At 45.5% G+C, this 144,179-nt stretch overlaps 2 protein-coding genes across 2 annotated transcripts; both read left to right on the top strand.

Moving 5' to 3' along the window:
* The first annotated feature begins 3,691 nt into the window (after window positions 1-3,691).
* On the top strand, window positions 3,692-4,645 carry LOC138301541 (olfactory receptor 11H6-like). The gene has a single exon (XM_069242058.1). It carries the CDS (start codon window positions 3,692-3,694, stop codon window positions 4,643-4,645), a length of 954 nt encoding a protein of 317 aa, XP_069098159.1.
* A 26,117-nt stretch (window positions 4,646-30,762) lies between these two features.
* Window positions 30,763-113,920, top strand: LOC138301540 (olfactory receptor 6N2-like). The gene is made up of 2 exons (XM_069242057.1): window positions 30,763-31,033; window positions 112,977-113,920. The coding sequence occupies exons 1-2, from the start codon at window positions 30,763-30,765 to the stop codon at window positions 113,918-113,920; spliced, it is 1,215 nt and encodes a 404-aa protein (XP_069098158.1).
* Window positions 113,921-144,179: the final 30,259 nt, after the last annotated feature.

Here is a 144,179-nt window from a genome sequence, read left to right as displayed (position 1 = left end):
AAATGGGCACCATATGTGCCCATGAAAGCATTTCCAGAGGCTGGAGGAGGCTACTCCTCCCCTGCCTTCACACCTTATTCCAAAGGGAGAGGGTGTAACACCCTCTCTCTGAGGAAGTCCTTTGTTCTGCCTTCCTGGGCCAAGCCTGGCTGGACCCCAGGAGGGCAGAAACCTGTCTGAGGGGTTGGCAGCAGCAGCAGCTGCAGTGAAACCCGTGAAAAGGCAGTTTGGCAGTACCCGGGCCTGAGCTACAGACCCGTGGGATCAATGGATTGTACCAACAATGCCAGGATGGCATAGAGGGGAAAATTCCATGATCTTAGACATGTTACATGGCCATATTCGGAGTTACCATTGTTAAGCTACACATAGGTAGTGACCTATGTGTAGTGCACGCGTGTAATGGTGTCACCGCACTCACAAAGTCCGGGGAATTTGCCCTGAACGATGTGGGAGCACTCTGGCTAGTGCCAGGGTGCCCTCACACTAAGTAACTTAGCACCCAACCTTTACTAAGTAAAGGTTAGACATATAGGTGACTTATAAGTTACATAAGTGCAGTGAAAATGGCTGTGAAATAATGTGTGCATTATTTCACTCAGGCTGCAGTGGCAGGCCTTTGTAAGAATTGTCAGAGCTCCCTATGGGTGGCAAAAGAAATGCTGCAGCCCATAGGGATCTCCTGGAACCCCAATACCCTGGGTACCTCAGTACCATATACTAGGGAATTATAAGGGTGTTCCAGTATGCCAATGTGAATTGGTAAAATTGGTCACTAGCCTGTTAGTGACAATTTGTAAAGAGAGAGCATAACCACTGAGTTTCTGGTTAGCAGAGCCTCAGTGAGACAGTTAGGCATCACACAGGGAACACATACATATAGGTCACAAACTTATGAGCACTGGGGTCCTGGCTAGCAGGGTCCCAGTGACACATAACAAACATACTGAATACATAGGGTTTTCACTATGAGCACTGGGCCCTGGCTGGCAGGATCCCAGTGAAACAGTGAAAACACCCTGACACACACTCACAAACAGGCCAAAAGTGGGGGTAACAAGGCTAGAAAGAGGCTACTTTCTCACACTGCTGCATCAACAAAAAAGTGCCAAACCCTGCCTGCTGCATACAGGACTCAACAATCACTGCTGAGGGGTAGCCCGGACATCGGACAGGCTGTAAACACCCCCAGAGGACCTCCACTCTTCTAAAAATTGATGAAGATCTCTTTTCAGTGTGAAGGCATCTCTCTTTTACATCAAAGATCCAAAATCCAGTGAAGTCCTGTTCACTGATTGGCTATTAACCAAGGAACCAGATGCCACAGCCAGACCAAATTCAACCTAGCAGACCCAGATGATGGTGTCTACAAGTTTTCTAAGTTTGGTGGCACTGCGATCTCCAGTGGTTGAACCATGCAATAGCCAGAGGTACTGGACCCTCAACGTCGGACACCCAGAAGAACCGTCCATTTCGGATTACAAAAGGACAAGGAGGAAACCTCAGTCAGGGGACTTCAGAAAACACCAGGATCTCCCACAGGAGTGACCCTGCTGATCTGCAAACAGCCCTCAAAGTGACCTACCTCCTGCTTTCAAGGGCACCTTTGCACACAGCTCTTGGCTCACTAATTTGCTCTGCACCCAGCTGCCCTGTGCCCTGCACCGAAGATCCATCTATGTTCTAAGGGTCCTGCACCCTTTGCAACCTTGACACTCCAAGGGGACCCACCAAACTGACCTTGAAGTCCACCTGTGCAGTGCTTTTCCAAGTGGTCCCCTGCTGTGGCCTTGCACCAGATACAAAGACAAAAAGCTGCTGCACCCAACGAAAATGGGAGCCGCTCAAACTTCTCTAGCTGGTCCACAGGGCCCACCGATGACCTCAACCTACTACTAAGAGGAGACATTGGTAAACGCATTGCCTGATTTTATATGCATTTAAAAAAAAATCCTCCATTGATTCCTCTGAGCGTAATTACTCAGAGAACTGAGATATTTTCTGAACTTTGAAAATTCATAACTTAAAAAGTACTTACCTTATTTTGATGGTTTTAGTCTTAAAAGTTGTATAAAACTCCAAAGTATTTTTGGAAATTAGTCTCAAGTTATTCTTTTGAGTGTGTGTATTCATTAATTCATTTATTGTGAATACAACAAATTGGAAGAGCCCTTACCCCAGATATGTTGAACCATTCATCAGTATTTATGTAGACAGAGAAGGAGAAAACTGCTATGTGCATTAGATAATCCAAATTAGAATAAATATAATAGGGGAGAGTGATGAACAACTGGCATCCACTGGCTGCATGAAAAGTAAATACTGCTTTAAAGGTTCCTAATTTGATTGTTTCGAATCTATCAGCCTCAGAAAATCAACCCACTCTATGAAAAATTCACTGACAGACCTGCCACCCTCTTCAAGAAGATTTGATGGCCAATGACGTCTAAAGCTGTTGACAGGTCTACTAATATGGGGGCACTGACACTAACCCTATCAACCACGATCCACAATGTCCTTAGCATGGGAGTGACAAGCAATTTAGTCCCCAAAACTGTTTCTCCTCTGGTCATGATACCATACCTTTGCTGAGGGTGGAACAGTCGTCTAACTCCTTCATCTTTAATCTGCGAGAGAGTATGACTACCTTTCATGGAGATAATGCTTCCAACTGTAGAGAGAGATGGTGGGAAGGAGGGTGGCTGGCAGGTGAAAAATCTTGGTAATAATCCCCCCTAGGGGCAAAGATGTAGAAAGTCTTGATGGCATGCATTTTAAAATTGCATCTCCTCTACAAAATGTTTCTTTTCGTTCCAATTCAGTGGCAGGCAGTTGTCGTGGGGTTTTGCATTCTTTCTCGTGCTCGTAATCGTAATTTCATGTACCTCATCATTCGAAAGAAAAGTATCTAAAGGGCTCAACTTGTTCAGCATATCCAGAGTATGAGAGTTATGCTGGTTTATTACCTCCCAAAATTCCATTTATCGTGTATCAGAGATGAAACTCTTTTTGAGTGGATGTAAGGTGCCATATTTCACCCATAGTGCTTGAGACACACTTGGACTATTTTTTCAGTTGGGGCGAATTGTTGACACAGCCACGTGTAGGCCTAGATTTCAGCGATCCTGCTCATAGATCATGCTCCAAATCCTGTTTTTTAAGCAGATGTGAGGGGAATTCAGAGTTTGGGGACTCCCCGGCTTAATGATCTTCTGTCCTGTGAATGCTGTCTGTTTTTGTTATGTTGATGTGTCTATTTACTCTAGCTGTTTTGCATTTCTGTAAGCTGATTTCCTTGTGGGTTGGTTCTAGTGCCAATATACAGTGTTGAAGATTAGTGTGATTTAACAAATAAATGTTTAAAATATAAATACCTTTTCATTCACATTCCGACCACTCCAGATTTTCCTCCACCAGTAGTTCCCTAATCCCCATTGTACATGTACCTATCTTTGCAAATGTGTGCCACTGGATGGGATTGTGAGAAATGTACTCATTGCATTGCTTTGGTTGTGAAAAACGAAGTATATATTTCCCTATGTGTACCTATTGACAGCAATCAATGTGTGGTAGCATATGCCTGCTGTATTGAATTTAAGAGATTACCAGTTATTTTCCTGACTTTCTTTTTATCGCGCTACCATCAGACAATCGTCTTCAAAGTATGTCCTGCTTATTTTGCAGCTCAGACATGGCGCTCAAAGAGGCTATCAATCAAACCTTTGTTATTGAATTCATCCTCTTAGGATTTCCCACACAACCAGAATTTCAAATAGTACTGTTTGTATGTTTTCTCACTATATATACCTTAACCATCACAGGAAATATCCTCATCATTACAGTCGCCATTGCCGAGACTCGTCTCCACATGCCCATGTATTTCTTCCTTGCCAACTTCTCCTTCCTGGAGATCTGGTACACCACCTCCACTGTCCCAAATATGTTGCTGGACTTTCTGGCGGAGAAGAAGACCATCTCCTCCATAGGCTGTTTTGTTCAATTTTACTTTTTCTTCTCCCTAGGTGCTACTGAATGCTATCTATTAACCACAATGGGCTTTGACCGCTACCTGGCCATCTGTAAGCCACTGCACTACTCAACCATAATGAATCCTAATATTTGCATCATTCTTGCAGTCATTTGTTGGGCATCTGGTTTTACATCGTTCGTAACTCCTGCCATTTTGATTTCTAGATTGCACTTCTGTGGTCCTAATGTTATCAACCACTTTATCTGTGATCCCGTGCCACTTGTAGAGTTGTCCTGTGAGCCATCGCAAGTAGCGCAATTATCCTGCTACATCATCACTTCAGCCATACTCGCATCCACATTCATGTTCACTGTGGTGTCATACGGCTTTATCCTGTCTACCATCTTCAAGCACCATCGCACCTCCAGCATGGGGAAGACTGTCTCCACCTGTGCTTCTCACTTGACTGTTGTCATTCTCTTTTATGGTTCAGTCATGACTGCTTACGTCCGGCCCACCTCTCGCCACTCAGTGGAGTGGGACAAAGTGATCACCGTCTTCTACTCTATCATCACCCCCTTGCTGAATCCCTTCATCTACAGCCTCAGGAACAAAGAGGTGATTGATGCCTTAAAGCGCTTGTTTAGCAAGCTAAGAGATCCGAGGAACATCTGAGTTATATTTCTGGATCACATTCCACAACTGGTAATAAGTGAAAATAAAAATATATATATATATGTCGGATCGATAGCCATTGCTAAATAAAAAATAATCTGTTTATTTGTACAGAATATCTGCAAGCTGTATTACTTACCACGTTACGATTTAGCTTTGAAAGGATACATTACTTGAAATGCTTAAAATAACCACCAGATACTACCACATGATTAAACAGTACTTACTACAGAATGTGGGACGGGGTAGATTTTACTATTTATGTTACCCGTTCAAAATTTCACTCATATTTGTGGCTTTTAATGGCTATCTAAAAGGAAAGTAAAATGTTGGTTTAGCAATCAGGAATCTTCAATTTTAGGAACAGGTAAGACAACTATACCATATATATCTCGCCGATCAATTAAGTACACCTCCTGAAACCTTGGTTTACTTGTTCCACACTCATACTGTTGTTCCTGGAACTCCATAATCATCAGATATGCACTTTAAATAGTGTTCTTTTCAGTTGTTTCTCCGCATTATAATCCAGAACACGTTTTTTTCCGTGTACATAAATCAGCACATTTGTGTGTGTTCATATGCTATGTCCTGCATTTGTTTTTGATGGATGGTCTCACTGGAATCATGCAGTTTCCTAAACCGTAGGTGCATTGGATTTGCAATTTCTAATCTCTGGTATATAGTTTAATTTTCAAGAACTCTGAATTGCTGAGAAAACGTTAACTTGGGAGGAGGATGGGCATTTTTGGAGAGAATAATAACTGTTTTTGTTGCTTGCCTTCCTGGTAACAATTGCTTCCTCACACGTGCTGGAATTGGTGGCTAGCATGTTCTGATCAAAGTTCAGAATCAATTTATATCACTTTAAGATCAACACCACTACCCAGGAGGGCAAGAGAAAAACCTGCAGTAGAATGGTCTATCTATCCACATACAGGAAGCAAGCGTCACTGGATTCTGCAGATAGAACTTCTCCTCTGCAGCTCCTTTCTGAGATGAATAATTACCAGTAGAAGCACTTCATTAATGCAGTAATCAGTAAAGCACGGTATAAGTGTGTCACTTTTGAAGGAAGTATCCAGGAAGAGGGTAAAGCTCTAGGCTATTGCATTGCATTTTGTGGATTTATGTGTCATTTTTCAATACAGGGTATGTTATTTTATAAATGTATTGATTTTTTAGCAACACTGAACATGATAAGTCTTTCAAGGATGTCTTACACAAGGTCAAAAAAGGTATTGCTAAACAGATATGGTGAAAAACATAAACTGTGCTGATGATGATTTAGATTTGGTACAAATAAGCTGGTTTAGTAACATTAAAATACCAAGCTAGTGAGAACAACACAAAGACCATTATACATAGTATAGTTACAAGGTTTAACTATTTGTAGTTTGGGACACTGTATGCCAACAATTGTATTTTTTGTTCGTGTCTCGTGAGAAGGAAATCGTGGCAATTTTTTCCACTTTCAAAATGGGACAGGCTTGAACGTAAATGGATACAGAAAGCCAGTGACCGGAATCTGGAAGCAGCACTTCTGTGACAGATTTTCCTAATGACAGATCTACGGTACACACATGACAGTCCTAATTGTATGTTGGTCATTATAAACACTACGGGCCGTATTTATACTTTGATGCAAAAGCAGCGCAAACTTACGAAATACAATTGCAAGTTTGCGTCGCTTTTGCATCAAAAAATGATGCAAAGGTGGTGCTAAAAAAGTATACATATGGGCCTAACTCTTTTGAGTGTGTATGTAGAAGGTCCTCGATAACTCATATTTTAAATGGTGATGATAACTAAGAGTATACAAGATGGTCATATTATTTTAGTAGTGGGTCTATATAAATCAGGCTAACAAAATTAACAGAAACGTAGCAGAGAGTAATCTTCCATTCTACGGTTTAGAGAGCTAAATGTAGTGAGCAATGGTGCAAGACCACCTGGTCTCACAAAGAATACATTTGGAAGGTAGAATAAAACATAATTGGTTATATTTGCTTACCTATTGAACATGTCTCTGACTGAGACATGTTCACTCCCCCTCTCCTCTCCAGAGAGATCCATTAGGAAGTAGTGTGTGAAGATTCCTGGCAATTTTGAAGGGGTGGACATTATGGGAGTAGGTGTAGTTCAGAGCAGCATAATCATGTGGAATTATCTGAGAATTCTGCAAGATTACACATAATTACGCAAGAAGAGTAGGTCTCCTCCAGTATAAAATGAGCTCAATTATGCATCTTGCACCTAGAAATACCACTGAATGGAACAAAAAATGCATAGTGGGTGAGAGGAGCTGCTTGTGCTCGCCAAATATGCTCTTGGGGTAGGATTTTTGCCCAACTTACTCCTGGCATTTAGTACTATTTTCTGAGTGGCGTAGCAGAGACTCGAAAGCAGTAGACTTCCAGCAATGTGCGGTGCACTCAGAGCTCAGAACTGTAGGAGGCTGCTTGGTGTGTGGTGGGTACCTATGGTATTTACACCTTATAACAGGTCTAGGTATCCTTTATTAGTGTAGTGTAGTCAGTGTCTAGAAGCCAGGCTCTTTAGAGGTGGCTGTGGATAAGCAGCCAAGGCCTATCTAGGAGACATGCAAAGCTCATGTTATACCACTGTAGTCACAGTTAGTACTTGTACACAAAAAAGAAAACACTCAGTGTCACACAAATGTGTCACACAAATTTTGGTGACACAAATACCAAAAACATAGAGGCTATACTCAATTAGGAGGCAAATAATATACACATTATATACACTAGTATGCAGAAATAGGCATAAAAACTGTTAGAAAACAGTGCAATGAGTGAAAATCACAATAGAGAAATAGCCCTAGAGTGAGCACAAACCATATACTTAAAAAGTGAAATGCAAGAGTCAGTCCCTCACCTAGGTAAGTGGAGTGTGTAGAGGGGAGCTGGAAGTACTAGGAAAGCCCAAAGGTAAGTACCACAACCCATCCCAGCGACCAGGAAAGCAGGAGTAAATCACTTTAAATTCCCCAGAGCACCCACTTGGATGAAAAGAAGAAGAATGAAAAGCACGGAAGAGACTGCAAGACACCAACAGTAGATTCCTAGGTAAGAGGACATGTGGTAGAAGGGGACCAAGTCCAACAAGCACAGCAGAGTCAGGAAGGGCAGGAGCCCCCACGCACCAGACTGAAGGTGCAAGAGATCACTGGTCACTGGTGAGGAAGGAGAGTCAGCACTGCACCAAAGAAGATGAAGTTGAGTTCCTGGAGGATGCAGGTGATGTCCCACAATGGAAGGAGGATTGCAGTTGATTTTGAATCTTCGGATTCCACCAACAAGCTTTGTCACACACAAAACTAGTAGTTAGCGTTAAGTGGAGCTGCCTGGGACCAGGAAGGACTAGGTGGACTCTACCCAGGAGTGGGAGTCGGAGGGGGCTCTCAGCAACACAGAGAGCCCATAGAAGCACAGGTAGCACCCACAGGAGTCCCACAGGATGGGGACATGAAGGGGCCCACACAGCACCACGAAAAGGGCTCCCACGCCGCCGGAGAACCACTCAAGGAGCTGTGCATTGCAGAATGGAGTTCTGAGGGCTGTAGCTTCAAGATCCCGGAAGATCCCTCGGAAAAGATGCCAACAAGCCTTGGCAGCTGCAAAGGACGCGGTGTAAGGGGGTACTGTCCTGCGTGAGCAGGCAAGTGCTTACCTTCACCCCAGTTTTGACAACTGGAAGAGAGGACCACTTCAGTCCACCACCGTGATGCAGAATCCACTCAGCTCCGCAGGAGAGGGGATCCACGCAGCCGATCATCATTGCAGTTGGTGCCTGCAAAAGCAGGGGAGTGACTCCTTCACCCCGAGGGAGATTCCTTCTTCTTCCTGGTGCAGGCTGAAGACGGGCTGTCCTCAGAGGATGCACAACCGGGGAAACATTGCAGTTGCTGGAAGGAACCATGGATACAATGTTGCAGGAGAGGTCTTGCTTCTTTGCTTCAGCTTGTCGGGTTCTGGAGTGTCCAGATGAAGTTTCTTCAGTCAGAAGTCAAAGTGGAGGTTACAGAGGAATCCTGCTGGAGTCTTGCAAACTGAATCTGAGGAAACACCCAAAGGAGAGACCCTAAATAGCCCCGAAAGTGGGATTGGTCACCTAGCTGGGTGACCACTTATCAGGAGGGGCTCTGACGTAAACTGCCTGGCCTGGCCACTCAGATGCTCCCAGAGTTCCCTACCAACAATGGATGCAAGATGGCAAAATCCAGGTACCCTCTGGAGGAGGTCTGAGCTCCACCCCTGGGGTGGTGATAGACAGGGGGGTGATCACTCCCCTTTCCTTTGTCCAGTTTTGTGCCAGAGCAGGGACTGGGGGTCCCTGAACCAGTGTAGACTGGATTATGCAATGAGGTCACCAAATGTCCCCTTCAAAGCATAACCAGTGGTTTGGGAAGGCTACCCATCCCAATCATGTAACACCTCTCCCAAAGGAAATCCTTTGTTCTGCCTTCCTGGGCCTGAGCTGCTCTAACAGCAGTAGGGCAGAAATCTTTCTGTAAGGTGGCAACAGCTTGGGCTGTCTGGAAAACCTCAGACGTCTGTAGGAGCAATGCTGGATGTCCTCTAAGGAGTCCCCAGAGTGCATGGAATCACACATCCAATGCTTTCAAAAGCATTGGGGTATGATTCCAACATGTTTGATACAAAACATGCCTTTGTGTGGAGTTACCATTATGTAGCTGGACACAGGTATTGACCTATGTCCAGTACTCGCGTAAAATGGTGTCCTGCACTCACAAAATCCAGGAAAATGTGCCTGGGGTTCATGGTGGCACATCTGCTAGTGCAGGGGTGCCATCACACACAGGTACTGTGCACCCTGCCCTCTGGCCTAGAAGACCTGCCGGGGTGACTTATAAGTGACAGGGTGTAGTGAAAAGTGGCAGTGAAAGGGTGCTTGCACCTTTTCACTCAGGCTGCAATGGCAGTCCTGCAGAACTCTTTGCTGGGGTTCTCTATGGGTGGCAAAATATATGTTGCAGCCCATAGGGATCCCCTGGAATCCCAATGCCCTGGGTACTTAAGTACTATATACTAGGGACTTACAGTGGGGCACCAGTGTACCAATTGTGGGTTGAAATACAGTGTTTTGGGAGAGAGTGCATAATCACTGGGGTCCTGGTTAGAAGGATCCCAGTGAACACGTTCAAACACACTGGCATCAGGCAGAAAAAGGGGATAACCATACCAATAAAGATGGTACTTTCCTACAGGAGCCAGAGCTCCGGAGCCAGGGCAGAGGACTGGAAGGTGACAGCGAGTCATAAGTGAGGCAGTGAGGCAGCGAGGCAGAGAGGCAGTAGCTAGGTATTATCCCGCCAGCGGCCCACATGGATCCAGCACGTCTTCTCCCCCAGCCTCTCCCTGGCATTTTCCCTGTGCCTCATCGTGCTACTGCTTGCCTGGTGCTCGGCCCGTCTCGGCCTGGCTCCTCCTCTCCCTCCAGCCCATATTACCTCACAGTGTATCAGCCACATTTCCCTAGCCATCAGAGACACCGGGAGCCCAGTCGGGGGGGGGGGTGGTGCTGAGGGCTGGTGGCCCCCTTACCTACTGCCTCAACTACTACCTCACCTGCCCTGAACTGTCAGCCCGTCTGTCCTGTCTGGCCTCCCTGCAGTCCTCCCACAGTTCTTCTGCCCAACAGAGTCACTAGCCACCAATGAAATGTGTAAGGCCCGGGCACCACGCTGCAGCTATACTGTTGGCTAATTGGGCATCGGAACAACAAGCCCTGGTCTCCCTTGGTCTTTCTTAGGCTTCAAGCCCTTTCTTCTCTGCAAGGTCCTGCTGAACTCATCCCTTCAGCATCTCCCATCATCAGGCTCTCACCACTAAGCCCTGCACAGGGTCTCAACCGTGATAGCTGGGGCAGTGCCGCCCAGCAGCATCTCGATATTCGCGCCATGCCTAGGAGCAACCTCGGGATCCTCTCGGTCTCTTTTGACTGTTTTTTGAACGCCTGAGAAGTGTGCAACTAGGTGATAACTAACAGCTCAGTGGACTCCATAAACTGGGCACCAGCATTAGGCAAGTGTGGACTGTAGGCAGTCAATGCAAAGGTGTGCCCCAGACTATCGTCGAAGCAGCCCAGCTAAGTTGGGTGCAGCTTGCAGAGGCCTGGTGAGCCTCACTTGCCTCAACTTCAAGCCAGGCCGGAATAGCAGGCAAGTGCAGCAAATGTAGACAGCCACCACAACGGGTGTGTCCTGGGTCTTTGCAGAAGCAGCCCAGCTAGGCTGGGTGTGGCTTGTGAGGGCCTGGTGAGTCTCACTTGCCTGACTACAGTTCTCCCCTTCCCTGTTGAGGGGTCACTTACAGTGCTCCACATTTCCATCATCTCACCACAGGAGAACTAATCAGAGCAGGTCCATCAACAGGGCCACCAATTCCACAAGTCTGACAACACGATACACAAGAAACACAAGGAAGCAAAAGAAGAATGGTAACCATGCGGTCAGGAAAAACAAGAAAATCTCCTCCCAAAAAATCTGCAGCAGCGAAGAGGAAGAGGAAGCTCTAAGAATCACAAATGTATTTACTCTTGAAGTAGCACAGTCACTCATTGAAATTGAGACAGAAGTGGATCAGGAAGCAGCAAGTTTCAGCATTAGTCATAATTTAGAACAAGTAAAAAAAAATGCTGTACTGCTGATCTCCAGCCAAAAATCTACACAAAGTTCTCCTTCCTGAAAAACATCTGATCTGCCATTTTTTCAAGCAACAGTAACATCCTGGGTCTGCAGCTGCCATTACAACCCTCAGTCTCCACTAACCGCATCAAAAGCAGCTCATCTCAGCATGATCCCACTACAAAGGAAGTAGTCACAAGCCCAAGCCAAAGCAGGACACTGCGGACCAGGTGACGGTCCCCACATAACAGAAAGTGAACTTCCAAAATGCCTTAGCCTTTAGTAAAACCGCAATGGCACTGACCATGCACTCCAAAGTGGACAGCCAGCTGCTTCCAGACACACAGGTCTTGACTTCACTAACTGACCTTGCTTCTCAAGGTATTTTAATGATCGGAGTAAACCAAGTAATCTGTTCGTCAGCATTCTCAGGGAGCCCAAAAGTAGGTGATACCCCAACAGCAGAGGACGAAGAGATACTATTTTATCTAAGCACGCAAGAATGGTGGGATATGCTGACCGCATACTCTCAAGGCTCTCGTCCAGCCCACAGGGCCACCTCAGGCACAGAACTTAGTCAAACATCTCATAAGAACGGTGCGAGGATCGAACAAGAGGGCTACAACACCAACAGGACTGGACTCCAGGGAACTACACACTGACAGTGCATGGACTTCCTTACTAAAACAATGCAGCTTCTAGTAGACGGCCTTCAATATCAATCAGATAAAATGGGTGTTCAATTAACATTACTTAAAACACTGGCAGTGTTTAAGCAGGAATAGATGAGAAACTAGGAGACCTGAAATCCCTCCTCACGCAGGTGCAATCATAACCAGCTACTGCAACAGGCAATTGTACATGCGCCCAAATTATCCACACTACCATCTATGCTTAGCAACCTGTGTGCATCCCTAAAACTGTGAGTTTCCAGCAACCTCCCCCATCTCAAAGTTGACACCCCAGCTCAGGACCTGTTGGAAAATCATCCATGTGTGGTGAAGAGCATAGTGAACGGCCTGAGATTAACAGGCCAGGATCGGGAAACAAGGTATGACCTGACGCCACTTGCAGCGGCAGCATGAACCACCCTGGCCTTGATGGCTGGCATTGCCCAACCTCTGAGGAACATGCAACTATCTGGCAGCCCCACAGACAGAAAAAATAACAGAAAAGCAAATACCAAGCAAAGACGGGCCCAAAGGAGAGAGAGAAGCAGAAAAGAACTCTCAGGAAACAGCAAGTACATTGCTTCCATCCTTAACCTGCCAACTGGCTCTAAATCGGGATCCCCAGCAACTGAGACCTGCCATGAAGTAAGAACTCCACTGACCCCAGGGTCAAAGGGAAACACAGAGCAACCTCACTCAAATACAGTCACTCATCGGGGGAGCAAGATTAGTACTGATCCTGCTCCTGCACTTCTTGCAACAACAGCACAGGTGGCCTGTACAAATTGGCCCACCAGGAAAGAGCAAGCACCCACCGGAAGCAAGATGGGAGAACATCGACAAAACTACAGCTATAACTGCTCCACCTGTATTAGACAAACGGTCAGAGGAACGGGTGGGCAACAATGCCATACTTAAAACTGTGTAGACCGTGCAAACTACAGTGACCCCTACCTAAGGGAACCACAATCTACTTGCACGCCTGACCGCACAGCCGCACTCCTTCAGTTATTCTCACAACCAAACCACTTCAAATTTCAGAGTGCGACTTGTACTCAAACCAGACCTACATAAGACGCACAAGTGGGGGACAGCCGGTATGAGCAAAACAACCAGCGGGGCCAGAACAGGGGTAAAGTGCCTAACCAACCTCTACAAAAAATGGAAACACCCTCCAAGTATCTAGACACTAACATATTCATATTACTCCCACACTACAAATCTAAGGGCATGGGAGACATCATAAATAGGGGCAATATTCTCCTGCTGCTATCGCAAATTCCAGATACTAGTGGCCTGTTCACAAGTTCATTCGCCCGAACACATCAGCACTTGAAGTGACTAAGGCCAAGTGGAAGCCAAGCCCAATAGCTCAAACAATCTTTGCGGAAAGAGCAACCTTCGAGCATTGGGGTTTAAGCATCACCAAGTACTGCAAAGTTGGATACCCACTCCCTCTACTAATGGCTGGCCCCATTATCAAACCAGAGCCTCTGATCAAACAAACTTGCTCCATATTCAAGAGTGCCCAGGACCGCTTGCCAAGCATTTTAAGATCCCCGACAATTACCATCACCAACGACCTCCAGAGCTGCTCAACTTCAACATCAGCAGAATTCTTTCACCCAAATAACTACCTAAGGTCGATCTCAAGAAGGATCCACATTTGTAATGGGACTCAGTGACAACTACTAGACAAAAGTAGTGGTGCCTCACCAACAAAGGACACTCTTCGCCTCTGCTCTTGGAATGTGAATGGCCTCCTTGCAAATCCTCGGATCAGGACTTCCTCCATTACATCAGAACCTTTGACATACTGATACAGGAAACATGGCTAGATGAACCTTTCCACCTGCAGGGTTACATGTGTTTCTTCACGCCAAGAACCAGGAAGGCGAGGTATGGTCAGCCGCAGGGTGGCCTTGACACTTATGTCTCCCTCGCTTTTTCAGTCAAAGTTACCCCCCTTGATTCCACCCTCCCATTCATCATCACTGTGATAATCACTATTTCTGGAAATGTGCCCACAGCAGAGATAGTTATTGTAAATATTTGCCTTCAACCTAAGCTTAATCTAAAAGTTATCTCCCAGCTGGTGGAACAGCACGAGGACCACATAAACAGTGGAGAAAGAGCTGAAACCACAAACATCATCGTCTCAGGCACCAAAAACAGACACTAAACAAGCCTAAGTGGTCAATCAATAGGACTCACAGTGAAGACCTTTGGGCTAAGCTACATACAGATGCATACGGAGGCAAAGAGCAAAAACAGTGCGCACTTCTGGCACACAATATACAATCTTTCGCACCCTGCACACAGTGGCATTACATCGCACATACCGGAAGACATTTGGGCATGCTATCTTGGTGATCATTTCAACTGCCAACATGCAACCCTGGCTCCCCTTAATTTGTCTACACAAAGTCTATCAAGTGTAGAAATTCCCTTTCTATACAAGTGTCCACAGGAACCATCACTCAGTTTAAATGCTGCAACTGCCACAATAAGTGATCTGATAGCCCAGAGCAGGAGGGAAGGAGCCCCGGGACCAAATGGCGTTCCCCGCAGTCTTTAAGCACACCAGGTCTTTCTGGGGATCAATTTTGGAACCTCTCTACTTAGAAATTAGCCTTACCAGCACTATCCCACAGTCCTGGATTGTATCCATGATCTCACCCATCATAAAAATGAGGACAGAGCGCTCCCAAAAAACTATCTCTTAATTGCCCTAATAGACAACAAAGCAAAGTACTTTGTAGGACTCCTACTGGAACACCTGTCTGCATGGATTGCCAACGTTCTCTATACTAACCGGTACCATAACAAACATCATGGCCATTGCACTCCTAATCGACAAAGCAAAAACATAGAAACAGCAGCTCCACCTATGTTTTGTCGAGTTTAGGGCTGCCTTTAACCTTGTGGAGAGGAAACTGCTTTGGAGGAAGTTGACAAGCTGTTTTTAGATCTGATAATAGGCCTCCACACGGACACATGGGTTCAGATCAAACTGGGTACAGGTCTGCATCTCTCGAGGAGGATACCAACCACCAAAGCACTGAAGCAGGGATGCGTCCTGGCCCCACACTTTTTCATCTGTACTTAGCAGATCTGGTGGGGACTCTTGCCCTCACAAACTCACATGCACTGAAAATTGGGGACCTGGAGCTGCCGTGGCTCATGTGCAAGGACGACCTTGTGCTGATCAGCCACACCAAGATAGGGCTCCAACGTCTGATAAACGCCACCCAGCAATACTCGGATGACAACATCCCGTCCGCAACCTTTGAAAAAACCTGCACAATGTCAATTAGCAGCAAGGGGATGCCCCCTCAGGCAAGACACAGCTCCTGTAAGAACTTCAGTACAAATACCTCGGACCACCATTGATAAGTCAGGTAACTTTGTGTATCAAAGAGGTTGCATCATGTGGAAAGTCCTGACCCTAGTACTATCTTTAAAAATTCCACAAAACAGATTTGAATGGTCCATCACTCACACCTCCTCTTACAGGTATTAAAAGCTAAGCTCCTGCCCACAGTAACCTGTGGGAGCAAAATAGAAAGAGGTAGCGACTGAGAAATTCTAAACCACACAGTAAGTAAAGTTTATCTGGTCATCTTCAAGCTTCCAAATTACACGTTGCCCGCCCAACTCAGACTGGAACTTGGTCTATTGAACCAGTCTTTGGTAAGACAAGCTGCATACATAAACTTCTAGGGTAAAGTCCGGGAAGCCACCTCGGACTCCCTTAACCACCAGCTATGACAGGAGCTCAAGCGCAAGAACGCCTCACTGTCCAGAGTTTACCTAGAGGATTCACTCAGGAACACAGGGCTCACTGACCTATGGGGGACCCCAACTTCACACAGCATCTTCAAAAAAGCAGTCTGGAGGTCATTTAGTTATCGTTGGAGGGCAAAGCAGCCTTTTCAAGGAGGTCCAATGCCTGAATGATACTGAACACCTACATGACTCTGGGCCCACAAGCATACCTCGGCCTCAGTTTTTCAAGGCACACCAAAGAGCAATTCTAAAAATACCGACTGGGGCTTCTACCATGTGCTCTAAATGCAGCTCCCTGGTTGAAAGATTCAGCAAACACTACCAATTGTTTGTGCAGTGCTGGCATAGAAGATCTTCAACATCTGCTTTGCCCCTGCAAAAAACTTGCTCCTGAAAGGAAAGCTCTATTAAAAAAACATTTAACGAAATAAGCCTATGAACAAGGAGATAAGCTGTGCTGGCATGCTTTGCTCTAGGGGACCTCCAGTTGAACTGATGTCTGGTCAAATTTTTATCCCTAGTAACAAAAAACTAGCAGGGGGCATTATGATAACACAATGAGGCAACCTCCTTTAAGCACCATCTCACTCAAAACTCCCACAATGTTTTTACGGCACAAGTTGCTTGCCACTATGTCAAACAAGGCCTTTAGCCAATGAACGTACCTAAACTAACCATGTAGCAAAAGATAATGGGGTTCATTATGACCCCGGCGGTCGGTGTAAATGTGGCAGTAATACTGCCAACAGGCTGGTGGCACATACCGCCACATTATGACATTGGCGGGTTGGCTTCAGCCAACTCACCAATGTACCACACCGACTGCCATGGCAGTAGCAGCCGCCGGGCTGGAGATAACAATCTCCAACCCAGTGGCCGCTACTGTCCCGCCAGTGTCATTATGACACTGCCTACCACCATGGTTTTCGTGGCTTTTGTAATGCCACGAAAACCATGGCGGTAGGCCTTACCAGTGACAGGAAATTCATTCCCTGTCACTGGTAGGAGGACCACCCACCCTCCTAACACTCCCCAGACAACCCCCACCCTCCTCCATCCACACTTCCCTCCTTCCAGTCCTCACCCACATACACGCACACTCGCAGGCACACACCACGCATTCACACACTCACTCACACAGGCATACACGTGTTCATACACGCATGCATCCATTCTTTCTCGCACACATCCGTACACACATTCAAACTGACACGCAAATACGCATTCACATTTCCATTCTTTCATGCATTCTCACACATGCACACACACACGCAACAACACTACACACTCATTCACATTCACGCACACACTCACACATTTATGCACAAATCCCAACACACACACACAATACCCCCATCCCCCTCCCCTGTTTTTTGTCATAATACAGCTGGTGGCAGTCTACAGGTGTGGCGCTGCTGGTGGTAGCAGCGCCACCTTAACACCGTCCGCCAGCATGGCCACAGCCGGATTTCCACCCTTCTTGTGGCAGAAATCTGGCTGTGGTCATATTATGGCGGACGGATGTTAGCCGTGGCGACGTTCTTTTGGCGGCCGTCACTGCGGTGGTAGGCGGCACTTACCGCCAATGTTATAATGTGGCCCATTGTATTTTGCGATAGTTCAGAATCTGAAGAGACTCTTTTAAAAAAAATGTGTACAATTGGGACTATGGTTTTAATGTAATGATTTTAAGTGACTATACAAATAAAGTATCTATCTATTTTCTGGGTGAAAAATGCCTGCTAGCTTTCAAAATAGGTGTGGTAATGCATTGCACACAAAGAAACAGAGCTAAATGAGCTCTTGGTATAGGATTTGTCCCAAATTTACTCTCAGCACTTAGCGATATTTGGCTAGTGCATAATGAACCCTCACATCTAAAAGAGAGTAAGTATCCATTTTCCACTAAGAAATAGTGCTAAATACAGTAGACCACGAATAGTGAGCATGAGCAGCCACTCACAATCATTACAGGTGCTCTTGTACTAGAATTTTTTCTTCCCAAATTAGTGACATTCACACAAGCAGGAGTATTTGCATAAATATTGACAATTCTGCATCCAGCATTGAATTGCCAAAATGATTCTGATTACTCCAGTTTATTTAAAATTACGCCCAGCCATTGGTAAGAGCAGGTAGGTACCTTCACATAGTAATAGGTCGCAATCTCACATAAGGTCCAGTCAAGGGCTTAATAAATTAATCCTAGCTCACACCTTGGTAGCTTGGTCTACAAGCTGTTAGGTTTAACTTAGGAGACAAATTTTAAAGTACTAAATATCAATAAAATTATTCAATAGGAAATATTTATCCAACACCAATTTATAAAAATAGATTATGGCCCTCATTACAACCCTGGTGGTCAATGCTAAAGCAGCGGTAATACCGCCAAAAGGCAGGTGGAAAAAAAATTGGATTTTCACCATGGCGATTACCGCCATGCAAAACCGCCACTTTCACACATGGACCTCCAGGGTGGTAACGACAGCTGGGCTGGAGACTTCTGTCTCCAGCCCGGCAGCCATCACTAGACCGCCGGCAGTATCAGGACCCCGCATACCGCCATGGGGTTTTGTACCCTGGCACTGAATGGGGTCTCCCCCTGCCCCCTGCGCTGAGTCCTCCCCAACACCCACGACCCCCCTACTACCCCCCAAAGGTGGTTGGACCCCACCCCTACCCCTGCCGCCCCCCACACCCACAGAAACCGCGACACACACCCCCACACTCCCTACACGCACACTCACACCACTCACATACATACACACACACATACATGGACACATACATGCACACATACATACACGTCATATTTTCCATACACACCCCGCATGCATACACACACTCACACAACCCCTCTACACACTCACACGCACATCTCCATGCACGCACACACCACACAACACACCCCCACCTCCTCCCCTTACCTGTTCCGGTGATCCTCCAAGAGGGAACGGGATCCATGGGGGCTGCTCCGCTGCCAGTACCCCTGAGAAAATGTACATAAACTTAATCATACACCATAGCTGCTAGTCATCTGTTTATCTTTATTATGTTGCCATGTGCTCGACAAACCTCCTGAACTTTGATGATTGACCTTGTGCTCACAGCCTTGAGCTGCAATCTGCTTTTCGCTGTAATTTACTTGTTCTAACCGTAGTTCTGAGAATTTTTGTGCTTAATCAGTAACTGCCAGAACAGATTTGTACAGGTTGTTGCCACCTCCTTCCAGCTACATCTGTACCTTCTCCCACCACACGTGTATCCCTGAAATATTCTGAAGGCCGCAGAGGACCTTGAATACGCTAGGGGTGGAGTTGTCCTCTGACTAAGCAGTTTTGTGTGTATATAAGGTTGGGTGCCCCAGAGTGAAGGGGCAGCCTCCGTAGGATAGTCACTTGACTGTCCTGGGACTCTGTATTAGCTCGAGCTATAATCCATGTAATAAACTTCTCTTTATTCCTCCATTTGGTGACTCCGCTTGATTTGTGTACTCTCTGCTAAACGGACCCTGAGGACTAGGGTGTCCCTCCACCGCTGGGAAGGAGACCCCGGGTGGGGATTCTATCTTTCCTGGTTCCTCACCCCGTCACCAGAACACCACCATGCCGAATACTGGGACGTAATTCGGTGGGCGGTGTTCTGATGACGTGGCGGTGACGGTGGCGGTGGAGCAGCCTCCACTTCACTGCCGACAGACAGTATGGCTGCTGGCTGCTCTCCGTCCGAAAAAGGTCAGAGGGCTGCCAGCACTCATGATATGGTTAGCAGAAGACCCGGAGGAACCTCGGCGGTCTTGGAAAAAGATCACCAAGGTTGAAATGAGGGCCTATATTTTTATCTTTAGAATGACACCACAACAACAAAAATCCAATGTAGGGAACCAGAGATATCATTTTTTAAAGACTAAGGTGGTCATTATGACATCCGCGGTAAAATCCCTTTACTGCCACGGTGACTGCCGCCAACATAAAGCTGTGGAGGCGACCATCCGTCTGCCAGATTATGAGCACTGCCGGACTTCTGCAACAATAAGGGAGGCAATCCGGCAGTGTTCCGGCTGGTGGATGGTGGTGACCTGGCGTTGCTAACACCAGAACTGCCCCACCAGTACAGTGCTGCCAGCTGTATTTTGTTCAGAAATACGGCCTGGTGGTGTTCTGCCGGCAGGGCGCTGCTGGCGGTAGCATTGTCCCTTTCCGTTCCCTGCCGGACAACCTCCTCACCGGACAAAGTACGTCAAGTGTCTGACAGGGAAGGAGGGTGGAGGTGTTGTGTGTGTGTGTCTGTGTGTGTGCTTGAATGGGTGAGTGCCTGTATGAATGCGTCTGTGAGTGTTGTGCTGTATGCGTGGTTGTATGCATGTGAGTGAATGCGTGTTAGAATGGTGAAGTGAGTGCGTGTCGCATGTTAGTACGTTTACATGTATGAATATGTCTGCAAGTATGCATGCATGAATGCATGTCTGGCAGTGTATGAGTGAATACGTGTCTGGGAGTGTACGTGAATGGGTGTATGTGTGATGCGTATGGGTGTCTGTGTACCCGTATGCAGGGAGGGGGGTGTGGGGTGAGGGACGCTGTGACTGTAGGGGAGTGGGGAGGGGAGTGAAGTGAGTGTGTGTGGCTTTGTGCGTGTGTGGCTTTGGGGGGTGGGAGCAGTTGTGTGGTGGGTGCGTGTCTGGGTGAGCTTGAATGGCTTTCATGTGTGTTTGACTCGGGGTGGGGGTTGTGTTTGGATGGAGAGGGGTGGGATGGTCAGGGGATTGCTGAGGGTGTGGGGGAGCTGCCTACCGGTGACAGGGAAGGAATTCCCTGTTACCGGTAGGGCCTACTGCCATGGTTTTTGTGGCATTGCTAACACCACGGAAACCATGGCAGTAGGCCAGCTCATAATGCTGCCGGCGGTAGTCTGTGGGCCGCCAGGTCTGAGATTCACATCTCCAGCCTGGCGCCTCATACCGCCATGACGGTTTGAGTGGAGATTTCGCAGTATACACAGCCAGCCTGTTGGTGGTAATACAGCCACATAACCCTGGCGGTTAGAAGACCGCCAGGGACATAATGAGAGCCTAATGGTAAAAAGATGCATTCTAGTGCCTAAAGGCAAAAAGCGACACCACAGACATCTGGTTGTGTTTGACTGGGGGCAAAGTCAAAGTCTGAAGCAGATCGCCATGGAGCCCAAGTCCGATACACTGAGCGGCAGGCCGTGGTCAAAATTTTACCTTCAGATTAAAGGCCTCATTTAGATCTGGGCAGAGGGAACAACATGGGATCATGATACGGTGGACGGGATATCCGTCACATTTGTGATGGAGTATTCCTCTCCCCCCAGATCTAAATCAGACCCTTAGTCTTTTTTCTGGAACTTTTTCTCTCATCGTCGATTGGGGCTACTCTTCAAGCCACCTTGCAATGCGATGGCAGTGGCTTGGTTTGGTTCTGCACTAACTAGGTCCCTGTCTTCTCCTGGAAGACTCATTGGCAGGGAAAAGATCTGGAGCTTCTCCAGGATGACTCTAAAATTCAGGCCGGATCGGTTCAACCTTGACTCGATGGGTTGGTCGCCGTATGGAGTTTTTTTTTTTTACAAAATTTCTCAAAATTTCTCCAAACATCTTTGTCTTCTTTATCTTCTTCCAGAAGTCCTTTTTGGGGGGCTTACAGTGTCCGCAAACTTGATTCAAGGTTCCAGAACGTTTGGGTTGCTCCTTGGGAGTTAGGACTACAATTCCCAGAATACACCTGGTCAGAATCTTCAAAAGGCCACTGGATGCTAGCAAGCTGGGCTCTTCTTACAGGACTTGAAGCAAGGGATTCTTCGTAGAGCCATTGTACCTGTTGCTTACAAGGGGTTGTAGGAGGATGGTCTGGTTTGTAGTGGGTACCTAAGGTACTTACACCTTATACCAGGTTCAATTATCCCTTATTAGTGAAATGTAGGCAGTGTTTAGAAGCCAGGCTCTCTAGGGGTAGTGTGGATTAGCAGCCAAGGCCAAACTAGGAGACATGCAAAGCTTATGCAATACCACTGTAGTCACAGACTACTCACACACATGAATTAAAATACTCAGTGTTACAAAAATAAAGGTACTTTATTTTGGTGACACAAATGTCATAGAGACTATGGTGGTCATTCCGACCTAGGCGGGCGGCGGTTGCCGCCCGCCCGTCGGAATCCGCCTGAATACCGCCCCGCGGTCAATTGACCGCGAGGGGTATTCTGACTTTCCCGCCAGCCCAGCGGGCGATCTGATTCAGATCGCCCGCCGGCCCAGCGGGAAAGCGCCTTCCACAAGGAAGCCGGCTCGGAATCGAGCCGGCGGAGTGGAAGGCGTGCGACGGGTGCAGCAGCACCCGTCGCGCTTTTCAGTGTCTGCATCGCAGACACTGAAAAGCCTAGTTGGGCCCTGTTAGGGGGCCCCTGCCGTGCCCATGCCATGGGCATGGGCACGGCAGGGGCCCCCAGGGGCCCCGCGACCCCCCCTACCGCCATCCTGTTCATGGCGGCTTGGAGGATTCTAAGGGTCAGTGGAAAACCGGCGGGAGACCGCCGGTTTTCCCGTTCTGACCGCGGCCAAAGCGCCGCGGTCAGAATGACCAAGGGAGCACCGCCGGCCTGTCGGCGGTGCTCCCGCCCCCGTTGGCCCTGGCGGTAGGGAACCGCCAGGGTCAGAATGAGGGCCTATACTCCCTTAGTAGGTATGTAATATGCACAATATATATACAAGTATCCAAAAACAGGTAAGTACGCAGTTAGAAAACAGTGCAATTAGTGAAAATCACAATAGTTAGAAATGGGCCCGGGGGAACACAAACCATATACTAACAAAGTTGATCGCGAATGTCGGTTTCCCACCTAGGCAAGTGTAGTGTGTAGAGGGGCACTGGGAGTATTAGAATACACCAAGAGAAAATAAAAGAACCCACCCCAGAGCCCAGGAAAGTAGGAGTACCTCACATAAACTTTCCTAGAACACACAAGAACACTAGAAAGAAGACAATGCAAGAACCAGAAGAGACTGCAAGACATCAACAGATTCCTGGACCTGAAGAACTGTGGAAGAAGAGGACCAAGTCCAAGAAGCACAGGAGAGTCAAGGAAGAACAGAAGCCCCTGCTACACCGGATGCAGGTGCAAAAGAAGAACCACCGGTGGAGAACAACAGTCAGTACTGCAACCAAAAAGATGGATGCAGGTTCCTGGTTGGTGCAGATGATGTCCCATGCCGGATGGATGATTGCAGTCTGGTTTGAATCGCTGGATACTGCCATCAAGTCCTGGCACATGCAAAGCTTGCGAAATAGCGGTGCCCGGGACCAGGAAGAACCAGGTCGACTCTACCTAAGAGGGGGAGTCAGATGGGGCTCCCAGCAGTTCAGAGAACCCACAGAAGACCAGGCAGTGTGACCAGGAGTCCCACAGGATGGGGACAAAGAAGGTGCAAAAGGAGGCCCAAGCAGCACTATTACAAAGGGTCCTATGCTACTGAAGAACCACACAGGAAGCTGTGTGTCACAGGAGGAAGTGCTGGGGGATGGAGCTGCATGGTGCACGAAGAACTTCATGGAAGAATGCACACAACTGCAAAACACCCGGTGTGCGGGAGTACTGTCTTGCATGAGGAGGCAAGCTCTTACCTCCACCAAAGTTGGACAGTAGGATGTCAGGACCGTCGGGACCACTTCAGTCCACCACCAGTGATACTGGATCCATGCACTTCATCAGGAGAGGAGGCCCAAGCCACAGGTTGTCAATGCAGAGAGGTGCCTGCTGAAGCAGGAGGGTGACTTCTTTACCCCAAGGGAGATTTCTTTGCTCTTCTGGTGCAGACTGAAGACAGGCTGTGCTCTGAGGATGCACAACCGGGAAACAGTTGCAGTTGCTGGCAGGAGCTGAAGATACAAAGTTGCAGAAGTTGTCTTGGCCTCTTTGTTGCTGTTTGTAGCGTTCCTGTCAGGTCCAGATGCAGTTTCTTTGGTGAAAAGGTGAAGTAAAGGATGCAGAGATTTCCTGCTGGAGTATTGCAATCCAAATATGAAAAACCACCCAAATAAGAGACCCTATGTAGCCCCAAAAGGGGGATTGGTCAGAAACACAGGTAAGCACCTATCAGTGGATGGCTCTGACATTACCTACTGACACTGGCCACTCAGATGCTCTTAGAGTTCCCTGCCAACCTTGGAAACAAAATGGCAGAACCCAGGGACCCTTTGGAGGAGCTCCGAGCACCACCCTTTGGGTGGTGATGGACAGGGGAGTGGTCACTTCTCTTTCCTTTGTCTAGTTTCATGCCAGAGCAGGGAGTGGGGTCCCTGAACCAGTGTAGACTGGATTATTCAAGGAGGGCACCAAATGTGCCCTTCAAAGCATTTCCAGTGGCTTGGGGAGGCAACCCCTCCCAAGCCTGTAACACCTTTTTCTAAATGGAGAGGATGTGACACCCCTCTCCTAAAGCAAATCCTTTGTTTCTGCCTTCCTGAGCTTGAGCTGTAAAATCAGCAGGAGGGCAGAAACCTGTCTGAGGGATGGCAGCATCTGGGGCTGCCTGGAAAACCTCCGAAGGCTGAAGTGGCAATACTGGAGGTCTTCTAAGGAGACCCCAGAGTGCGTGGAATCATGCAACCAATGCTTCCAAAAGCCTTGAGGTATGATTCCAACTTGTTTGATACCAAACATGCCTATTTCAGGGTTACTATTATATAGCTAGACATAAGTAGTGACCTATGTCCAGTACACACATAAAATGATGTACCTACACTCATGAATTCTGGGAAAATGGCCCTGGAGGTCATGGGGAAACATCTGATAGTGCAGTGGTACCCTCACACACAGGCACTCTGTGCCCTGCCTTCAGGGCTGGAAGGCCTACCATAGGGGTGACTTACGAGTGTCCTGGTTCGGTGTAAATGGCAGTGAAATGGTGCATGTACCTTTTCAAACAGGCTGCAATGACCGTCCTGCAGAGACCTTTGCATGGGCTTCCTATGGGTGGCAAAAGATATGCTGCAGACCATAGGGATCCCCTGGAACCCTGACGCCCTGCCTACCATATACTAGGGACTTATAAGGGGGCACCAGTATGCCAATTTTGGGTGAAATACTGGGTTACCAGTATCATAATTTAAGGGAGAGAGCATAACTACTGGGGTCCTCATTAGCAGGATCCCAGTAGACACAGTAAAACACTGACAAATTAGTAAAACACACTGACAAACAGGCCAAACGTAGGGGTAACCAAGCTAGAAAGAGGCTACCTTCCTACAGGGGTCCACTCCTGACTCTTCAGAAGTAAAGCAAAGTCTTTTTGTGGTGAATCCCAGAGTGTGCGACTGGTGCAGTGGTGAAGTAATTTATATTAAATACATATACCCTGTTAATAGTAGGAACATTGTTTTTTGCATTGTAGTAATAAATGTGTGCATTTGGGAGTATTTGTACAAGTTGGATGGTAGTGGCGAGGTGCAAACTCTGCAACCATCGACACCGGGAACACTCTGCCAGCACTGCCCAAATCTAAATTAATATAGAAAGATGAAAACTAAGTGGAATAGTTTTTCCTGATAAAATTCTACATCCATGTGATTTAGCATTCACCTTTCCCACCTGCTCTGAACTGGTGGTAAAATGGAGAAAGAGGCCTATCTGGGGCAGCGTGTGAAGTGTGGAGGTGGGAGTGGAGGGATGTCAAGGGAAACAGCAGGCTATCAAGTATTACCTTTCATAGGGGACGAGGGGATCAGCAAGAGTTAGGCTGCGCTTGTGCTCACAACACCTGCCTAATCTACTTGTGATTTTACTAGCTGAATTATGGCTAGTAGAACTGGGCCCAGTACTCCTGCACCCAGAGAAAATTATTAGAAAAACCAGGCCAGTTTTAATTCAGCAGTGTTTTGTCTAACTGAAGGACATCATTCTGCCTGATCAGTGAGGTAATGATAAGAATTTGAAAGCAAAGAGAATGTAAATCTCAACAGAGTGGGGCTTGTGGGCCCAGGGAATGGAAGATGCTCTTTAACCCTTTGGGTGCCTGGGACGAGCTGGTCTCGCCCTTGGCCACGGTTGCCATATGCCGAGGACGAGACTAGCTCGTCCTGCACCCGGCCCACGGGGTGAGCGCTGGCGCTCCCCCGTGGCCCTCCCACCTTCCCCCCTAGTCAAGCTTCCCCTTACACCCCTGACCCCTACGCCGACGACACCCAGCTGATCCTCTCCCTCACCAGAGACCCCGACATCGCCAGAACCAGCCTCTACGAAGGGATGAAAGACGTCGCCGAGTGGATGAAGAACAGCCGCTTGAAACTGAACTCAGACAAGACGGAAGTCCTCATCCTTGGACCATCACCCTCCGCCTGGGACGACTCCTGGTGGCCCCCAGCCCTGGGCACCGCCCCCAAGCCGACAGACCACGCACGCAACGCAACCTGGGATTCATCCTGGACTCCTCCCTCGCGATGACCAGACAAGTCAACGCCATCTCCTCTTCATGCTTTCACACCCTCCGCATGCTCCGCAAGATCTTCCGATGGATCCCTATCGAAACCAGGAAGACGGTCACCCAGGCCCTCGTCACCAGCCGGCTGGACTACGGAAACACCATCTACGCCGGAACCACAGCCAAGCTACAGAAAAGACTACAACGCATCCAGAACGACTCCGTCCAACTCATCCTGGACATCCCTCGACACAGCCACATCTCCGGCCACCTGAGGAACCTGCACTGGCTCCCCGTCAACAAGAGGATCACGTTCAGGCTCCTCACCCACGCACACAAGTCTCTCCACAACCTGGGCCCCAAGTACCTCAACGACCGCCTGACCTTCCACATGCCCACCCGCCAGCTACGGTCCGCTAGACTCGCCCTCGCCACCGTACCACGCATCCGAAGAGCCACCGCCGGAGGCAGATCCTTCTCCTACCTGGCGGCCAAGACTTGGAACTCCCTCCCCATCCACCTTCGGCTGACCCAGGACCACCTCGCCTTCAGGAGACAACTCAAGACCTGGCTGTTCGAGCAGTAGCGGCCCCCCTCCCCAAGCGCCTTGAGACCCCTCCGGGTGAGTAGCACGCTATACAAGTGTTATGATTGATTGATTGATTGACCCCCCGTCGGAGACCTAATGATGTCGGCGTGCACACAGCGCGCCGTTGTCATAAAATGCTACTGGGGACACCCTGGAAGCCATTTGCTTCCTGCGCGTGGAGAGAGAAGACTCTCTTTCAGTGAGTCCTTCTCCTTGGTGGGGCTGGAGGGGGTAAAACAGACAGAGGGGAAAAGGAAAGAGTTTTTCCTTTCCCCCTGTGCCTATATTGAATGGATTCCTGCTGCACGATCACGGGCGAGGCCCATGATAGTTGAGCAGGAATCCACCCACTAGGCACCAAATCAAAATCAAATCAAATCATTAACATTTATAAAGCGCGCTACTCACCCGTGCGGGTCTCAAGGCGCTAGGGGGGAAAGGGGGGGTTATCGCTGCTCGAACAGCCAAGTCTTTAGGAGTCTCCGGAAAGCGGAGTGGTCCTGGGTGGTCCTGAGGCTGGTGGGGAGGGAGTTCCAGGTCTTGGCCGCCAGGAAGGAGAAAGATCTCCCACCCGCCGTGGAGCGGCGGGTGCGAGGGACGGCAGCAAGTGCGAGGCCAGCGGAGCGGAGGGGGCGGGTGGGGACGTAGAAGCTGAGGCGTCTGTTGAGGTATTCCGGTCCCTTGTTGTGGAGGGCTTTGTGTGCGTGGGTGAGAAGACGGAAGGTGATCCTTTTGCTGACTGGGAGCCAATGCAGGTGTCTCAGGTGTGCGGAGATGTGGCTGTTGCGGGGTACGTCGAGGATGAGGCGGGCCGAGGCGTTTTGGATGCGTTGCAGGCGGTTTTGGAGTTTGGCGGTGGTCCCGGCGTAGAGGGTGTTGCCGTAGTCCAGGCGACTCTTGACAAGGGCGTGGGTCACGGTTTTTCTGGTGTCGGCGGGGATCCAGCGGAAGATCTTGCGGAGCATGCGGAGAGTGAGGAAGCAGGCGGAGGACACGGCGTTGACTTGCTTGGTCATGGTGAGAAGAGGGTCCAAGATGAAGCCGAGGTTGCGGGCGTGGTCTGCGGGGGTCGGTGCGGTGCCGAGGGCCGTGGGCCACCAGGAGTCGTCCCAGGCGGACGGGGTGTTGCCGAGGATGAGGACTTCCGTTTTTTCAGAGTTCAGCTTTAGGCGGCTGAGCCTCATCCAATCTGCGACGTCCTTCATACCCTCTTGTAGGTTGGTCTTGGCGCTGGCGGGGTCCTTGGTGAGGGAGAGTACAAGTTGGGTGTCGTCGGCGTAGGAGGTGATGATGATGTCGTGCTTGCGTACGATGTCGGCGAGGGGGCTCATGTAGACATTGAAGAGTGTCGGGCTGAGCGATGAGCCTTGAGGTACGCCGCAGATGATCTTGGTGGGTTCTGAGCGAAACGGAGGGAGGTAAACTCTTTGGGAGCGGTTAGCGAGGAAGGAGGCGATCCAGTCCAGGGCCTGGCCTTGGATCCCGGTGGAGCGTAGGCGGGTGATTAGGGTGCAGTGACAGACGGTGTCAAAGGCAGCCGAGAGGTCGAGGAGAATGAGGGCGACTGTTTCACCGTTGTCCATCAGGGTTCTGATGTCGTCTGTGACTGAGATGAGGGCGGTTTCCGTGCTGTGGTTGGTTCGGAATCCGGTTTGTGAAGGGTCGAGCAGGTTGTTGTCTTCCAGGAAGGTGGTCAGCTGTTTGTTGACGGTCTTTTCTATTACCTTGGCTGGGAAAGGTAGAAGAGAGATGGGGCGGAAGTTTTTCAGGTCGCTTGGGTCAGCCGTAGGTTTCTTTAGTAGGGCGTTGACTTCAGCGTGCTTCCAGCATTCGGGGAAGGTAGCAGAAGAAAAAGAAGAGTTGATGACGGTCTGGAGGTGCGGGGCGATGATGTCGTCGGCTTTGTTAAAGATGAAGTGCGGGCAGGGGTCCGAAGGGGCGCCGGAGTGGATAGAGTTCATGATGGATTTGGTTTCTTCCGTGTTGATGTGGGTCCAGTTGTTGAGGGTGATGTCCGGGGAAGCGGGTTCAGTGGTGTATGGTTGGGTCTGGTGTCCGAAGCTGTCGTGGAGGTCGCTGATCTTGCGATGGAAGAAAGTGGCGAGGGATTCGCACAAATCCTGTGAGGGCGTGACGGCGTTGGCGCTGGCGCTGGGGTTGGAGAACTCTTTGACGATGCTGAAGAGTTCTCTGCTGTTGTGGCTGTTTTTGTCTAGTCTGTCGGTGAAAAAGTTCCTTTTGGCAGTGCGGATCAGGTGGTGGTGTTCGCGTGTAGCGTTCTTGAGGGCGGTCATGTTGTCAGCGGTGTGGTCCTTGCGCCAGGCCTTCTCAAGGGCACGACAAGTTTTCTTTGATTCTTTGAGGGTGTCAGAGAACCAGAGAGGTTTTTTGGTGTTGGTCTGTCGATGCGTGCGTTTGAGGGGAGCAAGGTTGTCAGCGCAGTTGGAGATCCAGTTTGTGAGGTTGACCAGGGATTTTTTAGGGTTATTTTGGGGAGTGACCCCCTAGGCAAGGGTCACTCCCCTGGGGGCAATATAATATCTGTGTTTCAGACCTCCTTGTGGGCTAGAACGGCCGATTTTTTGCTGATCTGCCCCTCTGGTGGTCAAAACTCTCTTGACACCATGTTTTTGGCCAATCTGGCCCCCGGGGGGGTTGAGACCCACTAGACTCCAGGGATTGCTGTTTGTGTGTGTGTGTTTCTGTGTGTTTTGTTTCTTGGGGGCACCCCTTGGGCAAGGGTCATCCCCCAAAAGGGGTATATAACTGATGACTATTTCTTTTCTGCCCCTTTTGGGGTCAGACTGGCCCATTTCTTTTAGGCCCATTTGCCCTCAAGGGGAGACAGAAGCCACCAAGACACCAGGAATTAGTTTTCTTTGTTTTCTTTGTGTTGGGGGACGCCCCTTTTGTCGAGGGTCGCCCCCCAAAGGGGGCTCAAATCTGTTGGCCATTTCTGCCCCCATCAGCCTATTTTTTTTAGGTCCATCTGCCCCAAAAAGGGGCAGAATCCACTTATGCACCAGGGATCTTGTGTGTGTGTTTTGTGCTGGGGGGGGGCAGCCCCTTAGGCAAGGGTCACCTCCCACCCAAAGGGGTGCATTATTGATAGCCATTTCTGCATCCCTTGGGGGCAGATCGGCCTATTTGTTTCTTGGGGGCACCCCTTGTGCAAGGGGCATCCCCCAGATGGGGCATATAATTGATGGCCATTTCTGCCCCCTTTGGGGTCACACTGGCCTATTTTTTTTAGGCCCATCTGCCTCCAAGGGGAGCAGAAGCCACTAAGACACCAAGGATTTTTTAAAGTTTCGGTTTTTTTTGTGTAGGGGCGACCCCCTGGGCAGGGGTCACCCCCCAAGGGGGGCAACAACTATTGCCAAGGGGGGCAGAAACCAATAGACACCAGGGAAAATTACTAAATGTTTGGTGGTTGGGTGTTTGTCAACTTGTGAAGCATTTATGATTATAACAGTTTATTTCTCCGTTTTGTTCTATTTCAAAGCGTTTGCTTCCCTTGCTGTTGCTCCTTGCGCTTTTGGCAGTGTTTGACCTGCAGTTTGCATAGTTGCATGTTTTAAGTAAGAAAACATAATTTACTCCAACAGAGTATTGTTGCTATGCATGAATTACATGTTTGTAGGTGGTGTACTAAATGCAGGATTGTGTGTAAAATTCCCCTTAGACATGTGCACAATGATATTTGTGTTGTCTTTTGTCTAATTGTTTTAGTGGGATAGGATTGGTGATTGCTGTGTCTGTACAGAGTAGTTGCCAGTACGTCTAGCTTTTTCAGGCAAGTGAGTGGTATAGTTTTTGACATAACTCTTGGTGAAAAAGCCACACTTTGTTAATTACTTATTGTAGACAATGCTGGTTGTTGTTGGCGCATTTATCAAGTTACACTTCTTAGAAAGGATCATGGCTAGCTGCAGAGTGACCGCTCAGCAGGTTGTTGGTATGCTTTTTGAGTCATCTTCTGATCATGATTATGAGACTGTCTCTGCATCTGAGGCAGAGGAGGAGTTGAAAGATTCTGGAAATGAATATTCTGTCCGAGAGGAATCTTCTGATGAGGAAGCCACTCTCTGTGCAGATGAAAGGTCTGTTTTAGAGGAGGACAATGATATGCCGATAGTGCAGCAGCCTGGGGCTGAAAGGTTTCCCATTGGAAGACCTGAACTCTGGGTTGCCCCAAACATGGAGCAGCCAGAGTTCCCCGCATTTACTGGTCTCCCAGGGTGTAGAATGAATACAAAAAACAACCAATTTCTTTCAGTTGTTTATGGACGATGTATTTTTGGAAGAAATTGTTGAGCAGTCTAATTTTTATGTGGAGCAGTATTTAAGGGGTAATGCTGCCAGACTTAGGCCATAGTCTAGAGCTACCCAGTGGATTCCCACAAAGCTGGAACAGCTGAAAAAGTTATTGGGTGGCAACGGCTACATTTCCTGCAACCATGACTCTTAATCGGTATTTGCTTCTTCTTCGGATGCAGCATTTTGTTAACAATGCTTCAGGTTTGCCACAAGAGCACCCTGATTATGACTGTCTTTTTAAGATTAGACTTGTCCTTGATCATTTTGTAGATCGATTTTCAGAGGTCCATGTTCCAGGAAAAGAAATTTCTGTAGATGAGCCTTTGGTCCTGTTCAAGGGTACATTCCTAGCAAGGGGGCACGGTATGGAATTAAGCTGTATATGCTGTCTGAAAGTAGTATAGGATATATTTGTAATTTCCACGTCTACACTGGTAGGGATTCCAGTATTGACCCCGCCCTGGTTTTCCACCCACTTTTGGAGTTAGTGAGAAAATTGTGTGGGAACTTGGTAGACGACTGTTTAACAATGGTCACCATTTGTATGTAGATAACTTCTACACTGGAGTGCAGTTGTTCAGGGAATTGTTCCGAGTGGACATTATTGCTTGTGGCACAATCCACTCTATCCAGAAAAGCTATCCAAGGGAGCTTGTCTGTAAAAAACTTGAAAGGGGACAGTGCAATGCCTTGCATAATAATAAGCTGCTAGCTCTGAAATTTGCAGATAGGAGGGATGTGTACACGCTGATTACCATCATGATGAGCGTACTTCCCCTGTGGCTGAAGTGCGCAAACCTGGGTGCATTTTAAACTACAATAATCACATGGGTGGTGTTGATAGAGTAGATCAGAGGTTGGAACCTTACAATGTTGTTCACAAATCTTACGTTTGGTATAAAACGTTGGCTATAGATCTCTTCCATTTAGCAACTTTTAATACTTTTATTGCGTTCAAGGATTATTCCCTGAGTCAAGGATGAAATTTGCAGAGGAGTCTGGGTAAGAAAATGTTGGGGGATCCATGCAAGCCACACCTCTCTGGACTCCTCCTGGTGTCTGTTTTTCAAAAATGTCTGGGTTTTGTAGGTTTCCTTAGATGACCGCTGCACCTGGGACCAAAAACACAGGTCCCCCCCTGTAAAAAGAGGTTGTTTTGTAATAGATTGTTGTGATGTGTCCACACTGTGTTTTGGGGCATTTCCTAACATGGGCCGTGGGTCTACCCAGAGAAGTGAGGTACCATTTTTATCAGGAGACCGGATTAGAGGCCAAAATCCACAGCTAGGCGCTTTCCAAAAAAAACACGTCAGATTTCAATGTAAAAATGTGATGTGTCCATGTTGAGTTCTGTCGTGGGCACTAGACCTTCCCACACAAGTGAGGTACCATTTCTATTGGGAGACTTGGGGCAACACCGAATAGAAAAACAAGTGTTATTGCACCTTGTCTTTCTCTACATTTGTTCCTTCCAAATGTAAGACAGTGTGTAAAACAAAGTCTGTTTGAAAAATGCTCTGTGATTCACATACTTGTATGGGGAACCCGGAATTCAGAGTTGTGCAAATAACCACTGCTTCTCAACACCTTATCTTGTGCCTATGTTGGAAATACAAAAGTTTCCTTGATACATAGTTTTGACTCTTTATATTTTACCAAATAAAATGCTGTGTACCCAGTCTACAATTGAAACCCAATAAAAGGTACTGCTCAGTTATTGGCTCTGGGTACCTAGGATTCTTGATAAACCTACAAGCCAATATATATATCGTGCAACCAGAAGAGTCCACCAGATGGAACAGTATATTGCTTTTGAAAATCTGACATCGCAGGAAAAAGTTACAGAGTACAACCTGGGGAGAAATGGCGGTTTTTTCACCTTAATTTCAATATTTTTTTTATTTCAGCTATTTTCTGTAGGAAAACCTTGTAGGATCTACACAAATGACCCCTTGCTGAATTCAGAATTTTGTATACTTTTCAGAAATGTTTAGCTGCCCAGGATCCAGCATTGTCTTCATACCTATTTCTGTCACTAAGTGGAGAGAGGCTAAAAGCACAAAGGATAGTAAATATGGGGGCTATGTCCCAGTAAAAAGCCAAAATTGTGTTGAAAAATATTATTTTCTGATTCAAGTCTACCTTTTCCTGAAAGCTGTGAAGATGGTGATAGCACAGCAAACCCTTTGTTGATGCTATTTTCAGGGGAAAATACAAATGCTTTTTTTCGCATCACTTTTTTCCCGTTTTCTTTTTTTTTTTTATGAAGTTTTGGGTGTATTTTGGCAAATTTCTTGGTCTTCTTCAGGGGAACCCACAAACTCTGGGTACCTCTGGAATCCCTAGGATGTTGGAAAAAACACCAACACAAATTTGGAGTGGGTATCTTGTGTGGACAAAAAGTTATGAGGGCCTAAGCGCGAACTGCCCCACATAGCCAAAAAAGGCCTGGCACCTGATGAGGAAAAGGCCTGGCAACGAAGGAGTTAAAGAGATGTATCTTCAGGCATTCTCTTATTATCAGTGCAAATATTCTAGACTGTGGGGCGATGTTCTTCCAAAGTGTAGGTGCATCTGACGACAAAGTTTGGCTGTGGATTTTTTACCACATTTTCATTAATCTGCCTAATACTTTGCTCCTTGTATTGTATTGACCCCAGGAGATGTTCAGTTTTTTTGCCAAGTACAGTGCAGCTCTTGGCAATTCTGGTTTGCTTTTGATGTAGCATATCTTAAACGCGTAGCATGGTGAGATCGGCAGCCAATGTAGATATATTACTGTAGGAACGCTATTGTTAAAATACTTCGGCCCGTATTTATACTTTTTGACGCTAAACTGCGCTAACGCAGTTTAGCGTCAAAAAAGTTAGCTCCGGCTAACGCCATTTTGAAGCGTCATGCGGGCGCCGTATTTATTGAATGGCGTTAGCCGGCGTTAGCCGACCGGCGCTGCCTGGTGTGCGTGAAAAAAAACCACGTACACCAGGCAGCGCCGGCGTAGGGGAAAATGGCGTATGGGCGTCTTAAAATGGGGCAAGTCAGGTTGAGGCAAAAAAATCGCCTCAACCCGATTTGCGCCATTTTTTTACGACGCCCAGACGCCATTTACATGACTCCTGTCTTAGCAAAGACAGGAGTCATGCCCCGTTGCCCAATGGCCATGCCCAGGGGACTTCTGTCCCCTGGGCATGGTCATTGGGCATAGTGGCATGTAGGGGGGCACAAATCAGGCCCCCCTATGCCACAAAAAAAAAATTCAAAAAATACTTACCTGAACTTACCTTAATGTCCCTGGGGTGGGTCCCTCCATCCTTGGGTGTCCTCCTGGGGTAGTCAAGGGTGGCAGGGGGTGTCCCTGGGGGCAGGGGAGGGCACCTCTGGGCTCATTCTGAGCCCACAGGTCCCTTAACGCCTGCCCTGACCCAGGCGTTAAAATCCGGCGCAAATGCGTTTTTTTTTTACCCGCCCACTCCCGGGCGTCATTTTTGCCCGGGAGTATAAATACGACGCATATGCGTCGGAGTCATTTTTTAAGACGGGAACGCCTACCTTGCATCTCATTAACGCAAGGAAGGGGTTCACGCCAAAAAATGACGCTAACTCCAAGAACTTTGGCGCTAGACGCGTCTAATGCCAAAGTATAAATATGGAGTTAGTTTTGCGTCGAATTTGCGTCGAAATAAACGACGCTAATTCGGCGCAAACGGAGTATAAATACGGGCCTTCATACCACAAAAAGAGAGTTATGGTTACTCGAGTCCTTTAATGAGTAATTCAGTGAGAAAGAAAATGCTAGGGCATTATTTGGAATTGAGAATGATGGTAAATATGGTGTTATTGATACTATCTAGTGATTATTAATCATTCCCCATGTAGAGGCCTCAGCTCACCAGTCACCATCTTATTAGCCTCTATGCCACTCAGGAGTTGTGATATATTGCTCTCAAATATTACCTCTGAATCTCATGGTTTCATATCAATTCTACTTAAAGAGTATTGCTTTGATCTGGTATACTTGGTGCTATCGTTTGCGGAGTGCTGGACTATTTTATAGCCAAGGACATTCCTTGGGACATTGCTAATGCTTCCCCCATACTCACATAAAAACTTTTTGAAATAACATTATATGAAAGAAGGCACCCATAGAATCAAAGTTAATAGTGGAGGCTGAGAAAGTTTAGCAACACAAGAGAAACTTGAAAAATACATAGTACACGCAAAGGCATATATTTTTTACACAGAAAATACAATCTAGAATAACATTAATCCTACTAGAGTTTAGCAATAAAGAAATGCATTGACAAAAATGAGGTAAACGTATGCTTGGGATTTGTTTTTACAATCCCACAGTTTATTTAGTCTACTGTGCGTACAGAAGGCTAAATAATGATGCCCTCTGTGTAACAAACACCAGGAGTATTTCACAGCCCAGGGGTGTTGTATGAGCAAACAGTCTCTGGATTCAAAGGCAATTAGTGTAATTTGGCACCTTTATAAGTGTTCGCAGCACTGGGCTGAAAGGGTATATTTGTGAGAGCATTTTAATCACAAAGCAAATTCCAGAAAAAACCCTCTTGGTGAATGAATTAACAGTGCCACATGATTCAGACGATCGTCATAACTTGCCTGCAGGGCCTTCAGCTTATCGCTTCTAAAGAGTTCATGAGGTAAGAACACCTTAATGTTTGGAGTACTTTTGGGTTTCTGTTCTAAAGCTACGCTCAGTTGAAACAAAGGATGTATGTAGTGCTTAATTTGTGAAAATGTAGATGCCCGGGCCCAAGGTATTTTACAGGAGTTCACACCAGCAGGCACAACCGATCACTGTTCCTACCACTGCTGTAGAGTACCAGTGATATACCTGTCAGCCTTAGGATGATCTTCGCTCAAACTTTATGCCTGTTTCCCTCTATTTTTTCTGAAACTTGCTTGTGCTCACTCCCCTGCTCATGGTAAAATTGGCATACTCCTATTTGTATTTAGTTTACTTATGAGTCCCTTGTAAAGTGGTATGCTATATACCCAGGGCTGGTAAACTAAATTAATACTGTTGGGTCCACAGAACGTATTGTGCCACCCACCTATGTAACCCCATAAAACATGTCCGAAGCCTGAATGCAGTTTTAAACTACTATTTGTTTTTAATGACTATTTTGAACTGGCAATATAGTCCCCTTGCCAAGTGTTAAAATTTCCTTTATTACAGAAATGTCACCCCTAAGGTAGGCCCTAGGTAGCCTATAGGGAAGGATGCATTGTAATTAAAATGTTAGATATGTACTTTTAAGTTTTACATGTGCTAGTAGCGAAAAAAAACCTTACATTTGTTTTTTACTACTTTCATTCCTACCTGTCTTATAGGGTTATATTGGGTTGTCTTATCACCTTTCATGAGTGCTAATTTTTGATTTGGCACAGATCATGTTTGGTGTCTATGAAACTGTAATTAAAAATCCTCTTTAATGGTAAAGTTGGATTTCAAATTGCAATTTTGAAAATCCCACCTTTAGAAAGCTGCCATTTTGTGCCCTTTGACATTTTGTGCCAGCAATTCCCCTGGGTCACATGACTGCGTGCAGTTGGCAGTTAGGACTTTGTGTATTTCTCTCAGACAGTCACACAATAGAGGGATTAGGTATGCTTGAATGGACCATCTGCTGACAGGATGTGGGGAGTGGAGCTGGGCACAGACCCACTTGTAGCTGGATGGGCTGGGCTCTGCCTTCACACAAAGGACTTTCTTACCATTGCATTGTTCTTGCAACCACCTTGAAGCCACAGTAGGGGAGTCAGGATATTCCAAGCACTTCGAAGGGAAACCAGCATTCAAGGTTGCAATATGGGTCACTTTACACATACAATATATGGTGAATGTGAGAAATTGGTTTGCTGATTGACTGGGTTGTAAGCAATGGTCAAGCAACAGCCATAATCCCTTGCAGGTGACCTACAAAAAAGTCAATAATTTAACCTGTACTCAACTCTGGGTAATTTGGCACAAAAAAGTGGTCAGGGTAATTTTGGAGGCAATGTGTTATTTATCTATGCCTTACTCAAACAGCAACAAAATGAAAACACAACACACTAAAAAATCCCAAATCAATTAAAAAAAATCAGGAAAATGTTAATAAATTATTTGACACCAACACCATGAAAATCCAATTAGTCGAATCGAATTCTGAATTTTTAAATTTGAAGGTTCAGAATAGCAAGCGCTCAGTTTTAAAATAGCCATCTGGACACTTTTACCACCACAACCCAGGGGCCAGGAATGAATGGAGACCTCTTGGGGATTCAAGACTCACTCAGGCTTGGTCCAGGTACACGGTTAAGATGGTGGAAGCCGGTTATGTCCCTGTGGCTCAGAACAGGAAACTGGCTAAACTTTAGAGTCACTTCTGAAGTTGTGGGTGCAGGTGGTGATGCAGGGCTCTACAGCAGGGCTGGCCTCTAAAAGTTGCAATCAGGTTCCAGGCAACAAATCAGTCCTTTCAAGTACAGCAGCAGCCTGGTAGAGTGCACAGCCGGTCACAGCAACAGGCAGTCATCTGAGAGGCTTTTTGCAGGCCCAGTAGTGAACTGAGGAGTAAGTTCCCAGAGCTCTATTTGTATACCCTGGTAGGGGTATAAAATTCCTGGAAATTCAGAGAACATTTCTGGAAACTTCTCCCAACTTCTAGGAGCAGGACGGCCCTAGAAGTTGGGAGAAGTTTCCAGAAATGTTCTCTGAATTTCCAGGAATATCCTGTCTCTCCTGCCCTGGCTTCTAGCTGGCTTCACGGACAACACATGGTAAATAAGCCCAGGGCCGGCTTTAGCGCTGGTAGCGCCCTGTGCAACAGTCTTTTTTGGTGCCCCCACCACATGACTATCTCCTCAGATTCCCTCACTACTCCCGGGCAAAGGGCCGCCTGATCACTCCACAGCACCTCTCTAACATAAATTACATTTGTTTTAAAGCACTGGTAAGGGCTGGCTGATCAACTTAGCTAGCCACATAAAACATAGGCCCAAATTTAAAAGGGTCTAGCGACATTCCAACCCAACATTAGCATATTTGTTTACGCTAATGTGGTGTTGGAAGGAAAAAATGCAGCTCCATATTTACAAACTGGTGCAATGTTTGCATTGCGACCCTTCGAAAACCCTTGCACCACATTATGCCTGTGCCAGGCATAATGTATACAAGGGGGGTGTTCTGGCCCTAGGGGGGGCTCTTTGCATAATTGTTTGCAGCATTTTTAATGTCTGCTAAGAGTAGGCATTAAAGGGAGGCTCCCATTGTTTTCAATGGGCCTCTGGGTGTTTTGCAGGATTAGCATCTTCCTGCAAAGCACTGGACTGGTGTAAAAAAATGATAATGCTAGTACCTCTGACTACCGCCATAATGCCATCACAAAACAAAATAAAATGATGGACGGAGTGTTGAAACCTTTCAAACACTCACCCCAGTCACAGATCTGGGTTTAATCCATCGTTATTTTGCTTGCCACGTTACCCCAGTTTGGATCCAGCCATGTGCAATCAGTCCTGACCCTGTTCCCCATGGGAACAGTCCAGCATGAACTGATAGGCCAGGTCCTCCCGGGACAGGAAACAAGCATCCTGGGACCGGTTTCAGGGTATCACCCTTCATCAGCCAGGCTAGCTTAAATCCAGTGGCGCAGTGAGCAAGGGACCCAAGTCTGGGCATACCCCTGCTACTTGGGCGCACAAAGCAACATCACAAAACAAAATAAAATGATGGACGGAGTGTTGAAACTTTTCAAACACTCACCCCCAGTCACAGATCTGGGTTTAATCCATCGTTATTTTGCTGCCACGTCACCCCAGTTTGGACCCAGCCATATGTAAATCAGTCCTGACCCTATTCCCCATGGGAACAGTCCAGCAAGAACTGCTAGGCCAGGTCCTCCCTGGACAGGAAACAAGCATCCTGGGACCGGTTTCAGGGTATCACCCTTCATCAACCAGGCTAGCTTGAATCCAGTGGCGCAGTGAGCAAGGGACCCACGTCTGGGCATACCCCTGCTACTTGGGCGCACAAAGCAACATCACAAAACAAAATAAAATGATGGACGGAGTGTTGAAACTTTTCAAACACTCACCCCCCGTCACAGATCTGGGTTTAATCCATCGTTATTTTGCTTGCCACGTCACCCCAGTTTGGACCCAGCCATATGTAAATCAGTCCTGACCCTGTTCCCCATGGGAACAGTCCACCAAGAACTGCTAGGCCAGGTCCTCCCTGGACAGGAAACAAGCATCCTGGGACCGGTTTCAGGGTATCACCCTTCATCAGCCAGGCTAGCTTGAATCCAGTGGCGCAGCGAGCAAGGGACCCACGTCTGGGCATACCCCTGCCACTTAGGACGCACAAAACAACATCACAAAACAAAATAAAATGATGGACGGAGTGTTGAAACTTTTCAAACACTCACCCTCAGTCATAGATCTGGGTTTAATCCATCGTTATTTTGCTTGCAACGTCACCCCAGTTTGGACCCAGCCATATGTAAATCAGTCCTGACCCTGTTCCCCATGGGAACACTAGAGCATGAACTGCTAGGCCAGGTCCTCCCTGGACAGGAAGCAAGTGGCGCATTTTAAATAAGGCGCACACATGGTGGCATAAGGGGGCTCTAAATAGTGCAAGAAAAGTGGAGCTGCACTAGCTGCAGCATCACTTTTCATAAATCTGCCCCATTGTTCTGTTCTTAAATAAGGCATATTAATCCTCTGCGCTACTTTATGGTGAGTCAAAACTGCCACTAGACAAAATGCTGCTCTCTCTTTCTAGCAAAAATAGGACATTTTAATTGCTTCCTTATGGCCAGACCCACAAGCAACTTTTCTGCAGGTGCTTTTAAATCGCAAGTTTAGAAGGTTATTGCTAAACACAGCGCCCCCCCATGCAGTCCAGCACCCGGTGCGGCCGACCAGTCACACCTTCCTAAAGCCAGTTCTAATTAAGCCTATTATGTGGTCGCAGAACCCAGACTATTCAGTTGCATGGGGGCTGTGCTTAACTCCGCCCCTCATCAAGTAAGTTAATGGCTCACTCAGGCTCTGCTAATCCCCCTGTTGTATGACTGTCTGTGGTGAGTTCATAAGGTCACAATTGTCACTTACACCCAGTCATGTGAACTAAGGCAGGTTACAGACACCGAGGACTAAGGGCAGGAAAATGCCAACTTTTTTAAAGTGGCATTTTCACATTTGTGATGATAAATCTGACTTTGCCATCAAAGAGAGTTTAGCATTACAAGTTGATAGGTACCAAACATGACATATCTACCACCTCTGATTTAGGAATTACAACCTATTAATTTTAAAAAGGAATCCCCAATGGCAAGCCTGGGACAAGGTTTATGGGTTATTGGGTGGCACATAAAGTGTTTCAGGCACACTGGCAGCATTTAATTTACAAGCCCTGGGTATAAGGTATACCACTCTACAGATGACTTACACGTAAATGAAATATGCCAATCAGGTTTATGCTAATCAAACCATGTTTTAGGGGAGAGAACACAAACACATTAGCACTAGTTAGCAGGGGTAAAGTGCACAGAGTCCAAAGAGAAACAAGCCAAAATCCTGCAACAATTAGGAGGAGGAAGGCAGAAAGTTGGGGGGGAGAACCTGTAAAGAGGGCCATTTTTAACAGTGAAGCTTTAAATCAATTGATTTTATTTTCAAATGTAACCTTCTTGTCTGATGCCCAGGGCTTTAGCCCACATTTATAGGAAGGGGCAAGGGAACCACAATGGAATTTGTTTTGCTGTTAAGGGACCTAGTTCAGCATCTTTTGGACTGTGAGGTTTGTCGCTCTCATTTAGGGCCCTATTTCAAGTTTGGCGGATGGGAAAGCCTATTCACCAAGCTGTTTTCCAAGTGGCCGCCTCCTACACGGTGACCTACCTGCCGGTGTTATTAACCCCTGCACTGCCAGGCTTTTTCCCCCTCAGGTGCCAAGCCTTTTTTTGGCTATTTGGGGCAGTTCGCGCTTAGGCCCTCGTAACATTTTGTCAACATAAGCTACCCATGCCAACTTTGCATCCTTTTTTCCAACATCCTAGGGATTCTTAAGGTTCCCAGACTTTGTTGGTTCCCCTGAAGGAGACCAAGAAATCAGCCAAAATGCAGCCAAAATTTAGTTTTTTTCCAAAAAATTGAAAAAAAGGGCTGCAGAAGGCAGTTAGTGTTTTTTTTCCCTGAAAATGGCATCAACAAAGGGTTTGCAGTGCTAAAATCACCATCTTCCCAGCTTTCAGGATCAGGCAGACTTGAATCAGAAAACCCAAATTTTCAACACAATTTTGCCATTTTACTGGGACATACCCTATTTTTACTTTTTTTCTGCTTTCAGCCTCCTTCCAGTTAGTGACAGAAATGGGTGTGAAACCAATACTGGATCCCAGATAACTAAACATTTTTGAAATGCAGACAAAATTCTGAATTCAGAAAGGGGGAATTTGTGTAGATCCTAAAAAGGTTTTCCTACAGAAAATAACAGCTGAAATAAAAAAAATATTGAAATTGAGGTGAAAAAAACAGCCATTGTTCTCCACGTTTTACTCTGAAACTTTTAACTGCGATGTCAGATTTTTTAAAGCAATATACCTTTATGTCTGCTGGACTCTTCTGGTTGGGGGGATATATAGGGCTTGTAGGTTCATCAAGAACCCTAGGTGCCCAGAGTCAATAAATGAGCTGCACCTTGCAATGGGTTTTCATTCTGTACCGGTTATACAGCCATTCATTTGCTGAAATATAAACAGTGAAAAATAGTTATGAAAAAACCTTTGTATTTCCAAAATGGGCACAAGATAAGGTGTTGAGAAGCAGTGGTTATTTGTACATCTCTGAATTTTTGGGTGCCCATATTAGCATGTGAATTACAGAGCATTTCTCACATAGATGTGTTTTTTACACACTGTCTTACGTTTGGAAGGAAAAAATGTAGAGAAAGACAAGAGGCAATAACACTTGTTTTGGTATTCTGTGTTCCCACAAGTCTCCCGATAAAAATGGTACCTCACTTGCGTGGGTAGGCCTAATGCTTGCGACAGGAAACGCAACATGGACACATCACATTTTTACATTGAAATCTGATGTGTTTTTTGCAAAGTCCCTAGCTGTAGATTTTGGCCCCTAGCTTAGCCAGCACCTAGGGAAACCTACCAAACTTGTGCATTTTTTTAAAACTAGACACCTAGGGAAATCCAAAATGGGGTGACTTGTGGGGCTTTCACAAGGTTCCGTTACCCAGAATCCTTTTCAAATCTCAAAATTTGGCCCAAAAAAATACTTTTTTCTCATAATTTGGTGAGAGAAAGTTCTGGAATCTGAGAGGAGCCACAAATTTCCTTCCACCCAGCGTTCCCCCAAGTCTCCCGACACAAATGGTTCCTCACTTGTGTGGGTAGGCCTACCACCCGCGACAGGAAATTCCCAAAAACACAAAGTGGACACATCACATTTTCCCAAGGAAAACAAAGCTGTTTTTTGGAAAGTGCCTAGCTGTAAATTTTGGCCTCTAGCTCAGCCGGCACCTAAGGAAACCTACCAAACCTGTGCATTTTTTAAAACTAGACACCTAGGGCAATCCAAGATAGGGTGACTTGTGGGGCTCTCACAGGGTTCTGCTACCGAGAATCCTGTGCAAACCTCACAATTTGGCCCAAAAATAACTTTTTCTTCATATTTCGGTGACAGAAAGTTCTGGAATCTGAGAGGAGCCACAAATGTCCTTCCACCCAGCGTTCCCACTATCCTCCCAATAAACATGGTACCTCACTTGTGTGGGTAGGCCTAGTGCCGGCGACAGGAAATGCTCCAAAACACAGTGTGGAAACATCACACTTTCCCAAATAAAACAGGGCTGTTTTTTGCAAAGTGCCTAGCTGTGGATTTTGGCCTCTAGCTCAGCCGGCACCTAGCGAAACCTACCAAGCCTGTGCATTTTATAAAGCTAGACACCTAGGGGAATCCAAGATGGGGTGACTTGTTGGGCTTTCACCAGGTTCTGTTACCCAAAATCCTGTGCAAACCTCAAAATTTGGCAAAAAAACACTTTTTCCTCACATTTTGGTGACAGAACGTTCTGGAATCTGAGGGGAGCCACACATTTCCTTCCACCCAGCTTTCCCCCAAATCTCTCAATACAAATGGTACCTCATTTGTGTGGGTAGGCCTAGAGCCCGCTGCAAGAAATGCCCCAAAACACAACATGGACACATCACATTTTCCCACAGAAAACAGAGCTGTTTTTTGCAAAGTGCCTAGATGTGGATTTTGGCCTCTACCTCAGATGGCACCTAGTAAAACCTACCAAACCTGTGCATTTTTGAAAAGTAGACACCTAGGGGAATCCAAGATGGGGTGACTTGTGGGGCTCTCACCCGGTTCTGTTGCCCAGAATGCTGTGCAAACCTCAAAAGTTATCAAAAAAACACTTTTTCCTCACATTTTGGTAACAGAAAGTTCTGGAATCTGAGAGGAGCCACAAATTTCCTTCCACCCAGCATTCCCCCACATCTCCGGATCAATATGGTAACTCAATTGTGTGGGTAGGCCTATCTTCCGCGACAGGAAATGCCCCAAAACACAACATGGACACATGACATTTTCTCAAAGAAAACAGAGCTATTTTTTGCAAAGTGCCTAGCTGTGGATTTTGGCCTCTACCTCAGCCGGCACCTAGGAAAACCTACCAAACCTGTGCATTTTTGAAAAGTAGACACCCAGGGAAATCCAAGATGGAGTGACTTGTGTGGCTCTCACCAGGTTCTGTTACCCAGAATCCTGTGCAAACTTCAGAATTTGGCAAAAAAATACTTTTTCCTCACATTTTGGTGACAGAAAGATCTGGAACCTGAGTGGAGCCACAAAGTTCCTTCCACCCAGCGTTCCCCTAAGTCTCCCAATACAAATGGTACCTCACTTGTGTGGGTAGGCTAGTGCCCGTGACAGGAAATGTCCCAAAACACAATGTGGACACATCACATTTTCCTAAAGAAAACAGAGCTGTTTTTTTACAAAGTGCCTAGCTGTTGATTTTGGCCTCAAGCTCAGCCGGCACCTAGGAATCATAGAGGAGCCACAAATTTCCTTCCACCCAGCGTTCCCCCTAATCTTCTGATAAAAATGGTACCTCACTTGTGTGGGTGGCCCACGTGCCTGCAACAGAAAAGGGCCAAAAACCTGTAGAGATTGAGTGGATAGCACAGTGAGTTGATAAGCACATATTTTTCTTTTATACATCGTAAGGCTGACTCTGTTTGGGGACCCACACAAGTGAGGTATCATTTTACTTGGGAGATTGAGGGGAATGCTGGGTGGTAGACAATTTGTGCCGGAACAGTGATCCTACAAAGAGAGTAAGGAAAATATGCTCTTTTAAGCAAATTTTGAGGTTTGCAGAGGAGAAAAGGTATGAAAAAGCAGTGGGATCCATGCAAGCCACACCTCCTTGGACTCCTTGGGGTGTCTAGTTGGTAGGTTTCCCTAGATGAAGGCCACACCTGGGACCAAAAACATAGGTGCCCCCCCAAACGCAGGTAGTTTTGGGATAGATCATTTTGATGTGTCCACATACTTCTGTGATGTTCCAAACACTAAAATTGTGAAAACAAATGCACTTAGGTTATGTTAAAAAGACCCCGCACCCACCAACCAAGTTGGTGGCATGCCTCATCATCGGGGTCCACCAAGTCACCTAGTGTGTCACTGGTGTGCTGTGACGCCTGAGCAGGTTTTGTCATTTTTATCACCCATACTGGTGGGATTTGGCATGAGGGTGAGTGATGGTTCAGTAGATCAAATTTTATTAACAAGACATTTCTCAAAAGTGAACTGAAAGGCCAAAAAACTGAACCAATGATTCACAGTTCGTAAGCTTTAAAGCTGCGTCAAAGCACCAACCGCTTTACAGTCCATTCACACACCTTTCATACATGACATGCAGAAGACCATTCACGCTGCCAGCCTCAGACCCAGCACATTACAACACTCGCATCAACAGACAGCGCCACTCAAGGGCCCATCACTTTCATACGCCCACATGCCTGATACAGCAATCACACCAACTGATGGGAGTGTGTAGACTGGCGTTTGGCTGGCACTGCCAGCCAAGTGTCACTCCACACACACCGCCAGCCAAGCACCACCCCACTCACCCCCCAGCCAAGCGCCACCCCACGCACACTGCCAGCCAAGCGCCACCCCACACACAATGCCAGCCAAGCGACACACCACCAGCCAAGCGCCACCCCACACATACTGCCAGCCAAGCGCCACCCCACACACACAGCCAGCCAAGTGTTACTCCACACATACCACCAGCGAAGTGCAAGACCATGCACACCGCCATCGCTTTTTTTGTTTTTAAACAACAAAGAAACCACTCATTATATATAAGTACAAAACTACAAACACAAAAGCTCTAACTCGCAGCAATGCCAACCATGTGACTGAACATATGAAAAGATAAAACAGCAGTTCACGCTCATGGTATTTCCCAATAATTGTTCTGTGTGTCGTAGCTCCTGAAACAGCCACCCACACACAGCCCAGGCTTTGAAGGACAATCAGGGCATTACATCCTAATCTCCTTCCTGATACCTCTTGGAGCACAGACTTGACGTCTCTTAACAGGAAAGTATGTTTTGGCCATGGGAGGAATGGGCTCAGCAACGTGATGATCTTTCAACCTAGCCACATCCTCCACCACTGCTTCTCTAGGTACTCTTGCCTGTTCCAGCACAACAAGGCTCACTATGATAGACTCCTGAAATTTCACAAATGTCATCCTTGACTCTGGAGAACTATTTTGAACACAACAAAAGCATTAAAAGTTGCCAAGTGGAACAGGTGTACCGCTAATTGCTTATACCAAACATAATCCTTACGACCAGCAGTGTAAGGTTCCAACCTCTGATCTACTCTATCAACACCACCCATGTGCTTTTTGTAGTCTAAAATGGACACAGGTTTGCACACTTCAGCAACTTGACCCCAAGCAGCCACAGGTGAAGTACTCTCATCATCGATGGTAGTTAGCATGTACACATCCCTTCTGTCTTCAAATTACAGAGCTAGCAGCTCATCATTCTGCAAGGTACTTCACTGTCCCTTCTCAAGTTTTTTACAGTCAAGCTCTCTTGGATAGCCTTTCCAATTGAAGTGAATTGTGCCATAAGCAACAGTGTCCACTCTGAACAATTCCTTGAATAACTGAACTCCAGTGTAGAAGTTATCTACATATAAATGGTGACCTTTGCTAAACAGTCGTCTACCAAGTTCCAACACAATTTTCTTACTAACTCCAAAAGTGGGTTGGACAACCAGGGGGGTCAATACTGGAATCCCTACGAGTGTAGACCCGGCAATTATAAAGATATCCTGTACTACTTTCAGATAGCATTTGGAATTTAATTCCAGACCGAGCCCTCTTGCTAGGAATTTACTAAAAAATGCCTAAAAACTAAACGACCCTTGTACAGGACCAAAGACTCATCTACAGATATTTCTTTGCCTGGAACATAGATCTCTGAAAAACAATCTACAAAATGATCAAGGACAGGTCTAATCTTAAAAAGACAGTCAGAATCAGAGTGATCTTGTGGCAAGGCTAAAACATTATCAACAAAATGCAACATCCGAAGAAGACGCTCATACCGGTTACAACTCATGATTGCAGGAACTATAGCAGTTGCCATCAAGGGACTAGTAGACCAATATGAAGACAGTGATAGCTTCCTTATAAGCCCCATCAAAAAAGTTAAACCCAAGAACTTTTTCAACTCTCACAGATTTGTGGGAATCCACCGGCTAGCTCTAGAGTGTGGCCCAAGTCTGGCAGTGTTGTCCCTCAAAAACTGCTCTGCATACAAATTAGTCTGCTCAATGATCCCTTCCAAAATTACATTGTCCATCACCAACTCAAAGAAGTTGATAGGCAAAAAGTTTTATGTATTTACTCTACACCCTGGGAAGCCGGTAAAGGCAGGCAACTGTGGCTGCTCCATGTTTGGTGCAACCCCAGGTGTCAGGTCTTTCAATGGGAAGCCTTTCAGCTGCTGGCTCCTCTAAAACAGGCACTTAATCAGCACTGAGAGTGGCTTCATCATCAAATGATTCCTCTATGACAGAAAATTCACTTCCAGAATCTTGTTCTTCTTTCGCTGCCTCAGATGCAGAGTCAGTCTCATAATCATGGTCAGAAGATGACTCAAAAAGGACAGCAACAACCTGCTGAGCGGTCATTCTACAGCTAGCCATGATCCTTCCTACACAAAGTAACTGGACAAATGCACCACCAACAACCAGCACTGTGTAAGGTAAATAATAAACAAAGTGTGGTTTTATCACTAAGAGTTATAAACTCAAAAACTATACCGCTCACTTGCCTGAAAAAGCTAGACTCACCAGCAACTACTCTGCACAGCTGCAGCAATCACCAATGATATCTCACTAAAAAGAAAAAAGAAAAGCAAATTAGACATAAGACAACACAAATATCATTGTGCATAAATCTAGGAACAATTTCACACACAATTCTGCACTTAGTACACCACCTACAAACATGTCATTCATGCATGGCAACAATACTCCTTTGGAGTAAATTTATTTACTTACCTAAAACATGCAACTACGCAAACCGCAGGACAACCACTGCCAAAACTGCAACAAGCCACAGCGAAGGAAGCAAAAGCTTTGAACTAGAACAAAAAGGAGAAATAAACTGTTGTAATCACAAATGCAAATAATTTGGAAGTTGGCAAACACCCTGCCACCGAACATTTTCTACATTTTCCCCGATGTCTAGTGTTCTCTGTCCCCCTGGGTGCAGATGGGCCTAAGAAAATAGGCCAATCTGCCCCCGGGGGGGGCAGAAATGGCATAGAACATATATTGCCCTGTTTGGGGGGCGACCCTTGCCCAGGGGGACATCCCCCCACACAAAGCACACACACACGATCTCTGGATCTAAGTGGATTCTGCAGATGGGCCTACAGGGGGCAGAACCACCCAACAGTGCTTTGCCCCTTTTGGGGAGTGACCCATGCCAAAGGAGGCGCCCGCCCAACACAAAAAAAAAACAAAGGAAAGAAAAAATAATCCCTGTTATCTTTATGGTTTCTGCCCCCCTGGAGGCAGAAATGGCATAGAATATATTGCCCCCTTTTGGGGGGGTGACCCTTACCCAAGGGGCCACCCCCAAACAAAGCACACACACACATGATCCCTGGCACTACGTGGAATCCAACGGGCCTAAAAAGAATAGGCTGATCTGCCCTCAAGGGGGGCAGAACTACCCAACAGTGCTTTGCACCCTTTGGGGGGAGACGCTTGCCAAAGGGAGCGACCCCCAACACAAAAAAAACAAAGGAAAGAAAAAATATCCCTGGCGTCTTTATGGCTTTTGCCTCCCCTGGGGGCAGATGGGGGGCGACCCTTGCCCAAGGGGCCACCCACCTACACAAAGCACACACACACACATGCACACACACACATGATCCCTGGTGCTAAGTGGATTCTGCCCCTCTTGGGGGCACATGGGCCTAAAAAAATAGGCTGATCTGTGAACTGGCCAATAGTGCTGTGTCCCCTTTGAGGAGCGACCCTTGCCAAAGGAGGATCCCCCAACACAAAAAAAACAAAGGAAAGACTGAAAAATTGCTGCCGTCTTTATGGCTTCTGCCCTGGGGGCAGATGGGCCTAAAGAAATAGGCCAATCTGCCCCCAAGCAGGGCAGAAATGGCACATATAGCATAGAATATATTGCCCCCTTTCGGGGGGTGACCCCTTCCCAAGGGGCCACCACCCAACACAAGCATACACACACACATGATCCCTGGCGCTAAGTGATGGGCATGAAAAAAAATAGGCCAATCTGCCCCCAAAGGGGGACAGAACTGTCCAATAATGCTTTTTGCCCCTTGGGGGCACCCCTTGCCCAAGGGGCCGCCCCCAATTCAAAAACAATCCCATGTTTCTAGTGGCTTCTGCCCCCCTGGAGGGCAGATTGGCCTAAAAATAAAAGGTTGTTCTGCCCCAAAGATAAATACATTGGCTCCCCAAGGGGAGCGACCCTTGCCCAAGGGGTCACTCCCCCACACTATAAACACACATACAAATCCCTGGTGTCTGGTGGGAATTCCTGCTGCCCGATCGCCTCATGATCGGGCAGCAGGAATGATGAAACACTTTCCTTTCCCCTGATGCCTCTTTTTTAGTAATATCCCCCTCCCAGAGGAAAAACTTACCGTCTTCCCTGAAGATGCACTGGCAGCAAATGGCTTCGAGCGCATCTGGCACCCTCTTATGATGTCAGCGCACAATTGTGCGCTGATGTCATTGGGAGGGTAGAGGGGGTTGGGGTGGAAGGGGAAGTGATTTCCCTTCCAACCCTTACCTGGTGGGGGGGCGACACTTGGGGGGAGCGCTAGCACTTCCCCCGAGGGCAGGTCCCTCGTCCGTGGTGCCTCAGCACCGCAGGCATGGATGTAACGTTTACATGGAATGGAACAATACTTTTCTTGGATAACTAAGTGGGAGTATACATTTTATCTTACTGGGCTAAGGTTGAATAAAGTCCACTATTTAGTGTCTTTCCCATTAGGTGGTTCCTGGAATACATCTTTTCCCTGTTGCCCCTGTGATGCTTTTACTGACCAATCTACCCCACACTTTATGCTTTTTTGCACACTATTTGACACCTTCAGACTGCAGTCTTTGAGCCCTATTTTATTGAATAACCATTTGACATCTTATAAAGAGGGGCCGATCCACCTCCAAAGCCTTTTTTCTGTGGAAATCTGTACTGCCGTCCTAAATATATTGTTGCTGCCATTGCTCTATGCACTTTGACCGATTATTGATTACTGTGTGACATGTTGAGAAGTGGGCCAATATTCCAAATTTAAATGTTGAAGCACTTTAGGCCCCCTTTTGCATGGGTTTGCCTTGATGCTCTTAAATTGTTTTTAAGTCTTGATTGTCTTAATCCTTGATGTGTTTATGAAATATGGATTGCATTTGTGTTTTTATGGTCATACAAAATGGCTGAATAAAGATTCTTTTTACTTGACTTGACTTCTCTTCCTTTTTCTTTCCATACCATGTGAAAACTTTTAACTCAAAACAGATCTTTCAATTAAGAAAACTACCTCAATTACAAAAATAGGGAAGGGAGGAAGGAATAACGATAACCTAGAAGTCAGTATTCTATGTGTACCTTTGCTCTGATAATTGGCATTTAATACCAAGACATGAGGCTAGAATTATGCTTGAAAGGCATTCAAAGCAAAGCCTGATACCTGCTCAACAGTCTTAAAATATAGTTTTATAAAAATTCTTGCAGTTGATCAATCTCTCAGAATATCTTCCAATCTACCTCCTGCACAGTACTCTTTGGGGAATATACCATACCCTACAGAATAACCTTTAAATATAGAAAAAGTAACCCCAGATTTCTGTATAACTGCTTAGACCCATCTTGCAATAGTCATTGTTGAAACTGAGCCAAATGGGTTCACATATAATATTGACTATTGGTCCACACACGCCCTTTTGTTCCCTAAAGCCCTACACTTCCTTAATACATCTCCCTACACATGATTTTGGGTAAAAACCTGAATCAGACATGGTCTTGGGTTGCTTCAGAACTTTAACAAATATACCATAAGGTTGGAAGAACCTATTGCTCAAGACCAAGGGCCTTCATATCAGATATTATTTTCAGCAGCAGCAGACAAAGTAATGTTGCCAACTTCAAAGTTAGCTCTTTGAGAGCCCAAGACCCATAAACAAAAATGAAGTCAACATCCCAAAGACTGTCATACCTAGCGCAGGGAATGTATTTTCAGATTAATCTGTTTTATAACTCTGCAAATCAAACGACTTCTTTCTATAGATATTCCATCTAACAATGCCCAAAAGTTATAGTTGACTTGTAATAATTTACTGTCCAATAACTCATAAGATTTTTAAACAGTTCTAGCAACAAATCTGCTACTATTACCTCATCAGTCTCCATGGGATCCAGATCTTTAGTCATGCAACAATGTAACCAGACATTCCAATCTCCTATCTTTTCCTTGTATTTGGCCCAGGATTCATTGAGAAGTAACAAAACTCCTCCAGAAAGAACACTCAATCATCTTGAGGTCCTCAAATATTTCACTATAGAAGGATGAGCATGCCTGTCTACACTAATTAGTGTTCCTCTTTTTCTATGCCCACCAATAAACCATTCCAGGGCAGAAGTAGAAAAGGAATTTCCACTGCCAACACCAAAACCATAGAAAGCCATGCTTAGGCTATTCAGAAGGGAGTCCCTACAATTACCTAGCAATTCTGCCTTCTCACATGTAATAGCATTCTCTGACTCATTGTGAAAGGGGAAAATGCATAGCTTAGGAAATGATAATTATTTAAGCAGTTTTCCTCCTTTGCTTTACTGGACTTATAACTCTCCGAACTTTATCCCTGCTAAACAGGCCTGGGCTCACCCTTCAAGCATGTCAAAATTGGCTTAAACCTACACGGCGTATTTACCTTTCCTATAAGGCCACAGTATATGGTGCAGAAATTACACCCATGGTATGCAAAATGAAGTGCTACTTGTGAACTGCAGCACTGATTTGCTATCCACTACAGAACAGTGAACACATGGCTTCAGGCCTATCAATGCAGCCTGACTGCAGCAGGTAGCTACATGCTATACAAACCTGTAAAAATACAGTTTTTTGACAGGAGGGAAACCTTGCTTTTTTCACCTCTAACTATGCTTTGTTGCCCACAAGGTAGACTTCCTAATATTTAAAAGTGGAGAATGTGCACAATTGAAGTAGACATTGTAGGAACTGGCCTGTGGTGTGGTGGGTACCTAAGGTACTTACACCTTATACCAGGTCCAGGTGTCCCGTTATCAGCATAGTGTTGTCAATATCTAGAAGCTAGGCTCTCTAGAGGTAGCTGTGGATGAGCAGCCAAGGCTTATCTAGGAGACATGCAAAGCTCATGCAATACGGCTGTAGTCACACTTAGTACTTAACTTAGTACTTACACCCATGAAAGAATACACTCAGCGTTACAAAAGTAAAGGTACTTTATTTTAGTGACACAAATACCAAAAATACCATAGAGGACATACTCCCTTAGGAGGTAAGTAATACACTGTGTGTATATATATATATATATATATATATATATATATATATATACATGCACTAGAATGCACAAATAGTCATAAAAACAGTTTGAAAACAGTGCTAGATAGAGAAACTCTCAAAGAGAATAATGGGCTGGGGGGGGGGGGCACAGACCGTATACTAAGAAAGTGGAATGTGAACGTTGGTCTCCCACCTAGGCAAGTGGGATGTGTAGAGGGGAGCTAGGAGTATCAGAAAAGCACAAAGGTATTTACCACAACATCCCACAAGCCCCCAGGAAAGCAGAAGAAATGTACTTTAGTTTCCCAAAACCACCCACTTAGAAGAAAGGAATAATATTGCAAAGACCAGAAGAGACTGCTAGACACCAACAGTGGATTCCTGGAACAGAAGGTCTGTGGAAAAAGGGGACCAAGTCCAAGAAGCACAGAAGATTCCATGAAGGACAGGAGCCCCTACCCACCAGGCTGAAGATGCAAGAAGAGAACCACCAGTGGAGAAGAAAAGTCAGTACTGGACCTAAGAAGATGGAGTCGAGTTCCTGGAGGGTGCAAGTGATGTCCCACGCTGGATGGAGGATTGCAGTCGGGTTTGCATTGTCAGAATCCGCCACCAAACCTTGGCACATGCAAATCTTGTGGTTAGCGGAAAATGGCGCTGCCCGGGACCAGGAAGGACCATGTGGACTCTACCCAGGAGGGGGAGCCAGAGGGGGCCCTCGGCAACTCATAGAACCCACAGAAGACCAGGCAGCACACCCAGGAGTCCCACACCATGGGAATAAAGAAGTTGCAGAAAAGGCTCATGCAGCAATACGACAAAGGTTCCCACGCCGCTAGAGAATCGCTAAGGAAACAGTGCGTCACAGGATGGAGTGCTGGGGGCTGGAGTTACTAGATGCATGAAGGACGTGGAGGAAGGATGACAACAAGCCTTGGCAGCTGCAACCAAAGTTGGACAGCTGGAGGAGAGGACCGCCAGTACCACTTCAGTCTACCAACCATGATGCAGGATCAATGGAGCTCAGCCGGATAGGGGGTCCACGCAGCTGTTTGTCATTGCTGATGGTGCCTGCAGAAGCAAGAGGGTGACTCCTTCACCCCAAGGGAGATTCCTTCTTCCTTCTGATGCAGGCTGAAGACTGTCTGTCTCCAGAGGATGCACGACAGAGGAAACTGTTGCAGTTGCTGGCAGGAGCCAGAGATACAATGTTGTAGAAGACATCGTGCTTCTTGCTGCAGCTTGTAGGTTCCTGGAGGGTCCAGCTGCAGTTTCTTCTGTGTGAAGCCGAAGTGGAGGATGCAGAGGAGTCCTGTTGGAGTCTTGCAATCTGAATCTGAGAAATCACCCAAGAGAGAGACCATTAATAGCCCTGAAAGGGGGATTGGTCACCTACCCAGATAAGCACCTATCAGCGGAGGGCTCTGACATCACATGCTGGCACTGGCCACTCAGATGCTCCTAGAGTTCCCTGCCAACCTTGAAACAAGATGGCAGAACCCAGGGACCCTCTGGAAGAGCTCTGACTACCACCCCTGGGGTAGTGATGGACAGAGGAGTGGTAACTCCCCTTTCCTTTGTCCAGTTTCGTGACAGAGCAGGGAAAAGGGTTCCCTGAACCAGGGCAGACTGGATTATACAAAGAGGGCACCAAATGTGTCCTTCAAAGCATTTCCAGTGGCTTCTGCTAGTGCAGGGGTGCCCTCACACACAGGTACACTGCACTCTGCCCTCTGGGCTGGAAAGCTTGCCATAGGATGGACTTATAGATGACCTGGTGCAGTGTAAAATAGCAGTGAAAGGGTGCTTGCAAAAGCAGTCCTGCAAACACCTTGCAAGGGCTCCCTATAGGTGGCAAAATATATGCTGCAGCCCATAGGGATCCCCTGGAACCCCAATGCCCTTTGTAACTAGGTACCATATATTAGGGACTTATAAGGGGACACCAGTATGCCAACTGTGGAGTGAAATATAGAGTATGGAGAGAGAGCATAATCACTGGGGTCCTGGTTACCAGGATCCCAGTGAAACAAAGTCAAGCACACTGACAATACAATAAAGCTCACTGACAAAACAGTTAAACACACTGACAAACAGGCAAAAAGTGGGGGTAAGAAGTCTAGAAAAGGGCTTCTTTCCTACAGACATGTTGAACCAGTGACTGGGCTCCAACACCAGTTTTTACTGGCAGAGTTGTAGCTAGATTAGCACAATCAGTATTTTTTTACAAGAAATTACTATAACAGTTGTTCAAAGGTTACTTTTAATACTTAAGAATAAAAATCCAATGTAATGATAAAGCAAGTTTTTCATGAAATATTTATGAAATAAAACCTTGGTCCGCCAAGGAGCAGTGAAAACTGCTCCCTGAGCAGGAACAATGACCTGGGAGTGGGGATGTTTTGATCACACCCTTTCTTCCTTTACTCCATGCATAAAAATCAAGGCATACGTCAGAAGTTAAAATCTTTGACCACCACAAGCCCTCTTGGTGAGTTTGACCTGTTCTCAAATGCTGTTGGCCTGAAAAAAAGCCTAGGTCCAGGTCCAGTGCTTCCATAGACTACCATTGGTGCTTAGTGATTTTTGGGACTTTCTTTCCTCAATATATTATACAATCATATCTCTGGTTCCTCATATTTCATTTTTGTCATTATGATATCATTTTGTTCACTAGAATGAAATCAGGATTTCTATTGAATTTTTTTTTTACTTTATTAGTGTTTTGGTACTGAACACATACCTTACACTTTGCCCTAATTTAAACCTGCTTGCTCTGTGCCTCAGCTAACAGGGGATGCAGCTCAGGGTAATTGAGTGACTTTAGGGTTCACCAAGAAGCACAAAGCACCACTCACAGTATCTGGTTGCCCTGGACTGAGTCAAAGCAATAGGTTTAGGTCATCTGGGAATGAACATAGATAGGATACAGGGACCAGGTTTGTCCCAGTGGAGATTTTACCTTCTCAAAGTCAAAGTCCACATGAGGAGCCTCATCAAGAGCTTCGTGTTAGGGAGGGCCGCAAGTTGGTCAATGTCGACGTGCTTAGCAGTCATTGCTGGAGCTTTGGTGGTAGATGTGAGCGATCACTGTTTTGTGTAAAGAGCCGGCTGCTGTTAGAATGTCACATTAGTGGAAGGCACAGTGACCTTTTCTGACACAAGGATCTGCTTGTGGTTGCAAAGTGCCCTAAACTAGATTTTTGTGGAGTACACTCTGATGCAATCAAGGGTCCAGAACCTGGGGGGAGGCACATCTTGTGGATCAGTACTCACTCCAGGCAGAGGCCAGAAGAAGGGCTCAGGCAGCGCCAGTTGGTGATGGTCATTTGCAGGGGAGGTTACTGAAAGCTTGTTGTGTACCTGTAGCTCATACAGGAAGTCAGCCACCTAACCCTTGGAGTCACTTCTAGGGGACTTGGGCTAAAGGAGGTTGAATCTTCCGTCTTCAGACAACAGGACAGTGCTTCTTCTGAATCTTCAACAGATCCAGGAGTATTCTGATGAGAGATTCTGAAGGTGGCACATTTATAGCTGGTGCCAGCCTTTGTGTAGCAGCAATCCATGATTAGCTTCCAAACTGGTTCTGGTGAGTTCTTCCCCTTCCCCTGGATTTGACTCAAAACTTTGTAGAGCGACATGGCAAGGGCAGGCCTGGTGTGTGTGCTCTTATGATCTTCTTAAATACGATATAGGAGGAGCAATTACAATCCTAAATAGCTTCTCTAAATTTACAATATATTCCTCAGCCCTGTGAGAATAAAGTCAGACATCCTGAGTAAAGTATTTACTTCCAACAGCAGCAACAGCCTATCAGTTGACTCCCCAGTATTCTACTGCATCCTTCTTCAGTGTTCTATTGAAGAACTATAGGACTGACATTCTTAATTATGACAATATTGGGCACATATGAAACCATCTTGATTGAGTCAAAACAAAATGAGGCGGTTTTTGTTTTGTTATAGAAATTATGGTTAGTGCTGTAGAAAGGAAAATGAGGACATTTTGAACGAGTTCTGAAATCTTCCACATCCATTTATGTAAACAATCAGACACGTATACCGAAATATGTACTTTCATCATTGTGGGCATCAACTGTATCTTCACCACATGTTTCTAAAAAGCAACTTGAGTACTAATATTTTGTGTTTATGACAAAAGTGCAGCAAATACAGCAAGCATCTTGATGGAATCAAAGCTGTAAAGCTGAAAGCATTTCCTACAGAGGATACTGTAGTAAATGAAGAAATTATAACAAAAAATCCTTCCAAGATGTTCCAAATGTAGCTCAAATGTAGCCCAACGTTATAAGTGTGTAAAATGCTTAAGTAACTTGTGCAACAAATAATTAAGTGATTGAATAATTAACATAAAAATAACAATACATTTAAAAGTGCGTTGTTTGTTTTATTTGAGAACTTGGAAAATGTGTCCTCATTTTCACTTTCTAGAACACTAAGCATAACGTCTATGAGAAAAAAAAAAAACTGTTCATTTCTAAAGGAAATGCTTTAGGTTTTACAGCTTTAATTCCATTAGGATGACTTCATGTGTGCCATACGTTTGTCATTTCTACTGAATGATAACCCTCTAGCTGTTCATTAGAGTATACACAAAAGTGATGGATGGGATCCTTAACTTAATCTTAGCACTGGTTATTACTGCATCCCAGGCCATCATTGTTTTATACACCATTCCCCCTCAGAATGGACCCAGCTATGTGCAAATCAATTTTGATCCTGCACCAATGGGAACAGGCAGCACAATCCTCAAGGCCAGGTCCTCTTTGAACCTGACACAAGCAACCTAGGACCGTTTTTGTCCTTATTAGGGCTTATCAGCCAAGTATAGCTTGGTTCCAGTGGCACAGTGTGCACTGGACCCACGTCTGGGGATCCCTGTACCCCTTAGGCTATTTCACTGAAAATTACAAAAGTGATGAATGGCATGGCGTGCAAAATAATGATAGACTGGCATCAATCAAACAGGATTTGGAAAGCATGACTAATCACCCTAAAGGATATCTAGGTGCTTGCAGGTCTCAGTGGCTCATCGAATAATCAGTCAAACAGGATTTGTAAAGCTTGACTAATCACCCTCAAGGGTAATGAAGCCTGAGTAATTACCAGTGGCTGAGATAAAAATGTGTACAGGAGTTGTTCATAGAACACTGTGGTGAGGCAGGGGCATTAATTCGGACAACAGAGGGCGGGGGAGGGAATGGGGGTGAGGCAGCAAACTGAGCATGCTGGGCAGGTAGAAGAGGCAGTGGAAGCACATGGGACCATGTCAAAACAAATGGTAAAGCAGTGGAAAAACAAGAGACCATGGACAGGGGGTGGTCAAGGGCAGAAAGCCAACATATTAGGAGGAGAGATGGGGAAGGGGCACATACTTGGATAATGGAGGGTAGAAGGGGGGAGGAGTACTGGAAACTCAATAAACTAAACACTGCAGGCAGGAGAGCAGTGACAGCAGAAAGGACCATGAAGGGAGGGGGTGAGGGCACTCACCAGGACAAGTGAACCATGCAGGGTAGGAAGGGAGGGATATAGGAAAACGTTGAGCAGAGGATGGTGGGGGGCAGGTGCAGGGGCAGCAAATTGACCCTGCAGGGCAAGGGGGAATGGCAATGGCAGCACAATGGGCCATTAGGGCAAGCAGAAGAGGAACTGGATGCACAGCAGATCATGGAGGACAGGAGGGAAGAGAATGGCAGCACAAATGAGCCATGGGGACATAAGGGAGGAGATGGGGGCATGGACTCTGACAGGTGAGGGCAAGGGGGAGTGGGCAGGGGAAGATAGCTGGCCACGCACACGGGGTTTACTTGAGAGGCAGTGACAGCACAACAGATGATACAGGGTAGGCAGGAGGGTCAGAGCCAGCTTAATGGACTATGGAGGGAGGGAAGGTGGGTGAAGAGGCACATACATAAACATCAGAGGGCAGGAAAGTGGGAAGACAGGAACAGGAGCAGGAAGCCGACAATATAGAGCAGACCAACATCGGAAGGGGTAGTAGACTGTTCACTGATGTCATTTGAGATACCATCAGTGATGATGTCAATGGAATCATTTAACAAACCATGAGCCATGTAATACGTGAGGTCATAAGCAGTGCATATTGGGGGTACAATAGGAAAAGCATTTTTGTTTTCTTCATAACTTGCACTCATTTGACAAATCTTAATATAACTTTCCAGAAAAAAGTCTCATCCACCTTGGCTCCTTCCTGGAAAGTTTCAGGGTGATCTGTCAAGCAAGGGTGGAGAAAATAAGGGGGGGGGGCAAACTGATTTCACCCTATTTATTTTTTCCATAGGAAAATTGAACAGTAATGCCACAAAAACTGCTAAATGGAATTACACCAAATTAGGCTGAAAGTTAAATCTTGGTCCAAATAGTGTGCTTTTTGTGATTTGATGTGAGTCAGTTTAGTAGTTGTTGTGCAACTAAAGCTCAAAAACTTTGTATATTTCTGCTGGACTTTTTTGCTTATGCAGGGTCATCCCCAATCTTTTTGCCTCCTGCCTCCTATTTTGACCTGTTGCTGTTGGCTTTTGAACTCTGGGACCTTTACCACTGCTAATCAGTGCTAAAGTGCATATGCTCTCTGTGTAAATTGTATTGTTGATTGGTTTAGCCATGATTGCGAAAATTGATTTACTAGTAAGTCCCTAGTAAAGTGCACTAGAGGTGCTAAGGCCTGTAAATGAAATGCTACTAGTAGGCCTGCAGCACGGTTTGTGCCACCCGCATAAGTAGCTCTGTAATCATGTCTCAGACCTGCCACTGCAGTGTCTGTGTGTGCAGTTTTAACTGTAAATTCGACTTGGCAAGTGTACCCACTTGCCAGGCCTAAACCTTCCCTTTTCTTACATGTCAGACACCCATAAGGTAGGCCCTAGGCAGCCCCAAGGGTAGGGTGCAGTGTATGGTTAAGGTAGGACATATAGTAATGTGTTTTTCACTGTTGCAAGGCCTGTCCCTCTCATAGGTTAATATGGGGGCTACCTTTAAATCTGATTAAAGGGTAGATTCCCTTTGGGAGCAGATGGACATGTGGAGTTTGGGGTCTCTGAGCGCACAATTTAAAAATACGTCTTTTAGTAAAGTTGACTTTAAGATTGTGTGTTTGAAAATGCCACTTTTAGAAAGTGAGCATTTTCTTGCTTATACCATTTCTGTGACTCTGCCTGTTTGTGGATTCCCTGTCTGGGTCAGTTTGACAGTTGGGCTGGTTGCACCTCACACTAGACAGTGACACAAAGGGAGCTGGGGTGTATCCTGCATATCCTAATGAACCATCTGTGCTAGGAGAGAGGGGAGGAGTGGTCACTCACAACTGAAAGGGCTGTGCCTGCACTCACACAATGCAGTCTCCAACCCCCTGGTGAGTGTCTGGGGCCTGGCCTGGGCAAGGCAGGATTTCACATTCCAAAGAGCCTCTACTGTGAAGTAGGCCTACTTCAAAGGAGAATTTGGGTATAGGAAGGGCATCCAAAACCACAGACTTTAGAAACACTTCTGGAACCAAGAGGAACCTCTGCCTGGAAAAGAGCTGAATAGCTAAGGAAGAAGAGCTGCCCTGCCTGTGACTGTGCTTTGTGGAGCTATCCTGCAGTTGCTGCTTCTGCCAGAGTAAGAGGGTAAAGACTGGACTTTGTGTGCCTTCCATCTTGTGAAGAAATCTCCAAGGGCTTGATTTAGAGCTTGCCTCCTGTTGTTTGAAGTCTCAGGGATAGCAAAGACTTCTCTCTGCCAGCACCTGGAATCTCTGGAGAGACTTCTACTCGGCCCTGTGGTTCCCATCCAGTTCCTGGGACCCTGAAAAGAGAAGCGGGCAGCATAAAGACAAGGAAATCCACGCACAGAGCGCCGTGCGGGGAAAAGCTTAACGAGACTCTGATCTGCGGCTTAAGAAACGATGCGCCGCCGGCTCCACAGTTGAGAAACGACGCTCCCAGGAAATGCACAGAAGAATCGACGCACGGAGCAGGAGAAACGATGCGCAGCATCGCTGACGGAGGCTGGGAGATCACAACCCGTGCTGCGGGGTTTTTGGATCATCGTGCAGCTGGATTTCCGACTCAAGTACCACTGTGCGTGGAAAAACAACGCAAGGCCTGCCCGGACGCAAGAGTGCTGACCGAATTGATGCATCGCTCTCCTGCGGAGAGAAGAAACAACGCGCCCGACCCGGCAAAAGGAGAAATGACACACGGTCCCGCTCGTGAGTGAAATCAACGCCTCGCAAGCCCTTTTATACGCCCCACACTCGCCCTTGTGGGGTTATTTTTGACACGCACCAGGTACATTTTCACGCTAGCAGCGCTAGTGTGTGTTTAAAACTACTTAAAGACTCTTTTTGCATTTTTATTGATAACTTGACTTGTGTATTGTGGATTTTTGTCGTTTTGGTCTTGTTTTGTTTAGATAAATATTTCCTATTGTTCTAAACTGGTGTTGTGTCATTCTGTAGTGTTTTCATTAAGTTACTGTGTGTGTTGGTACAAATACTTTACACCTAGCACTCTGAAGTCAAGCCTTCTGCTCTGCCAAGCTACCAAGGGGATAAGCAGGGGATAGCTGAGGTTGATTCTCTTTTACCCTGACTAGAGTGAGGGTCCTTGCTTGAACAGGGGGTAACCTGACTGTTAACCAATTTCTAACAATTTCATACACAGTGGATTGGAAGAAGCGATCTGATTGGCTGTTACCACATCAAAGAGAATGTGTCATGAGACCTTGAAAAAACATTGAAAATAGATAGAAGGGGGCAGGGTAGGGATACTCTGCCCCCCCCAGAGGGTCCTCCCCAGGGGCCATACATGTGTTATTTCTACAAATATGCAGAGGAGAATGTGGTGGCAGCCACCTTTGGACTTGGGACATAGTCCTGAGACCTTGAAAAAACATTGAAAATAGATAGAAGGGGGCAGGGTAGGGATACTCTGCCACCAGAGGGACCTCCCCAGGGGCCATAAACATGTTTTTTCTACAAATATGCAGAGGATCCTTTTAAAAGAAGACAGACACCAGTTCCAGTAAATACTTTTATTAATTAGTCCTAACACCTCCGTGTCACCTCACTCAACTTGACACCAATATTCTAACTCACAGATTCTTAGAACACTCCAATGTGGTAAGGTAACAAGAGGGGACAGGGTGGACCAAGGTACCTCTGAAGTAAGTTAGAACCTTGTTAATTTACATACAGTTTTCCAATAGTAGAGCACTCCTTTAACTCTAAGAGTATAGGATCCCTGTTACAACCACTAGGATTGATATCAGCATCTTGTAATTTATATCCCCTTTTTGACAAATTTGTCATCAAACACATTTCTCTCTATCAAGGAATACGGGGAACATGATTCTGCAAAAACTAGAACCTCTTCCTCGTCCAACGTAGGTTTACCTGTTATGTACGAGCTATGGGTATTGGTATTTTGTAGTTTCATTTGGAAAACACATTTTCCCTATTATCATCCCTACTCATTATGACATGTACCTGCTTAGATTCATAGTTTTTGCATACTCTTGTGTAATTCCACCTTTTCATGCACTTCGTGCACATACACTGTTGAGCTCGACAATTGGGACTATTGACCATATGATTGTTATTACCATACCTGTAACATTTTGGTCCTACATTTTCTTGATTAGACTTGTGTTTAGTATTTGTGTCTGCATGTTTTCTATTTATTTCCAAGATATTTGCATCACTTGCTACATTATTTCATGTACATCTACACTTTGATTGGGTTGTTTCATTACTTTTATGCACACAACTGTGTGCTCTATACGGTTGGTGATTTCCAGCGCTTCTGATCTGGATTGTGAGCAAGCAATTTTTCCTGTATATTGGTATTATTGGTGCATCTGACCGCCTGGTCATGAATTAAAGAATCATACAATGCACCAAAATCACATGTATTTGAGAGCCCTCTGAGTATAGTAATATAAATGATCAAATTTTTCTACTGTATTCTACTAAAAAAAAAGTGTCTCCCTATTATCACATTATTGTTTTGACAAAATGTTCTTCATAATGGTTCTTGGTATACATTGATTCATTCCTCATCTTCATCATAATTACCTAAACTAGGATCACACAAATGTTCATAAATCTTTTTTCCTTGTATTATGTACTAGACTGTGTTGGTTCCTAAAAAGTGATAATTTCTATGGGTATTAAGTGTGATTCAAACAGTTTCTCTCACTCCTTCCATGGTAAAATAGGATCTCCAGTGTCATTTAGGAAGAGTGGGAGTTGGCTCATGCTTGCTGCTGCCATGCTTTCCTCGAAAGATGTAATATACTTAGAATGTAAACAATTTGTCAAAGATTCCTGTCAAAAACATGTTAGTACTAACATGTCAGTTTAAATATTAACCTTGTTCTGTAAAATGCTCCTGCAAATACAAATGTTATTTGTAATTGTTTTAATGTGTTAAGTAACCTTCTGTTTACTGTATAATTTGTTTCACTGTTTAAGCTACATGTATGCAAGATAATCAACACTAAATAAATTACACCCACAATTGCCACAAGAATGAAGCTGTACTAAACCTGCTAGGACTTGATTCTAATTCAGTGATTTCTGTCAAAAAAGAACGGTCTTGATGAATGAGGGGACACAGAGCATGAGGTGGTTAGTGGGGGCGGATCCAATGCAAGTAACACTTGATTCTTGAGAAGAGATTCTTCTCAGAGAGGCCTGTGAGTTACACTTTCTTTCATGCTTCAATTCCTAACAGTGGGCATTTACTTCTGTAGAACTACAGTGTATGTTCATATCCTCTTTACTGTTATCTGCTGTGCAGGAGGACGGTCAGGTCCTTTTACATTGAACCATCGCGCTGGGGGAAATGTTCAAGGCGTGCCATAATTTCTTCACAACTACACCTGCCAGAAACAGCTTCTGAGGGGCTGTGGGAGTGTGATGTAATTTTCAGGAGCCACGTGTGATAGGCATCAACTGCAAACGTTTCCCTGCTGGTCCACATACAAAGAATGGTTACGACAAGCAGTGTTGCCAACAGCGGTGTCACAAAAGAAAATTCAAGAAGACTATAAGAGGGATGTGGCCCACTAGGGAAAACTGATGCTGGTATTGCTGGGTGGGGAATAAAAGGTATGCTATGTGAAGTCCTAGAAACATTTTTTAAGAGCCTTTTATTCCCCACCCAGAAATACCAGCATCAGTTTTCCCTAGTGGGCCACATCCTTCTTATGGTATTCTTGAATTTTCTTGAATTCTACTCAGACTGGGCCTCAGGAACTCAGCAGGGTCCCTTGTTACATATATCTCCAGATACATGAACCCCTCTGGTAACCATCACAAGGGCACCTCCCAGTCTTCTAGTCTCCGACACTGTGGTGAATGGAATGTGATAGATTTATGCCAATTAATGCACATATGTGAATATTCACCACATTTCTCCAAGATTTTCAGGACCCTAGGAACTGAATGGTCCAGATCTGCCAAGTAGAGAAGGAGGTCTTCCTCATAAAGGAATATCACATCCTCCTAATCAGGATCCCATTGCAGACCTCTCAGCAGTGCATCACATCTCATGCAATTCACCAATAGTACCAATGTTATCACGAAGAGTAGTGGAGATAAGAGGCAGCCCTTATGTGTCCCTCTCACAAGACAACTTTTACTGGTGTCACTGGGGCACTATACAGTAGCTGTACCCATGACAGATATTTTTGTCCCAAGCCCAACGTGGGCCGAATAGCTCTTAAATAGCATAATTTCAATGAATCAAATTCATTTTTTTTACCTAGCATGGCACCTAGCCAAATATTCCACAAGGAATGTGGGATTATGTCACATAGGCCGCTGCAGCATGAAGCCAGATTGATCCTGGGTATCTAAACTATCTAGTACTTGAACCAAAAAGGTTTCCAGTGTCCTGGCTAGTTGGTTCACTTCCAAATTGAGCAAGGATAATGGCCTACTGGATGCTGAATGGATTAGTGGTTTGTCTTGCTTATGTATAACCACTGTGTTTTCAGTCCCAAGCTCCTGGAGCAGATAACCTTTCCATTTACCCTCATACAACACAGCCTTAATTGCACCCCCGTATTGACTTTTAAAACATTTAATAAATGCCACCGGGACATGGGATCCTTCCGTTCCTCAGATGTTTTCATGTCAACTTTAATTTATTGTTCAAGCCTCGATCAGTCCTTGTAGGAAACCAGGTTATTAGTTGTGCAGGATGTGAGGCCTAAGCAAATAATAGGTCAATAAATTGCCCTTACTGCAGCACTTGATTCTCTCAGGGTAGCGAAACAGAGCAATCTCTAGCCTACTCAAGGGAGGTGGTGAGGGTGAGTAATCACCAACTGCTGGCACGCAATAGTAACACTCAATAAATACCTGTACAGTCAGTGCGGTTTCTTTAGAAAAGAAAATGTACATTTATTACACACATACTACTAAACACTATGCATTAGTTTACAAATATATACAAAGGGCATATTCAAAATAAGTTAGATATCAGTGAAATCACATTTGACCCCCCCACATGGGATCATCACATTACCAAGCAACAAACCACATGTTAAAAATGCCATAATTTTGTACTTCAATAATCACAAGGTATAAATGCACTTATTAATGTTAATAGATCATATCAACCTGGGTCAGTAATCACTGTCTGCATTATTATTTTGATAAAACATTTTAAAATCAACATATCATGGTTTTGTGTGCTTTTTGTATAGTTTCAAGTGATATAAAATGTCATTATAAAATCATCCCCAAGAGGACGTGTCATTTCATGTAACTTTCTTAAACACCTTCAGGCTGCATTAAATGTAGCCATAGAAGCAGACCTTCGAGAGTGCTGCACTCACAGATCAACAACAGAAGCTCCAACCTTGGGTGTGCTTTTAAAAATGATGTGAAAAATCGCAATGGGTCAAGGATTCCTTCAACCCACATACGTAGGGTCAGTTTTCAAATATTTCTTTGGGGGGGCTATCCCTCCTACACACCACCACAATACTTTGAAAAGTTGTTGGTGATGTGGTGATGCCCCTTTCAGCCTAGGGCCACCACATGGCAAGACAAATAATCAAATTAAGAAGCCTTATGGGGCATTATTGGGTGCTCCCTCTATGAGCATGAATAGTAATGAGTGGCTCCAGCCGCTTGTTGTTGCTGTACCATGCAGCGCAACATGTTCTTGTTTCTTTCTCTTATTTTTGGGGATGCTAGGTCCAACCTGGGCATTATGCATATGGCCAAAGTTGGGGGAAACCCAGGGAGCTCAGTCTGGCAGCCCCACTAGCTCCCACACTGGCAGCCTCTCTATCGATGTGACAGGAGCCGGAAGCTCTTTTCTCCCTTGCCCACCCTATTGGGCAGGGTGCTTTTACTGTGATTGCCTGCTTCCCCCAGACATTGGACAGGCCCACCAAGGATTGGGAAGTGCTGCAGCACCCCCATCCCTCCTTTACCTGTCAGGGTCTCAGGGCTTTAGTCCCAGGCCCACCAATTCATAAACCGACCTTGGGTGGGATCTCCAGGCCCTCTGAACTCTGGGGAGGAGGCCCCCATGTTAATAGTTAACAGTACTACAAGTGGCAACCCCCAGTTCCTCGCGCTACCCCGGGGGTATTCAGCAATCCTTCAGTAGAGCTTCACGTACTTGTGACCTTGCTGAGAGATCAAAAGTCACCAACCTTAATAAGTCCATAACTCACTCCCTGTTAGATTCATTTATAAGCTCTTGGGCTCATTTGCTCATTTTACTCCTACTGGGGGGCTCTAGCCAGCAAGAGCAGTTATAGCAGACCGCCTCACCTTGAAAGTGGTGTAATCTAAAGGAAGCTGGTTCCACTGGCTCCCTGAGCCAGCCTCCTTCATGGTCTTAATCTCTGGTGAAGAAGTCCAGATCTTAACCCAAACTGGTACTTACGGTGTGTGAGGGTTCAGCCTCACTGGTCCTCAGAGAGACGCACAGGTCCTGGGATAAATTAGGGGCAGAGTCCTTAGTCCTTTTGGCAATCATGAGGTTTCTCATTCCAGCTGTCTATAGGCTCTTGCAGTCCCAGGGTCCAACAGCTAAAAGCACAAACAGCACCAACCAAGAGGTAATATTCCCCTTGTGCAGACTTTCCGAAGTGAGTGCAGAAAGCTCAGGAGCCAGGCACCCCTGATCAATCCTAAGGTGCCATATCACCTCTCCACACCTGTCCCAACGATCCTGCACAGCATTCTGGGTCAATTCAAAATGGTGTCATCCAGGAGTCACTGGTCACATCTCTGGAGGCCTCAGCTCCACCACTTGCTGACATCACTGTAAGGGACTTTCCCAGAAATACTTTAAAGCAGAACACCCTTATGTGGTGGATCCACACGCTGGACTTTGTAGGCCATAGGGAAGTGAAGCTGCACTATAATGCAATTTCCCCCTGATATGTGTAGTAAAATGTCATTGCAGACTAGACAATAAACCACAATTTCCCGATGAGTGTACACTAACTTTACAAGACCTAACCCAGGTCAATATCCAATCCTGCAGAGTCTTCGCTGCACCAGGCTACCTGTGCAAAGTTCCTGGGCTGTGTACAATGGTAGGCTCATACACACAGCCTGCACATGTGTGGACATGTAACTATCCAAGTGACCCTTAGTGCATTACAGCAGCCTTATCCTAAAAGGCAGACACTACTGGTAAACACATGCAGTCTATTTTGCATATTATTACTGTGGGTGAGAAGCACATAGTGAGACTCAACCACAGTAAAAAGTCTGAAATTGGGTAATCCAAAAAGCAAAAAATCTGGGCATATTGAATGGGCAGAACGCATTTGCAACAGTCCTCCACTACTGATGTTCTGAGTCAGCAGGTCCTCAATAAACCTTTGTACCATGTTTGATCTTCCATGTATTTTTGTTCTATACAGATTGTCAGAATATGCTGCAAAGGATTCAGCTATATCAACCGACTAATCTACCAATTCCACTTCTTCATCTGCATACCCATCTTTGACTCTAATCTCAATGTGCCAGCCATGCCAGCAGCTTTTCTGACATATTTACCATACCATAGAGCTAACATTGTTTACCCCTGAAAAATGTCCTTGCTTTATTATCCACTAACTTCTGATATTCTTCTCTTGTGATAGCAACCTGGTGGATCAGCCCCTTATCTGGGCACTGCTTACTTCCCACCTTCTATCTTTCCACGTGCTCCTCTATCTGCCTTATCTCCCTTTGTCTCTCTCATCCTTAACATGCGACATGTGCTAGTAGCTGTCCCTGTATGACTGCCTTGTAGGCCTTCCAAATCACAAACACCAACTCGACTGAGTCAGTGTTTTCCTTAAAGAAAATTTCTGTAATCTAGTTCACAAAACACCTTGTTTCCTAACTTGCAAGTTTCCAGGGATCCAACATCCAATTTCCTCTCCTCCCTGCCCTGGGTATCATTAGCTATGTGACCAATGGCGAGTGATTGTATACACCCCATGTGAAATATCTTGTGTCCCTATACAGGCCACTAGAGTTTTGGTGACTAGTAAATAATCTAGGTGAGACAATGCTTCCCTAGCAATAAAAGCAAAAGTGCATTTTCTAATCTCTGGGTGTTCCTCTCTCTACAGGTCCAGAAGCCTCATTGCTGTAGTGAAACTTGTAGTCCTCTTTAACTATGTGTGCCCTTGTGGTGACTTCATCCAAGTCTGGTCTCTCCTGGTGGGATTAAATCCCCAACATCACCAGCAGAGCACCAGGCTTCTGGGGCATTCTTGTTCCCAGTGCCTTTAATGCCAGTCTCTGCAATTCTTGCATATAGTACCTGGAGGCAACTACAATTTTGTGTCTATTCCATTCCCCATTTGTGACTGCATAACAGCCCCCCAGCTCTGACCATGTGTGTGTCACATGAGGGGTAGTGACCCCACAAACTAAGATCCTCACCACCCAGGACCCTGAGGAGAACCCATAGAGTATGTGGACCTTGAATTTTCCTGTCTCATGAATCTACAGTTATTCCCCACCAAGTGTGTCTCTTGTATTAATACAAGGTCTGTTTATTTATAGCCAAGAAACTTTTCACAACCCCTCATTTGAGGTGATGTCCTAACTCATTCAAATTACGGGAGAAGAGCGAGAGGCCCATGTCGCAGTCCCTACAACCCTCTTCCATAGCCACTGTACAGGTAGAGCTGTGTCATGCGCATCATGCAAGTTATTCAATCTTGGGGATGTGTGTCTAGTGTTACCAATTTTATCCCTTCCCAATTGCCCTGACCCACCCAACTGCCTCATGCACAAGTGTTAAAATACCCACCACCTCAATTCCTTAGACATCTGTTGACCTTCTGAACAAAACCTTTAGCATGTTGTGCTTAGCATGTTCCCTCAGCCATGCTAAGTCATCTGGTGTGGATTGAGGGTGCCAAGATGCTGTGAAACTTATACAAATGTTAGTTGAAGTCTCATTCTCGCCAGCTTCATTTCTCCTTTCCTCCCCTTACACTGCTCTCCTGGGATCCACCCTTCCTTGGCCCTCATGTCAGGTCAGGATTATCCAGGTTGGTAAATCTTCTCTGATTCCTCCATCTCTACTTCCTCATCGTTACTGTTTTCTGGTGTTCACACCTCTCTGTGTCTCTTACTCTCCACCTAACCCCATGCCTCCAGCCACTCATATGTTTCCTCAGGTGAGACGAAGAAGCATAATTTTCTCTCTGCCTCCACTCATAGTTTAGCTGGGAAACCCATTGCATATTTCAAATTCTGTTTCTGTAGTTTAATTTTCACTTTCTCAAAAGTGCATCATTAAACTTGCACTTCGTGGGTGTAGTCCAGGATGGCCATTATTGTCTGGTTCTCAAAAGGCACTGGGGCATGCTAGTTTTACCCCTGATTTGGGCTGGAAGCCAGATGCCCGATGCTGTCTTTCTACTATATCAATGGGCAGATCTTTTGGCTTCATATTGGTTATTACAATGTTTTCAATGAAGTATTCATCACTGATCCCATCCCCTTTCTGGAAAACCCACCAGCCCTATGTTGCTACGCCTCAGTCTCCCTTCTGGATCATCAACCCTGGCATAAAGATGTTGTGTTGGTTCCTTAAAAATGTCTGACTTTGGTTTGCAGTGTCTCAACAACTTTCTACATGGTATTTCAGTATTTCCTCCACTGTAGTCACCCTTGTGATTGTCTTCATATCTTTATGGATTAAATTAATGTCCACTGCCACAGTGTCTATTTCATTTTCCAAATACAGCTCTGGTTTCTGTAACATCCATCAGTAGTTTCTTTAGCAATGGTTTCTATTTACTTGCAGGTCTTAGTTCAGCATATTGTTTGTGTCTCTGTAGCCCCCACAGCCCGACCATGAAAGATATATTTGTCCAGTTTGTTCACCTGTTGCAATTTCATGCCTTTGTGTCAAACTTGTGGTGTCACTCTTCTGCCAAAGCCCTCTTGTCTCTGATCATATTTCTTTTGACCTTGAGGCTTACCTCTGCTCTTCTATTTGCTCACCCTGGAGCCCTGTTTCCTGCTGGATCATGTTTCTGTCAAGAGGGTGCCACCTTGAATGCGATCTTCTACAACCGCTCAAGGCGCAGCGGCTCAGTCTGGGTAGTAAATAGCCTCCCTGTAGTTTCTAAGAGTAACAAACGTTTTTCTGTACTCATGCCAATGTGTTTTGGGGACACAGGGAGATTACGGATGTCTGCTGGAATAAGATCCTTCTAGCAGGAGCTCACAACCCCTGCACCATCTTTCTTAGGCGCCGCAGCCACATCTGCCATACCTGCTCTATTGATGGGAAATTATGAGTGCTAAAGGACTCTATCATAATCTTGGCACTGCCTGGTATATGTTTCTGCAGGTCACATTGGCTATTTGTAACATGGAGATGCTATGGTTTTAAACGGCAGCTAAATATATCTGGTATTCAATTTGCCAGTTTCTGTTACGAAAATGTGCATAACTGGTTTGTATATGGGAAATGATGGGTGTTACATTCGTGTCATATACACCTGTAGAGGTGTTTTTATGATTCCTGTCAGGAATGATAATAGCTGCTTTGTGCAATGTCGCTGATGAATAATTTTGTCACTGTGATCTCTCCACCAGGTCGACTGATTAAACACTCTATCAGCCTGGAAGAGGTGCAGCTGCTAAATGTAGAATTGTCCAGTCCCAGCAGACATTTCTAGATTAGTTGGGAACTGCAGTCACAGGGACTTCTGTCAATGTATTGTAAAGTTGCTGTACGGTTTTGGAAAAAATGATGGAACAATACAACATACTTACGAAGTGTTTTGTTATGTTCAAACAGAAAATTGCAAAGTGGGATTTTCTTTTTGAAAATAAAAACATGATTCCACCCTCACCATGTGGGTTTCCTCCCTTGGCAAGGGGGCTTTGAGAATTTTCCTTGGGTGAAAATTTGAATATCTAATTATTACATGGGTATTATGTGTAATAAATGGCTGTTATATATGCTGTCCTTTGTGTTTTAACTATAACTCCAAGAATAACAGTCAATTTTTCAACTTGGCTATTGAATTGTTGCTACATATGCATGGCACCCTGCTTTCAGGATTCTTATAGAGTCATTAAGTACTCTATGCACGGAGAATTATGGGTTCTAAGGGGTTGTTGAATACATCTAATACTAATCTAATGTTTCTATTTGATGAATGGGAATAGATAATTTTGAAACGGGAGGCGCATGGGTGGTATATGATTGTTACCTATCCCAGGCACAGTGTTTTAATAACTCCTCGTGTGACAATGGGCATAGTGATTTCGTACACAGGGAAAGATGGGTGTTAAAGGTCTATTATGTATACCTGGCACTGTGTTTTATGATAATTTTAATGATTTAGTAAAATATAGCTTCCACATAAGGGACCACGGATGTGAAAGGGATATTGAATAATATTGCCATTTGTATTCCAATAGTTTCTGTTAGTAAAACAAGTATGGCAAATTTTTGCATGAGGAGTTTGAGGGCTAAATGGCTGTTATATATGCTAGTCCCAGTGTTTTGCATATTCCTCTTGGGAGAATGGGCATAGCAATGTTCTTCACTGGGGACGATGAGTGTTAAATGCACATTGAACATATTCAGGACTACATTTTAGTAATTTCTGTAAGAGGAATGGAAACAAATATTTTGTGTGTGGGAGTTTAAGGGTGCTAAATGGCTACTGAACTTATCTGGTGCTTTATTCTACTTATAGCCGTTTGAAAAATGGTCATATAAAAAAATTCCTAGAGGGAGTTATTGTGTTGTGTTTTATAGGTATCCATACAGCACTTTATGGGTTGTTGAGCAAGTGGCTGATGCATATGAATCCTTAATACAGCATTTAATAGCCCTGGCATGGTCCTACAGAGCTACAATTTGCATGAAGGTCATAGTCCTTCTTTGGTGCTATTTTTTAAGGGCGTTAGTTGTAAGAGTGTTGGTCTACATGTGATTGGCTCCTGAATATCATTGATATAACTGTAATATAATCGCCAAAATATTATAACTATAAAAATATTGAGAAATCAAATATTAATGTAAAGTATATCATACTTGTTTTTGAAAAATCATAATAATGTCTAACTTGTTTTCTGTTGGTATTTCCGCCAATTTATTTCTTTTTTATTGATATAAATGTAATGTTTTAAATTATTATGACTTTGTATATTTTTGGGGGGATGCAAAATTTATCTGTAGATTGGTTTGTAGTGATTAAAATATGTTATATAATTTTTTTTTACTTGTAAATATTAATTTCTTAAATGTTGGTCATGTGCAATGTTTCATTATTTTGTATTCTCTATATTCATTTTTAGGGGCGAGCACAAAGCTCTCTATCCCTCTCCTAATCTCTCTTTAGTACGATGTTAACCAGGCTACACCAGTCACTTTCTTTGGTTCGTGGGCTTTCCTTTCAAAATCCGCTTGGTTTCATTCGTGAAAGGCATGCATACGTCATGCCTTTTCCGGTGTTTAGCCCTCCTCGAGAGCACTGGTAAACTCCTGGAAACATACAATAGCTCCATGTTTTCCGTATGGTTTCTGGACTACTTTTTCTCTTTATTTCGCAGCGCAATCGTGCTGTGTTTTTCATTTACTGTGGCAAGGAAAGTCCGGCTTGGAGTTTACAACGCTAATAGCTCTAACTCGACGTAATGCGTGACCTATTGCATTGCAAATGCTTGTTTATAATATTTCCTGCTTGTGTGGCTTACTGAGAAATTTGGTGAGTAAGGGTTTATATAAAACTTCTAATTTAATTTTAAAGGGTGCTAGATTGGTATTGGTTTACACGCCTGTATGTTATTTAATGTTAAATGTTAATTGATTGATGATAATTGTTTGTTTTATAAATAATAATAAATGTTGGATCAACATGTATATTTTTAAAAATCAAATTATTGCAAGAGATTTTATGGGAAGAGCTGAGCTAGGGATCCAGCTTGGCTCCTAGTCTACAACAAAAATTGTTCTGACGCAATGTGCCAGGGTGGAAAGAAGGAATGAGACATGTACAGAGGTGGAATAGCTGACTGACCAACTGATGAATATGGGCAGGCTGTACCAGGCTGGTGCCCATTAAGGACCACTAATGCAGGCAGTCTCACTCAGTCACAAGTCACACAACTGACCTGGTTCCAGAACTACCTGCCTTTCACAACAACCTATGCAATTGTTCATGGCATGTCTCTCCAACATCTGTTCTGTCTCTCTTTTTCTCGTTTCTCACTGCTACTCATGCCAAATTTTGTAACTGATTTTTATATGTATTTAATAATAATTTAATTAAATATAAAGAGTAATATTTAGATATATTTTAAATCATATTAGGGTAAAATTGGAACATTATGGTGGTCATTATGACCCTGGTGGTGTTTTGACCGCCACTGTTAAACAGGCTGGCAGTAATTACTGCCAAATTATGACCAACAGCCAATATACCACCCCAACCACCAGAGTGTTAACACCACGACCACGGCGGTAGCCACCTACAACCAGGAGGAAGACAAGGAGATGCCTCCCATATTATGAGATAGCATACCGCCAGAATTTCTGGGGCGTTAGCAACGCCACCAAAAGCCTGGCAGAAAGACATCTCATAAAATGGAATTCTCACCTCCAAGGACGTAGAGGACTCTTCGGCTGACATGGAACTGGAACCCCAATTTCCAGATTGTCTACCATGCCATGGCCATCCAGGAGCACGGAAGCAGACGATAAGTACAGCCGTCTAGCACACAAGGGAGGGAGGAAGGTAAAAGAGAGTGACACACACACGCACAACACACACTATACACACACACCCACACACAACTAGCTGCAGAGTACATCGGCAGTAACAGTACCCAAGAGCAAAGAAACCCAGGACACATACCTGTTGTCCAACCACTGTGATTTTGAGGCAAAAGTACCCACAATAAATAAACAAATAACTATATACACTTAAATGTACAGAATGGGCCATTGGCCAGTCCAAAGTACAAAAGGCCACATGGCAACAGGGCATTGTCCAAGGCCCAACTTGACTCTTGACATCATCCAGACTCCCCTGTTCAGGGGCATCATGTTGGAAATGGGAATGCACCTCAGAGGGAAGAGGGGTGGGTGGGGGAGCACCTCAGCTGGAGGGGGCTTCTGGCCCACCAGTTCTGGAGGGGGCTCCTTGCCCACAGTCTCTGGAGTGGGCTCCTTGCCCACTGGTTCTGGAGGGGGCTCCTTGCCCATTGTCCCTGGAGGAGAGTTATTGGCCACTGTCCCAGGAGGGGAGTTTTTGCCCACTAGTTCTGAAGGGGGCTCCTTGCCCACAGTCCCTGGAGGAGTGTTTTTTGCCACTGGTTCTGGAGGGGGCTCCTTGCCTACTGTCCCTGGTGGGGAGTTTTTGGCCACTGGTTCTGGATGGGGGCTCCTTGACCACTGTCCCCCCTGGAGGGAAGCTTTTGCCCACTGGTTCTGGAGGGAGCTCCTTGTCCACTGTCCCTGAGGGGAGTTTTTGGCCACTGTCCCTGGAGGGGAGTTTTTGGCCACTGGTTCTGGAGGGGGCTCCATGCCCACAGTCTCAAGAGGGGGCCCCTGGCCCACTTTCCCTGGAGGGGAGTTTTTGGCCACTGGTTTTGGAGGGGGATCCTTGCCCACAGTCTCTGGATAGGGCACCTTGCCTACTGGCTCTGAAGGGGGCTCCTTGCCCTCAGGTGGTGGAGGGGGCTACATGGCCTCAGGTGGTAGATGTGGATCCTTGCCCTCAGGTGGCTGAGGAGGATCCTTGCCCTATGGTGATGGAGGGGGCTCCCTAGGCATTCTCCTGTGAGGAGACCCTTGGCCTTTGTCCTGGGAGCTTTGTCCTTCCCTACATCTTTAGGAGGTGCCTCCACTGACTTCTTCCTCTGTTTGGGATGTGTCGGCACCATAAACTACTGTTTTTGGGGCAGAGGTGTGTCCTTGGTGAGAGGGGCTACCATCCAACTCATGTGCCCCTTAGTAGCAGCTGTAGATTTGTCGGGGGAGCAGTGGCAGCCTGTTTGGCTGAGGTGCTGGGTTTGGGGGTGGTACCTTCCACTTACAGGCAGGATGGGGGAGGGGGAGGGGGAGGGAAGAGGTCAAGGCAGGTAAGGAAAAGCTTCTTAGGGCCTTGGGGCGGGATGTGGGAGAAGGGATGAAAGTGGAGGTAGAGGGAGTGGTTAAGGAGGAGTAAGTGTGTGGGACTTAGGTGCAGGTAGCATGGATTGTGTGAGTGAGTGAGGTGGATGGCTGTTTGGGGTATGAGTGCGAGCGTTTGGGTGTCTTTGGGTGGACAGAAGGGTGGGGGAGGACAAACAGGACATGTGGATGGATGTTGTGGTGGTGCCCGCAAGTGAGGCGGGTGTGCTGCATGAGGTGGTGATGGTAGTGGTAGTGACTGCACATGTGGTGTGTGGGGTGCATGTCTGCAGGTCTGCTGTTGTGCTGACTGTAGGCAAGGCTGTGCAGGTGGCAGGGTCTGAGACTGTTGATGCTGTGCATGCAGGTGTGAGTGCGGATGTGATTGTGAGGGAGTAGGAGGAGGAGGGGGAGACAGTGGAGGTAGTGGATTATGTTGTGTGCATCTGTCTGTTGTCTGTGTGAGTGCTTGTGGACTGAAGTGTGATGCCTGTGTTTGTCTGTGCCAATTTTGTGTGATGTTTTGTGTGCATGCTTGTCTGTATGTGTGCGTGGGATGGGTTGGGGGTGAGGAGACTGGGAGTAGGAAGTGGTAGTTGGAGGGGTGAAGGAAGAAACTGGGATACTGGCTGCCGTTAGGGAGGAGGCCGGAGCCTGAAACGATCTCTGTAGGGTCACCAAGCCACCGTGAATGCCCTCCAGGAAGGTATTCCATTGCTGCATCTGGAATGCCAGCCCCTGGATGGCACTCACTATGGTTGACTGCCCTACAGAGATGGATCTCAGGAGGTCAATGGCCTCCTCACTTAGGGGAGCAGGGCTCACGGGGGCAGAGCCTGAGGTGCCTGGGGTGAAGGAGATGCCCACCCTCCTTGGTGAGTGGGCATGGGCAACTCGGTGGGGGGGCACTGGGAGGCCGATGCTGGTACGGGGGATTGCAGTTGTACCTGTAGCTGGGGTGGTTCCAGAGGGGTCCACCACCACCAGGGAGCTCCCATCAGAGGAGATTTCAGTGTTAGTGGTGTCACCTCCTCTCCCCGCCGTGGTGCCCCCCTCGCCCTGAATTCCACTGGTCCCCTCGGCGTCTGTGGACTCAGCCTCCTGGGTCCCGTGGGCTGCATTTCCCTCACTTGCCGGTGCCCCTGCTCCTTCACCAGATGATGCTAATGCACACATGGACAGGGTGACATAAGAAGAGGGGGGGAGAAAGAATGGGAGCACTGGGTCAATCACAGCACCAACAGCACAGATGGCATACATATCACTATCCCACACAGGGACTAAGAAAGGGCAGTATGGACCACACTGGCATACCATTGGCTACGTATCATAGAAGGTGGGAGCCAAACACTGCCATCTGCACACCAACTGGGACCAATAAGCCCTGTCTGACAATGAAAGCCAGCTAACTAGCTATCTAATATATGCATCACACCCAAATTACCTAAGCTGGACAACGCAGCACTGTCTAAACTGGCATATTGGGGCATCCACTGACTAATACCCTGCGCCCAAATCACATGCCATGCAATAAAGATGGTTGTCACACACACTGTACTTACCCCCTTTTGGCTGCTGTGATGCCCTCAAGCGCCCATCAAGCTCTGGATAGGCCATCACCAGAATGGGGGCCATCGGGGGTCAGGTTCTGCTGGGCACTCTTCCCTCATTGGGAGGTAATCCCCAGCTGGGCTTCTGCGGTCTTCTGGGCCCAGCATCTCAGGATCTCCCACAGTTTCCTGGAATGAGTGCTCCACTGGCTAAAAACCCCCAGGGTCCACACATCATTGGCAATTGCATGCCACATCCCCTTCTTCTGATGGGCGCCGACCTGCAGAGGAAACACATGCAGAGAGACACCATGAATCCGACAATCCATCCTGTCACAAATATGGTGTTCAAACAACATTTGCCCCTCAAATGGCACACACATGACCCGGACTTCTGAATGTACACTGCCTCCAGCCATATCCCCCCAAATGAACACTGAAGACATCATGTGCAATATTTCAGGGAGAGATGTCCCCAAAATCCACACCACAATGAATCATCAAGCCCCAGGTTAATAAACACTAATGTCAGTCACCTCTTACAATGACATACTCTGAGTGTATCAGTAGATGTCATTACTCCCTTGGATGTTGGAGAGGCCCTGAGATTTGCAAGTAGTTGTTGAAGGCCTGCAACATGTTGCCCAATTGGAAGCTATATCACTGTCTCCATTATGGTCATGTAGACCTAGGTGTCTGACTGTGGATGAATGCTTGTACCAAAATACATGTGATTTCAACATAACTGCAATTCACTTCATGATGTTGGCCAACAGTAAGGGCACAAACCTTACCCATTACACATGTGCTGTGCATTTTTCCACGTGATGCCACATCAAGGACACATATATCCACATTGTGGCTCTAAACTTGTGTCATGTCCCTCATTGCTACTGCAGTTGAACATGCCAAAATGGCATGCTATGATTGATGAGGGTATGTCTCAGTTAATAAAAATCGGAGACACACTCCTATATGTGGCACATAACATGTACCCTCATTGTAAATATACTATTCCACAGTTTGCCATGCACATACACGTGAGAGAATACAGATATCATCCCATCAACATAGGTAGACCATGCATGAAACAGCAGCTTACAAATGTTTTTCAAAACAGAAAGGGACACATGCTGACATGTAGACAGAAGGAATGTTGGCAACAGTGATGGCACAAATCATGTCAGTGGACATTCCCCACTTACTATTGGAAAGCATTGACCTATAACTGCATCCAAAGAACATTGTAAGCTCTGTCACATGTATCTTAGGCATCTATACATTACAGACTGCAAAGAGGCAGCAGTACCCATCATTCACTGAAGACAACTAGCCTCTGTGTGGCAGATCTCTATATACACATTTAACCAGACACATGGCTGAGGACAGTGATCTATCACCTACTTACCATTGGCCTGTAACATTTAGGAGTAATTGTCTGTTGCATAGAAATTACACACACTAAAATAACAAACAGTAGCTATTTGATCAATGTACCCATCTATATGTCATCCCTGCAGAGCAAGTGGTTTGTGGATTCTACCCAGTTGTGTCATAGGTCCTTGGGTCAATGTATAAGGCACATCAGTATGCACCACCTGCCATGTCTACACAATCACTTATCTCCTGTGTGACACATAGCTCATCCCTATTTGTCAGGGGGAGCATTCAGAACCTAACTCATTCACTTGGCAGTGCGACAGGCAGCAAAATGCCCTGTATGCACCCTCTTGTGGCTGCTGTGCTGCCGTCAAACACCAATCAAGCTCTAGATAGGCCATAATGCAGGCCATTACAGGAGTCACGATCTGATGGACATCCCGCTTACTTTGGGAAGACATCCGCAGATGGCCCTCAGCAATCTTCTTGGCCCAGCGTCTCAGGTCCTCCCACCTTTTCCTGCAGTAAGTGCTCCGCCGGCTGTGGACCCCCAGGGTCTGCACCTTCTTGGTGATGGCTCTCCATAAGCCCTTCTTTTGATGGGTGTGAGCATACATGGATTCAAAAGAGAACTCAAGAGATCATGAGCACAAGTTTAATCACAAATGGTTGAGTCACATATATGTCAGTCACATCAAGCTAGGACTTTCCTATTTGTCACTACTCCGCAAGTGTGACACATACAAGCCAATAAGTACAGGGACATGACTACAGACATGTGTTTCTCCATCTGCAGACTACCACACTACCCTGCTCAGGCCATACAATGACTAAGCAAGCTTACTGACATCATGTAGCCAATGCTCTACAACCTAACTGTGATGTGAGTCACTATGAAACATATCACACCTATGTGGCTTTTGAAGGATAAACTCTTTAGGCATGAATGGACCACCACATCCACACTCTGTGGGAATGACTGCATACAGTCCCTACAGGCAACTGCCAGAGTACAAACTCAAACATTACACATGGGTAACAATGAAGGGACAAGCCTGGTGGGTATAAAACATGTCTTCCCTGTTTAGGTGTGGGAATGTGCCATAACAAATACAGATTCATGCCACTTCAGAGGGTGGGGTTTCTGGTATGTATCTGCACAGCAGAACACTCCTTTGGACATATGTGTCCATCCCACAGAGATGGCACCTAACAAACAAAGGCATGTTTTGTACAGTTTCTGCTATGTGACCAAGCTACTGAGTCACATATCATGGCCTCCCAAAAATGAACATACTATCTGCACTGCTGGACTGTCATTTATGCAATAAGCCTGCCCAGGACAAATATAATCTGTGTGAAGGTGACAACATAGCTGTGGGAGTAAGAGACCTGTCAGGAGTCAAAGACACACATTGACAATGATGCAAAGTCCATTTAACTTAGATTAAAAATGTTACCTCTGTACCCATTCCTAATATAATTGAAGGAATGAGGCATTATGGGCAGGATTTGCCACCAGAGCCTCATATTGACCACATGAAAGGAACTGCTAAGGTACAGGAAGCACAGTTGCATAGCCACAGCGACTCTACCCCAGCCTAGGTTGAAGGACCCTTAGTGGGAGATGCATTTGACAGGCCCTGGTCTCTGCAGGATGAGCATACAGAACCTTCATGACACTCAATTCCCATCACTTCCATGCATGCAATTATATCATATAGCCAACAACAATTTGTCATGTGGTGTGTGTGTGGTACCCTGAAGAGCAGAGTGAGTCAAGATATGCCTTCCAAACAACAGTTTAGCAAGAGCACATATGTTAAGAAATCTCAGTGGCACCATACAGATTGCTCACATTACTCTCAACTGACTCATATAGCATGCATACTCAGCTCATGCTGTCATGCACATACATGTTGTCTGACATGTGCAACAATCATGAGGAGAGAGATGTCAGTGGATGGCAGTAATGTCCCCTCTCCTAGTTATGTGCATCGAACATAAGGAGGATCTATGACCCCAAAAAACTCACACCACACAATTTGACTGCACTTACCATATGGCCCTGGTAACCAATGCCTGCACATTGTCCCTCCCATTAATGTCAAACTGGCATGCATGGCCACATTCTAGCCTGTGAGGAGGGAAAGGATGGTAAAGTACAGAGAAAACTGTGTACATGAGGTACTTACCTGCTCCTCTGGCGCACCATAGAGCTGCCCTTACAGGGATAGGACGTCATCTATTAGGTTCTCCAGCTGCTCTGGAGAGACGGCAGGTGCCCTATCACCTGCTGGACGTGGCATGATTGCACCCAGAGGTGGAACACAGCAGCTCAGGTAGTGGAGGTCTTGCTGGCAGCAGTGTCAGGAGTCAAGTAAATGAATCAGCAGAACGTGGAGGCATGTCTGCCACATACGTGAGCGGACACAGGAGATTCTGCATATCCAAACTGGATTGGTTGAATCAGGAATCCAACTATACCAGGGGCGTCCACTTCAAGGAGGCCCATGGAAGAACAAGGCAGGTAGTGGAGTGGGCTTTTGCACTCCTGAAGAACAGATTAAGGTGTCTGGACTGGACAGGTGGAGCCCTTCTCTACTCGACCAGGAAAGTCTGTCAGATCACTGGGGCATGCTGCATGCTCCACAACATAGCCCTGCGGTGGAATATCCCGTACATCCCAGAGGAGAGTAAATCTGCAGTACCACCAGGTGAGACTTATGAAATGCCAAGTGAGAATGACAATGGTGAAGAGGAAGGAGCTAACCTGCGGGAAGATCTCATCAATAGCTATTTTTCATGCATGTAAGTATGTCTTGTGATGTGATGACTGTGACTGTATGAAGAATTGTAGTTGTGGGAATGCTCGGAGTTAAAAGTTTTGGAAACAACTAGGCAGCAGACTCTCTGCAGTATTAAGCCAAAGTGTGCTTGAAGAGTTAGCCTTTGACACATCCCCACCACGATGTAGCTATTTTGTTTGTGTCAGTCTCATTGGAATGTAATTTCCTGCTTGCTATGTGATTTATGTAATAGGTAGGTTTTCAAGCCTAGACTGCTTGTTTTGTCTTTGTACAGGTATCTTCCTCATGACATCCTCATGTGGGCATTTCAGAGTTGTGACATTGGCAGGTATCTGATGCATATCTAACATACAAAGTGGACATGGATTGCTCTGGGTAATGTAGTACACAGATTTGGGATGTATGAGACCTGTGCAAAGACAGTTTGAACAGTGTTTGGTTGGAAGGTCAGAAGTGCACATTGTTCTTGTTTTGTGTGCTGTGTTGGGCCGATTACATCATGTGTGTGATCATGTGGGCATGAAATATGTTGTCATCAATTGCAAAAAAGGCATTCATCCTTCACAAATGCTAATGACTATTCTTGTATGACCTGTCTGTAGCTGTGGATGTGTTTCAACATTGCAAGCCACAGTGACTGTGCCACAACACTGACATATGCTTGTGTCATACCACCTGATGCATGGCAATTGTATTATGATGGGCATTTGATCAGGGACTGTTGTACTGCTCCCTGTCTCTATTTTGTTTTATGTTATGTTGGATTTCTTTGGTGTGGTATGTGATGAGGCTCAAGCTAGTGACACTGTCCATTTTCTTGTTTGCCCATTCTACAGGACAATGTCTGACAATGCCCTCCCTTTTGTGATCTGGGGTGCTCCACCTTGGTATGTGTACCTAGACATAACATGAGTCAGCCATTCTTGGCTATGACAGTTCAGGCATTTCAACAGCCCATGTGCTGTACACTGGAGTAAAATGTTTGGTGTGACTAGACACTTGTAGCAATGTGTTTGTGTGTTGGTATTACACCTTTGCAGGTCACTGTACCTGCAATATAACCCACCTTGCATTAGTATCCTGTGTCTTCCTCATTTGTTTCACATGGTCATACATCTCTACATAGCAAAATGTGGAACGGAAGCATGCAGACAATGACTTTGTGAAAGGTTGATGTATTGAAAATGTGTGCATAAAACTAAAATGAGGAATGATGGAAAAGAAAAGTGAAGGGTTCAGTCATGGTGGATGAAATCATTGGAGTAGATGCCACACAATTGGAGTCCGAAGTCCAGTGTACTCCTCCCATTAGAAATGAAAGGTGGTTGAAGAACAGTCAACAGAGTGAATATGTGGCATACAAAGGAGGTCATTTAGGAAGAGGTAACTTGTTGGCAGTAGTGCGTATCTTGCCATCTGCACTTCCTGGAATCTTTGCTAGATTTCCCTGCTTGTGTGGTGGGGGATCTGCTGCTACAGAGGCAGGGGTGCCTGGGGCAGGTTCCTCCTCTGACATGGCCTCTCTTCCAGTGGCTAGCATCAATGAAGGGCCTGGTGTAGATATGCCAAAGGAAGGGGTAGTGTGTTGTTGTTGATCCCTGCTCAGGGTGGTGTTAATGTCCATCAGCACCCCTGTAAAGGAGGCGATGTTGGTATTGTGAGACTCCCACTGTTCACACATTTCCTGATAGAAGTCCCTCTGCAGCTGCTTCATTTCACGGAGTTCTGCAAGTACTTGATCCATCAAGCCTTGGGATTTCAGATGGACCCACAAGATGTGGCAGATGGTTTCCTGGCCAGGAGCATCTCCAGTGGCCTCACCCCACTGGCCTACAGCATCTCTCCCACACTCCCTACCCTCATGGCCCTGTGTCCTTGCTACAGGGTTCCCCCTTCCATTGGTTCCTCGACCATACCTCGTCAGAGGTGTTGTGCTGAAACTCAAAATCCTGGACTAGTGGGCACAAGATGGCTGCCACAGTCCTAGGGACACAGGTTGGGGGAGTGAAGGACTGCCTGTTATGTGGAGACAACCAGACTGGGAGGTGATGTAGTGGCCACAGTGAGACTCACTGTTGGGCTCTGACCAGGTTGTCCACATGGGCCAGAACCATCTTCCACGTAGGGACATCCAGGAGTATCATTGCCACTGAGGGCTTCATCCAGGGGTTAGTGGCAGTCTATTCTGTGAGCTCTGTGTGGCCAGTGGTAGCTCGATCTGCAGATGTGAAACATACAATGTTACTGGTTGTATTGTTACAGCTACCTCCAAAGGTTTACTGTGACATTTCTCAAAGCCCTTGTACATAGTTGATTTGCAGGTTATCCTATTGTGACAGATACCCATGCTATTGGTTGCATTGACCTGACATTTGTAAAGCATGCCAATTCCAGTTAAGTCAAGCAGCTGCTGAAATGTGCGGATCATTAGCCCTTGGAAGGATGGCCTGAGAATGCCATCTTGCCACCAGTGCAGGCAAAACAGTGTCTAGGCTATCTTCGTCCATTTTGAGGCCTAGTTGATTGTTATGCCGACAGACTCAGTACTTTGTTGTGTATGTGATTGGAGACAGCATTTGGTCAGTGCATTGTGAATGTGTCTGCTGCCAATATCATTATGGTTATGCATCTTGAGGCCTTTGGGATCATTTTATTGCACACTGGGTATGGTGTCCTCAATAGTTTCATCTTGGGTTAGCAAGTCAAGATGAAGCAAGGTAGCCAGACACATCTCAGAGTTGAGCGTGATCTGTATCTTGGTCCCTCCCAGGTGAGTAACCTTAAATTTAGGAGTTGGCAGGCAAGGGTATTTAGACAAGTGACCACTGTTCTGGTGTTTGGAGTTAGTGAAACAGTGCCTCCTGGGAGTTGCAGTCATGTCACTCTTCATACTACACGCACTTGACAGATAGACATTTAAGCCACAGGGGTATTTTGGCATGAGAGCACTGGGCTTGTCCCTCCCACGTGTTCATACACTGGATAACTGTCATCCCCACAGGTGAGTACACTTCATTTGTGAGTTCATAAAGAAGGGTATTTGTAAAACTGAACACTGGGCTGGTGTTTTGAGTTAGTGAAACAGTGCTACCTGGAGTTGCAGTCAGAGCACTCCCTCTACTACATGCACTATACACATGGTATCCTCCCAGATGAGTACACTTCAATTTAGAGTTCACAAACAGTGGTATTTGAACAAGTAGACACTGGTTTGGTGGTTGGAGCTAGAGAAACAGTGCCTCCTGGAAGTTGCACTCATGTCACTCTCATTACTCCCTATTACTTGACAAATGTTATCCACCCAGGTGAGTTTGGGAAGTGAAAAACAGTGCTCTTTAGAGAAGAGAACACTGGGGTGGTGTGTGGAGTTACAGAAACAGGGTCTCCCGGAAGATGCAGTTATGTCAGTCCCTATACTACACACACTATACACATGGTATCCTCCCACGTGACTCCACTTACTTCAGAGTTCACAAACAATGGTGTTTGAACAAGAGAACACTGGGCTGATGGTTGGTTTAACAGACACCGTACCTTCCTGGACTTAAAAGTCATGCCACTCTCTCCACTTCCCACATTTGGCAAGTGGTATTCTCCAAGCTGAGTAAACTTTAACTGTGAGTTGGCAGGTAGTGGTGTTTGGGCAATTGACCACTGTTCTGGTGCTTGCAGTTGCTGAAATAGTGCCTGCTGTGAGTTGCAGTCATGTCACTGTCTCTGGTACACACACTTGACTATTGTTCTCCCCTCAGGTGAGTACACTTCAATTGAGTGTTCACTTACAGATGTATTTGGGAAAGCGACCAGTGTGCTGGTGGTTGGATTTACCTTCTCCTCTCAGGAAAAGAGAGAGAATGGGGCACAAGAGGGCCACCGCACGTCTTCCTGGCCTGCAGCTGGGGCTTGGACACCAGAGAACGGACCTTGCCCCTGAGGTCATTCCATCTCTTCTTAATGTTCTCCTGTGTGCGCAGAGTGGTGCCTACAGCATTCACTCTGTCAACAATCCTGTCCCACATTTCCATTTTCCTACTGAGTGGAGTGTGCTGGACTTGTGCTTCAAACAATTGTGGCTCTACTCTCATGATTTCATCAAACATGACTCTCAACTCATCCTCATAAAAACGTGGATTTTTAGAATGTGACATGGTGGGGATTAAAAAAAAATACACTGACTTACTGAAGAGGTGAAATACTAAAGGATGTAACTGGACAAAAGGATGTGCTGGTTGTGAAAAGAGATGGTGCGAAAAAGTGGTGCCTAGTATCTGTGCTGCTGTGTTGAATTATTGGTTCTGGCTTGCGTGTATTGCAGTGTAAATACAAAGGATTGTGGTGTGTTATAGCGTCCTTTGCAGGTGTGTCCAGTGTGACAATGAGTATCAGCTGTGTTGTTTTCTAATCCATCCAATGTGTCGTTGCGTATTACTTTGATGACCGCAAACCACCGTGGTTTGGACTGCCATTGGCTGACCTCCATGGGTGCCCACCACTGCAAGTTTGGCCTTTTAATACGGTCAGTGGTTAGTCACTGTGTTGTTGGGGCTGGAGATTGGACTGCCTATTTTCGGGCCTCTGAGCCACTGCCGGTCTGCCTTTTTTGGTTGCTGGTCGGCGGTCCTGCTTGTTTTGACTCTTAATACAGCAGTCTGAGAAACCACCAAAATGGTGGTCTTTTTAGGACTGCCAACATGGTGGTGTGGTGGTCTGGTGGTCCAACCGGCAAATTCGTAATGAGGCCCTATATATTCCTGTGACCAGAAACATCTAATGGATAAATAAGTATTTTACTTTTTTAAATTACCCACTGGTGAAAGTTACAGATTAGAACACTTTCACCTGTTGATAATGTTCATGCTTATTTTCATTTTAATGATTATTTTGTTTTGAGAAAACCATGAGAGAGCTACACAAATGAGTCCTTGCTGAATTCCAAATTGGTGGCTTGTATGGCGGTTAAAGAAGGTTGGAGAATGTTCTCTAATATACTTGGGATCATGGGTTAACAGGGGACCGATCCATAGAGATGGTTTTAATTAGTTTGTTTATTTATTTTATGGAGAGTATGTTGAAAGAATAGAGTTTTTGTGGTGTATTTTGATGGACAGAATAGGACAGATTGGCATATGGATGTGCTTAGTGACTTTTTTTTATACAAGGTGGGTATCAAGAGCTTTGTTTTTTTAAGTAAAGTGTTTGGAATTGCAGAGTTCCTGAAAGTGGTTCATGTAGTCTGAGATGCATTTTTAGGTTTCAGTACTCTAAGATTATCTAGAACATGTTTTGTTGAATAGATAGCGTCTGAAATTGATTGGCAGTAGTGCAATTTCTTGTCTTTTTGATGGTTACTTTGTAGTTTCTGTATTGTCATTCCTGCTTTTCCTTTAACAGGTCACATGTTTTTCAGAATTGCCTTGCAAGACGTATGAGTTTTATAATCTGTAGTTTTGTGTCCTAGTTGAGTCCATCTGTTTCAGTGATTTTTGCAGGTATTGTGGGGCATTAAGGGGACCCACTTCATCAATGGTTCCAGTGATCTGTGGATGGAATTGGTTTACATGCAGTGTTGAAGATCTACTAAGGAACTTTGCATTAGGTGTTACGGGAATGGGACACAAGTTGGGAGGTATACATATAAGTTTTTAATGAGGTGATGATTTGATATAATGTGATGTCCGCCTTTAAATTAGAAAAAATCTCTTTAGTCAACCATGGCATCAAGGTTTTAGCCCTCAGTGACTAGCAAGTTGTAATTGAGTGCATCAAGGTTAGTGATTAATTTGAGAACAGGTAGAGATGAGATAAACTCACCTTTGTACTCAACAAACATTTATGTTGCTAGATATTGCATATGCTAAGAAATAAAGCACCAGCATGAATGTCTACATCTGTTCTTATATTCAAAGTAACACCAGATGCTCATGCCTCAACTTAACTTCAAACCACATACAGTGCTATTTAGGTGATTACAGTCCTAAAGGTTGATTACAAATATATTGATGTTAAAATATTTATGACCAAAAATAAGGAATTTACATAGCTAAAAAGTAAATGACTACAAAATTGACAACCAAAATAACTAATAGGAAAACATTAACAGCTAAAATCGCAGTATGGTGAATGGAAAAAAGTATTTTATTAAATATTTACTTAAAAAATACACTGGTCAATATTAGTGAAAAAGATATTAACATATTATTATTTAAGTTTGATTAAAGAGTTGATATGAAGAACTACACTATATGAAAGTATATTGCTAAAGAGAAATAAAAAAATGCAGTAAATTTTTTTTAAATGTAAACAATAATAATGAATTCATACTTCAGAAAAATAAACATAAAACATTATTTATAAAAATGCAGCTATTGTCTTACAAATAAAGTTGACCCTGGCATATAAAAAACTTTACAAGCATAACAATTATTTTAAATGAAATTGGTAGAAGTGGAAAAATGTCTATAAAACCAATAGACATGTCATACAATTTCTCAACACAATATATCCTAATTATTTACATTTCTCACACATCGTAAAACATGTTCAATCCAATGCTGACATCATAAAACTGCATACCAAATAACAAATCAGTAGCAATATAGTTTCATTTAAATGCCATACTTAAAAAATTAAGGTTTTAACATTTTATCATACAGGTTAAGGAACAAGGACAACCAATTAAATGTAATAGTATATTTCATCATCAAAGGCCATGCACATAAATATCCCCTTTCTTTAATTTTAGTACCCATGAGATATGAGATTACTTCATAATGTGCACATTAACATTTTATGATGAAGTTCAGGGTCTGGCAAACGAAGGAACTACAGAAATACATCAGGTTTACCCATGGCATGCAACATTAACTTAAATTAGGGTTTTGGGGATAAATAATCTCTTTAGGATATATAAATCTTTTGGAATAAATAAAATTGTTGAAAAGCTACCAATGTACAAATATTTAATTGTTATGTAGAAAACACTGAAACATAAACACTTATCTAAAAGCATATTCTCAATAAGCATGCACACACTATATACACTTATAAGATAATGTGATAAGAAATGTCTCTGTTTTCTCCCTTCATTAATAAATTACTTAAACATGGAAATAATGAAAAACATTAAAGAATAACAATGGCAATAACAAGTAAAACAAAATACAATTAACTTGAGAATTCTACAAATCATTACACATTTACCAAAAGAGAATGTGAGGGGGGATATGATTTGCAAACATAACTGTCAGGCAACAAACACTTGGAAAAATGCATATATTGGGAGGGATAGGCAGATGTAATATACCTTGAGGTGTGTGAGCCAGTGAAGGCCTGAGCATGATGTCTAATCCCAGCTCAGCTTGAGACCCTTTTCAATCCTTGAGCCGAAAATAAGCCAACCAGGCTGAGATAGAGTGATTGACAGCTATGGTGTGAATCAGAGAGATAGCAGATAGAGGTTGGAGAGGAAGAAACTGAGCAGGGGAACGAAAAGGAGGTGAGACAGAGTGGTGGAAGATAGACATCTGTCAGAAAGAGGCATCAGGATGGGATACATGCAGCCTGCTAATGGCCATGCCAGAGAGTATAATAGGGTTTTAAATTTGGTATGGGGAGTGATCAGAAATGGAGAAGGGGAGAAAGAACATTGGGTGGTGATACACACTATAGAATAGGGGTGATACTGTTACAGTCTTGTGTAAAAACAGTTAGTGCTAAGGCAAAGTAAGTGTGACTTGTAACTGAATGTGACTGCCTGAACTAGGGGCCTTTTACGTGCACAAGCCTGGCACAGCATGTACCTATCTAGCAATTGGTCAATTGGCTGCTCCACTTCTATATTCCCTCCTCCCCTGGCATGCAACATCATAACAATGTTTTCATAGTTTCAGCTTGTGCTTTCCCTCTTAGAGCCAAGTTGGACCCGTGGTTCAGCTCTGGATCACCTCTTCCCATAAACCCTCTGGCTTCTTCACCTCTAATAACACCAGTACTTCTTGCACTGTGGAAACGCTTACCTTTGTGTGAGTCTAACAAGCATATTTGAATAATTCCCATTATAATTGCTAGTTCTATTTTAAACATATATTTACATTTATTAAATAATCAATTTGTAATCATTAAAATAAATCTTTATAAATTATCTTATACCTAACAATAAATAATATAATTCAAAATACTAATCAATGTAAGAATACTGAAACTACAAAGATCTTACAAAGCATAAAGAAGATTTATCTCTATAAAAAATAACACATTTTTAAAATGAATTCTATCAATAAAGGACTTAAAATTAAAGCTATAAACATTTAACATCCAATAACACAGATTTGTTAAAATAAAACACTACCTATCTGAGTGCTCTGCAAAATTCAAAAAGCACTTCAAAAATTAAATATATAACATTGTTTTTTACATTTGCACATGAAACTAATTAATAAACACATTTAAAAGAATTCCATGCATCAATATATGATTATTATTAATTAAACTATGTCTCAGAAAAAATGATTCCTGCGTAAACTCCACTATTGAAAAAAATACCAATAAATAGGATAAAAAACAATCAAGCATTCACATAATTATTATTATATTAGCATTTTAAAAATATGTAATTAACAGGTAATGGCATATATTTGAACTACACGACTACAAACCCAGTGTACCACAAAAATCTATGACCTGAAAGAACATAGATACAAATTCTATAGAACATTAACTACATTTCCAATGACAATATACACAGGGTCATTTTGAATTTGATGGGCGGGAAAGCCTGCACACCAAACTCCTGCAATCAGGTTGCCACCAGTACGGGCCCCATTAAAAGTTCTCCAGAAGGTCAGGGAACCTCCTCTCTGCCATGTAAAAGCTGGGATAGAAGGGGGTCATAATCCCCAGGGTGGAGCCGCATGCAGTGTTGCTTGGCGCATTAAGACCTCTGACACCGACAGACCCTCTTGTGGAGGGAAACTGGCTGTCAGCGGTTCTATTGTGGCGTTTTCACCATGGTCATAATGTGGCAGTCTGACTGCCGCCAAAGAGGTCGGACCACCGCTTTGACGGTGGTCAGACCGCCACAGTGGCCCTGGCAGTCTAAAGACTTGCAGGGTCATAATGAGGCCAAAAAAGTTTTGACCATGATATTAAAGTGATATCATATTTTGGAGATGACCTTCAGGACCTATACCCATTGAGGCCAACCTACATCTAATACTCTTTAAACAAGGAACAATGTATGCCCATGCGAATTGTGGCACTGTATGACCTTGTCGGAGCTATGAGACACTATATAAAGAAAAGATGTGGAGCACCAACTTGCTCATTAATCCAGAAAGTGATTTGAGCCATGTGTAGTGTAAACAGGTACCATTAAGATGTCAATATTACATTTTACAATAATTACTTCTAAAGAATATATTTATGACTGTTTCACTAACTGAATTGATTAGTACCAGATATGTTCCGTGGTAATTCCTCTAAAGGAAGTGAGTACAACGTAGTACCAGACACTTTCAATGTGCATTTACTCCCATAATCCCCACATAGAAAATTGCTAAGGTCATTATCCCAAGTGAAATAAGTAAATCACCGTGCCCAGAACAGATAATAGCCATTTAACATAACACCCATCATTCCCTGCATAGATAACTATGCCTATTATTTAAAGAGCAATGGATGAAGCACAGTCTCCAAATATGTAACAGACATATACCACGCATAATCCTCTATGTTCCATATATAGCAAATGAATTAAAAAAACCTTTGAAGTTCGTAAATCCCATGCATAAAATAGACATTTATAATTTCCATTCAGAATTCCCAAGAATATAGTACCTGCTATACTTAATAGGGATTTGTCACCCAATCTCCCATGTTTGAAATAACTAATAACTGTTTTCTTCCAGGAACCACGGAAATGGAATGGCAAATATATGTAATAGATATTTAACACCTTATATCCTCCTACATAAAAGTTCTATTCCCAAGAGGAATAATTAAAACACAATGTCTGGGATATGACAAAGACACTTACCCCCCATAATTCACCATGTAAAAATTAGTTATTCCAATTTTTCCAATATGAACAATAAGAAAATAGTAGCAGAAAGTATTCAGCAGCCCCTTAAAGCCCATATACCTCAATGCACAAAAGAGTTCTTAACATTGCCAATAATCTTGAAACTACATCTCCATGAATGTGCAAGATAAAATGAATTGCTGTTTAAAACCATACAACCCTTATGTTATGAATAACACATGTACCCTGCAGAAACATATAACATGGAGTGGCAGGTACATGATTGAATCATTTAGTATTCATAATTCCCCATTGAAAAGTGTTTTGCCGATTTTCCCAGCAGAAATATATCACCTACATTGCCAGGGATGTGTTCTATAACTTTAACACCACAACTGCCTATTTCAAAAGTGTATTTGAATTGTCTATCATGTAAATTCAAGCAATGTTCAATTATAACCATTGCTATCAACATATTAAAATAGTCTGCCTATTTTCCAATTGCAAAAGTGACATTCAGTACTACTGAATGTTTTTGCCGTACATCAACCATCTATTTCTTGTAAATGAATTACATTATGAGTCCACTTAAACTGAAATCTATTGAATTGCTCCTGTCTCTAATCCAGCAATATAGTAGTTAAACCAGCACATCATCTGATGATGATGATGATGATTATTATTATTATCATTATTACTATTATTATCACAGTTAATTATTATTATTATTATTAGCATGTTATTATGATTATTATTATTATTTGTATTATTATTGGTATTATAATAAATAATCATAATAATGATAATTATTATTATAATATTGTCCTCCTCCAAAGTTGTAATCAGGCCCATAGTTGCATGAGCAAATATGCCCCTATTGTGTCTCTACAAAACCTTAAGGCATGGTAAGTGTACATGGGAGCCAGTACATGTCTGGACATTGGTCATCAAGAGTTTCTCAGGTACAGGACGGCTACTCTGAACCCTGGGTTGTTTGATATCAAGCAATTCAGAGTAATAAATCCTCACTGGTACTAGTGTTGGATTTATTATAAAATATCCCCGGAGGCCACCTTAGAGGTACCCCTGCAACAGCTACACCACACTGGCATGGTTTCTGCCTCATTCAAACCAGCCTGCCACCACCAGACATGATTCTGGATCATTTGGGTGAGATCCTCTGCTCTCTGGGACCAGAAGACAACGCCCTTCCTGGTTGGAGGTGTCACACTTCCTCGCCCAGGAATGTGCCCTGTTCTAGCAGGAAGCTTTAAAGGCCATGATGGCTTTGAAGCATTGCTCCAGCCATTTGCTGCTATCAGCAGATGGACTCCCCATCCCAGACCACACCTTTGGTTGGAGGAACAGTTTGAAAACTAACAAAGGATAGGAGGAGTGACCACCCTATGCCTGTACCATCCCTCAGATGTGGCAGGCGAGGTGACCACTCCATTTAATTTTCCTCCATCTTGAATGATAGGAAAATAGTCAATCAGGGGTAAGGATGTGACATGTTCCCAGAGAAAGTGGTCATATAGTGGGTGTAACCACCCTAAGGGAAGTGGCCCATTGGCCACTACCAGGCACCTCAGTAAATGCCTACTAAGTGCAATACTTAGGGGGCATCCCTGGACCTGCAGATCAGATTTGATGGATACAAGAAGGCTAGAAGACCCAAGGCTTAAGAACAAAAGTCATGCTGCAAGAAGAAAAAGGTGCCAAACCCTGCGTGCTTCACCCACGACTCAGCAATTGATGCTGAGAGCTTGACTGGACATTGGACAGACTCTAAGAAACCCCAGAGGACCTCCAACCTTCTAAAATTTCCAAGAACCTCCATCAAAATAGAAGGCATCACTCCCTGCAACCAACGAACCGGACACAGCAGCCAGGCCAAATTTGACCTGACAGACCTAGAGGACAAATCCTGCAAGTGTGCCAAGTTTGGTGACACTGCAACCTCCAGTGGCTTAACCGCATAATAGCCAGGGGGACTGGATCCCCAACATTAGACACCCAGAAGAAAAGTCCACACAGGACTCTCCAAGAACCAGAAGCAATAGCAGTCAAAGAACTTCAGGACACCCAAAAACAACCCTACAGAATGACCCTTCGGACCTGCAAAACACCCTCCAGGTGACCTGCACCTGGCTCAAAAGGCTCCTTGATGCAAAATCCTTGACTGATCTATTTGCTTGACACCTGGCCTCCCCGGCCCCTGCATTAGAGAACCAGCTCTGCTCTATGGGTCTCTAACCCACTGCTACCTCTACTCTCCAAGGGGACCTACCACACTCACCTCTAAGTCCCCCTGTGCTGTGCATTTCCAAGTGGTGCTTAAGACGTTCAGCCAGTCAGCCACTGCTCCCGCCAGCACCGGGAGCCACCTGAACTTCTCCAGCTAGTTCACAGGACAGCTTGATGACCTCTTCCTGGAAACAAAAAGTGACATTTGTGAGAGCATTACCTGATTTTACATGCAATTTTACAATGTTTCTCCCATTGATTCCTATGGTGCGTAATTATGCATGGAAACATAACAATTTCTAAACTCGAAATCATAACTTAGGAAGAACTTACCCAATTTCAATGTTCTTGGGCTAAAAGATTTTATACAAATCTGAAGTATTTTTGCAAATTGGTCACAAATTATTCTTTTGAGTATGTGTCCACATTTATTGATACTGTGAGTACAACAAATGCTTAGCACATCTCAGCTTAGCCTAACTGCTCAACCAAACTACCATAAAAAATAGAGCATTAGGAGGTCTATTTGTTACCTCTGAATTCCAACGTGGAGTTGGTTAGACTTTCTGCACAGTGCACATTGTTTTTGTACACTGTAAAGAGAGATAGCCTCCTACAGGGCCCCAGACAGAGGCCACTGCACCAATGTGCGTAGTGTGCCTGTTCCATCACAAAGCAAGGAGATAGTGATTTCTCCGGCATCAAGGAAAGAAACCATGACTCCACAAAAGTTGTCAGATGAGGGTATTGAACTCCCTCTGGGATTCCAGATGGAGGTTGCTTCTCCAGGATCGGTTCTCTGCATTTTCCCGCCTAGCTTCCAGAGCCCAAACCTTCAAGGCAGCCCGAGGGACGAACACGGCTGAGCAGTGTCAGTCCTCACTCCAACAGTCTTCAGTCCTTATCTAGCCATTACCCAGTGATGTCAAGCATCTCAAAAGTTCCAGAAAGAGCAAGAAGATTGCAGGCCTTCAGGAGTGTCACCAGTGGTTCTCCTGTCTCCCACAGTGTCCCAATTAGTGCTAGTGGGAAGGTAGGGTTGAATGAGATGTAAAAAGGGGCCCCACTTGGTGACCGAGCATGTTCAGAGAGGAGGTCAAAAATGTATATCCCTGTGTCCCTCAAGCCTCCGGTGATATGCATTTAAAGTATATAGGCCCTCATTACAACCTTGGGGGTAAATCCCGCTTACCGCCGTGCTGAAGTCCGTCAAGATACCGTGGCGGAAATCCGCTACAGGTATTACGACCCACATCTCGTAATCCGCCACAATACAATACAGACACCCACACAAGTCCGCCACACCAAAGGTGAGTGAGAAACTGGCGATAGCGAAACTTCCACCGTCACGCCAACAGGAATACACCCAAAAAATCACAACCCACGAATCAATGCGGTGGTCATTCAACCGCAGTAATCCATTGGAGTTACACACTGCCGCGCTCAAAATACACACACATTTACAAAACACAACCACATTGGACAATTCGAAATACACACACCTGATACACATACACACCACACCCACACACTCACACCACTATAAAACACACACCCACATTACCCACAACCCCTTACAACAATTGTTTTTGGAAGAAGCAGAGAGAGAGAGAATATCAAACAGAACACCAGCATCCACAGGCACACAACACCATCACTTATACAACATCCACGCACCTCAAAGAACACACACCAACACAACACATCACACAGCACAACAAACATCACCTCACACATCACCCACACCACATTATGGCACTTCAAAGACACCCCAGGTTTTCTGAGGAGGAGCCCAGGGTCATGGTGGAGGAAATCATCCGGGTAGAGACACAGCTATTCGGATCACAGGTGCAGCAGACATCCATTGCTAGGAAGATGGAGCTATGGTGGAGAATTGTCGCCAGGGTCAACACAGTGGGACAGCATCCAAGAACACGGGATGACATCAGGAAGAGGTGGAACGACCTACGGGGGAAGGTACGTTCCTTGGTATCCAGACAGCAGGTAGCCGTTCAGAGGACTGGCGGTGGACCCCCACCTCCTCCCCCACAACTAACAACATGGGAGGAGAAAGTTCTGGCGATCAGCATCCTGAGGGCCTCGCACGAGTAGCAGGAGGACTGGACTCTGGTAAGGCAAATATTTACTATTATATCCCCCCCACCCTACCTGCATGCCATCACAAACTCCTACCCCTACCCTCACACCCATCACCCCAACACCTCACAGATACCCCACTATTACAACCCACACATCCCACAACCAAGCCCTGCATGTAACACCAATGCATGGACACCCATCACCAAAGCATGTCCAGTAGAGAGACTCACCCAGGCCCCAAAATCACCAATCACATAAGGTCAAAGACAATAATGCAAGCAAAGGAGTAGAGGGTAACTCACCCATTGCACAAGATGGAACACACAGATATAATAACTATGCATTTACACCCCAACAGGACCCCTACCCAACGTCACTGGACAGGAGGTTCCAGACATATCCAGTCCCCCCACAGAAGAGACCCACAGTGATGACAGCAGCTCTGTGCGTCTGGATCAAGAAGACCAGCCCCACCTATCAGGGACCTCTGGACAGTCGGTTCCCCTGCCACAGTCACAAACCACCACCGAACCTCCCCCTCAAGAAACACCACCACAGCACCCACCCAGCGGGCCCATACTACTGTCCCCAGGACACGTCAATCAGCAGTGTGTCCACCACTACAGGGACCCCAGGCAAACCAACTAACCCATGACAATCAGGGACCTGGGGTCAGTGGCAGTGGGCACACGGTTCAGAGGACAGAGGCACAGGATAACAGGGAAGCTGGGAGGACTGCTGTGCGACAGGGGGAGGACAGGCACAGGGAACCCACTCTCCATGAGGCACTCTCCAACATCATGGGAGCATACCATCATTCCCGGGAGACCATGGGCACGGTACTGGCCAAGTTTCAGGAGACCCAGCAGCTGCAGGAGGAACAGTACCTGGGGATCAGGGAGGACTTGAAGTCCATTAACACCACCCTGGTCACCATTGCAGGGGAGCTGGCAGACATGGGCAACACCACGAGGGACACAGTGGCACACCAACAGGCCCCTGACACTAGCCTGAACGATGAACAGCCCTCCACCTCTGCTGGCGCTAGTGGACAGGAGGTCCCGCCACAGGACCAACAGGCCACCAGCACCCCACCCCCTGCAGAAGGAGAGCCACCCCCAAATGGTCCTTGCGATCCAGGCACAAGACAGAGAATATTGCCAAGACCCCTGCCAGGAAATAAGACTCTCCTGATTGTCACCCTTCTGTCCCACTATGTCACCCTGACAACCTTGAACTGCCATTAATCCACTTCCTATGCCCCCTTGGACAATGCACCTGTGAAACCAATAAACTGGACTCCACCATGGACATTCCTCCACCATCACCCCAGCCCATTGCACAGCCCCTCCACTTATTAGCACAGAAATGAACACCCTTGAATCACAAATCCATCTGGAGTCAGTCTGTACTTTCACAAATGTGTTATTGAAACCTCTCTGAAAAATAGCAATGTCAATGTTCATTTTCACATACAAATGATCGACAGTTGTTGGGCAGCAGTAAACATAGCAGGAGGCAGAAAGTGGTACCCAGATCTGTGAAATGGAAAGCCAAAGTGAGCTGTCAGGGTCCATACACAGAGGTAGAAAGGCAGAATCATGCAATGTCCTACTGTAGTCTGATATGAGAGGAGCAGTGCCAGTCTCTTACCTGTGTTTCACTGGAAGTTTTGCATGATGATGTTGTTTCGGTTGTCTATATCTTCTTCTTCTGCCTCCTCTTCCACACTGTCCACAGGCTCCACAGTTGGCACAAGTCCAACATCAGGCCCATCCTCCTACAGCAAAGGCACCTAGCGTTGCAAAGCCAGGTTGTGCAACATACAGCACGCCACGATTATCTGGCACACCTTCTTCGGTGAGTAGTATAGGGAGCCACCTGTCAGATGGAGGCACCTGAACCTGGCCTTCAGGAGGCCGAAAGTGCACTCTATTATCCTCCTAGTTCGCCCTTGTGCCTCATTGTAGCGTTCCTCTGCCCTTGTCCTGGGATTCCTCACTGGAGTCAGTAGCCATGACAGGTTGGGGTAACCAGAGTCACCTGCAAATATCGAGGGGTATCTGTTAGACACACACCAACCATTAGTGACTCTCCCATACCCAGACACCTATTCAAACTGTGTGGGGACCTTGGGCTCACCTATAAGCCACACACAGTGCCTCTGGAGTTGACCCATCACATAATGGATGCTTCTATTCCTCAAAATGTAAGCGTCAATCACTGAGCAAGGATACTTGGCATTCACATGGGAGATGTACTGGTCTGCCAAACACGCCATCTGCACATTCATTGAATGGTAGCTTTTGCGGTTTCTGTACACCTGTCCATTCCTGCGGGGTGGGACAAATGCCACATGTGTACCATCAATGGCACCAATGATGTTGGGGATATATCCCAGGGCATAAAAGTCACCTTTCAGTATGGGCAAATCCTCCACCTGGGGGAAAACGATGTAGCTACGCATGTGTTTCACCAGGGCAGACAACACTCTGCACAACACATTAGAGAACATTGGCTGTGACACTGTTGTTTGAAAGGACCCAATGGCCAGGTAATGGAGTACTGACATGACCTGCACTAGAGGGGGAATTCCTGTGTGTTGGCGGATAGCTGACATCAGGTCTGGCTCCAACTGGGCACACAGTTCATGGAATGTGGCACGATCAAGTCTGTAGGTGATAACGATGTGTCTGTCTTCCATTGTCGACAGGTCCGCCAAGAGTCTGTACACCGGAGGATGACGCCATCTCATCAGCTGCCCCAAAGGACGTGCCCTATGGAGGAGAAGGGTGAGCAGAGGGTCATACACCACATAGGTATCACAAGGGTGTTTAGAACAATTGTGATGTAATCAGTGTGTGGCGCTGTCTGTCAGCATTCCTGCACAAAAGTGATGTGACACAGTTAGTTGTCCTGCCATGTGGCCCCCTGAAATGGCAGCTGCCTGACCTGTAAGGAGGGACAAGGGGAAATGAGGTAACTGCGCTGGCGTTGTGCAGCATTGCGGTAGGCGGACGAAGACCGCAGCACAATTCAGCATTGGTTATCATTGGGCCCTATGGGTTCCAGGAGCCAATGACGATGTACGCTGGTGGTGACGGTAAGCACTGCGGCGGACGTGACTACCATTTTCTATCTGTTCACTCACTTGATATCTGACCTTCAACAGGAGAGGACCTACACTGCAAGTGCTGCTGTGACCTGAGTCTGGAAGAGACAATGGCTACAGTGTCTGGTGTAAGGCCCCCTGCACGGAGTAGTTGAACAACCTGGTGGCTGGGTTCCTCCCCCAGTACACGCTATTCTACAGTCCTCCAGACAAACAGGTGAGTACACTGTGAGCATGATGGATGGGACATGAATGTATGGAGTGGCGTGGATGGAAGATACAGGGGGGGTGGGCAGAGGGCAGCATGTGAGGATGGCCAGTGTATGTATTTCTGGGCCAGGGTGGGAAGTTGTGGCCAATGATTAAGAAGAAATGGACGGAGGAGTAAAATCCATCCTTAGTTCACTTTTCCTGTAGGTCAGCGCCCACCAGAAGAAGGGTATTTGGCGTGCCATCGCCAAGGAAGTGCGGACCCTGGGGTTCTACCATAGACAGAGCACCCACTGCCACAAAAGATGGGAAGACCTGCGCCGCTGGACCAAGAAGACACCGGAGGCCCATCTGGGGATGGCCCTCCAACGTGGAAGGGGTGCCCGTCGCACCATGACCCCCCTGATGTACCGGATCTTGGCGGTGGCATAGCCTGAGTTGGATGGGCCTCACAGCACCCACAAGGGGGTGAGTACAGTCTCATTAAGCTCACTCTGCATGCTTAATGAGGTGTCTGGGTGGGGGAAGTGGGCTGTGGGTTCCCCGAGGCCAGGGCAAACTTGCCAGGGTAGGTCATTTGTTAGGCAGGCTCTGTGGCACTCCAACCCCAAAAGTGGTAGTGGCCATCTACACCTAGTCAGGCTCCTGTGGGTTCCAGGTGTGCATCAAATGGGTCTAGGCACAGTGCCCCATAGTCATGTTATTTTCCCCTGAACTGTTAGTGCATGGCCTAGTGCATATGGCTGTTCCCTGTGTGTTGTGTCTGCCAACGGTGGTGTTGTTGCAGGCATTGACCATGTGTCTCTTCTGTCTTTCCTCCCCTTTCTGTTTAGTCACCCTGTCCTTGTGTGCATTAGCATCATCTGGCGGAGGAGGAATAGCACCAGAGCAGGAGGGAGCTGCATCTCACATGGCCCAGGAGGGTGAATGTACAGAGTCTGAAGGCACCAGTGGGACAGAGGGTGAGGGGAGCTCCACGACGGTGACAGGAGGAGACACCAGTGACAGCGACTCCTCCTCTGATGGGAGCTCCCTTGCAGTGGCGGGCACCTTTGTGCCCACCGCATCACCAGGTACAGCCTCAGCCCACCTACCAGCACTGCCCTCCCAGCAGCCCCTCAGCGTGTTTCCTGTGCCCGCTCACCCAGGAGGGTGGGCATCTCCTTTGTCCCAGGCACCTCAGGCCCTGCCCCAGTCAGCCTTGCTGCCCTCAGTGAGGAGGCTATTGACCTGCTGAGATCCCTCACTGTTAGGCAATCAACCATTTTGAACGCCATCTAGGGTGTCAAGAGGCATTTGCAGCAAACAAATGCATACCTGGAGGGCATTCATTCTGGCGTGGCAGCCCAAATGAGAGCATTTCAGGCTCTGACCTCAGCACTGATGGCAGCCATTGTCCCTGTGTCCAGCCTCCCCTCTCCCCCCTCCAACTTCCACTACCCAGACCCAATCCCCGCTACCTCAGCCTATCCCAAGCACACCATCAGACCAGCATGCACACTCATCAACACACAAGAGTGGACATGGCAAACCTAAGCACCACACATCCCACAGGCACTCACACAAGCACCATACCCATGCAGATACACCAACATCCACTGCCTCCACTGTGTCCCCCTCCTCCACGTCTTCCTCCTCCCTCCCAGTCTAATCTCCAATCACACCTGCATGCACTACATCCTCAGCCACTACCTCCATCACCAGCACGTCCATCACTACACATCACTCACGTTCAATCACCACCCCCACTACCATGCACACGTCCCCTGTGTCCTCTCCCAGTGTGTCTGTGAGCCCTCCTCCCAAATTATACAAACGCAGGCACACACCCACTCAACAGCCATCCACCTCACAACAGCCTCCAGTCCATGCACCTTCACCCAAATTCAGCAGACGTACATCTCCTACAACCACTACCTCTTCCTCCACTCCCAAACCCCCTCCATCTTCCTGTCCCAGTGTGTCTAAAAAACTTTTCCTGGCTAATATTGACCTCTTCCCTACACCTCCCCCCCCCGTCCTTCCCCTAGGGCCAGGATGTCCAGATCCCAGCCCAGCACCTCAGCTACGAAATCACTGTGGTCCCTGTAAGTACAGTAAAATTGTGGGCGGCACACATCAGGGCTGCCAGTGTGCCACCTAGTGAGGCCAAGGATCACCCTATTCCACCACCTGCCAAGGTGAAGAAGGGGCCCACATGCCGTAGGGAAAAGCCACACCAACCACCCAGCAAGGCCTCCTCCAAGACAAAAGAGGACAGTGCCAGGGTCCCAGCAGCGACTTCCAAGGTGGGGAAGGGACACAAGGCTACAGGGAAGTCACCTCAGGGCACAGAGCCTCCGAGTGAGGGACTGGTATCACCGCTTCTGCAAGACAGAACAGCAACCTACACCGCCACCTGCACGTCTGCTGCCTCTGCTACAGTCCCCAGTGAGCAGCCGTATGTGGCTGCAGGAGACCTCCTGCTGTCTCCCTCCACAGGTGCTGACACATGCACCACTGGCAGCATCTCCGCCACAGACACCGCCGCACCCACCGCCACCTGCCCTGTGACGTGCTCAGACAGTGCCACCACAGCCGAGATCAACATCATCCCCAGTGTGCAGTCGTCCAAGGCTGCAGGATATTTCCTGGACCATGCACACACTACATGAGGCACCACAACCAGCACTGGCAATACCAGCAGTTGGCAGGCAAAGTCGCCCCAAGGTGTCTCTGCCCCCATGGAGTATCATGGTACCTGTTCCCAAATATTCTCATGGCTCTGACACCCAGGTGAGGGAATGGGAACTGCCACACACCATGTGCAGAACTCTGGCCACCATGACCCCTCCAGAACCAGTGGAGAGATGCATCCACTACCCCAGTCCTTGGCAGGATGAAGCAATGTGCGCACTAAGCCCCCTCCAGAACCAGTGGAGAAAGACATCCACTACCCCAGTCCTTGGCAGGATGAAGCACTCTGGGCACTCAGCCCCCTCCAGTGGAACATGTCACCCACTTGAGGGACTGTGGTCTTGCACTCCCCAGGACCAAGCAGTGGGCAAACCACTCACTTGAGAGACTGTGGCTTTGTACTCCCAGGACCAAGCAGTGGGCAAACCACCCACTTGAGAGACTGTGGCTTTGTACTCCCAGGACCAAGCAGTGGGCAAACCACCCACTTGAGAGACTTGAGAGACTTGAGAGACTGTGGCATTGCACTCCCCAGGAGCAAGCAGTGGGCATGGAACCCCCTCGTGGAGCAGTGGCGTCATCCCATCATCCGGCAGAGGTGCCCCCTCCCCTTCCCCCTGAGGTACCTGTTTTTTTTTCAACCTGATGCCCCAGCAGTGTTCTCTCCGTTTTGAGGCAGGTGTCATGTGTGGGTTTCGCCCATGCATTTTGGGACCACTGGTCCATGGACATTGAATGGAACACTTTGCTGACTTGTGTAGTTGCTGTACATATTTGTATATATTGATCTCTTACAGACATGTTGCCCATCTGGATTTTCGATGATTACACTCATAACAATCATTTCATTTGGTCCTTGCGTTCTTCCAGAGGGTTACGGGGTGTATATGTAATGTTGTTGCATGTATTTGTGTGTATGGTGTTGTGGATGAGGGCGGGGTGGGCGTGTTGCGTGTTGCATGTGTGTGTCACTCTCTTTTTCCTTCCTCCCTCCCCTGTGTGCTAGGTGCAGTACTCACCGTGGTCATCGCCGCCGTCTTTGATGTTCCTGGTAGAAGAGGAGGTAAACCAACATTGGTAACACCTGAAGTTCGGGCTCCATGGAGTCCTGGTTCCTCGTTGGGTGTTGAGAGGTGAGTGGTTTCCGTTCCAAAGACTGTTTCGGCCGTGCTTTTGATGGTCTTGGTACCGCCCCGGAAAAGCTGGCGGATTGGTGCCTTGTAATACAGTTGGCGGTACATTGTCTTCCACCTGTCTGTTGGCGGTTACCACCGCGGTGTTTGTTTCTACCACTGTGGCGGTCGGTGTGTTAAAGTGGCTGTCTGTGTTGGTGGTTTCCACCATGGTCGTGATTCCATTTTTTTTCCGCCGGCCTGTTGCTGGTATTACTGCCGCTTTAACACCGACCGCCAGGGTTGTAATGAGGGCCATAATTTGCTTTGGCAGGGGGGAGCAAGGGTGCGCATCCTTAGCCAAATCTGTGTGGTGCTTCCAGGAAAACAGTCCCTGCTTATGGTGTGGTGTCCGGAATCTGAGGGCCAGTTTGTAGCCAGTGAGAGGTGACTGAAATAGGGTAGTAACAGATCAGTATGGTATGAGTTAGTTGTCTACCCTCGGCTAGCCCCAAACCCCTTCCCCTTATTTGTTTATAGCTTCATCAGCATCAGCCACTTCAGAGTCCATGTTGCAGAGGGAATGGGGTCTGGAATGTGCAGCTGTGGGTGAGGTCAGTAGTTCCCACATCAGTATCCCCCAGTATCAGTCTCCAGGTGTGTTTGGGCTGGGGACACGCCACCAGCAACCGCACGGCCACGTAGTCACCCGGGCTGTGGATTGACCCAGGACGCAAACAGTAGTAGTCTTGGTCGTACCACAAGCCCTGCCTGTCTTAAGGGCAATGGTCCCGGATCTCTGTAGCACAGCGTCGGTGGGGGCCCCCACTGGTGCAGGAAAATGAATTTAGGCAGAGGAGGAGGTTGAAATTCGCACTGGGTCCCGGGGAACCTCTGATCCTCCCTATCAGCACCTGGTCTCATAAGCAGCAGTCGTAGGCAGCCACCATGATGGGTGTGTGGAAGGCAGCATGGCCTCAGGGTCTCTGCATCCTTTAGGAGCCCGAAAATACTGATCGGGGCAGTGTAGCAGATAATTGTCTGGAGGTATACAGCATTTATTATGGTGACTGAATCGGGGACCCAGGGTGCTGAATTGAGCAGAATAGTTAGGGAAGGAATGGGAGCATTACTAAAACACACCTGTATCTTGCCAGCTTGTGTGTGATTGTCACACGTTTTGCAATAAAACCATAACACCTCCTCCTAGGTAAGCAATAACGAATGCTTAAAACCAAGTGAACCTTCACTGCATACTGCATATACGTGAGCATTAACCCCCTGACTGCCAAGACTTTTCCCCTCAGTATTGAGCTCTTTTTTAGCTATTTGAGGTAGTTTGCACTAGGGCTCCACAACTTTTTTTTTTACACATAAGGTAAATTTGTGTCTTTTTTCCCCAACATCCTAGGGATTACAATGGTATCCAGGTTTGTGGGTTACTCTGGAGGGGACCAAGAAAATAGGCAAAATATGGCTAAATTTTGTGTTTTGGGGGGAAAAATAGGAAAAAAATGCTGAGGATAAAAGTTCCTTTTTTCCTATAAATGGCATCAACATACGGTTTGCTGTGCTAAAGTCATAATCTTCCCAGCTTGCAAGAAATGCAGAGCTGTGTAAAAAAACTATTTTTTTCCACAGTTTTGGCATTTTTAAAAGAAGTATCCCATTTTCAAATTTTTGTTATGCTCTCAACCTCCTTTGTGGTGGTAATCACTTTGGAAACCGTGAGTAATCCAGGAAATCAATAGATTTCTGAAAAGTAGACAAAAGCTCAAATTTGGCAAGGGGCCATAAATGTAGATCCATCAAGATCTCCCCAAAGAAACTAACTGTTAAAATAAATAAATTTTGCAAACGAGTAGGAAAAACAGTCATTCGTGACAACCTTTTAATCTCTAATGTTTTGTTATTATAGCTGACGTACAACCTACTGGTTGTGGAGTTAAATAGCTCCTCTAAGAACCCAAGGTAGCCAGAGCCAACAATGGAACTGCGCCATACAAAGGTTTTTCATTGTGCATCAAATGTAGACCAATTCATATGGTGAAATATTGAGAGTGAAAAATATGTATCAAGGAACCCTTTGTATTTCTGAAATTAGCACAAAATATGGAGTTTAAGGTACATGTAATAGCATATGATTTATGGGGTATTTTTTTAAATTACTTATTAGTTACATACTGGCTTAAATTTGCAAGATATAAATGCAGTATAATCTAATGGGTAATAAACGTTCTACTATTCTTTGCTCCCACATGTCCTCTGATGAAAATGGTATCTCACTTCTTTGAGTAGGCCTAGTGCCAGCAACAGGTAATGGGTCAAAACTCAACATGGACAATTCACAGTTTTCCACTGAAAACTGACCCCTTCTTTCCAATGTGGGTAAATATGGATTTTCGGCCCTAGCTTCGCCAGCACCAAGGGAAACCTAGCAAACCTGTACATTTCTGGTAACTAGACAATTTCTGGGAATCTATTGTTGGGTGACTTGTGTGGCTCTCATTAGCATTTTTTATCCCAAATTTTTGCAAGCTTCAAACGTTGACTTAAAAAATATCTTTTCCTCACATATCCGTGATGGAAAGTTCTAGAATCTGTGGGACCCACAAATTTTCTTCTACCTAGCATTCCCCTAAGTTGCCCAAAAAATGGTACCTTACTTCTGTGGGCAGGCCTATTGCCTGCAGGAGGAAAGCCCCCCAAACAAATCATAGACACATATATGAACAGACAGGATCTCTGCTCACATGTGTTTGATATAAAATCATATACCACCTTGGAATCTGTCTAGTGCCTTGTTCTATGTTGTTGTATACATATTAGTTCACTGTCTGTCTGAGTACAAAATTGTCTACAATACTGTTGATGCATAATGAAATGTATATTGTCCTTATACTAAAAATGTGAAAATCATCATCATACAAGATATTGGTCCTCATAACACCCCTGGCGGTCGATGCTAAAGCGGTGGTAATACCACCAACAGGCCGGCGAAAAAAAAAAATGGGATTTTGACCATGGCGGTTACCTCCATGCAAAACCGCCACTTTCACACACCGACCGCCAGGGTGGTAATGACCGCTGGGCTGGAGACTTCGGTCTCGAGCCCCGCGGCCGTCACTAGACCACCGGCGGTATCAGGACCCTGCATACTGCCGTGGATTTCTAAATCCATGGCGGTAGGCACTATCAGTGCCAGGGAATGTGTTCCCTGGCAATGATTGGGATCTCCCCATCACCACTCCCCTGAGTCCTCCCACAACACCCACGACCCCCCTACCACCCCTCAAATGTGGTAGGACCCCCTCCCCACCCACGCCCACACAAACCCCCACACACATCCCCCACGCCCCCTACACACATGCTCACACCACTCACACACATACATGCACACATACATGCACACATACATGCACACATGCACACATACATACATGTCACATTTCCCATACACATGTTACACCCCCCGCATGCATACACCCACTCACACAACACCTCTACTCACTCACACGCACACCCCCATGCACGCACACAACACACAACATCCCCTCATCACCCTCCCCTAACGGATGATGACCTTACCTGTTCCAGTGATCCTCCGGGAGGGAACGGGATCCATGGGGGCTGCTCCGCTACCAGCACCCCGTCACCAGAACACTGCCACGCCAAATACTGGGACGTAATTCGGTGGGCAGTGTTCTGATGACGTGGCGGTGATGGTGGAGCAGCCTCCACTTCAGCACCGACTGCGAGTATGGGTGCTGGCGTCTCTCTGTCTGAAAAAGGGCCGAGGGCTACCAGCTGTCATAATATGGTTGGCGAAGTCCGCCAGCACTGGCGGTCTTCGGCCCGGAGGAACCTCGACGGGCCATTGTATTCTGTACCCTTTTTCAATAACTTTGCATATGATACAAGTGGCTAATTGTGTTTGCACACTTTCACAGCAAAATTAGACATGTTGGTGAATGAGTCTCATAAGACATTTGTTTAACTTATTGCACTTACCCAGGTTCTCATGGGCAATCATTGTACATATACGTTACCTTAAAAGCTCTTTAAAAAAGTGTCAATACTTTGCATTTTTGCCACAGAGGGTGACTAATCAGTGAGTGTCCTGGTGCTTGGCATAAAAGAACAGGTAGGAGGGTGTACGAAGAGTCAGGTACAAGCCATATGAATAAAGCTTAAATACGTACGTTTTCAAGGGTCCTTTGAAGGTTACTTCAACTGTAATGGCTCTCAGATGGACAGGGATCTGGTTCTAGAACTTTGCGGCCAGGACCATAAAGGAGGAGCCCCCACCACGTTTCTTCCTAAAACAGGGGATTGATAATAGGAGAGCATTACTAGAGCGCAATGTCCTACCAGGTCTATACTCACTGATTCCCTCATTCAAGTAACTGGGTCCAGTGTTTGAAGGGCTTGGTGAATCATTGTAAGTGCTTGAATGAAATATGCTTACAGACTGGTAACCATTGGAGCTGGTCTCGAAATTGAGAAACAGAGGAATGCTTGGACACCTTATAGAGGGTGTGGATCGCTATGTTCTGCACAACATGGAGAAGTTGGAGAAGATAGTCTGGGATTCCCAGATACAGAACATTAGAATACTCCAGCCTCAACATAATAAGAGCCCTAACCACTGCAATCTGCCCTTCACGTGGAAGGAAGTTCAGACATTTCCTGAGTATTCTTAGGATGCAGATACAGGATTTCCCTACCACATCCTTCTGGGCTTTAAAAGATCTTTGTATGTCAAATAGGATGCCCCCATTTCTTGTCACCTCTGATGGGGGCTGGAAGGGAGTTACTAATGGGCCTGGCTTCTTTCCACTTTGGTAGTGAGTTAGACCCAAACAACAGAATATATGTTTTGACAGAGTTACAAGCTGTTTTTTCTTAAGCCACCCCAGTAGACCTTTCATACAGAGTGAAATTAATTATTTGGCCCTGTCATTCGTATGTAAGCAGTAAATAAGTATCATCAGCGCGCGATATTACCTTGATGCCAAAAGGCTCAACCAAAAATGCAAGTGGTATCATATAAACATTAAAATGAGTGGTATTCGGGGGGAGCCCTGAGGAACCCTCCATTTCAATGGTTTACTCAGGAGCGGAAGAGCTTAATTAATAATAGTCACTCACTATTTTAAAAAAAAGGAGCACAGCCAGCACAAAGCTGATTAAGTTAACCCCAAGGACTCCAATCTGTGTAACAAGATTTTGTGATCTGCAGTGTCAAATGCTGCTGACAAGTCTAATAGCACCAAGGCTACATTAAATCCGGAATACAAGCCTGCTTTCATGGATTCTGACATTTCTAGCAGTGCTGCCGCTGTGCTATGTCGTTCCCTGAACCCAGGTAGTCAAGGGTGCTAGAGATTGCCTTCCACGACAAAAGTTGTGAGCTGGCAGTTTACGGTATTTTCAAGATTCTTTGCGGTTGCTGGTAATAAAGAGAACAATCTAAAGTGTGCTAGAACCTTGAGAGTGGCATTGGACTCCTTGAGTAGGGGAATTCGATTTTCTCTCTTCTGTGACTCTGGTACTACCCCAGAATGAAGAGAAACTGCGAATAGATCATGGTAAGAGGGGGCAATAGCATCAGCAATTGGTTTCAAAATATTCTGGGGAAACGGGGCATGGGGGATCCAGCTCAACAGCTTGAGAAATTGGCTTTAGTTCCTCTATTATGGGTGGTTAGAATTGCGTCATCTTTCTTATAGTTGTTGGCCCTGGTTTATCTCTGGGTAAAGTATCATAGTACAAGCATTCGACAATCAGTGGGTTGGCCTGAATTTTAGTACTCTTGTCCCTGCTGCTGGAAAAAGGGAGGTGGCCATTTAAGAGTGGTTGATCAGTCTCTTATAGTTCTGTTTGTGCTGCAGTCTGGTGGATATGTCTAAAACTATAGACATGCTGTTGTAGTCCAGTTAAATATGGTCTAATAAATAGGTACTTGTAGGAAAGTACCCTCTTTTTGCCATGGTTACCCTCATTTTCTGCCTGATGTTAGTGCTAACCAGGACCACTATGATTATGCTCTCTATCCCCTAAATTTGGTTGCTGCATACTAGTAACCCAGTATTTCACCCACAATTGGCATACTGATACCTCCTTATAAGTCCCTAGTATATGGTACCTAGGTAACCAGGCAGAGGGTTTCCAGGGGATCCCTATGGGCTGCAGCATATCTTTTGCCACCCATAGGGAGCCAGTGCAAAGACTTCTGCAGGACTGCCATTGTAGCCTGTGTGAAAGAGTGCAAGCACTTTTTTGCTGCCATTTACACTGCACTAGGTTACTTATAAGTCACCCCTATGGCAGGCCCTCCATCCCTGAGAGCAGGGTGCAGAGTACCTGTGTGTGAGGGCACCCCTGCACTAGCAGAGGTGCCGCCATGACCTCCAGGACCATTTTCCCAGACTACATGAGTGCGGATACGCTATTTTATGTGTATACTAGACATATGTCAATACCTATGTTTTTAGCTACATAATGGTGGCCCCGAACATAGGCCTGTTTGGTATCAAACATGATTGAATCATACCCCAAGGCTTTTGCAAGCATTGGTTGTATGATGCCGCCAGTATTGCCATTTCAGCCTTCTGAGGGTTTCCTGGTAGCCAAGCTGCTGCCACCTCGCAGACAGGTTTCTTCCCTCCTGTTGCTTGAAAAGCTTGAGCCCAGTAAGGCAGAACAAAGGCTTTCCTTTGGGAGAAGGGTGTTACACTCTCTCCCTTTGGAAAGAGGTGTTACAGGCTTGGGAGGGGTACCCTCCCCAACCCACTGGAAATGCTTTGAAGGCCACGTTTGGTGCCATCCTTGCATAATACAGTCTACACCGGTTCAGAGACCCCCAGTTCCTGCTCTGGCACAAAACTGGACAAAGGAAAGGGGAGTGAGCACTCCCCTGTCCATCACCACTCCTGTGGTGGTGCTCAGAGCTCCTCCAGAGTGTCCCTGGGTTCTGCCATCTTGTTTCCAGGGTTAGCAGGGAACTCTGGGAGCATTTAAGTGGCCAGTGCCAGCAGGTGACGTCAGAGCCCTCCGCTGATAGGTGCTTACCTGGTTAGATGACCAGTCGCCCTTTCAGGGCTATTTAGGGTTGCTCCTTTCAGTGGTTCTTCAGATTCAGATTGCAAGACTCCAACAGGACTCCTCTGCATCCTCCACTTCACCTTCTCACCAAAGAAACTGCATCTGAACCCTCCAGGAACTCTATAAACTGCAACAAAGAGGCCAAGACAACTTCTGCAACTTTGTATCTTCAGCTCCTGCCAGTAACTGCAACTGTATCCTAGTCATACATCCTCAGAGGTCAGCCTATCTTCAGCCTGCACCAGAAGAGTGAAAGAATCTCCCTAGGGGTGAAGGCACCACTCCCCTGCTTCAGCAGGCACCTACTGCATTGATGACCAGTGGCTTGATCTCCTACTGAGCTGCTTGGATCCTGCATCACAAGTGGTGGACTGAAGTGGTCCTGATGATCCTGACGTCCTACTGTCCAACTTTGGGCAGGTGAGAGCTTTCTTTGCCACAGAAGACAGTACCCCCTTGCATCGCATTTTTTGCAGTCACCAAGGCTTGTTGGCATTTATCCGAGAAGTTCTTCATGGTCCATGTAGCTCCAGACCCCAGCACTCCATCCTGCTATGCACAGCTTCCTGAGTGGTTCCCCGGTGATGTGGGAGCCTTTGTCTACGTGCTGCATGGACCTCCATTTGCACCTTCTTTGTCCCCGTGCTGTGGGACTCCTGGTCATGTTGCCTGTCTTCTGTGGGCTCTTCCAGTTGCTGAGAGCCCCCTTGGACTTCCCCTCCTGGGTACAGTCCACCTGGCCCTTCCTGGTCCTGGCTAGCACCATTTTCTGCTAACGTCAAGTTTTGCATTTACCAAGGCTTGTTGGCTGAGTTCAGCAAAACAAACTAGACTGAAATCTTCTACCCGGTGTGGGACATCACTTGCACCAACCAGGACCTGACTCCGTCTTCTTGGGTGCAATGCTGACTGATCTTCTTCACTGGTGGTTCTTCTTTTGCAACTTTATCCGGGTTAGCGGGGGCTCCTTTTCTTCCTGTAATCTTCTGTGCTTCTTGGACTTGGTCCCCTTCTTTCAAAGGTCTTCAGGTCCAGTAATCCACTGTTGGTATCTTGCAGTCTGTTCTGGTTTTTGCATAATCTTCTTTCTTATGTTCTTATGTGTTCTAGGAAAGTTAATGTGTTTTACTCCTGCTTTCCTGGGCTGTGGGGTGGGTTCTATTACTTACCTTTGGTGTTTTCTAATACTCCTAGTGCCCCTCTACACACTACACTTGCCTAGGTGAGAAACCAACATTCTCATTCCACTTTCTTAGTATATGGTTTGTATTCCCCCTAGGTCCATGTCTAACAATTGTGATTTTCACTAATTGCACTGTTTTCTAACTATTTTCTTTCCTAATTTTGGATACTAGTGTACATAATTTGTGTATTACTTACCTCCTAAGGGAGTATAGTCTCTATGGTATTTTTGGTAATTGTGTCACCAAAGTAAAGTACCTTGGTTTTTGTAACACTGAGTATTTTCTTTCTTGTGTGTAAGTACTGTGTACTGTGTGACTGTAGTGATATTGCATGAGCTTTGCATGTCTCCTAGTTAGGCCTTGGCTGCTCATCCACCCTACCCCTAGAGAGCCTGGCTTCTAGACACTGTCTACATTTCACTAATAAAGGATAACTGGACCCGGTATAAGGTGTAAGAACCATAGGTACCCACCACAAATTGGGCCAGTATCCTACAGTACTGAAATTAGTGTACATGCTGATATTTGAGTAAATTATGTTGGACAAATAGTAACCTTGCAAAAAATCTCAAATTAACAACATCTGAGCAAATCCAGTGATAAAACCGCTAAGCAGCAATCCTGCAATGTACACCACAATTAAGTGGCTTAAAGATACAAAGTAGCATTGTTAAAATTTGAGAGATACAACTCATTTTCCTTATTTTACTAGTGGCACATTTGCAGTAGAGACTGTTGAAATCGTAATTAAATGTAAAGAGTTCATCAATGTTTCATATTATACAAGCACATACTTTCTAGTATTGAGGGCTAAAAAACAAAACATGCCATTATAAATTCAGTTGTCAGAGAAGTAGTATCAGCCTGTTGTTATTGACATTATCTTATTTGAATAAAATATAATCGCAATCTCCAAATGTGATACTAATTCTAAAACGTGGTCAGTCTATTTGTATTCCCTAGAGAACCCACTCATTTGTATGATTTTACTGACTATAAGCAGGTTTATTGTTCCATTCTATATGTATTACTTTTTTAAACTCCCCCAGCATTAGCCATGCTGGCTGAATTAAATGTAAGCAGTTCAAGTAAAGTGGCTTGGAAGATGTGGGGTGTACCTCTTCCAAATAAATCAAAGTAGTGTAGCTAGTTTCTATGTAAATTTGTGTTAACAGTTTTTGGAGTAAGCACCCAATTAATACTGAAAAAGCATCACACTATTGCAAAGTGGCTAGGGGGAGCTAGCAATAAGAAGTTGGGGGAGAGGAAGATATAATAATAATAATAATAATAGTAATAATAATAATAATAATAATAATAATAACAGTGATAATAATGATGATGATAATAATAATGATAGTAATAAGAAGAAGAAGGAGAAGAAGAAAAATAATTGCCAATATTGTTGTTATTAGTATTATTATTATTATTATTATTATTATTATTATTATTATTATTATTATTACCATGTAGAGGAAATAGGCTGAAGGTTAAATACCTTTAAAGGGCTATGGGACTCTGAGGGGAACTGCAATATCCTTATCATGTACGCCAGGGCGTACTTTATCCCATATAATACATGGTCACACTGTCACCTTTCCTACAAACCACTTAAAACCTTGGTGTATAGTTCTTTCATATTTAGGATCAGGCATATTTGCAAATATGAAGAATAAAAATCAAACACATCACAAATCTGTTAGTTATTTGTTGTAACAGATATTAGAAACAGTTCAATACAAGGCACCTAAAAAAATTGCAGTAACTCAAATTGTGCAGAAAAATGCAGAATGATTCTACCTATATGCTCTATTTAAGCAATACACAAAATAAACATATTCTCTATGCTTGCCATTGTAAGCTATTAACATAGTGCAGAAGAAAGAGAAACAACATTCTGTTTGTTGCTTTAAACAGCTGATTTAATTATGTTCTGTGACCTCACCTGCCTTTCACCTCGTCTGCTGGCTTTGGCATCAGGCATTGTGATGTCAGAACTCGACTGTTATAACCTTATAATAGTCAGTTCTGATGTCTTTTCATTATAATTGGCGATTGGTGCATCACAAGTTGCTGATTATTAAGAAATATATGCCTACAGGTTATACAGATTACAGACTAATAATAATAATAATAATAATAATAATAATAATAATAATAATATTATCATCTGTAGACATGTAACCCAACCCCAAACCCAACTCAATAGTGAACACTTTATTAACTACCGGATGTCAGGCATAACTGACACAACTGAAATAGCAACTCACCTTTTTAGTTTAGTGTGTCTCAATTAGTGGAGAGGAAGGTTGTGCCTACCAATTGTAGAAATAATAGTTCACAGAAATATATGCATCAGGTTAAGGGGACAAGTAAGTGAGAGTACAAAACACATGGACAAAGGAAACATTTAATTGATGAGTTGGTTATTCGGTTGATTTATCCTAAATAATTGTCTTGTACAGCCGCTTCTTCTTATGCCACTGTATCTTTTTTTTCACAGTGCAGACTGGGTCAGATATGGAAGTCATGAATAATCACAGTACATTAAAAAGCTTCATCTTCCAAGCATTGTCCAGCCATCAGATGGTGAAGAGTATCCTCTTCTTCCTCTTCCTGATGGATTACCTTTTAATCATTACTGGAAACTTGGCTATAATCGTTGTAATTCATTCAAATTTCCATCTCCGCAAACCGATGTACCTCTTGCTCAGCAACCTATCTTTCCTGGAGATATGGTATACAACATCCACCATTCCCAACATGCTGGCTGGCCTCCTGCAGGATGTGAGAAGAATCTCTTTCGCCGGCTGCTTCATCCAGTTCTATTTCCAGTTCGCCTTGGGCAGCACAGAGTGTTTCCTCCTCACACTTATGGGCTATGACAGATTACTGGCAATCTGCAAACCTTTGTATTATCAAAAACTCATGAGTAGTCGAGTTTGTATGCTACTAGCTCTGTCTTGTTGGGTGGCAGGATTCCTCTGGTTCCTAGCCCCTATTGCTCTCATATCGCAGCTGCCATTTTGTGGCCCAAATAAAATCAACCATTTTCTCTGTGACCGAGGCCCACTGATGAGCCTCTCTTGTAAGCATGATTATTTAACAGAGATCACTTTCTTCGCCTTTGCCACTACAATGAATGTGAGCACCTTCTTGTTCATCTTGATTACCTACATGTACATCATATACACAATTTTGAGAATGTCATCTGCAGCAGGGCGTCAGAAAGCTTTCTCCACCTGTTCCTCTCACCTCATTGTGGTGTCTTTATTTTTTGGATCTGTCATGTTTATGTACATGAGGCCAGCAGGCCATACATTTTCACAAGACAAGGTGGTGTCTTTGCTTTATATTGCGGTAACACCGCTACTAAACCCTCTGATATACACTCTCCGCAACAATGAGTTTAAACAAGCCTTGGGCAAGATGCTGCACCAGGAATAATCACAATTACATATTTGTGTGCATGCACTGTCTGAATCTCAGTAAGAGGATTGGACAAACAAGTGTATTTTCGTTCATTAAATGATCCAAGCATTTTCAACCTGCCCACACATCTGCTCAATCACCATCCTTTACTGTATAGATTTAAGCACCAGAGAAGGCCAGGCTGCAGGAGGTTGTCCAGATCTGAAAGTTCTCTGATACGTCATTAGAGAACGTTTGGTTGTGTACCAAACTTATGTTAAAAAATGCAGCAAATTTCCCCTCTCCTGTACTCCGTATAAGTTTGCATTATGTTGGGTTCAATATGGCACTTTGTGTGCATTCGCCTCATAGAAAAGGTCCAAGCCTACTGTTCCAACCTTTATGAAAATGTGGTCCATGATGTCCGGCCTCTTTTCTTATGAGGGTATTGTGCATGTATTTTAAACTTTTCTCCTGCACGCAGACTACCACTAAAAAAACTGAAAGTAATTTAACCATGCATCTATAATTGCTCTAATCACACTAGTTGTGGAAGTGTCTCTTTAACCACATTTCCAAACATTACATATGTTAATGTAGTACTTTTCTACTGAAGGCTAATGATGCAGTTAAAACATTCTGTGGATTTTTGAGAGACATTGTTGTTGTCGATTATGGGCAGAATATCACTGTAGTATCCTGCTGGACATGTTCTAGTGTTTCCACCAGCCACTCTGCTGAGGGTTGGCTTCCACACTCACCCCACACCCATCTATCACAGGCATCACCAGTCAGGTGACCCTGCTAATAAAAAGGGCTGGGTCCATGTGCCGTGAAGCCAGTTATGTAAACCCTACCAGTGTGTCTGTGTCACCTTAGTGCAGCATGAGGGCCTAGAGCCCCCAACACCACAATGGCGATGAATGGGTCTGGCCCACAACTTTTACGTTGTTCATGGGGGAAGAGTAGCCTTCAAATGAGGCACTTCTGTGACCATTGCCAGCTTGACAGATGTCCAGCGCAGGCACTGGTGCTCCCAGTGAGCAGCCAGGCAGCTGTCCTCCTGCCTCGATTCTGAAAGACAGTACGTGGCCAAGAACACTGTGGGGCACCCCACCGGACCACACCTAGATTGCGGTGCCCTAACAAGCCTGCCAACAGCTATGACTCTTGTGAGCCTGCCACCGGTGAGAGAGAAGAAGGAGTGTCGCTCACGGTAAACAACACCATATGGCCCAGTGGTGAAGGACATCACCACTAGCCAGGAGAATAGGCACATGAGGTGCCAACAAAAGGTGCTCATGAAAGAAATGTACAATGTTAGAGGTGTGCAGATGGCCGTGCTGGTCAAACTGACAACACAGGCAGGAGCCCAGGAGACACTGAGCCCTCCGAAAGTGTGACAAAACACCAGGGAGAAGAGGCCACACCAGCCAGCCACACCGCAGCACAGGAAGGCCACCATTGGCCCATCGTTTAGCAGGTCAGCAGAACTGACCAACCCTGCCAAGCAAACGGAGGCAGGAGTGAGCGCTGTAACAGTGCAGTTTTGAGGTGCAAGAGCATCGCACTCGAGTGAAGACTCAGAGAAGAGGACGGTGACCCTCCAGTCAGGGAGCGGACCACCAAGAAGATCCCAGAATCAACCTGGCCTGCAAGAGGTCTGAGGGGTGAAAGGATCAAGTCCTACTGGCAGGACAGTCCATGTGGCGCAATATGTGATCTTTGGCACAATGCCACATTGAGAAACAAAGAGGAGCAAAGAACATGGCACAACGCCATGACATGAATGGGTGAAGAGAAGAAGGGTGTTACAAACCGGTCACACAGAAGATCAATAACACCACAGGTTCGCAAATAAAAGGAGAAGATCAACAGGACTGATGATTCATGCCAGCATACAAGAGGGTATCCATCACCACAAAACAGCCACCGGGGTGAACAGATGTCACTAGAGACAGCTCTGGGTATGGACCAACTGTAAGCCACCAGCATGTGTAAACCACGTCCAGGCCCCACGCATCCTAGCTTAACCGTCCTGCCACCTATCACCGGTTGCTTGACCACGATGGCATCTCTGTTGCCAACTGCACATGCCAGGCAACAACCGCAAGTGGAAACAAAGTCCCTCAAGTCATCCTTTCACCAGAGAAGATACCACCACCTGTTGATCTTCCAGATGATGTAGCAAGATCATCATCTTTATGAGGTGCATCACCCTAAACACCTGAGGAGCACAGCACCACCTGAGTGGAGCCAAAGTCAGCAGTAAGATCTGAAGTTGGCAAGGCATCCCCTGCACTCTGCGAGGCTGACCACCCAAACACCTGCCATGAGCCCCCGTGAACCGGACACCTGCCAACTAGAACAGACAAGACCATTCGGATCACCCACCCTTGGGTTTGCATGAGGCTCGGACATGGTTCCGTGGCAATCCAGGGGCAAGGGACTCAAGGGAAATCTGGTGAGAGAGGAATCCCATCACAAGAGATGTGTCTGAGACAGCTCCGCCACAGACAGAGACTGATTACCCAAAGACAATTGCACTAAGGCCAGAGCACCTGAGTCCTGATGGCGCGAGCATGCCAACCTTGCGACAACCAAACTTCTGGCTCCATGCGCGACAGAGATGTGGTCATGTAGGCAGTTCCTCATCGACGCCTTAGCTTCGTCCGCGATATGCTGGGCACAGTCCACACAGTCCCGTGGCAGGTCCCCAAAGGGCCTCGAGGAGACTCCTGTCCAATGGAGTTCTGGCAGAAGAGGGATGCCTGACACTGCTCTGCCAATGGACGTTGGTATGCACTAAGGCCTTGATGGAAAACGCTTCTTATATTCAAGTTTTCCACAGTCTTTGGAGGTGTACCATCCTTGGAGCCGGAACGCCTTCCAGAGATCCTTAAAGTGGACTCCCCACTGCTCCTGAAGCCATCGCACCATATTTTGTACACTAGGAGCCCAAGCGGGACAGGACCAGCAGTCCCCAAATGAACTGTGATGTCGTGGACAGGCAACTGAAGTATCTGGACGTCATCTGCACTGCTATTCATGTCCAGAGCAATCTGGTTAGACAACAGAGGCGTGCCATGATGCCACGTGCCCAGCTGTACCTGTTCCATGCAGCATGTCTGCCAAATCGCCTGAAGAGACTCAGTGATTGTTTATAGTTGATGTTTTCTCTCCCACAGGTTGGACTTAGTTTGTTTTGACTTTCAATAAAATTTGGGAGGGATGTAGTGTCCTGCTGGACACATTCTAGTGTTTTCCAACAGCCACTCCGCTGAGGGCTGGCTTCCACACACCCCCCACACACATCCATCACAGGCGTCACCAGTCAGGTGATCCTGCTAATAAAAAGGGCCATGCGCACGTGCCGAGTTATGTAACCCACTACCACTATGTCTGTGTCATCTCATTGCAGCATGAGGGCCTAGGGCCCCCAACACCACAATCGCCAACAAAGGTGATGTTCTTCCCATGTTGCCTGCAGGTATTACAAAACTCTATGTGCACTATCCTCTATGTGCACTATCCCGGCTGGGCCTTCCTGACTTCTGATTTTGTTGCACTACAACCTAACTTCAGCAAGTGGTGCACTGGTTTGATGATGGTAATAACTGGGAGATAGGGAACAATGCACCAAAATAAAATCAATATCTAGTTAGACTGGTGTGAAGAGCCTGGGGAAAAGTAGTCTTAGCAACACTTAAGATACCATCCATTTAACCCTGATTTGCAGTTGTGTTCCATTAACCTTCTAAACGTTATAAAACATTTTAACGTCCAGGTGGAGGAAGGGCAAATGTCAGACACAGATATAACAGGTTCTTAACATTTCAGGCACCGGCAACCTTTGAGGTAGGTATGTGCTTATTCCTACAATACATGAGGATAGTGCACACTACATGAGAAATCTGGACCAACTGTTTGGAAACACTACCAGAAACAAACATAATGTCAGGGATGCTGAACCTGGTGGAAGGTAGAAGATTTATCACAAATCTCAACACAGAAGTACTGCAGGATAGAAAAGGAGACACAGAACAGGCAGGAGAGAAGTGATCAAAGGACTGCCCAAACCCCCTGAGTGACTTTGATAAGGCTTTCCCACACGTTAGCAAATCTCACGTATTGAACATTCCAAACTAATCCAATTTCACTACATATATAAAACTATAAAACTTATAATACCCCTTCCACCCCACACCCCCACCCCAAAACAAAAGCTAGCACAATTTACAGTGATAGAGTAAAAACAAAACATCTCAAAGTGGATGTAGAAACATATGCTCACTGGGCTCAATGAAATGAAAATAATTATATCACAATTATGGAACAAAAAATTGACATTGGCACTGAAAAAACTCAACCACCCTGCACAGCTAAATGTCATATCTAATAGTATTTCCTTTGCATTCGGACAGTGCGCCTTGACATTTTTGAAAATATATGTTGATATTCAGTATTATTTTTCAGTTATAAACCTAATTGTTCTGTGTGATTTGAGTTACAAATAGTCAATACAAATTCCTGGGCTATGCACATAATACATTTACAAGCGAACAACGTTTGCAAGGAATTTGAATCAAGTTGAAGCAAGGACGGATTCAAGGTTAATTTCCCCTCCAGCTCTTCCTCTGGTGCAATGTCGAAAGCCATTCTGGGTATATCAGTTTTCAGGGGGTTCTCAAACATACGTGAGTGGCTTCAGCCCCGATGCATAGGTTCAGGCTCTTCCAACATCATTGTTTTTGTTCGTTCAAAGCTAAATAATAGATTCAAAGTAAGTGGATTCAAAGATAGACGGTCACAGGTTCCTAATTGTGATATAATATTGTGCCAAAAAGTATGAGGACCATTTGGCTTGCATGTGATAGAGATGCAGAACCTAAAGCCACGGCGAGCACTGGGGCGGTTTTCGTGCTGGCTTGACTGATCAAGGTTGCCTTGGTCTGGACACATACCCACCTCTTGTGATACACCTTATTCATTAGCCAATACAACAGTTGCACAAATCTCTACCTCACCTAGAACACGTATGCACATTCTAGAAAAAACTACTGAAATATAAGTTTTTTTTAAGTATAGTATTTGCTATCCGTTCTGTTTTAAGTCCCAGTGTTGCCGGCTTTTCTAATGAAAACCCACTCCATCTCTATCTTTTGACATTGTTTCACCCTTACACGCCAATTTAATCTGAAGATTTTACATCCTTTTTCCAGACTAAGGGTTTTTCAGACCCCTTTCCCACAGCTCATAGGCCACAGACTGCAACCCTGCCTATTGCATTCTGAAGAGTTGCTAACTCTCGAAGCCGCAGGGTATAGCATTGTTACTGAACATATGGAAAAAGGAGAAGGCCCACTTTTGCTAATGCATGAATTAGGAGGAAAATGTGCAGAATCATACAGGATCAGAGAAGAATACAGGCCCAGAATGCTCATGATGTCCAAATAGAAAGCCCAGGACAGGAAGCATGGAGGCAAGACTCGGACAAGCAGAAACATTTATTCATAACGCAGCTGGAAGTAGAAGGGCATAGAAAGCTAGAGTCATAACTTGATAACACACACACAGGGAGGGCGCACATTCCAATCCACATTCACAAGGGAAGGATACACCATGGTGGTTTTAGAAAGGGAACACGATAAGCTTTGATGCTTGAAGGCCAGCAGCTGAGCAAGGGAGGACAGACAGAAATGTTTCCAAGTGTGGATTTAGCTGAAGTAGAAAGTACTGATAGGCTTCAGAACGTGAGATAAAAGGCATTGCGGTTTATTAACAAATGTGCTCATGACTGATGTGTAACCTTCGCTTTTCTGTAAATGCATAATTAGATGTTTTCTCAAGGAGAAATGTGGCTTTATGCTAACATAAGTAGAGATACAATATACCAAGCAGGCGCTTAAATCAAAATGCATGACAATTGGTAAGAGACATTAAAGGTATCGTGAACATATAAAAGAGGCTGTTTGTACTGACAAAGTTGAGTGCGGTATCAGTCACAGAGCTGTGCTGCCCTCCTGGCTGTTATTCATAAATGCTCATATTATTTGCCAAACAGAGTTGTGTCGTTCTTTCATTTCCTGACCCTACAACAGCATCCTGCCGATATTTGCATCCATTCCTATCACTAGAAGGCAAACTGGCTTACTTTACCTACCCACAGTTCTAGCATGACTTGTTGTTTGGCTCCATCCTGTAGGGTCTGTGAATAGACCCTATCTGAGGCCCACTCAACTATCACCAGAGCCTTGTGAGCATGCTCATTGGCCATTTCCAGAGTGTTTTGGGGCCTTCCCATAGCCTTCAGTTATTCTCTGTGTTGGCTATACCTGCCACCAGACTTTACCAGGTACAACCTTTGGCCATGCCCAGGGGACTCTTATCAACGGAAACTGAAGAGTTTATCATTAAGATTGTGAATTCTGAGGTCACTACTATGTAAATTAAATGTGATTACATTGACTGCAGAAATCCTACTCATGTGGGAAATTTGTAGTGTTAGTTTTTACAAAGAAAAGATAGAAAAAGGTGAAAAAAGACAATTGTTTTGTCTTTCTATTCTCCCTGACATAAGTATGGCGCATAGCTAAAAATGTGCTTTTTTGATCAATGAAGAGGGCAGTATTCAGTGTACGTGTTTTTTTTTTTTGCCTTGGATGGAAGGCCTATAAGGGATGATAGAAGGACCATATAGGATGAGGTGACTGCCAGTGACTTAGGAAGTCACTGATAACTCGTATTTTTCCTAACCTGTATAAAATGCATATAGAGATGATGGGGAAGGAGAAAGCAGCTGACATCTGTCCTCATAGCTTTGCAGAGGAGGGGAGCTTTCACAGCAAGTGAGACACACAAAAATAAGCACCGGCCCTGGTATCGAGTGATGGATGGAGTCTTCATGCATGGGGTCTGCTATATGGCCTTGGCCAGGGTAAAGAGTGGATCATTAACTCTCCTCCCCAACTTCTAAGAAGTTTAGCGAGAGAGCCTGAGCCGGCCATATTTTGTTAACAAAAGTGTCCTACCCCAAATAGAATTCATTGAAAATTCTCAACACCAAGAGGATTTGTTTTTTCATGACAAGCATGTGAATTAGACTTAGGGCGATTTTACAGAAAACTATTAAGGATTCTCTTCAGGGCGTTTCTTCATTCCTTGGAACCTGCCAGAGACTTCCCCAAAATGTGTTGCTCCAGACATTTCTGGGGCACCTCAACACCAAATGTGTGCATTTTTTAGGTGGACTCAGTGCCTTATGTGCCTACTTTAATCTGGGCACAGTCACAGCTGGAGATACTTTACCTTTCTGTTTTCCATTTAAGGAATGCTCGGACACTTCACAACTGTTTCATACGGATTCCTAGACCCAAAAGACACCAAAAGCAACTCTTTTGTTTGTGTTCACTGAGAACATCAGAGCCCCGACAGCCCATGGCTGCTCCCTCATGATTGTTTGCAATTCCTAGAGTGAGAGGAGGAGACATCATTCCTCTTCTTTCCCATCTGCTGTTAGCAAGGGTTGGTAAAACTGCACCCCACCACCACTCCCAGGCAAGGGAATTGGGGGTAGGAGGTGGCACAGTGCTCTGCTTTGTCTCCTTCATTTTAGAGATCACACCACTACAGCACCAGTACACAGAACCTTCCCTCAGCAAGTCCATCACTCTACTATTGCTCATATGACGTAAAGTGTGCTACTATCCCAAGAGGAACAAATCCTACTTCTTGGGTGACAGCTGAAGGTCTTGAGTCCCCTTATCTTTTGGGAGTTGGGAGTCCTTGAGTCCCTTTCAGCAGGAGTCAGAAATATTCTCTCTTCCAGTAGGGCATTCCTCCTGCTCAACGGTCCCTTACACAGCATTTTAGCACTTTCCAATATTGTGATTTCGTGGTCTGTAAGGACCTTCTCTGAGAATCTAAGCCTCACCCGCACTGCCACAGCTGCTGGTGCTATTCCTCCAAAACTTCAAAGGGATGCCCTTCTTGTCACTGGCTTCACACATCTATCTACCCTCTTTTGTTTCTCTTGTTTTAAGCTTTCTCAGATAAGGTGAAATTTGAGTACTCAAATACACAACTTGACACACTGCCAAATCAATACCATTTAAAAGATGCACTGGCCTGAATCAAAACCCCCCAAAAAATGTAAACGAAAAAAATATTTAAACACCTTTTTTTCTATAAAGGCTTGTCAATACTGATGGAATGGGTGATGAATGGCAACACCCGTGCAATAAACAACACTAGAGTACCTCTTTAGACCAACAGTCAATCACACACAGCTTTGCTACAGAAGAAAGCACGCTCCAGGCTCAGCATGTCACACAATGTCAGTAAATGTTTTTGTCGCACGGGAACTGATACTGAGGAACAAGTAGATACAATGCATATTCAGTGGGATACACAGGTCACGGACCAATCTCTTTGCATGTCAGAAGAAAAGATAGTTCTAACATACTGCTCCTTTCCTAAAGTAAATGCAGATCCTGTCCCTACTCTTTCCTCTACCAGTGACAAAATGGATGAATGTCAAATGATCAATGTCAAATGGACCTACAGTGTGGGGAAGGCTTTGATCCTCTTGTCCTGTCCAGCAGAATAATAAACTTGTCTGGCTGGGTGATCGAAAACCAGAATCAAATTAGGAGCTGGGTCAGTAATGTGGAAACTTTTGATGTGCCAGAAGATGTGCAGCTGGTGAAAAAGTATGCCATATCTAGACTTCGAATTCCTGTCTTCCTGGGCTTTTCTGCATCAAGTGCCACTCTAAGTAGTGCAAAATTGTGCTTTGGTGCAGCCTTTGTCTACTCACATGACAAGGCCTTCACACAGCAGCCCCCATACATGAGTGGCCCCCTCTGCAGCAGGGTAACTCTACCGTAATATTGGGCTGAGCTAAATGGTAGTCTCACTCGATCAGCCGGCGCATGTGAATTCATGCATGTGCACATGTTTATATTTTATCAGGCCAGAGTCTCCTACCCCAGCTGCATAGCAGTAAATCCTGTCTTAAAACGTGGGCACTGGCAGTTATAACTCCCAAGCCATTTTGATAGAGTTTTTAGTGAGTGGGACTTGTAACCATAGTAGTCCAAAAAGCAAAACGCTATTTCTCGCCCAACTCAAACAAGTATGATAGGTCAGGACGCATCTTTATGCTGAATTTGTCCATTACTTTTAAATAAGCAAAGAGAAAAATAAGAATACTAATTGAATATTCTATCCAGAATAACTACAGCACTTGTATTGTTAGACACAATATTACACCAAAACACTAAGCAACTTCAAAATCAACACTTATTTTAGTGATTTGCCTTTTAAAAAAGGTTTATCTTTTGTTTTGGGTAGTATAGTGCGCCATATTCAAACAATGGGTCCAAATAACAAAGCCATTTATGACCATAGTAGTCCTAAGGTACCAATTTGCAGAGGCACAGGTGCAGATGTATGCCCTGGGTCCCTCTATTTTGCTCATGCATAAACAAACATCAGATGTGCCGAAATGTGCCAATTAAATCAGACATTTAACCCTGGTTATGAGTTGTAATTGTGGAAGTGATGAGCAGAAGGCATTTAAAAAAAAGACAATATTGCTTGGTCAGTGTTTTTTAGTGGAATTCTGAGTTGGGTGTTATTTAATGTACCCGGTAAATATCAATTAAGTTAAGTACCTCACTCTTCTCGTTTGGCAGGGGTGCGTTGGGTATCCTCTATTCACCTGCCATCCCACTGACAGATAACAGTTGGCTCCCAATCACACAAGATAAACTGGTCCAGCGTACCTTATCATGCCACAACCTACATACGATTAGAGACATCTTCTCGGACGGCAATGTGCCCACACATTGGGATGCTGGGAGGACCAAAACATTCTGGGAACATGACCTGGGACACTGGCTATCTGACAAAATCTGGCACTATTGTTACGCCCAGATGAAATATACCTCCCCAAGTCATAGGCACAAGCTGTTGCGCTACAAATTCCTGTATCAGGCATACGCCACGCCTCATGACCCAGCTAGAATTGATACCATGCCATCATCCCAATATCCCAAGTGCCATGCTAATGAGGCCGATTTCATACACTAGACCTGGAAATGCTCGCACACAGGGACATCTTGAGTTACACATTTTTCCCTGCTATCCACCATGATAGAAGCTGTGCTTACACCAGATCCCTTATTAGCCATTTTGGGATATGTCAATGATGTAATGAAAGGGATGCACAGAATCACTCCCTTTGCGCAACTACTTGCAAAGCGAGCGCTGGCACTGCACTGGAGCAGTACAATCTGTCCCACCGATACTGCATGGCTAAAAATCATTGTTTACTGTGATACAACTAGTCAAGTATATGCTACATTACAGCCCCCCATTTCAAGATCTAGCAGACATATGGCAACCACTCCGAGATTATCTATTGACATTAGATATTGATTTGTCAGCTTGAAACGCTGAAGGGTAATTGTTTTAGCAACAGCGCTCTGCACCCCCCACCCACCCTCACAAGCCACGATGTCAGCAACCATCACCAATATCTAATACCTCTTGGAACACCTGAGACCTGATATTATAATTGGATGCATGAACGATATCATCCCTCACAAACCTATTACCAGTTGTATGAATCTGATTGCACCAATTCTTTCCATACGTACCATACGTAGATATATAAATGCTAATCGATCTGGGTATTGCAGCGCATGGGAAGTTTGTTATTGTCCGTTGTTAAAGTTTAAAAAAAAACAAAAGTACCTCAATCTTCATTACATTTTGGCAAGTCAAACCTGCCTGAATTAAATAGGAGATATCTGAATGGTACTCACAGTAACATGCAGATTTTGGTGCATTAAGCACCAAAACCCCCATGTTATTCCCCATAAATAACTTACCCAGGGATATGTTTTAATTATTAGGTTAGAGAAAAAGCAGCAACTACATTGACAGTCTCAGAATCACTAAAATATTCTTTAGGTTATAAAGCGAATTCCTGGGAATAGTATTCGTTGTTAGAGGAACATCTATTGTTCAATTTCAAGAGCACGTTCTTCATTTTGTCATAAATAATGACTCCTCTATTGAAACAAAGTGGAAACAAATCACCATTATTTGAAATTCAGCTCTTATTCCAGCTCCATGGATCACAGGTACCCGTAGAGTCGCAACGTGAGGTCTGAAAAGGAGTAGGGGCCAGATGTAGCAAAAAAAAAATTTGCGAGTTGCAAATTGCGAGTCCATGCGACTCGCAATTTGCAACTCGCAAATTGGTATGCAGTACGGTGTCTCAGACACCGTCTGCGACTCGCCATGGGGTCGCAAAGACCCACCTCATTAATATTCATGAGGTGGGTCGCAAATTGCGGCCCCATAGCGAGTCTAGGCACTCGCAAACGTGGAGGCCTGCTGTCGTCAGCAGACCTCCATGTTCGTGACTGCTTTAAATAAAGCATTTTTTTTTTTAAGTGTAGCCCGTTTTCCTTAAAGGAAAACGAGCTGCACTTAAAAAAAAATCCGAAACCTTTAGTTTCGTTTTTTTTTCAGGGCAGGTAGTGGTCCCTTGGACCACTACCTACCCTGAAAAAATATTTGTGGGTCCATTCACAAAGGGGAAGGGGTCCCATGGGGACCCCTTCCAATTTGCGAGTGGGTTACCATCCACTTGAAGTGGATGGTAACTGCGACACCATTTGCGACTGCATATGCGGTCGCAAATGGTATTGCATACCACTCAGAATCGCAAATAGGAAGGGAACACCCCTTCCTATTTGCGATTCTGAAATGCAAAGTGCGAGTTGGTCCCGACTCGCAATATGCATTTCTGCATAGCAAAGAGGCATTTGCGCCTCGCAAACGGCGATTTTCGCCGTTTGCGAGGTGCAAATCCTTTGCTACATCTGGCCCTAGATTTGTTACTATTTTTCTTTCCAGTCAGCAACGGCAAACCCCCTCAAGTTTATGCTGGATGGCAAAGCATGTGAGGGAGGAGAGAAACAGCCATGGATTATTCAGGTCTTCAGCCTAACATAACTATCTCCATCCATTTGTAGTCGGCCTCCTTCTACCTAGTTCCATACCCACAGTCCTTTATGAAAGAAAAGAAGCAGTCAGAGGTGAGTTTCGGTATCCAACAGATGTCTCTGAAGACACACCTTAAATGATGAGTTATGGCTACATGAATTCCATTTCCTGTCTCTTCACTTTTATATTGGTATCATTGATGGATCCCATGGTCGATCCTACTTTCTTTATCCCACGTTCGTAGTGGCTGGCTGAGAGTGTGTTCTCCAAGCGGTCAGGCCAATCCTTTAATTAATTTAGAGTATCCGCCCTCTAAAGTGGCTTGTTCTCAGCCATGGTGGTTTGTCTTCTGAGACTACTTCGATCCACACCTCTCTTTTTTCACCCACCAAACATCCTACAGGCAGAGTAGGATTCGGCATCTCAGAGGGCGATAGAGTCTCTTCGATGTACCAACAAGAAATAGCCGGAGTCACGACCAGCTGTGCTCTGTTAGCATGTCAATACTGATGGCATGAGGGATGAATGGCAACACCCATGCAAAACCCACACTAGGGTACCACACCAGACCAACAATTAATCACCCACCCTTGCTACATAAGAACGCAAGCTCCAGGGTCCCCACTTCACACAATATCAGTAAATATTTTTGTCACACTGGGCCTGATACTGAGGAATAAGTAGATACAATGGGTATTCAGTGAGATATACAGGATACGGACCAATCTCTTTGCATCTCAGAACGGAAAGATAATTTGAAGATACGGCTCCTTCCTAATGTAACCATGGTATTAGTTGCGGAAGGAAGTGTATTTCACTTTACCTGTAGCCTATATGCATGCCATTTTTAAGGTGATGGCTGTTTTGACTTTTTTTTTTTTTTGCATTCATTGAGATAAAATTTGAATTTGAGATAAAATAGGTGTTAGTCTTGGGAGGGCCAGTTTTACTCCAGGCCCTATTTCTTCTTTATTTTGGTGATTTCAGGATTTCCACATCCAGGCATCCCATCAAAGGCCTAATGCATGTTGGAGTATGTAAGGGTCAAATTAGTGTGTAGTGACAATATGTTAGGGTTCCTTCATGTTTTGCACAACATGGAATTCACAGCCAAGAAGCTGCCGTCCTGTAAAAGATGTATTTTACACCATCAGTATCATCCTGAATATTGTAGGTTAGAAATGCAGATGTGGTTGCCTTAGTAACGTATTCAGCTGTTCTGGCTATTCTGCTCATCAACTGGACCCTGCTAGCTCCTGTATACCCTCCTGAGTGAGAAGAAGCTTTCTGTGGTGATGCTTGTCTTTTTAGGTGTCCTCACGTCTCAGCTATTGTTTTAATATTTCACTGAATTTACCGAAATTAGAACATTTCTGTAGATGGATGAACTGACAGTGAAAACTTCTACTCTCTATGCCACACTGTTGTTGTACAGTAGATACCCTTGGATCGGATTTTATTCATCTTGATCGTTATATTTATTTTAACTATTACTCTTTTAAAACCTCTACTATTCCTATTTCATCCAGAAACCTTATTTCTGATGTCTTACATCATTTGGGGGGTCATTCTGACCCCGGCGGTCTAAGACCGCCGGGGCCAGGGTCGGCGGGAGCACCGCCGACAGGCCGGCGGTGCCCTGCAGGGCATTCTGACCGTGGCGGTTCAGCCGCGGTCAGAAGAGGCAAACCGGCGGTCTCCCGCCGGTTTACCACTGCCCTTAGAATCCCCTAAGGGCAGTTCGCCCGCCAGGAACAGGATGGCGGTAGGGGGTGCCGCGGGCCCCTGGGGGCCCCTGCCGTGCCCATGCCAATGGCATGGGCACGGCAGGGGCCCCCGTAAGAGGGCCCCGCAAAGTATTTCAGTGTCTGCTAAGCAGACACTGAAATACGCGACGGGTGCAAACTGCACCCGTCGCACCCCTGCAACTACGCCGGCTCAATTCTGAGCCGGCGTCCTCGTTGCAGGGGCATTTCCTCTGGGCCGGCGGGCGCTCTTTTGGAGAGCGCCCGCCGGCCCAGAGGAAATGTCTAAATGGCCCCGCGGTCTTTTGACCGCGGTGCGGTCATTCAGCGGCGGTACCTTGGCGGACGGCCTCCGCCGTCCGCCAGGGTCAAAATCAGGCCCTTGGTGCCTAACACACATCTTTATTTATCAAGCACCTTTGCATTCCGACACAGCATGGCTCTCAAGACGCCTATTACACTAAAATACGCTAGGTGCAATACGTTTGAAGTAACCTACCCAACAGATATCTCAAATCAGTCCGCTCTTAAAGCACAGTCCTAAAGATCCACATAAGTATATTAGTCAAGCTAGAAAGCAATAACAACTGAATGGGTATTTTTACCAACATTTTTACAGGAAATAAACACAACCCCATGCCTCATGGCCACAAGCTCACTATAGCTGACTACTAAAAGTGTAAATCACACTTGAAACTATATGACAATGGCAACATTTTGGTACAATCAACAAATAATAATTTCCATCCTATCTTTAAAGTCTTCTCAAAGTTCAAAGACACATGCCTTCATGTGAACTTAAAAAGTTCACCAAACTTGCTTCATCCCAGACCTCATACTACAGGTTATCTGCCACCATAATGAACAGCTAAAGACATCTCTTTGCTTCAAGACACTCAGCTTAACAAATTTACGGACGCCCCACCCACCATAACACTCCTCTACTTTTTCTATTACCTACAGTGAATAAAAAAAAAATTACACCTGTGCATCTCCATCACCAGCTAATCACTTCTTTTCCCATACGAGACGATCAGAAATGACATCTGTATTTCACCTTCAATCCAATGCCCCCTCAGGTGAGTCTGGTAAATCAGTCAACACAATACACCATGAGCCTCAAGGTTTATCACTCTCCCAGTGTTTATGCACACGGCTGTGACTAAAGCTGACCTACCATTTAATAATATTGTTCCTCTCGCAAACCTTGACAAGTAATAAATCTCATGCTGGTCTCTGTCAAGCTCATCACATAGCTAAAATCACTTGCAGTCTATAACCTGTTCTTTCGCATGGCTGTTTCCTGCTGTCTCGTGACCACATTGCTAAAACAAGTTAATTCTATCTCTGATGTTTTATTCACCTGCAGAAAATTGTCTCAGGTCACAAATCCTGATGACCTTAATCATATGTCCAAAATTTTGTTTTTAAACTCAGTCTATGATCAACTCTAAAACTACAAGATATCATCATAACAACAAATCTCCATACCTCACCCACAATGTAGAATCTCCCTCCGAATCTATACCTATGAGAGTCCCAATAAAAACCGCAACCACAAAAAATCTGGTACAAACTCTTTCTCCATTAAAACCTTTGGCAAGTGGTTCATCAGCTAGTCAAAACACCACAATCACAAAAAAGGTCCAGTCAAAGTCTCATCAAATTAATACTCACTCAACTCTCGGTAGCTTCTCTGATGAGCAGTCAGGCTTAACTTAGGAGACAGGTGTGTAAAGCAGTGAATATGAAAAGACAGTAAACAAGTCAATCAAAATGCACAATAAAACTCCAACACCAATTTATACAAATAGAGAACATTTTTATCTTTAAAATTACACCAAAATGACAAAACGCCAATGCAGGGAACTGGAGATATGAATTTTTAAAAGCTTAAATGTAAAAATGTGCTTTCTAGCCCCAAAAAAGTGAGATGCACCATGGCTCTCTGGTCTCTCTGGACCAGGACCAAGGGCCTGATTACGACCTTGGAAGTTGAACAGTCCTAAAAAGACTGCAGTGCCAGAAGTCCCCAGACCGCCATATTATGAGTTATACAGGCAGGACCACCGTCCACCAAGCAAAAAAGGCAGAGCACCAGCTGCGCAACAGATTGGATATAGGCAGTCTGACTTCCAGTACCATCATCACCACAGTCAACCGCTGAGCATATTACAAACACACAGTTGGTATTGAGATTACCTTTTGGTGGTCAGTCAATGGTGGTCGACCACCGCGATTCGCAGACAGCAAAGTAAAAGACAAGTGCACATTGAATGAATTAAAAAACAACACAGCTGACACACATTGACCTAGTGGACACAGCTGCAAAGGACACTAAAAAACACACGCCTTCACAGACCACAATCCTTTGCATTTCCACTGCAGCACAGCAAGACCGAACACACATCTTGTCAGCCATTTTTTGTCATAAGGCAGCCCTTTGTTTCCCATTCCATTTTACACCCTTTACACACATCGTCTATTTTCTATTTTTTCCCAATATTCACTTGTCTTGTTTAGTTAGTCACTGTCACCTCCTTTAATTCTCAGTCATGTTAGAGGCCAAAACCCCACATTTTTCAGAGGATGAGTTGAAAGTCATGGTGGATGAAATCATTAGAGTAGAGCCACAGTTGTGTAGAGCCCAAGTCAAGCACACTCCACTCAGTAGGAAAATGGAAATGTGGGACAGAATAGTCATCAGAGTGAATGCTGAGGGCATCACCCTGTGCACAAAGGAGGACATTAAGATGTAGTGGAATACCTCAGGGGAAAGTTCCATTCCCTGGTCTCTAGGCACCAGTTGCAGGGCAAGAAGACTGGCCGTGGCCCTCCTAGTGCACTCATTAATGCTCTTTCCCTGGGAGGAGAAAGTCTTGGCCATCCTGCCTCCCAAGGGCCTGACAGGAACACCAGGGGGATTGGAGCCTGGAAAGTTACAACACAAAAACTGCCACATGACTGTAATATCATGCATGCCAACAGCTCAGCTTTTGCCACTGTCCTCTTCATGTACCTCACCAACATTCAATCCTCAGATATCTAAGACTTAACACTGGCAATATGTGTAATTGTATCCAGTATCACAGCTGTCAAGGCCCATCACATGCCATATGTCCAAAGGGTGTCTGGAAATCTCACAATAACAAAAACACATCCCAGGATTCATGGTGTGATCCAAAATGTAAACTTATGCTCAAACCTAAATGGAGCCGGCATACAGATGTGTAATACTACCTATTTGTCAAGTGTTGGGAAGTAGAGGGAGTGACTTGACTGCAACTTCCAGCAGTCCCTGTTTCAGTAACTCCAACTATCAGCCCAGTGTTCACTTGTCTAAGTACCCCTGTTTGTGAACTCTCAAATGAAGTGTACTCACAAAGGAGGATACCATTTGAATAGTGTCTGTAGTAGAGAGAATGATCTGAATGCAAAGCACAATTAGCCCTGCCCCAGTAAATCCAATTACTGGTCCAGTGGTCACTTGTCCAAATACCCTTATTTGTGAACACTCAATTGGAGTGAACTCACCTGTGGGAACACCAGCGTTCAATTGTCCAGAAACAACTGTTCCTTAACTTTCAATTGAAGTGCACTCACCTGGGGGATACCATTTGTATAGTGTGTGTAGTGGAGACAGCGACCTGACTGTAACTCACGGGCGGCCTTGTGCCTTTAACTCTAAATACCAGCCTCGTGTTCACTTGTGCAAATACCCCTATTCCTGAACTCTGAATTAAAGTGTACTGAACTGGTTGGGTCCTGTTTGTATAGACTCTGTAGTAGAGAAAGCGACCTGACGGAAACTCCCAGGAGGCCCTGCTTCTTTAACTCCAAACACCAGTCCAGTGGTCACTTGTCCAAATACCCTTGTTTGTGAACTCTCAATTGAAGAGCACTCACCTGGGGGGATACCAACTTTGTAAGAGTGTGTAGTATAGAGAGTAACCTGACCTAGAACTCCCAGCTGGCCCTGGGTCAGTAACTCCAACCACTAGCCCAGTGTTCACTTCTCCAAATACCTCAGATGGTAAACTCTCATTTGGAGTGTACTCACCTGGGGGGATACCATTTGTATAGCATGTGCAGTAAAGAGAGTGACCTAACGGCAACTCCCACCAGGCCCTGTTTCAGTAACTCCAACCAACAGCCCAGTGTTCACTTGTACTTGTCTAAATACCCCTGTTTGTAAGCTCTCAATTGAACTGTACTCACCTCGAAGCATTCAAGATACAAATCATGCTCCAATCAGAGATGTGTCTGTCTACCTAGCTCCATCTTGACTTGCTTACTCAAGATGAGACTATTGAAAATAGGCATGACATCTTACCCTGTGTATTCAACAAGTATTCCTAAGGCTTCATGTTGCATCACCAGATTGGTATCAGCAGCTGACACATTGACATCACATTGTGCCCATGATGACTCCATTCATATATACTACAAAGTCCTGGGTTTGCCTGCATCCCACTCAACTAAGCCTCCAGATAGTCAAAGCCATATCTTGCCTTTCCCATGTTTTGGCTGCACTGGTGATAAAATGTCATTTTCAGGCCATCTTCCAAAGTGCAACTGATCTGCACATCCCATCAGCTGCTTGAGTCAAATCAGGTTGGCATGCTTCACACATCTCACGTCAAATCACCCAATACCATGGTTACTTTGCACAATTGGATAATCAACTTAACTTTGTCCAAGGTCTCTGCTTACTGTAACACAAAACCTTTGGAGTTAGATGTTACAATTCAACCAGTAACAATGTATGTTTATCATCAACAGGTGGATCTGCCTCTGGGCACATGGAGTCCATAGAACCAGCACCCACTACCCCCCTGGATGAAGCCCTCAGTGATGACAACACTCGTAGACCTGTGGATCTGAAGGATGGTTCTGGCTCATCTGTGCAACCTGGTCAGACTCCAACAGTGAGGCTCACTGTGGCCACAACATCACCTCCCAGCCCTGTTCTATCAGCATCACAAGAAGCCATTCACCCCCCAACCTGTAACCCTAGCACAGTTTCCACCATCTTGTACCCCCTAGTCCTGGATCCTGAGTTGTAGCACAACACTCCAGGCAATGAAGGTCCAGGGACAAGTTGGAGACAGCACCCTGTGGCAAGGGCACATGCCTGTAGGGGTAGGGTGAGTGGGAGGGATACTGTGGGCTAGCGGGGTGAGGCCACTGGGGCTGCTCTTGGCCAGGACACAATCAGTCATGTCTTGGGGGTCTATCAGGAGTCCCAAGGCGTGACAGGCCAGGTGTTGACCAAAATCAAGCAGCTACAAAGAGGCATGCATAAGAACATGCATGAGCATATGGAGGCCCCTAATTCCTTCATGGCCTCCCTAACAGAGGTGTTGAGGGACATACACACCACCCTGAGCAGGGCTTTTCAAAACCAATCTTCCCCTTACTTTGGCTCATCAATAGCCGGCCGATCAACATCAGCGGCAGCCACAGGAAGGGAGGGCCTGCCAGAGGAAAAAACAGACACCCCAGCCTCTGTAGCAGCAATGGGGACATCCAGCAAAGAATCCAGGAGGTGCAGTGCAAGCCACCCACCACTGTCAACAAGTAACCTCTTCCTTAATGTCCTTCCTTAATGTCCTCCTTTCCGTGCCACCCATTCACTCTTTGGACTGATCCTGAGCCACATTCCATTTCCAATGAGATGAGTACTCTGGACGTTGGACTTCCAATGGTGTGGTATCTACTCTAATGATTTCATACACCATGACTGACCCCTTCACATATCTTTTTTGGTTGCTTCATGTCATGTATGTTTTCTGTTAATCATAGCTTCACAATAAAATCACCCATCCCTGATTCATGGTCTGCTGATTTTGCTTTCATATTTAGCCATGTAGATATGTCAGACCACGTAAACCATTCCAGTTCAGGATTACAACCAACCCACACAAACACATAGAGACTAGTGTCTGGTCATACTAAAAATGTATTACAGTGTTCAGCATTTAGGCTGTCAATATGTCCGAACTATTGGAAATCATAAATGATTGACTTGTACAGAGTAAATTAACATATTCACAGATACAGACCTGCAGAACCCAGAAGGAAGGGATTTGTCAGACATTGTAATGTAGACTAGGCAAATATTCAAGTGGTTGGTGTCATCAGCTTGAGTCTTATCACATACCACACCAAAATAATCCAACATCACATTATCCAAGATTCAGACAGGTGGCAGTACGGTTTATGATCACAGGGCCATTATAATCCAATCAATGCTCATGCATCATGTGGTATGACACAGACATATGTCAGTGTTTTGGCAGAGGCACTGTGGCCTACAATGATGAAGCACATCATCATGAATGGAAAATGACTTGGTCATAAGTTGGGACTATGTACTCTATGACCACATGATGCATCCGGTCTACCACAAGACACAAAAGAAGTCCAATGGACACTTCTAAACTTCCATCCAATCACTGTGCAAGCTGTCTTGGCACAGGCCTGATGCACCCAAACTATGTAACGTACATTACCTAGAACAATCCATGTTGACTCTATATATCAGAACAGAATCATATACCTGCCAATGTCACAACTATGAAATGCTCACATGAAGCTGGCATGGTGAAGTACATGTACAAAGAACAAAACAAGGAGTATAGGCTTGAAACCATACATATGACACAAGTCGCATAGCAAGTAGTTGGAAAACAAAGTACATTACTATAATTCTGACACAAACAAAGCAACTTCATCAAGGTAGGGATATGTCAAAAGCTACCTTATCAATCAGCCTTTGACTCAATTGTTGCAGTGTATCAGCTCCCTAGCTGTTTGGAAAACACTAAGCTCCACACATTCTCACAACTACAGTTCATCGTACAGTCACAGTCATAACATCACATGACATAATTACATTCATGAGAAGTAGTTGTAGATGAGATCTTCTTCCAGGTCAGCTCCTTCCACTTCACCACTGTCATCTTCAGTTAGAACTTCAGGATTCTCACTCAGTGGCACTGCAGACTCCCCCTCCTCTGGGATATATTAGATATTCTTCTGCAGGGCGCTATTGTGGAGCATGCAGCATGCCACATTGATCTGACACACTTTCCCAGGTGAGTAGAGGAGGACTCCACCAGTCTTGCTAGACATCAAAATCTGGTCTTCAGGAGCCCAAAAGCCCACTCCACTGCCACGGTTTTCTTCCATAGGCCTCATTAAAGCAGACTTCTCTTGGCGTAGTTGGATTCCTCAGCAGTGTCAATGACAACGGACAGTTTAGAAATGCTGAGTCTCTTGTTAAGGAATGGGACATATGTGCAACAATGAGTCACTCACTTCGTGATTGTAGCACCTGACCTTCCACACACAGAATCAGGATAGAACTGACTTACCAACCTGCCAGGTCCTCTCTGGTTGCAGTTGTGACTTCAGCAGGGTTATGGGGCTGTTCTCCCTTATAAAGGAATCGTTAGCTGATCCAGGAAAAAGGCCACTCACATTTGATGTGTAGCGATACGCCAAAGAGACAACTTGGACGTTGATGTAATGGAATGTTGTTTCTGTTGCGATAGACTTGTTCAGTGGTCTGTGGACTGTGGATATGCAAATGTGGCACTGTACACACTCCCTGTAGACCTGTAGACCATGTTAAGTGGCCAATATTAAGCTCTAGTGGCAAAACATGCCCTAATTGCCTCAGTCCATTGATTGGAATGTGAATGGGTACAGAGGTAAATCCCTGAATTATTCCATGTGTCCATTTTGCATCATTGTCAATGTGTGTCTTTGACTCATGACAGGGACCTTACTCCCACAGCTCTGTGGTTACCTTCACAGAAGTTATATGTATCCTGTACAGGCTTATTACACAAATGACAGACCCACAGTACATACAGTGTGTAGATTCCTGAAAGGCCATGACATGTGACTCAGTAGCTTGCTTCTGTACCCACCGTGCCAGCCCTTTCATTGTCACTCAAGTGTAAGGGTAAAGTCTGTACTATGATAGTTGCCTGTAGGACTGTATGCATTGAGTATATCTTCCGGAGTGTAAATGTGTTTGTCCAGTCAGGCCTAAGGAGTTCACCCTTCAGAAGCCACATTGGTTTGCAGTGTTTGATTGCTCATATCACAGTGCATGTTGGGCCTGGGCTACCTGATGTCAGTAGGCTTGATTAGTCATTGTAGGCCAGAAGGAGGCTAGTGGGTTAGTCTGCACATGAATCCAAAAGTGTGTAATCATGTCCCTGTTTTATGCTTGCTGACATGTGTGTGACACAACTATTTGGGCAAAAACTTGTGTTTGTAATCACTTGATTTGTCTCTTGTATTCATACAGGCAAACACCCATCAGAAGATAAATTGATAACTGCCCCGAGAGGCCACTTGTCTTCAGTGCTGGTGCCTCACTACTGTCAGTCTTGTGAAGGTGTCCATCATACATGTGATAAAGCATACATTGTTCTTTGGGTGCTGTCACATATCAAAACATTATCTTGGTAAGTGGGGAATGCCCATGGACATCATTTATGTGCCATCTGTGTTGACAACATTCCTTGTGCAGACATGTTACCATGTGTCCCTTTCTCTTTTGTCAAAATGTGTACAATGCTGTTTCATGCATGGTCTGCCTGTGTTCATGAGTTGATTTCTGTATTCCCTCACATACATGCGCAAGCCAACCTGTGTTTGGGATTTGACATATGCAATGGGGCATCATTTCATGTGGTACCACAGACAAGAGTGTGTCACCATTGACTGTTGGCTAACCATACTCTCACCCATCATTGCATGTCATTTGAAATGTACAAATAGAGTAGCAATGAAGTGAATGACAGGTAGGGCTACAGTTTTAACACACAATGTGCATTTCATGCCATTGATGTGGCATCACGTGGAAAAGTGCAACGCTCATTTAAAATGGGTAAGGTTTGTTTCCTGACTGTTGGCATGCATCATGGAATGACCTGCAGTTACGATGGAATCACATGTGGTCGGGTCAACCATTTATCCACGGACATCTGGGTTTGCAGGACCAAAATGGAGGCAGTGATGTAGCTTCCCACTGGGCAACATGTTGAGTGCCTTCTACAAGTATTTTCAAATCCCTGGGCCTTTCCACCATACAAAGGACTAATGGCTTCTACTGATGCAATCAGGGTATTTCATTGTTACGGTTGTCAGTCAGTAGTGGTGATTTCCTGGGGCTAGGTGTTTCATTATGTTGTGGATTTTAGAGACATATCTCCCTGACAATTTTCTTACTTTGTCGACAGTGTACATTTCCATGCCAGATGTGTAGTACATCTGAGCATCATTAGTTCTATCTCCATAATTCCATTAGGAAAAATTACAAATGGTGAGGTGTGCATTGTTGATATGTTTCTAGTGTGACATGAATATTTCTATGTCACCTTCTTCAGGTTACTGTACTTCTGTCAGCAACATGGCTGGATTTGTGAGCATCATTTCTTTTTGTTGTGTTTTTGTATATGTGACAAATAGATGTCTGCATGACCTTGTGTGGGATCAGTGGGAATGAACTTGCCATTTGCCTACCATTGTATGACAACAGGTGACTGAGGTATGCTCCATGAGGCAAAGCATTGAAGGTGATGTGGTCGTCACCTTGTCCAATGATCTTTGTGGTTGCACAACTTCACCCATGCAAATGTAGCTGTCTGAGATTCTGAGTTTCCAGTGGGTAACTGTTGGCAGTTCATGTGGCATGCATGCATATGGTATGATAAATGTAGGAGCCACTTTGACATAGTTTGCTGCTGGGGCTTACTTGACATCATGGTAATGTTTACTAATCACAGCTGCTGTTCATGTGTAATCAGGAAGATGTGGTGATCCTTTTCCTCTTTGTATTTGCAGCATCATCCCAAGCAAGCACAGGAGACAGGGTACAACCCAGTGGGCAGGCATCTGGCCATGGTACCTCTAGTCATGACACCACTGACACGGAGGGTACCCGGTTGCCCGGAGGGAGAGGGGAGTTCCACAGAGGACACAGGATCAACCTCATCATCATCCGATTCTACCCCCAGTGGCCACTCCCTAGTAGTGGCAGACCCATCAGGACCTGGTCCTGTGTCCATCCTTGCCCACCACTCCCAGTTCTATCACCACCCTCCCTGTTGCTCCCTGCCCACTGGGTTGTGTCTGCTTACCCAAGTGGGGGATCATTTTCTTTGCTGCAGGTACCTCAGCCCCAGCCCAGTCACCTCTGCTGCCCTGAGTGAGGAGGCTATTGACCTCCTGAGAAGTATCTCTGTGGGGCAGACTGCCATTGTGAATGTCATCCAGGGGTTGCCAAGCCAACTTCAGCAGGCAAATGCTTTCCTGGAAGGCATTCATAGAGACATAGCTGGCATACAGGGAGCTTTTTAGGCTCTGGCCTTCTCACTGATAGCAGCCACCCCCCTCCCCCAGTGCTCCCCTAACACCTCTCTCTCCCAATCCGAATTCCCTATTCCCATAGCTGTCCCAAGCACACAGACACATCCGCACACACCCACCTCATCACACAGAAGAGGCACACATCAACAAAAACACAACAGGACGCAGCAGCACGCAGGCAGTCAACATTCACCCACAGATACCACATCAGCCACCACCACCACAACCCCTGCCGACCCACACACCGCATCCACCATACCCACTGATACCACCACAACATCGAGTGACACATCATCCACACCCACCATACACCCAGACAACAGCTCACAACCCACAGACCCACATACCTAAGACAATATTCACCCATACACCAGCATAACACCCAGAGACACACCCACCACATCAACCATTCCCTCAGACAAAACCCCAACACTCACAGGCAGATCCACCCCATCCACCGTACCTGCAGACAATACCTCAACACACACAGACGCATCCACAACATCTACCATAGCCACAGATACCACCTCAACAAACACACACACATCTATCACTTACACATCACCCAGCACCTCCACCTCCAAGCCTCCCAAGAAATGTCCACTCTCACACAAGCAACAGACACCACCCAAACACAAGCACATCTCACACACACACCCAAGGCAACTACACCCGCAGAAAAGCCCATCACTCTCTCAACCTCCAAATCTCCAACCGCTTCTGATGACCTTACGCATTTTCCCAAAGAAAGTTTTCCAACCTTCTCCTTTTCCCTGTTACCTACAAAAACTCTCTCAAATCCAAGAGACCCCCGCCCACATCCCAACCCATCCTTTCTACATCCAAGTCCTCCCCAGTCATACCCGCCCCTCTCGCAAGCACTCATACTACTCCCCCAATAAGAAGCCCACCCCTCCAAAGAAAAATCCCCTCTCCCAAACCCAAACCCACCAATCCCAAATCTGACCCCACCCACCCAAGGATGTTCCCTGAGGTGCCTGCCTGGCCACTTTATGCCTCTTCTTGTGGACGTTCCTTGGCAGTGATTGGCAGTGATTGGAGTCAAGGTTGGGCACAGTAATGTGCATGAACTCATGTGTACTGGCCAATGGCCTTTGTTCTTAAGCATTTGAATTCATTAAACCCAAGTTGTTATTTTGTTGGGTACACATTTGTCCTGCATTTACTTTTGTACCTTTATGTTGTTTCTGAGTAATTTATGTTGTATGCCTACAGTTGTTTGTGTTTTAACCTGATGCTGATCCATTTGCTGCTGTTATCAATATTGATTTTGTGGGCAGTACTAGTGTCACCCAAGACAAGGGTAGATGTTCACTGTATGGATATTTGTTTGTTAATCCAACTGGGGTGTCATTGTATTGTGTTATGTTTGTTATGGTAAGCATTTCATCTTGTGTTGTCCAATGTCAGCATGTATGGTGTTAGACTTGCCCCCCTGCTATGGATTGTACATTCGGCTCATGTGTGAAAGTTGAAGCTTTGTTTGTCCACACATGGAAGAAGCACAATTGTGCTAGCTTCCTTTGCGTTTGACTGTTCATGTGTCCGTTTTGATGTGTGTAACTTGCAGGTACTTCATCTAGGTGTATGTCCCTGCTGTTGCTGTTGTATGTGCTTTCTTGACTTGCACTTACACATTTTGCACATAGGCATGGCACTTTGTTATAATATTGGTTGTCCCTGAGATACATGAAGGGCTAGTTCCTGTGCACATGTTATTTTAGTGTCATGTGTAAAGTAAAATGTGTTACAGCGCAGCATCCTTCCATGAGTACTCCTGATGCCCCCATTCCTATTGTTCCGGTATCGTTTGCATTGTGAACTTTGGATATTTGTTTCACAAACTATTGTGCATCCCAATGACCTCCCATTGTGCTGCAGTGTGGGCGATATGTGTGAGTCCATTACAGGGATGTTTCATGGGAAGGGTATTTGAATTCCATATCACATCCATTCATATGTGTCTTCAATCTGATAACAGATCAAGGCATGTGAGGGATGTAAGGGTACCAGTTGAATTAGTAGATGTGCTGTTGCTGTGGGGTTGCTGTTGTGTGACACAATGTTCAGTATGCTTCACCTTTCTGTGCCTGAGATGGGCAGACCTGTGTTTTTATGGAGTGTTGTGGTGCAGTGTCAGTGACCTGCCCAAAGAGGGCATTTGATGGCTGTGAATGTGTCATTAGTTGTGAATGACTCCGACTGTGGACACAATGACACGTGTACTTGGTGCCCGTAGTGTAAGCCCCAAATCATGTGGTTGATGGCACAACAATCTGTTGTTGAGCCTCATGACACAGGTAGTTTGTGTTCCTATCATCGTTTGCATCCATGACGGTATGGATTTTTGGCATCATCAATGAGCAGCAGCAGGACGTGTGTGATGAGCTCCATGGCAGCACAGGACGTGTAACGCTGCCTGCAGGTGAGTTGCTTCCTTTAGACTCTCTATTTCCACCTGCTGGGACATGGTGGATTGACCGCCATGGTCCTGTTGGTGGTGTGCAACATCATAATGTGTCTGGCGGAAACACTAGCTACGACAGCCTGTTTGGCCTGCCTAACCACAATGATGGTCAGTGCAGCCTGGTGGTGGCAGCAGGACCACTGTAGTCTTTCCTCTATGGGCCCGCCGGTATCGAAATACAGTGGTCTGACCTCCAAGCTGATGGTGGTCAGATAGCTGCCACTGCCATGGTGATTCAGGGACTCCCAAACTCATAATGAGGCCTATAATGATATCTGTGTTTTGACCACTGACTCCACGTTGCACTTAGTCTGACAGCACACCGCCACATTAGTGACCATCAATTTCATTTTTCCTATTGACTTTATTTTAGCATTAGCCACTGCCACATTAAAAGCTGCAAGTATTTTCCATAATACAATGTGGTTCTTGCTCATGTTTTTATTCTGCATATTTGAATCTACTAGGACAACAGGGAATCTTTTTTTTGATAGAGGGCACCTTGGGATTTGGCCAATTCCCAATGTGTTCTTTTCAAAGCTGACCTAAAGTAACCAGCATTTTTTGAATAATAAACTCATGTAGTCGGAGGGCATTTCTGGATTTCTCCTCTCTTGTTTATTAAAAGTATATAACAGGCTGAGACCAGATAGACAGAGAAGTGACTCAGATCTCGGAAATGCTCAGGTGTGTCATCCTTCTTGTGAGGATAATTTCTCTCTCCACGATCAATTCTGGGATCTGGCGGTCTAATGCTGATTAGAAGGGAGATGAAGCAGATTTGCCCGTGCCTCATGGTGGCACATTTTTTAATTCATTATTTGCTTTGCATTGTAATATAGATACATATATTTGCTATGTATATTGCAGTGGAGAATCATTTGTACATGTTTTCATTTCATTGCAGTGACCATTTTTAAACGTGTCCTTTCAGCATGCTAATCTCCTCTATAAATCTTGCAAAGTGAATTAATAAATGTCTTCTTTAGACTAAGAAGCGCATTCCAGACATTTTTGTCAGTGCATGAGTGTTTCAGCTTGGTCATTAGTGAAGCAAAACAAGGCTCCACATCAAAGTTTTAGCACAACCACAAAGGAGCGTGGCTCGGAGCCAGTCAAGTTTTTACCTTCGCACTTAGCCAGTTTTTTGGGAGTTTTTTCTCTTGGCAGTGAGGGAGTGTCCACGACAGGCTGGGTTGCAGTTCGATGATGGTGGCTTGCTTCAAATCGAGGCTTCTAGGGTTCCTGAGGGTCTTGGTTCTCGCTGTTGGTGATGAAGAGCTCCGGAGTTTCAGCAGGCAGGCATGAATTTCAGGCCGAGTCGTGGTCCGACATTGCTGGCTTGACTCTCAAAGACAGGTCGGTCAACTTATGGAGCTTTTACCCAAAAACTCTCCAAATGATTCCAAACTTCAGGATTTTCTTCCAGAAGGTGCTTTTGGGCTGTTGAATGGTTCACAACACCAGCCAAGGTTCCAGAAGCTCTGAGCTGATCCATAGTTAGTTGGAATTACAATTCCTACAATACACCTGGTTGAATCCTTTAAAGTCGACTAGACTCTTATCAGGTGGCCTCTTGTTGCAGGAGTTGATGCAGGTGACTCTTGGTAGCTCTTTTCTAATTGTTGTTTTCAAGGAGTCCATTCTTGAGTCTTGGAAGCCAGGTAATTTCCTCTTTTTAGTAAAGCCCAGCGTGGGCAGCAGGCACAGTCCTTGTGAGTACAGTTCTCTATTGGTGGAGACCAGGGGTTCAGCAGGGCAGTTGTTCTTCTTCATATTTCTTCCTGCAAGGATCTGGGGTGCTGGGCAGCTCTCACATATTTATTGAGTTTTTTGGGCTGGCAAGCAGGGGGGCACCTCCCTCTGATCAATAGGGTACAGGGTGCCACCTTCTGTAATGACAAGTTCCCTAGAAGTATAGCATATTTTTGTCCTAGGAAACAATGGTCCACAAGAGTGGAGAAAATCTCTCCTGGAGGTTCTGGTCTGACTAAGCTAACCCACATGTGTGGCTAACTTTCCCCTACACTCCCCTTACAGCCCTTCTCCTAATTCAATTACAGGGTATCCCATCTGGCGGCGCATTCAAAAAGTGGTGGTGGCCACAGTCCTGCAATATCTGTCCCTCTCACTTTGAAGACTAGTTTAGCTACTTAGCCCCCTTCCTCTCCTGGCACGTTCAGGCAGTCCATCTTGCCCCACCAGATGTCTCCTTTGTCTCAGTCAAGGCCATTTCGTACAACACCAGAGCAGCTAGGCTCAGCTTGACCAATCAAGAGAGGCTATCAAAACAAAAGGAGGGACAGGGAGATTTAGGCCCTCATTACAACCCTGGCGGTCAGTGTTAAAGCAGCGGTAAAACCGCCAACAGGCCGGTGGTAAAAAAAATGGAATCACGCCGTGGCGGAAACCGCCAACATAGACAGCCACTTTAACACTCCGACCGCCATGGCGGTACAAACAAACACTGCGGCGGTCACCGCCAACAGACAGGCGGAAGACAAGGTTTCTCCCACTGTATTACAACTGTCCAATCCGCCACCTTTTCGGGGGTGGATTCACTGCAAACAAAAACACGATGGAAACAGGACTTGGAAGGGAAAACGCTCACCTCTACACACCCCACGAGGAATCAGGACGCCATGAACCCGAGCTCCAGATACTGCCAGCCTTTATCTTCCTGCTTCTCTACCAGAAACAACAAAGACTGTGGCGAAGACCACGGTGAGTACTGTACCTATGACACAGGGGAGGGAAAAAAGAGTGACACACAGACGCAACACTCCCACCACCACCCTCACCCACTACAACACACACACAAGTACATGTTGATACATTACATTAACAACCCCCAACTCCTCCTGGATGAATGCAAGGACAAAAGGAAATGATTTGAACGTTTGTAATCTATTCAAAAACAGTAATCAAAAATATATACATTCATATATATATATTTACACTAGAAACAAATATATACACCAAGAATACAAGTCCAAGGTATTCCACCATCATAGTCCGTGCACCACTGGGCCCAAAATGCATGGGCGAGGCCCACACTCAATATCCGATCAAAACGGAGAGAACACTGCTTTGGCATCAGATAGAAATACAACAGGCAACTCAGGGGGAAGGGAAGGGGGGACACCTCAGCCGGATGAGTGCACGACGCCAGATCCACGAGGGGGCTCTATGCCCATTGATGTATCCTGGGGAGTGCAAAGACACAGTCTCTCAAGTCTCTCCAGTGGGTGGTTTTCCCACTGCTTTATCCTGGGGAGTGCAAAGCCACAGTCTCTCAAGTCTCTCAAGTGGGTGGTTTGCCCATTGCTTTATCCTGGGGAGTGCAAAGCCACAGTCTCTCAAGTCTCTCCAGTGGGTGGTTTGCCCAATGCTTTATCCTGGGGAGTGCAAAGCCACAGTCTCACAAGTCTCTCCATTGGGTGGGTTGCCCACTGCTTTATCCTGGGGATTGCAAAGCCACAGTCTCTCAAGTCTCTCAAGTGGGTGGGTTGCCCACTGCTTTATCTTGGGGAGTGCAAACCTGGGGAGTGCAAAGCCACGGTCTCTCAAGTCTCTCAAGTGGGTGGTTTGCCCACTGCTTTATCCTGGGGAGTGCAAAGCCACAGCCTCCCACAGCCTCACAAGT

This window comes from Pleurodeles waltl, chromosome 6 (genome assembly GCF_031143425.1).
Source record: "Pleurodeles waltl isolate 20211129_DDA chromosome 6, aPleWal1.hap1.20221129, whole genome shotgun sequence".
NCBI classification, from domain to species: Eukaryota; Metazoa; Chordata; class Amphibia; order Caudata; family Salamandridae; genus Pleurodeles; species Pleurodeles waltl.
The sequence above is the reverse complement of the archived record's forward strand: the minus strand, read 5'-3'. Positions and strand labels throughout refer to the sequence as shown.

What these genes read in the sequence shown, in the direction of transcription:
- LOC138301540 (XM_069242057.1), top strand. Translation starts at nt 30,763, where the DNA reads ATGCTTTTTGAGTCATCTTCTGATCATGATTATGAGACTGTCTCTGCA. An exon ending in AGAGTTCCCCGCATTTACTG is followed by an intron (nt 31,034 to 112,976) that starts GTCTCCCAGGGT and finishes TTTTTTTCACAG; the next exon opens with TGCAGACTGGGTCAGATATG.
- LOC138301541 (XM_069242058.1), top strand. Translation starts at nt 3,692, where the DNA reads ATGGCGCTCAAAGAGGCTATCAATCAAACCTTTGTTATTGAATTCATC.